The 144,179-nt window shown below is 42.4% G+C and overlaps 2 protein-coding genes and 1 long non-coding RNA gene across 4 annotated transcripts; 2 read left to right on the top strand and 1 right to left on the bottom strand.

Moving 5' to 3' along the window:
- Window positions 1–39,280: 39,280 nt before the first annotated feature.
- LOC112237017 (nectin-3) lies at window positions 39,281–57,227 on the bottom strand. The gene is made up of 10 exons (XM_024405644.2): window positions 57,086–57,227; window positions 56,715–56,787; window positions 55,880–56,227; window positions 49,333–49,638; window positions 47,570–47,672; window positions 47,197–47,351; window positions 39,878–39,974; window positions 39,706–39,748; window positions 39,506–39,583; window positions 39,281–39,392 (listed from the first exon to the last, which is right to left on the bottom strand). The coding sequence occupies exons 2-9, from the start codon at window positions 56,767–56,769 to the stop codon at window positions 39,548–39,550; spliced, it is 1,143 nt and encodes a 380-aa protein (XP_024261412.2). The 5' UTR covers window positions 56,770–56,787; window positions 57,086–57,227; the 3' UTR covers window positions 39,281–39,392; window positions 39,506–39,547.
- A 22,954-nt stretch (window positions 57,228–80,181) lies between these two features.
- Window positions 80,182–100,306, top strand: LOC112237016 (nectin-3). Of its 2 annotated transcripts, XM_024405642.2 has the most exons (10): window positions 80,182–80,310; window positions 80,614–80,685; window positions 81,284–81,631; window positions 88,995–89,300; window positions 96,641–96,743; window positions 96,948–97,102; window positions 99,580–99,676; window positions 99,804–99,846; window positions 99,947–100,024; window positions 100,134–100,306. In XM_024405642.2, exons 1-9 carry the CDS (start codon window positions 80,271–80,273, stop codon window positions 99,980–99,982), a joined length of 1,200 nt encoding a protein of 399 aa, XP_024261410.1. In that variant the 5' UTR covers window positions 80,182–80,270; the 3' UTR covers window positions 99,983–100,024; window positions 100,134–100,306. The 2 variants fall into 2 exon arrangements, with proteins under 2 accessions (XP_024261410.1, XP_024261411.1); XM_024405643.2 differs by lacking the exon at window positions 80,614–80,685 and having other exon boundaries at window positions 80,194–80,310.
- Window positions 100,307–104,913: 4,607 nt separating this feature from the next.
- Window positions 104,914–112,150, top strand: LOC112237021. The gene is made up of 4 exons (XR_002951322.2): window positions 104,914–105,863; window positions 111,294–111,365; window positions 111,496–111,705; window positions 111,812–112,150. It is a non-coding gene; the product is annotated as an uncharacterized LOC112237021 (long non-coding RNA).
- The last annotated feature ends 32,029 nt before the right edge of the window (window positions 112,151–144,179 follow it).

Here is a 144,179-nt window from a genome sequence, read left to right as displayed (position 1 = left end):
TCCTTTAGGAATGCTTTAACTTGATAAGAATTAACGTTTTTTAGAAGATGGGGTTGGGAGGAAATTGAGGCAAAGACAGTTGATGGTGGTCTATGTTGGGGCGGCAGGGTAGCCTAGTGGTTAGAGCGTTGGACTAGTAACCAGATCAAACCCCCGACCTGACAAGGTACAAATCTGTTGTTCTGCCCCTGAACAGGCAGTTAACCCACTGTTCCTAGGCTGTCATTGAAAATTAGAATTTGTTCTTAACTGACTTGCCTAGTTAAATAAAGGTAAGAAAAAAATGTTGGTCTGTAAGAGCCACTACCATATCATCAAGCAGACAGAGCACAGCCACAAAGAACCCACGAGCAACAGCTTGTTCCTGTGTGTTCTGAAGGCTGAAATTAAATCAAATTTTATTTGTCACATGGGCCGAATGTGCAATCCCTTAACCAACAATGCAGTTTAAAAAATAAGTAAAAAGTAAAAGTAATGTAAAAAAATAGATAAGTAAAAAATTTGAATAACAAATCATTAAAGAGCAGCAGTAAAATAACAGTAGCGAGACTATATATAGGGAGTACCGGTACAGAGTCAATGTGTGTGGGCAACAATTAGTCAATACAAGGACTTTACAGCGCACTAACCAAAGCAAGGCCTTGAGTAAACATTGATCAAGGCATGACTTAACAGTCTCTTTCCAACCTGCATTCTAACTATTAAGTTAGTGAAAATATCTGCATTGTAACTAGTAATGTAGTGAAAAGACCTGCATTCTAACTACTAATGTAGTGAAAATACCTGCATTCTAACTACCTACAGTAACTACTGGTGGACAAAATGCCATTTTACACTAATGCTAGGCTAAAACAACAAATAGCATAGGGTTTATCAGTAATAGGGTTAATGCGTTGATAGGGCTGTGGCAGTCATCAACCGGTGACTGTCAAGCAAATAACTGCTAGTCTCATGGTAATTTAACATTAATTAACATAAACATATTTAGCATCTCCTGGCTTCCACACATAGCCTACAAGCCACTGAGGCAGCCCTTTGGAACATCTACATATTAAAAAATTGTATAAATCCATGTAATCGCCTACACCTTCGCAATAAATCCATTATTTATTTTAGACAGTTCTAAAGAAACATGATATGAATAAAATGTATATTACAGAAGAACAGAATAGCATTCTCTGAGATGTCCTTATGTTAGGTCCTGATCTGGCCATAAAGCTGTGGGCTAATATAGTTAATTTAGCAGACAAGATTTGCGTAGAATTTCTTGGCATTACTTTATAGTATTTTATAGTATGAAGAATACAATCAAACAAACCTGAATCAAATGGAAACGATTTGAGAGAGTGCGCACATGCGACTATTCTATGTTGAGCGGTTCACAATGAAACAGGTACTCCTAAACGCTTAATTTAGAGTTATTTATGTCACTGTAGTTATGATTGAAGCGTTTGGATATATGTTATCATTTTTAATACATTCCAAGACGGAAAGATGCGACTCCAATGATTTTTTTTAAAGTCGCATGAAAGGCACGAGCTCTGCTTTGTTTTACTTTGCAGGCTGTACACACTTCCTCAGTCTCTCATTCACAATTTGTCAAGCACTTGATAATGCCAAATATTTCCCAATCGCATCCCCTTTGTGTGGCCATAATGCCCTCGATAAAAATCTAGGCCTTTTGCGGCCATTGGCCATTGTGCCCTTAAGCTGAATATAATCATTGTAATTAAATTCTCCCTGCATGCTGCATGCTCCAAAGCACCTCTCACTCAAGTAGCTCTCTCAAATAGCTCAATTCTTATTAGTCAATGCCCGTCACGTGATCGGGTCTTTCTCACAGACTGTAAATGAAGACAGACATTGGGGACACAACTGCGCGAGTCCTTATCCAATTCCGAGGTGCATATTGAAGATATTGGAAGAACGGTCCAAATTTGCAGCCGATGTGAGGAAAACATTTAAACGTGTCAACCCTCGCAAGGCTGCAGGCTCAGACGGCATCCCCAGCCGCGCCCTCAGAGCATGTGCAGACCAGCTGGCTGGTGTGTTTACGGACATATTCAATCAATCCCTATCCCAGTCTGTTGTTCCCACATGCTTCAAGAGGGCCACCATTGTTCCTGTTCCCAAGAAAGCTAAGGTAACTGAGCTAAACGATTACCGCCCCGTAGCACTCACTTCCGTCATCATGAAGTGCTTTGAGAGACTAGTCAAGGACCATATCATCTCCACCCTACCTGACACCCTAGACCCACTCCAATTTGCTTACCGCCCAAATAGGTCCACAGACGATGCAATCTCAACCACACTGCACACTGCCCTAACCCATCTGGACAAGAGGAATACCTATGTGAGAATGCTGTTCATCAACTACAGCTCGGCATTTAACACCATAGTGCCCTCCAAGCTCGTCATCAAGCTCGAGACCCTGGGTCTCGACCCCGCCCTGTGCAACCGGGTACTGGACTTCCTGAAGGGCCACCCCCAGGTGGTGAGGGTAGGCATCTCCACCCCGCTGATCCTCAACACTGGGGCCCCACAAGGGTGCGTTCTGAGCCCTCTCCTGTACTCCCTGTTCACCCACGACTGCGTGGCCACGCACGCCTTCAACTCAATCATCAAGTTTGCGGATGACACAACAGTGGTAAGCTTGATTGCCAACAACGACGAGACGGCCTACAGGGAGGAGGTGAGGGCCCTCGGAGTGTGGTGTCAGGAAAATAACCTCACACTCACCGTCAACAAAACTAAGGAGATGATTGTGGACTTCAGGAAACAGCAGAGGGAACACCCCCCTATCCACATCGATGGAACAGTAGTGGAGAGGGTAGTAAGTTTTAAGTTCCTCGGCGTACACATCACAGACAAACTGAATTGGTCCACCCACACAGACAGCATCGTGAAGAAGGCGCAGCAGCGCCTCTTCAACCTCAGGAGGCTGAAGAAATTTGGCTTGTCACCAAAAGCACTCACAAACTTCTACAGATGCACAATCGAGAGCATCCTGTCGAGCTGTATCACCGCCTGGTACGGCAACTGCTCCGCCCACAACCGTAAGGCTCTCCAGAGGGTAGTGAGGTCTGCACAACGCATCACCGGGGGCAAACTACCTGCCCTCCAGGACACCTACACCACCCGATGTCACAGGAAGGCCATAAAGATCATCAAGGACAGCAACCACCCGAGCCACTGCCTGTTCACCCCGCTATCATCCAGAAGGCGAGGTCAGTACAGGTGCATCAAAGCTGGGACCGAGAGACTGAAAAACAGCTTCTATCTCAAGGCCATCAGACTGTTAAACAGCCACCATTAACATTGAGTGGCTGCTGCCAACACACTGTCAATGACACTGACTCTACTCCAGCCACTTTAATAATGGAAATTGATGGGAAATGATGTAAAATATATCACTAGCCACTTTAAACAATGCTACCTAATATAATGTTTACATCTCTACATTATTCATCTCATGTGTATATGTATAGACTGTAGTCTATATCATCTACTGCATCCTTATGTAATACATGTATCACTAGCCACTTTAACTATGCCACTTTGTTTAAATACTCATCTCATATGTATATACTGCACTCAATACCATCTACTGTATCTTGCCTATGCCGCTCTGTACCATCACTCATTCATATATCTTTATGTACATATTCTTTATCCCCTTACACTTGTGTCTATGAGGTAGTAGTTTTGGAATTGTTAGCTAGATTACTTGTTGGTTATTACTGCATTGTCGGAACTAGAAGCACAAGCATTTCACTACACTCGCACTAACATCTGCTAACCATGTGTATGTGACAAATACAATTTGATTTGATTTGATTTTTGATTTGATTTGAATTTACTTTATGGCAGCCAACAAGATGAGTAGGCCAAACGAACAGCAGAAGCACTAGCCCTTGTCAATCTACTACCCCCCATAGTACAACAGTTGACCTATTTTTGTCTGTGTGAGACATAAATATTCCAAACTTAGTCTGGGACAGTTGTGGGATGCGATAATACAACCACTAACCACACACAATGAGGTTGACGCAACAGGTCAGAACGTTTCACTTAAAATGTTGATAAACTATTAGGCTATTTCTTTACATTATAAGCAATGCAATCTGTACACGGCATTAGGCTACAAGCGCAGATGTTCAGTTAGCGGGAAACACCATTATCAACAGCAAATGTGATTATGCATGTATTGCTTTTATTATAAAGTTGCATTTTTAGGGTGAAAATGATCTTCCCCAAACATGAAACTTGTTTTGATTTAGAATGGACCATTATCATGCACCTGTCTTGAAACAGGGACAGGGGAAAAAAATAACATGTTATCTATGCGCTTAAAATAGCGAATGGGGGACGCTTTTTCTGTGGTTCATTTTCATGCCAGCCAGGTAGGCTGTACTCTTGCTCTAACGAGTACCACCACCAGCCAGAGTTTTGATGGTCATTACTGACAAGATTCTCTATTTGTACATGTTATTTAGATTATACTTGACCTCCCGTAATTTGGCTTCACCATACATACAGTGGGGCAAAAAAGTATTTAGTCAGCCACCAATTGTGCAAGTTCTCCCACTTAAAAAGATGAGAGAGGCCTGTAATTTTCATCATAGGTACATTTCAACTATGACAGACAAAATGAGAAAAAACAAATCCAGAAAATCACATTGTAGGATTTTTAATGAATTTATTTGCAAATTATGGTGGAAAATAAGTATTTGGTCACCTACAAACAAGCAAGATTTCTGGCTCTCACAGACCTGTAACTTCTTCTTTAAGAGGCTCCTCTGTCCTCCACTCGTTACTTGTATTAATGGCACCTGTTTGAACTTGTTATCAGTATAAAAGACACCTGTCCACAACCTCAAACAGTCACACTCCAAACTCCACTATGGCCAAGAACAAAGAGCTGTCAAAGGACACCAGAAACAAAATTGTAGACCTGCACCAGGCTGGGAAGACTGAATCTGCAATAGGTAAGCAGCTTGGTTTGAAGAAATCAACTGGGGGAGCAATTATTAGGAAATGGAAGACATACAAAACCACTGATAATCTCCCTCGATCTGGGGATCCACGCAAGATCTCACCCCGTGGGGTCAAAATGATCACAAGAACGGTGAGCAAAAATCCCAGAACCACACAGGGGGACCTAGTGAATGACCTGCAGAGAGCTGGGACCAAAGTAACAAAGCCTACCATCAGTAACACACTATGCCGCCAGGGACTCAAATCCTGCAGTGCCAGACGTGTCCCCCTGCTTAAGCCAGAACATGTCCAGGCCCGTCTGAAGTTTGCTAGAGAGCATTTGGATGATCCAGAAGAAGATTGGGAGAATGTCATATGGTCAGATGAAACCAAAATAGAACTTTTTGGTAAAAACTCAACTCGTTGTGTTTGGAGGACAAAGAATGCTGAGTTGCATCCAAAGAACACCATACCTACTGTGAAGCATGGGGGTGGAAACATCATGCTTTGGGGCTGTTTTTCTGCAAAGGGACCAGGACGACTGATCCGTGTAATGGAAAGATGAATGGGGCCATGTATCGTGAGATTTTGAGTGAAAACCTCCTTCCATTAGCAAGGGCATTGAAGATGAAACGTGGCTGGGTCTTTCAGCATGACAATGATCCCAAGCACACCGTCCGGGCAACGAAGGAGTGGCTTCGTAAGAAGCATTTCAAGGTCCTGGAGTGGCCTAGCCATTCTCCAGCTCTCAACCCCATAGAAAATCTTTGGAGGGAGTTGAAAGTCTGTGTTGCCCAGCAACAGCCCCAAAACGTCACTGCTCTAGAGGAGATCTGCATGGAGGAATGGGCCAAAATACCAGCAACAGTGTGTGAAAACCTTGTGAAGACTTACAGAAAATGTTTGACCTCTGTCATTGCCAACAAAGGATATATAGAAAAGTATTGAGATAAACTTTTGTTATTTACCAAATACTTATTTTCCACCATAATTTGCAAATAAATTCATTAAAAACCCTACAATGTGATTTTCTGGATTTTTTTTCTCATTTTGTCTGTCATAGTTGAAGTGTACCTATGATGAAAATTACCGGACTCTCACATCTTTTTAAGTGGGAGAACTTGCCTCCTCCCACTAACTTTCCCTATATATATGTCACTCCCTTTGGTTACTTCCCCAGGCATTATTGTTTCTGTTTCAGTGTTAAGTCTGTGTGTTGTTCGTGTTTCTTGTTTTGTTTTATGTTGTGTTTATTTATTAAAAAACACTCACTCCTTGAACTTGCTTCCTGACTCTCAGCGCACATCATTACACATAGTCACATACCTGTGGTGGTGCCTGGAACTGGTGATTGGCCATGATTGAATTCCTGGGATATCATCCAGAAAAAAATATGATATTAATTTGAGCCAAATCAATATATGATCATCTAATGACAAAAAAAGTTTTTTCATAATGCAAAATTCAGTTCATAATATTACAGTGGTTGATATTACCAAGTAAATTGTTTGTATTTGCACCGGTACCATATTAGTGCAGCCGCAGCAACAATCAGACAGAGAATGGCTCAAAGTAGAACCCAATAGACTGCAGAGGTCTCTGTAAGGAGAGGGCATACAGTTAATGAGAAACAGTCTGTATTTACAATTACATCTCATTTTGTTGCCCAGCAACCATCATGGCTCTGATGCAAACACGTTCCTGCCGAAAACAAAGAGATAAAACCAGGCTATAAGACATGTATATATGCAGTAAGTGATAAGTGTGTACCATGACCATCATAGTTAGTGGTTATACAGTAACTGTCACGACTTCCACCAAAGTTGGTCCCTCTCCTTGTTCGGGCGGTGTTCGGCAGTCGACGTCACCGTCCTTCTAGCCATCACTGATCCATTTTTAATTTTCCATTTGGTTTTGTCTTGTCTTCCTTCACACCAGGTTCCAATCCCATCAATTACATGTTGTGTATTTAACCCTCTGTTTCCCCTCATGTCCTTGTCGGAGATTTCTTATTGTATGTTGTGCGCTAGTATGTGTCTGTGTGCGACGGGTTTTGTACCCACTTTTATTATTTTTTGTATATTTTGGTTTTTGAAGTTTTGTGAGCACTTATTAAACGACTCTGTTTATACCAATTGTTTTTTCCTGCCACCGACACGCACCCATTACAGAAACTTCCTGTTGAAAGGGGAATGAGGTCATAGTCTGATACTAACACATGCATTGATACTAACAATGATACTAACATATGCTATGAAAGATAAGTGAACATCTGGCTCAACTTTGTTATCCATGCTACATCATATTTCTCATAACTTCATATATGTGTTTATGTGTATAACAGGAATGACTGTATTGTTACCAGACAAATTTCACTATGGGACAATATAGTTTTCAATCAATCAGGCAATCAATCAAAGAACCAATGAATCAATAAATTGCATAACAACTATAAGCAATTTATAAAGAAGTATAAGCAACCAGTATGAATAGTGTGTGTGTACGTATGCATGTGTGTGTGTCTAAGGTGCTTCTTACCAGAGTATATGTGTACATAGAGGGAGCCAGTTGCTCGTCGTAGGGGTTTGAGGCCTCACAGACATAGCGACCATTCAGCTCAAAGCTGAGACTGTGTGTGTGTGTGTGTGTGTGTGTGTGTGTGTGTGTGTGTGTGTGTGTGTGAAAGACAAAGGCATACAGTAATTTGACTGCCAGCATAATTCAAAACTGTCCTTTAGATATGAACATTCTGAAGCTTCAAGCAAATTTAGATATCATGTCTTATCAAGTGCAGATAACATTTACATTTAAACTGGTTTGAACTAGTTTACATCGGAGTGAGTAAATGCTCCAGGTGTAGCTGGGTTGTGGGTTACAATCTGATACACATAGTAAGACTGTAGCTTTGGAGGCCTCACTAAGTGTAATGTTCACTGTCTGAGATGGATCTATGAAAGAGAGCGAGAGAGAGAGAGAGAGAGAGTCAGCCTAGAGGGAGGAAGTCAGTGACTTAGCAGTGTGGTGCCAGTACAACCTCTCCCTCAACGTCAATACAACCAAGGAGCTGTTCGTAGACTATAGGAGAAAGAGGGGAGAGCAAACTTCCGTCCACATCGACGGGGCTGTTGTGGAGCAGCTCGAAACCTTTCCGTTCTTTGGCGTCCACATTAGTGAGGAAGTAACATGGTCCACACTCACTCACACAGTCCTAAAGAGAACGGGCCCTTAGATCCTCAAAGAATTATACAGCTGCACTCTCGAGAACATCTTGACTGACTGCATCACTGTTTGGTATGGGAATTGCACTGCCCTTGACCACGAAGCACTACATAGAATGGTGCGGACAGCACAGTACTGTACATCACAGGGACGAGCTCCCTGCCATCTCTATAAGTGGTGCCAGATGAAGGCCCAAAAAATTGCCAAAGACTCCAGCCACCCAAACCATAGACTGTTCACTCTGCCAGCGTCCAGACAACGGTACCGGAGCATCAGCTCTAGGACCAACAGGCTCAGAGACAGCTTCTACCCATAAGCCATAAGACTGGCAAATAATAATTTATGGTACCTAAACTATCTGCACTGACTCCATCTTGCACTGACCCTATGCACACTAACTAGACTTCATATTCACACCATATACACACTCACTCACACACTACACTGTCACTCCCACACAAATCCCCCACATATTCAAACACTACATACAAACACACGCACATAACACAAACGCATACTGACACAACACAAACACACACACACACACATAACATAAATGCATACTGACACAACACAAACACACACGTACACTCACACACTAACATACACACACTTTAACACATCATTTGCTGCTGCTCAACACTGGAGCCCCTCAGGGGTGCGTGCTCAGTCCCCTCCTATACTCCATTTTCACTGAGTGGCCAGGCATGACTCCAACAACATCATTAAGTTTGCAGATGACACAACAGTGGTAGGCCTGATCACCGACAGCAACGAGACAGCCTATAGGGAGGAGGTTAGAGACCTGGCCGGGTGGTGCCAGAATAACAACATATCCCTCAACATAATCAAGACAAAGGAGATGATTGTGGACTACAGGAAAAGGAGGACAGAGCACGCCCCCATTCTCGTCGATGGGACTGCAGTGGAGCAGGTTGAGAGCTTCAAGTTCTTTGGTGTCCACAACATCAACAAACTCCAACACACCAATACAGTCGTGAAGAGTGCACCACAAAGCCTATTCCCCCCTCAGGAAACTAAAAAAATTTGGCATGGGTCCTCAGATCCTCAAAAGGTTCAACAGACATCGAGAGCATCCTGACTGGTTGCGTCACTGCCTGGTACGGCAATTGCTCGGCCTCCAACCGCAAGGCACTATAAAGGGTAGTGCGTACGGCCCAGTACATCACTGGGGCTAAGCTGCCACCCATCCAGGACCTCTACACCAGGTGATGTCAGAGGAAGGCCCTAAAAATTGTCAAAGACTCCAGCCACCCTAATCATAGACTGTTCTCTCTGCTACCGCAGTTTTGAAACTGCACTGTTGTTTAGGGGCTCGTAAGTAAGAATTTCACTGTAAGGTGCATACGTTGTATTCGGCGCACATGACAAATACACTTTGATTTGATTTTCTATTCTGTTCTTTATTTTACTCGTATTATTATTTATCATCCGGATGCCTAGTCACTTGACATTGCCTTCATGTACATATCTACCTCAACTACCTGTACCTCGTACCTCTGCACATTGATCTGGTACTGGTCCTCCTTGTATACAGCTCCATTGTTGTGTATTTTATTTTACTCCTCTTTTGTTAGTTACTATTTCATTTAAAAAAAAATCTCAGCATCGTTTGAAAAGGATCGTAAGCAAGCATTTGACTGTAAAGTCTACACCAGTTGTGATCGGGGCATGTGATAAGCAACATTCTATGTGATTAGACAGAGAGAGAGACATTGAGTGAGAGCGATTGAAAAAGAGAGGTGGTTACAGTTACTGCAGGTATAAAATATAAATAGACCTACACTCACACACCCATACCAAGACATATATCTTACACCTATAACAATGACAGTACAGTCTCTGGGCAGTGGGAAGGGATGGAACTTGCATCTACATATGGGGCAAAATTCAAAGAATTCTGTTATTTGTCATCCTGGTCTACTTTGTACCTGTCTGCCACTTTACATCTGCCTGTGGCTTGGCACCAGCAGCCACACAGGTTGCCAAGACAACCTCATTCTCCCCAATGACAGGAGGAACATAAACTGTCACACTCACTACTGGAGGAACTATGACCAGAAAACAAACAAACAAACAGAGAATAGAAAACAGGAACAAGTCACTCCTTATAATTTATTTTATTTTATTTCACCTTTATTTAACCAGGTAGGCCAGTTGAAAACAAGTTCTCATTTACAACTGCGACCTGGCCAAGATAAATGGGGAACTATACATGAAAGAACAACCCAAACACACACAGCCCGTCATGTGAAACTTATCCAAATGCTCATGTTACATGATCAACACACTTTAAATAAACCCTTTAATGTTCTCTATCTGGTCAATTGCAATATACATCATTAATAGCTACACATGTACTGTACTGGAGGTATGGGCAATCATGTTTTAACAGGTTTTAGCTCACCATGATGAGAGGTTCTTGCACCTGAGGTATTAAGTTTCACACACATCACAAAATCTGTTTTTCAGCTTCACCAGTCCCACTGAAAAGCATTCACAGCCCAGTGATTATGCGGTCAAGGAATGCAGGATACAGTGGTGTATTCTATATATTCCAACATCTTTTCCACCATTGTTGAAACTATTGACGCCTGTACTCTCCTGGTTACAGCTTGAGTAAGAGGATACTCTCAGAAAGGAAGTTGCTAAGTACAACCACATAGAGTTCTTTAGTTGTCCCCATACAGGATCCCTTTTTGGTGCTGGGTCACCCTTTGCAGAATGTTCTATCTAGAATAATAATTAGGAATTAGAATAGGATCTCTATGGGTTCTTCATAGATCCCCCTCTAAATGGTTCTGCCTAGAACCCTCTATATATAATAACGTACAGTTTAAAATGTTTTATTGTCACATACACCAGATAATTGCAGTGAAATGTGTTGTTTTACAGCGTCAGCCAAAGTAGTACAGCATCAATGGAGCAAAGTAGGGTTAATGTCACGGATACCCCGGTATTGCTGCTCATTCTGTGAACCAGCTCCGGAGGTCTACGTCACCGGCTTTCTAGCCATTATTGAATTGGATTCATTACCACCAAGACCGGACTGTCTCATTACGCACACCTGGTTCCCATTTCCCCTGATTAGTATGTTACATATGTGCCCTCTGTGCCCCATTGTCCTTATTGTTACCATGTCTGTTGGTTCTGTGAGCACCTGTGCAATGTATTGGCTTTTGTGCTATGTGCACTTGTATTACTGGTCTCATGCTGTGATTATGTTCAGATTTACACCTAGCTCTTTTGTTTGGGTTTAAACCCTGTGTTATATATATACACAGTACATATATTAGACTTCTCCAAGCTCTGATGCTGCTGATGGTCATTAGCAGCCTAACAAACGTTTATACTGCTTTGTACTCTGCACACTATTGTCCCTCTCATACCTCTGACATCATTGCATAGGTAATCGAAAATCTAATCACACTTAATGAGAGCCCATGAGCTCCTATTGCACAGCATTTCTACAGGCTAAGCAATTGCATGAGATAACAGAGTTTTGATGGCCTCTATTAAAAAGAGGGAGGATCCCATCAGCTTTCTATAGGCTACACCAGTGGTGTAAAGTACTTAAGTAAAACACTTAAGTGTAACTAAAGTAGATTTTTGGGGCATCTGTACTTTTAATATTTTTGACAAATTATGCTTGTACTCCACTACATTCCTAAAGAAAATGAAGTACATTTTCCTTCATACAGTTTCCATGACAGCTAAAAGTACTCGTTACATTTAGAATTCTAAAGCAGGACAGAATTATGGCAGCTAACAATATAATGCTTTATCATCCCTTCTGCCTATGATCACAAATGTGTTTTTAAAAACACATTACCATTTAAAAAAATAAAAAACTGAAAAAAAACACAGAAAAATGTACACTTACTTATAACCATCACTGAAAAGCCAGAGATGGTTATCAGCCTGATAATGATTGATCATCCACTTGATCATCCACTTCATGTTGTCATAATTTTTTAAAATTGTTTTATTTATCTTTATTTAACTAGGCAAGTCAGTTAAGAACAAATTCTTATTTACAATGATGGCCTACACCGGACAAACTCGGGCAACACTGGGCCAATTGTGCGCCTCCCTATGGGACTCCCAATCATAGCCGGTTGTGATAGTTTGGATTTCAAACCAGGTTGCCTGTAGTGACACCAATAGCACTGAGATTTTGTGTTTTAGACCACTGCATCACTTGGATTGTGCCCCTGTCTCTCCCTAATAAAAAATAATAAGAACACAGTTTAATTAATATAAGAAATTTGATGTATAACATTTACTTTGTACTTTTACTCAAGTATGACAATGTAGTACTTTTTTTACCACTGTACTTTAAGTATATTTTAAACCAGGTACTTTTAGACATGTACTCAAGTAGGGTAGCTTTCACTTTTACTTGATTCATTTTCTGTTAAGGTATCTTTACTTTTACTCAAGTATGACAATTTAGTACAGGAGTACAGTCTACCTGACTGGCATGAAAATGAACCACAAAATTAAGCACATACATTCCATCTTTTTTCCCCCATTGCCCCTGTTTCCGAGACAGGCGCATAATGGTCTATTCTAAATAAAAACTAATTTCATACATATATATTATTTAGTATATGTAAAGATGACACTAAATTAAGAACAGTCTGATGGGGGACAATAATAGCCTATCACTTGTGAATGATGTATTATCACTTAGGAATGAAGCCCAGGTTGTTCAGTAAGGCAAGACACAGCTTGCCTTTTTTGGCAACTTTTTCAGATCATCAGTGATGGAAAAAGTACCAAATGGTCATATTTGAGTGAAAGTATAGATACCTTTTACCTAGTAAAAGTGAAAGTTACCAAGTAAAATACTTGAGTAAAAGTCTAAAAGTATTTGGTTTAAAATATATTTAAGAATCAAAAGTAAAAGTAAAAACGTATATGTATATTTTCACATTTCTTATATTAAGCAAAGCAGACTGTGCCATTTTCTTGTTTAAAAATGTACGGAAAAATGTACGGATAGCCAGGGGCACACTCCAACACTCAGACATTATTTACAAAAGATTCATTTGTGTTTAGTGAATCCGCCAGAACATAGGCAGTAGGGATGATCGTGTGTTCTCTTGATAAGTGTGTCAATTTCACAATTTTCCTGTTCTGCTAATCATTCAAAATGTATTGAATTGAATTTATTTTGTGTAACAGCATATAGAATTAATTAAAAAGCTTGTTTCCAAAGTGGTCCTCGATGGTAAAAACACTAACACATATAATGATGAAATGGCAAGACAAAAAAAAAAATAATGCAACAAATATTGTGTTTAAACTCCAACATAATAATTGAATTGAATTTTTTTTTTTTTTAAACATATGTATAATCTTTGTAAATTATATCTGTATGTATATCTGTATGACTGTAAGAAGTTATGTCGCAAATGCAGCTGACAAACCATATAGAAATGTCTGCTCTACCCAAAATTACAACTGAATAATATCAGCATTGCAGCAAAAATGGAAGAGGAAAGTGGAAGGAGGAAAAAGTAAGGAACTTGTCTGTCAGCCCTGCATTAAAGACAATTATTCTGATAAATAAAAGAGTATACCAGTTTCATTTAAAGGCCAAAGGATTGACAGCAGTACCATATAGATTGCAAAATAGTTGGGAAGAGATGTTTTACGTACTGATTCCATGGCACATGGTGTATGAACTGATACGCAAAATGACACCGGATTCAAAACATGTAATTTTATTTTAAATTATTATACAAAATTCTTGCAACCAATAGAATGTTATTTATATGGGGGATACAACCTTCTCTGCTCTGCAGTTTTTATTTGTCTCATTCTCCGAAGTCAACAGACCTTACACTGAAACGCTTACAGACAAGCCCTAACCAACAGTGCAGTTTAAGTACAAAATAGGTATTAGGTAAACAATAGAAAAGTAAAGAAATAAAAAACAGTCAAATGACAGTAAAAATAACAGTAGTGAGGCTACATACAGGTGGTACCGGTACAGAGTTAATGTACGGGGACAATGGTTAGTCAGGCTAATTGAGGTAATATAAACATGTAGGTATAGTTAAAGTGACTATGCATAGATGATAAACAGAGAGTAGCAGCAGAGTAAAAGAGGTGTTGGCGGGCGGTGGGCGACAATGCAAATAGTCCGGGTAGCCATTTGATTACATGTTCAGGAGTTTTATGGCTTGGGGGTAAAAGCTGTTGAGAAGCCTATTGGTCCTAGACTTGGCACTCCGGTACCGCTTGCCATGCGGTAGCAGAGAGAACAGTCTATGACTGGGGTGGCTGGGGTCTTTGACAATTTTTAGGGCCTTCTTCTGACACTGCCTGGTATATAGGTCTTGGATGGCAGGCTATTTGCATTGCCCCTCCCCCCTCTTTTACACCGCTGCTACTCTCTGTTGTTATCATCTATGCATAGTCACTTTAATAACTCTGCCTACATGTACATATTACCTCAAGTAACCGGTGCTCCCGCACACTGACTCTGTACCGGTACCCCCCTGTATATAGTCTCACTATTGTTATTTACTTCTGCTCTTTAATTACTTGTTACATTTATTTCTTATTCTTATCTACTTTTTTTAAAACGGCATTGTTGGTAAGGGCTCATAAGTAAACATTTAACTGTAAGGTCTACCTACACCTGTTGTATACGGCGCATGTGATGAATAAAATTTGATTTGATTTGAAAGGTCAATGTGGAGTGCAATAGAGATTGCATCATCTGTGGATCTGTTTGAGCGTTATGCAAATTGGAGTGGGTCTAGGGTTTCTGGGATAATGGTGTTAATGTGAGCCATGACCAGCCTTTCAAAGCACTTCATTGCTACCGACGTGAGTGCTACAGGTCTGTAGTCATTTAGGCAGGTTTCCTTAGTGTTCTTGGGCACAGGGACTATGGTGGTCTGCTTGAAACATGTTGGTATTACAGACTCAATCAGGGACATGGTGAAAATGTCAGTGACGACACCTGCCAGTTGGTCAGCACATGCCCAGAGCACACGTCCTTGTAATCCGTCTGCCCCAGAGGCCTTGTGAATGTTGACCTGTTTAAAGGTCTTACTCACGTCGGCTACGGAGTGCGTGATCACACAGTCGTCCGGAACAGCTGATGTTCTCATGCATGCATCAGTGTTGCTTGCCTCGAAGCGAGCATGAAAGTGATTTAGCTCATCTGGTAGGCTTGTGTCACTGGGCAGCTCGCGGCTGTGCTTCCCTTTGTAGTCTAATAGTTTGCAGGCCCTGCCACATCCGACGAACGTCGAAGCCGGTGTAGTACGATTCAATCTTAGTCCTGTATTGGCGCTTTGCCTGTGATGGTTCGTCTGAGGGCATAGCGGGATATCTTATAAATGTCCGGGTTAGAGTCCCGCTCCTTGAAGGCGGCAGCTCTACTTTTTAACTCAGTGTGGATGTTGCCTGTAATCCATGGTTTCTGGTTAGGGTATGTACATACAGTCACTGTCGGGATGATGTCATTGATGAACTTATTGATGAAGTCGGTGACTGATGTGGTGTACTCCTCAATGCCACCGGAAGAATCCCTGAACATTTTCCAGTCTGTGCTAGCAAAAGATTCCTGTAGCTTAGCATCTGCGTCATCTGACCACTTCTTTATTGACCGAGTCACTGGTGCTTCCTGCTGGAATCAGGAGGATGGAATTATGTTCAGATTTGCCAAATGGAGGGCAAGGGAGAGGTTTGTATGCATCTCTTTGTGTGGTGTAAAGGTGGTCTTGAGTTTTTCTTCCTATGGTTGCACATTTAACATGCTGATAGAAATTAGGTAAGACTGATTTCAGTTTTCCTGCTTTAAAGTCCCCAGCCACTAGGAGCACTGCTTCTGGCTTGGCGTTTTCCAGTTTGCTTTTTTCATTTTTCAGCTGACTGAACAGGCTCTCTGATTTGACACACTGAACTCTATCAGAGAAGTAGTTGGTGAACCAGGCATGGCAATCATTTGAGAAACCAAGGCTGTTTAATCTGCGAATAAGAATGTGGTGATTGATAGAGTCGAAAGCCTTGGCCAGGTCGATGAATACGGCTGCACAGTAATGTCTCTTATCATTGGAGGTTATGATATCGTTTAGGACCTAGAGCATGGCTGAGGTGCACCCATGACCAGCTCTGAAACCAGATTGCATAGTGGATAAGGTACGGTGGGATTGGAAATGGTCGGTAATCTGTTTGTTGACTTGACTTTCGAAGACCTTAGAAAGGCAGGGTAGGACAGATATAGGTCTGTAGCAATTTGGGTCTAGAGTGTCTCCCCCTTTGAAGAGGGGGATGACCGCGGCAGCATTCCAATCTTTGGGAATCTTAGATGATAAGAAAGAGAGGTTGAACAGGCTAGTAATAGGGGTTGCAAAAATTTTGGGCAGATAATTTTAAAAAGAGAGTACCGATTGTCAAGCCCGGCTGATTTGTATGGGTCCAGGTTTTGCAGTTCTTAAAAACATCAGCTATCTGAATTTGGGTGAAGGAGAAATGGGGAGGCTTGGGCGAGTTGCAGTGGGGAGTAGCCAGCCGTAGAAAAGCATAGCCAGCCCTAGAAAAATGCTTATTGAAATTCTCAATTATTGTGGATTTATCGGTGGTGACAGTGTTGCAAGTTTCTGCTTGAAAAAGCTAACCTTAGTTTTCCTAACTGCCTGTGAATATTATTTCCTAACTTCCCTGAAAAGTTGCATATCACGGGTGCTTTTCGATGGTAATGCAGAACGCCGCAGGATCTTTTTGTGCTGGTCAAGGGCAGTCAGGTCTGGAGAGAACCAAGGGCTATATCTTTTCCTGGTTCTACATTTTTTAAATGTGGTATGCTTATTTAAGATGGCGAGGAAGGCACTTTTAAATATTGACCAGGCATCCTCTACTGACGGGATGAGGTCAATGTCCTTCCAGGATTCCCGGGCCAGGTCGATTAGGAAGGCCTTCTCGCTGAAGTGTTTTAGGGAGCGTTTGATAGTGATGAGGGGTGGTCTTTTGACCGCAGGCCCATTACGGATATAGGCAATGAGGCAATGATTGCTGAAATCTTGGTTTGAAAACAGTTAAGCATGTTAAGCATGTCCCAGTTTAGGTCATCTAGCAGCATAGGCTCTGAAGCAAGATGGGGGGCAATCAGTTCACATATGGTGTCCAGGGCACAGCTGGGGGCAGAGGGTGGTCTATAGCAAGCGGCAACGGTGAGAGACTTGTTTCTGGAAAGGTGGATTTTTAAAAGTAGAAGCTCAAAATTCAAAAGACACTCGCACATCTGAGCAATCTTTTTTGCAGGTGCATGGCAACATTTGAAAAAGATGAAGGAAAACGATCCCGCACAAGATGAAGGAGTAATCTTAAATAGGCACATAATTCATGTTCAAATTCACAGCATAACATACATAGGTATTTCATCATAAAGTCCTTTACGAAATAATGTCTGAAAATCCAAAAACATTCACTTTTACTCAGAAAGTAGAAGCTCGGATTGTTTGGGTACAGACCTGAATAGTAAGACAGAACTCTGCAGAGTTATCTCTGCAGTAGATTGCAACTCCGCCCCCTTTGGTAGTTCTATCTTGTTGGAAAACGTTACAGTTAGGGATGGAAATTTCAGCATTTTTGGTGGTGTTCCTGAGCCAGGATTCAGACACGGCTAGGAGATCCGGGTTGGCAGAGTGTGCTAGGGCAGTGAATAAATCAAACTTAGGGAGGAGGCTTCTCATGTTAACATGCATGAAACCAAGGCATTTAAGGTTACAGAAGTCAACAAATTATAATGCCTGGGGAATGGGAGTGGAGTTAGTCACCGCAGGGCCTGGATTAACCATCACATCACCAGAGGAACAGAGGAGGAGTAGGATAAGGGTACGGCTAAAGGCTATAACAACTGGTCGTCTAGTACGTTCAGAACAGAGAGTAAAAGGAGCAGATTTCTGGGCATGGTAGAGGCATCATGTACATTCAAGGCATCATGTACAGACAAAGGTATGGTAGGATGCGGATACAGTGAGGGTAAACCTGTGCACAGAGTGACGATGAAAGAGATATTATCCCTAGAAATATCATTTAAAACCAGGTGATGTCACCGCATGTGTGGTAGGTGGAACTAAAGTGTTAAATAAGGCGTACTGAGCAGTGCTAGAGGCTCTACAATGAAATAAGGCAATTAATACTAACCAAAACAGCAATGGACAAGGCTTATTGACGTTAGCGAGAGGCATGCGTAGCCGAGTAATCAGTGAGTGGCTTCAGGCAACAGAAGGGCCTTGGAGGGACGTCGCAACGGAAGAAAGTCTGTTGTGGCTCCCTCGTGCTGTTACGTCGGCAGATGGATCAGCAGGGCTCCGTGTGGTAAACCAGGCCAATTGGCAGAATAGGTATAGTGGACAAAGAATTTGTCCGGTCGGATACGATTTCAGGGGACGAAGCAAAGGCGGAGCCAGTTGAGAAAAACCCCTTCGGGCGAATCGCGTCGGTGTTCCAGTCGTGATAAGTCAGCAGGGGTCCAAGCCAGTTTGCAAAAAGAGGTATTGTAGCCCAAGGATTTGGTGATGGACCTCTTTAGCTAGCCGGGAGATGGGCCTAGCAAGGCTAGCTCCAGGCTAATTGGTTCTTGCTTCGGGACAGTGACGTTAGCCAGGAGTGGCCACTCGAATAGCAGCTAGCTAGCTGCGATGATGCAGGTGAAGAAAAAAAGGTTCAGAGCTTGTGGTAGGAATCCGGAGATATGGAGAAAAATAAGTCTGATTTGGTCTGGTTTGAGTCGCGCTGTTTAGACTGGCGGGAGTTTCCATGCTAGAGGTGGCTGATGACCGCCAGCAGTGGCTAGCTGACTACTAGCTAGTAGCTAGTTAGCTGGCTAGCTCTGTTGGAGTTCCGGTTCAGGCGACGGTTCAGACGACGGATCAGCAGGGTGGGTATGGTGGGTATGGTGGCCAAAGAATTTGTCAGATGGGCCTCTTAAGCTAACAGTCCGAATGTACTTTAGACAGCTAGTGGGCCGTGGCTAACTAGTAGCCAGTTAGCTGGTAGCCAGTTAGCTTTTGATGAGTTGATAAGTTCTTAAGTATAAAAATAGCAGATCCGTACCACATTGAGTGAGGCGGGTTGTGGGAAAGTATATTCAGTCCATAGATAGAAAGTGAAATTAAAATATTAAATATATATATTACCGGGGGAAAAAACAAGGAAAAACTATGTTTACAAGGGACAGGAAGGGACAAGACAAAAACACAAGTCCGACTGCTACGCCATCTTGGATATCCAAGATATCACCTTTCGGGCAGCGAGAGCATACTCCTCAAACAGTGATTGATGATTGAAGTGAAATAAGTGTTCTTGTATTTATTTTTCAGCTGCTCATATTAAGCACATTCTTTGCTAGAAAACCGAAGTGGCCTCGAAAACAGACCAGCGGGAAAGCTTGGCGCCTCCATTCCCTATTCGAGTGCATACGAATGACATGTATTTTTTTACCCTGCCCCTGTTGCTGCCCATTTAATAATGGGCCATTCTAAATCGAAACAAATGTTACATATTAGTAAAAACAAGATTAAATTGAGAATAGTCTGATGAGTGAAAATCACTTGATGAGAGAACAGCAGTGCACCCTGAGGAAAGGAACAGAGCGCAAGCTTTTTTAAATTCTTTCTCAAATCATCAACAGCCTAATGTCGCACCATGCAGCCCATATATGTTTTGATTTCTAAGACATTCTAAGGTTGGTATCATTCACAACTAAACTCTAAATCTAGCATATAGGACCTGTTTCAAGAAAAATGTCCTTTCCATTTTTTTCAGCTAAGTTCAATTATGTTCTTCATAATATAAAATCATATAAAATATAATAATGGAACGGGACTTATAAGTTTATCTTGTCAGCTAAATGGCACGGAGCATAGCCAGATAACATACAGTAGGCCAACTCATATTCTGATCTTTCTACAGTTTCTTCATATCATAATGTTTCTTTAGACCTGACTAAAATAAATAATGGATTTGTGATGTATATTAAATTGATTTATTACACTTTTTTTATGTAGATGTTCCAAAGGCGCAAATCAGCGGCTTGTATGTGTGGAGGCCTGGAGATGCTAAACGTGTTTATGTTAATTAACGGTCAATCACCATGAAACCGGAAGTCTGTTTTTACTTGACAATAACCAGGTGACAAAATGTCATGACTGCCACAGCCCTACCCCCTCCCTCACAAAGTTGCCCATCCCTGCTGTACACAAAATAAATTAATAACACTCAATTCTGGTTATTAACACCAACTCCTGAATCAACACTAGACATGTTACAATGAAAAATCAACCCTAGGTCAAACTGTCACGACTTCTACTGAAACTAACTCCTCTCCCTGTTCGGGCGGCGCTCGGCGCTCTGCGTCACCGGTCTACTAGCCAATACCGAACCCTTTTTCTTTTTCTGGTTGTTTTGTCTGTGTTCCTTTTCACACCTGGTTTCAATTGCTTTGATTTCTGTGGGTATATAGGGCACCTGTTACCTGCCGTAATTCGTGCAGGATTAGATTGTGTATTGCGCTCGATTGTATTTGATGTTTGTTGTTTTTTCGCTATTACGCACGTGTATGTAAAGTGTCGGAACTGTGTTTGTTCCTCCGTGCGTTTGCACGAGTTTCTGAGTATTCGAGAGCGTAGTTTTGGGATTTTGTCTGTGCCGTTTTGTATTGGTGGACTATATTATTAAACACGCTTCTTAAACATCCCTGCTCTCCTGTGCCTGACTCCTACACCTCTCACCAAGACGCATGTTATCACAAAAACTGCAAAATGTTGTGTACCACACAATACATTGCTGGTTCACTCAGACTTCCTTCTATTCTCCCACTCTCTGCTCAATACAATGAAAAAAATACTAGTTTGAAACACAAATCATGGCAAAAATATAAACAGTCAGTATTGTATTTGTTAAATGATTAAGAGAATCATTGCACAAATCATATGCACAAATATTCCCTTACACTGTAGGTACAGTTTAAAACATCTTTAAACATTTATCAGATTACTGGGACTCCTGATGTTAAAGTTTAAGTAATTAGATTAACACAAACGCTCAGGCATTATTTTATGGTAAGAATTTTTTTTTAAATAAACATTCTTATTCAAATTCAGAAGAGTTTCTGTGTAGAAACATTCTTGCCTTTCAAATACTCATCAAATAACGAATTCTTCCAAAAAAGGATCTTAGGATGAAAAAAGGTTATAGGTCGAATCGTATCCCTCTGGAAAGAATCCATTTAGCACCCTTTTTCTAAGTGTGGAAAAAGCAAAACCTGTAGATGAGGGCTCTGCTCTTGCTTCACTTGAATTATGAAACTACCAACTTTTTGTCTTTCTAGTATTGATTATCACATGCGGTCATTCTACACCGTCAAAAGTAGAAACAATGATGCAAAGAGTTACCTAGCACAGTCAGAGGTATCTCTTTAGTGTATGTTCCACTGGGGAAAACACTGAAGATACATGTGAAGGTGCCTTCATCAAACAGTCTGACAGCTGTTATTCTAATAGATCCAAGGTTTTCTGATGGGTCCCCAATAAACTGGACTCTATCTGCCAATCCATTCAGTGCAATAAACTTAGTAACCCCATTGGGATAAATCAGCATAAAATTATGGTTCTGTGTTTCTTCCGCAGTACTTTTCTGCCATGTTATCTGTTCGAGGTCCTCAGTTGTCTCTATCAGTCTGCAGGATAAGTCCACATCCTCCCCCTGTACCACAGTCCTGCATTCACCAATGACCCGTGTACCTGAAGAGAAAACACAAGCCTAAAAAACAGTCCAAAAGATACCTGTAGAATAGATGCGTATGAACTCTAATAAACAGAGATAAGACCATTATTAGTATTTATGTCACACCCTGACCATAGTTTGCTTTGTATGTTTATATGTTTTGTTTGGTCAGGGTGTGATCTGAGTGGGCATTCTATGTTGTATGTCTAGTTTGTCTGTCTCTGTGTTCGGCTTGATATGGTTCTCAATCAGAGGCAGGTGTTAGTCGTTGTCTCTGATTGGGAACCATATTTAGGTAGCCTGTTTTGTCATTTTGGGTTGTGGGTGATTGTCTCTGTGTAGTGTTTGTGCCAGCACGATTATTCATTAGCGGCACCTTCATTTATTGTTTTGTTCAGTTCACTTCGTGTTTTCGTCATCCATTAAAATGATGCTGTTACGGATACAGGTATCCTGTGTGTGTGTATCCTGTGTTCTTTTCTCTCCTTCTCCCCTCACAGGTGAAAATCATCACTCCCCAATCAGTCAACAATCAATCATCAATCAGAAGACACACCTTCTCCTATTTCCTACCCTATCACAGTTCCTTCCCCATGGTTTAAAAACCCCATCAGTTGTTTGCTCTAGAGCTCAATCTCTCTGTAAATGCCATGTCTGTAGGTCTCTGTGTTTCACTCTCGCTTTGTGTCTTAACCTCTCTTTTGTTTGAGCACCTCCATAGCACTTTGTCATCACCTGTGAGTACTGTTTTTGGTTATGGTGTTTGTTTGTTGCTGGTGGGAAAAGGGGGAAACCAAGACAAGTCGCCCATGGGCATACACTACCCGTAGGTGAACTTTGTTAAATACACTAGTTAGAACTGGGCGGACCACCCACTGTATTTTTGGTTAGTTAGTTAGCTGTTGTTAAAGTAGGCTAGTCTAGCTTAGGGGTGTTTTTGTATATTTATTGTTTCTTTCCTTGGGCTGAGCTGGACCCCTTTTCCTGCTTCCCCCATTACCGTGTGTTTATAAATAAACCTGGAGTTTGACGGTAGATTTCTGTTGTCGTGGTTATTTCGTTCACACTTTTACTTTGTCACAATAATAATTTGCATGAGTTATGTTACGGGTCTCATTACCATCCCCCCTAGACTGTCGGGCCAAAAGGGATTCGTAACAGATGCATTCACACCACGCTGTGCTTTGGTCCGCTTCTTACGACGATCGTGACAATTTAGCTGTGCTTATGAACTATGATATCCTATTAATGCTGAACTGTGGCTATTTAAATACAACTGTGCCATTTGCTCAATATTTGACCCTATTCCCATTTTGGCAGCCATAGTCAGAGGAGATGGCTAAAGCACATACTGATCTGGGTTCAGTCTACGCCCCAGGGGTACGCGCAATGCCTTCGAGGGGTATGACCAAGAAAAATGTGATTCACATTTTCAAACAGTCCATTTAGATTTAGAACGGGGCTATACATTTGGGTTCGTGTTTTTCTCGCCTGAGTAGCCTCGCTTCACTGCCAAAATTAAAACTCAACCATCTAGTGTTCAGTGAAATAACAACCCAATGTCAAATACAGGTAAGTCTAGTCAAATAATTAACATCCAATCACATTAACTGTTACTCTCTTGCGGTAATTCCACTAACGGTCCGTGTGTAGCAAAACGTAGTTGCTGCTCATTCTGCTGGATCGAAAATGGATAAATGGTTTTAAAAAAGCAAGTACTCTACTGGTAGTACTGCTACTTTATTTATTTTTTAAATTGCACCTTTATTTAAATATGCATGTCGGTTAAGAACAAATTATTATTTACAGTGAAGGCCTACACCGGCCAAACACAGACGACGCTGGGCCAATTGTGTGCTGCCCTATGGGACTCCCAATCAGTTATTGTAGAGCCTAGATTTGAACCAGGGGGTCTGTAGTGACACCTCTAGCACTGAGATGCAGTGCCTTAGACCGCTGCGCCACTTGGGAGTGACTATACACAGAACTACACCTGCACCTGTCGACCACAAGTTTTTCTGCTTCCACGAGCACATATCATGCTAGCATTAGTAATTCTACATTTGTTGTTAGCCCAGCTAGCATGGACACTGACAGTTGTGAATCTGATGCAGCCGAAGAGCTACTTCCCCCTTACCCGGGAAAGCACCAAACAACAGACAGGGACGTTGGCTCATCGAAGAAGCGAAAATACGATGAACAACTGTACATTGAGTAGTGCCTTTCCTCAGCCACAGTGTGTTATATGTGCAAAAGTCCTATCTCACAACTCGATGAAACCTTCACTCTTGTGTAGATATTTAGGAACATGCCAATTTGTAAAATAATCCACAGGAGTTTTTTTTGAATGAGAATTAAGATGACTTTCGAGTAGTAAGACATGGATAAAAGGGGCTAGAAGCGTCTTATATGGTGAGCTAAAGAGTGGCTACGACAGGCAAGCTCCATGCTATTGTGGAGGACTTAATTCTCCCTGCTGCCGTGGATGTGGCTGGGACAATGCTGGGGAAAAGGCCCAAAAAAACTATACAAAATGCCTTTCAAACAGCACTGCTTCACGATGCATCAGTGACATGGCAGAAGATGTTTTGAAGCAATTACTGCTTTGCATAAAAGCCAGCGAATTCTATGCGTTACAGCTGGGTGAGTCAACAGACGTGGCGGGCCTGGCACAGCTCCTGGTATATGTCCATTATGTTTATGGGGGGGGGGGTCAATTAAGGAAGAGATCCTCTTCTGCAAACCACTATAAACCAGAACAACAGGAGAGGATATTTTTTTATGTACTGGAGAGCTTTGTGACATCAAATGGACTTTGGTGGTCAGGATGTGTTAGTATCTGTACTGATGGCGCAAAATCCATGACAGGGAGACACAGTGGAGTGGGGCAAAGTATTGACACATTTTTTTAATTGTGAGACAAGCTTAAAGTTTTCTTAACTGTCCATAAATTTCACTTGTCTGACCATTTGCATGATGATGAGTATCTCAGACGACTGGCCTATTTGGTTGTTTTTTTCTCACCTGAATGATCTGAATCTATCACAAGGACTCTCCACAACTATATTCAATGTGCGGGACAAAATTGAGGCTGTGATTGAGAAGTTTTAGCTCTTCTCTGTCTGCATTAACAAGAACACACAGCACATTCCCGAAACGGATGGCACAAACAACTGGATTCGTTATCCCTGTCATGCCCTGCCTCCAGTCCACTTGCCGATATCTGAACAAGAGAGCCTCAATGAAATTGCAACAATAACGTTCTGTGAAAATTGTATTTCTTCAGAAACCACTGACATATTTCTGGATAGGGCTTTGCTCGGAGTATCTTTCCTTGGCAAATCGTGCTGTTAAGACACTTTTGCCATTTGCAACCACGTACCTATGTGAGAGTGTATTCTTGGCCCTCACTAACATTAAAACTAAATACAGGCACAGACTGTGTGTGGAAAATGATTTAAGACAGATTCTCCAATACAATACATTACAGAGTTATGTGCATCCTTTCAAGGACACCCTTCTCATTAACCTGTGGTGAGTTATTCACACTTGTTGATGAACAAAAAAGGTTTTATATGTAAGATGGCTAAATAAAGAGCAAAATTATTGATTATTATTATGTTATTATTTGTGGCCTGGTCCTATAAGAGCTCTTTGTCACTTCCCACGAGCCAGGTTGTGACGACAACTCACATTCATTCTTATGTTTAATAAATGGTATATTGTATAGTGTGTGTGGCAGGCTTACAATGGTGGCAAAAAACAACAATTGAGTGCGCTGACCCTGGTACTAGAGGGGGTACGCAGCTGGAGGTTGAATGTTTGAAGGGGTACAGGACTATAAATAGTTTGGGAACCACTGGTCTAGGCTGAAACTACTTAGGGAATATGTTATTAGAATAAAAAGCCGAAAGCACGACTCTTTTCTAACACTTAATCAAGAGAAAGATATTCAAGACATTCCCAGATACTTGTGCATGCTCAGCATGTCTCAACTTAGTCAGTTAAAAACATAGTAAACATACTGAGTTAAAAACATAGTAAACATACTGAGTTAAAACTTGTTGAGGATAGGGGGCAGTATTTTCACTTTGGATGAATTGCGTGCCCATAGTGAACTGCATCCTACTCTGTCCTAGATTGCTAATATATGCATAGTATTATTACTATTGAATAGAAAACACTCTGAAGTTTCTAAAACTGTTTGAATTATGTCTGTGAGTATAACAGAACTCATAGGGCAGGCAATCTTCCAAACAAGAAGTGAAATTCTGAATGTGGGTCAACTTTGACGTCATCGCCCCTTCCTTTCCCAACAAGATAGGGATCTGGTTGTTTACCTAACAAGCATCAGGTGACTTTTTTTCAGGAATAGTCAGGTATTTCCATTTATTAGTTTGTTCTTGTATGACCAGAAGACCTATTTTGTTTACAAACTTCTGAAGAAGATTGAAAGCTGTATTTATTATATATTTTTTTATGTATACAGTAACTAAGATACAGTTTTAAAGGGCATACAGGTCTGCTCTGACTTTACACGTGTAACGATCTGAGTGTAATGGGTGAGTAGTCAAGCGCAGGAAGTAGAGAGGTCAGGTGAGTGCTATTTTAATGCACCGACAAACGGCGAACATAAGCCAACCCTCACGAACACACAGGGCATAATGAACAAACAAATGCCCCCATACAGGGGGACTTAAACAGTCCAGGGAAAACCCACAAGATGGGAAAAACACAAAACCCATAGACGTGCACACAAGCACACTAAAACAGATGGTCACAATAATTAATCCCGCACAAGGAACTCTGCGGACCGGCTGACTAATAAAGCCTACTACCTAATTCAAAACAGGTGCACTCAATCAACACATAAGGAGGGGGAGGAAATAATCAGTAGCAGCTAGTAGGCCGACGACGACGACCGCCGAGCGCCACCCGAACGGGAAGGGGAGTGTCCTTCGGTCGGAGTCGTGACAACACGGTTATTGCTCTATTTAGTTATTAATACTTATTTCCAAAAAAGGTATTAGGAACATTTATATGTAAAACATTTTGTTATTTAGTTTTCATATGTACTTAAAATATAGTAGGCCCTTTTATTAAAATTATTATTTGTTGTTTTATTTCTCAGAATAGTTCCTGATTACACTAAAGAGGGTTTTTAGTCTCTCTTCCTACAAGAACCCTTGGTTTGGTCTTGAACATAATTTCCAGTTGAGTTGAATTTCAAAGCCAGATAACGTCTAGCTCAAAGGTTATGGAATAAGCTATTTTCACTTTAAATTGACTTAAATGGTGCAGATCTCGGTTCCTTATCGTTTACGTTCACTGCTCCTACGTCTTTGACTCATCCTACTACAGTTTATACTTTTATATAAATCTTTGTTGTTTTGTCTTTGTCTATATTATCTCTTAATGCTAGGGGGTTATGAAACAATGTGAAGGGCAAGGCCTTATTTTTATTTGCCAAACAATTTCGAACAGATTTTTGCTCTTTTCAAGAGTCTCACTCAATTTTGGCTGATGCCAACTTCTGGAGGTCACAGTGGGGCAACGATATTTGGCTTTCCCATGGATCTGAACGCTCCGCCGGTGTCACTACAATGAAAAATACCTTTGGTGGTATTATTCTACATTCGGAATGTGACCCCTTTGCTCACTTTATTTGTCTTGTGATCAGTTACAATGACATTACGCTCATTACTGTAAACTTCTATGGGTACAACACCAAACATGAGAATGATGAGCTGCTTGAATCTATAGAGAAACATATACTTCATTGCTTATCTAAATTTCCCAATTCGTTATTATTGATAGGAGGGGACTTTAACATTACAATAGATAATTCAACTGATAGATGGCCCCCAGGTAGGCCAACCAATCAGAATTTGGGTTTAATACTTTTTATGGAAAAGTTTGATCTTACTGATATATGGAGAGAGAGGTTTCCGGCCGAAAGATCATTCACTTGGAGTAACAAAACAGGTTCCAGACAATCCAGAATAGACTTTTGGCTTATATCCAAATGTATTGATGTTGAGTGTGTTACTACAAATATTTGTACTACTCCCCTCACAGACCATAAGGCTATTTACATTGATATCAAAATATTTACCCCTCATACGAACCTTGGTAGAGCATCCTACTGGAAGCTAAATAGCTCATTATTAAATAATGATATAGTTACATTTGAGGTTAAAGATCTGCTCTCACACTTTTGGGAAAGGGCTTGTGAAGAAAAATCTTATTGCAAGAACTGGGAGCTCTTTAAATTTGAGGTGTCCAAATACCTTAGAAAATATGGTAGTAATCTTGCTAAGACCAGAAGAGCTGAGGAGGAAAAGGTGACTTGAGAAATTTCACTCTAAAAATAACACTATCCATAAGTTAAACATTGATGGTGTTATTACAGATGACCAAAAATTAATCGCTAAATACTGTAGCAATTTTTACAGAAAATTGTATAGCTCTACGTACTGTCAGGAATCCACATATGTTTTTTAACTCACTGAATAATGTTCACTCTATCAGTGATATAGAATCTAAATAGTGTGATGAACCCATCAAAGTTGAAGAGATTATAGAGTCTATCAAACATCTAAAGAACAATAAATCACCAGGTGTTGATGGAATTACATCAGAATTTTACAAATTATTTTCTGAACAAGTAGCTCCCTTCCTATTTGAAGTCTTTTTTAGAGAGTATTAAAAACAATGTTCTCCCTCCTACAATGAGTCAGGGGTTAATAACACTGATACCTAAGCCTAAAAAAGAAGTGCTGCTCATCGATAACTGGTGTCCAATTTATCTTCTCAATAATGACTATAAGATATTAGCCTTACTACTTGCAAAAATATTTAATTAGTCCTGGATGCAATCATTGATGAAACACAGTCTGGCTTCATGAGGAACAGACATATTTCTAACAATGTCAGACTAGTATTAGACGTACTTGACTACTCAGACCTAATAACTGAGGATAGCTTCATATTATTTTTAGATTTTTATAAAGCATTTGACACAGTAGAGCATCAGTTTCTCTTCCACTCCCTTGAGAGACTTGGCTTTGGGGATTTTTTCTGTAAGGCTATTAAGACTCTCTATGCAAATGGTAACAGCTCTATCAAATTGAAATATGGCACCTCACCTAGATTTGAGTTAAAGAGAGGAATTAGGCAAGGTTGTCCTATCTCTCCGTACCTGTTTTTATTAATCACCCAACTTCTTGCAAATTCTTTAAATAATAGTCCTGTACAAAGTATTTCCATAGCTGGTAAAGAAATTATTATAAGCCAGCTGGCTGACGATACTACACTTTTTCTGAAAGACTCTAACCAAATTCCCATATCAATCAATGTGATACAATCCTTTTCCAAAGCGTCTGGTCTTTATCTTAACATTAATAAATGTGAACTCATAGCTGTCAAAGATTGTGTGACACCTTCATATTATGGTATTCCAGTAAAAGAAGAACTTACATATTTAGGCATAACCATTACAAAGGATCAGAAGTCTAGAGGCTTACTAAATTGTAACCCTCTTATTAAAAAACCCCAGAAGAAACTAAATCAATGGCTACAGAGGGACTTATCTTTAAAAGGTAGAGTCCTAATAACCAAGGCTGAAGGTATCTCTAGACGAACATATGGTGCTCTATCTTTATATCTTGAAAGTAAAATAAGCAAGGAGATAGACCAGATGCTTTTCAACTTTCTTTGGAGAAACCATACCCATTACATTAGGAAAACTGTTGTAATGAACACTTATGAGAATGGTGGACTGAATTTTCTGGACTTTACTACTTTAAATAATACTTTCAAGATCAATTGGATAAAACAATTCCTAAGAAGACCCACTTCTATCTGGAATTTTGTTCCTCATCATGTCTTCTCTACTTTTGGTCGCCTTAACTTCATCTTGTTTGCAATTATAATATTGTTCCAGTGAAACTTTCTGCTTTTCATCGGCAGGTTTTCTTGTCATGGTCCTTAATTTATAAACACAATTTTTCTCCACACAGATATTATATATCTGGATATAATCGGGATATATTGTATATTGTATAAAAATACCTATCTGTTTTTAGAATATTGGTTCCGAAATAATATCCTATTGGTGAGCCAACTGGTAAATGCAGAGGTTCTTTTACTCAGTTATAAAGAATTCTTATCGCTTTACAAGGTCCCTTGTAACACCTAAAGATTTTGCAATTGTTTTAGATGCCATTCCCTCAGGTGTTGCTCTGTTATTCAGGAACGTGTCAAGACCTGACCCTCAGAGCCTACTTTCTATTGACCCTGTTGACTCAACAGTAGGAAATATTTGTTTCTCTTTTGGTGCATTCAACAACAGAGCGATACTATCCTTGTTTCAGCAGGATGTTGTATCTATACCTTATGTCATGCCTTATTGGAATGGATTTATTGATAATATCTGTTGGGAAAAAGTTTGGATGTTGCCACACACATACCTACTTGTTAACAAAATGAAGTTTAATGAAGTTTCCTTTAAAATTATTCATAAATATTATCCTGCCAAACACTATATGAAGAAGTTTAATAAAGAATGCTCCAGCCGTTCTTCAATCCTTTGTAGATGAGATTCTCAGGGACCTGCACGGGCAGAGCGTGGTTGTTTATATCGATGACATTCTGATCTACTCAGCCACCCGCGCCGCGCATGTGTCTCTGGTACGCAAGGTGCTTGGTAGACTGCTGGAGCACGACCTATATGTCAAGGCTGAGAAGTGTGTGTTCTCCAAACGAGCCGTCTCCTTCCTGGGTTATTGCATTTCCACCTCGGGGGTGGTGATAGAATGTGACCGCATTAAGGCCGTGCATAATTCGCCGACTCTGACAACAGTAAAGGAGGTGCAGCGGTTTTTGATTTTGCCAACTACTACCGGAGGTTTATCCGGGGTTTTGGCCAGGTAGCGGCTCCCATTACCTCACTGCTGAAGGGGGGCCTGGTGCGTTTGCAGTGGTCAGAAGAAGCGGACAGAGCTTTCAACAGGTTTAAGGCGCTGTTCACGGATGCACCCGTGTTGGCGCACCCGGACCCCTCTCTAGCATTCATAGTGGAGGTGGACGCGTCCGGGACTGGGGTGGCTTCTGTGCTATCACAGCGCTCGGGTATGCCACCAAAACGCTTCCTTTTCGAGGAAGCTCAGTCCAGCGGAGCGTAACTATGATGTGGGGGACCGCAAGTTGTCAGCGGTGGTCAGGGCTCTGAAGGTGTGGAGAGACTGGCATGAGGGGGCTAAGCAACCCTTTCTCATCTGGACCAACCACCAGAATCTGGAGTATATTCGGGCAGCTAGGAGACTGAACCCACGTCAGGCAAGATGGGCCATATTCTTCACCCGATTCCGTTTTACGTTGTCATATAGACCGGGCTCCCAGAACGTAAAGGCTGATGCACTGTCCCGCCTTTACGACATGGAGGATTGGTCCACCGAGGCTACTCCCATCCCTCCCGCCTCGAGGCTGATGGCGCCAGTGGTATGGGAGGTGGACTCGGACATCGAGCAGGGTCTTGTAGATGACCTGGAGCCAGTGGGTTTGGCGATGAGTATGAAGCGAGGGCCAGCCAACGAGAGCGTACAGGTCGCAGTGGTGGGTAGTATATGGGGCTTTGGTGACAAAACGGGTGGCACTGTGATAGACTGCATCCAATTTATTGAGTAGGGTATTGGAGGCTATTTTGAAAATGACGTCGCCGAAGTCGAGGATCGGTAGGATGGTCAGTTTTACAAGGGTATGTTTGGCAGCATGAGTGAAGGAGGCTTTGTTGTGAAATAGGAAGCCAATTCTAGATTTAACTTTGGATTGGAGATGTTTGATATGAGTCTGGAAGGAGAGTTTACAGTCTAACCAGACACCTAGGTATTTGTAGTTGTCCACATATTTTAAGACAGAACCGTCCAGAGTAGTGATGTTGGACGGACGGGCAGGTGCATCCAGCGATCGGTTGAAGAGCATGCATTTAGTTTTACTTGTATTTAAGAGCAATTGGAGGCCACGGAAGGAGAGTTGTAAGGCATTGAAGCTCGTCTGGAGGGTTGTTAACACAGATTCCAAAGAAGGGCCAGAAGTATACAGAATGGTGTCGTCTGCGTAGAGGTGGATCAGAGACTCACCAGCAGCAAGAGCGACATCACTGATATATACAGAGAAGAGAGTCGGTCCAAGAATTGAACCCTGTGGCACCCCCATAGAGACTGCCAGAGGCCCGGACATCAGACCCTCCGATTTGACACACTGAACTCTATCAGAGAAAAAGTTGGTGAACCAGGCAAGGCAATCATTTGAGAAACGAAGGCTATCGAGTTTGCAGATGAGGATGTGGTGATTGACAGAGTCGAAAGCCTTGGCCAGGTCAATGAATACGGCTGCACAGTATTGTTTCTTATCGATGGCGGTTAAGATATCGTTTAGGACCTTGAGCATGGTCGAGGTGCACCCATGACTAGCTCTGAAACCAGATTGCATAGCGGAGAAGAAATGGTCTGTAATCTGTTTGTTGACTTGGCTTTCGAAGACCTTAGAAAGGCAGGGTAGGATTGATATAGGTCTGTAGCAGTTTGGGTCAAGAGTGTCCCCCCCTTTGAAGAGTGGGATGACCGCAGCTGCTTTCCAATCTTTGGGAATCTCAGACGACACGAAAGAGATGTTGAACAGGCTAGTAATAGGGGTGGCAACAATTTCTGCAGATAATTTTAGAAAGAAAGGGTCCAGATTGTCTAGCCCGGCTGATTTGTAGGGGTCCAGATTTTGCAGCTCTTTCAGAACATCAGCTGACTGGATTTGGGAGAAGGAGAAATGGGGAAGGCTTGGGCTAGTAATGCATGTTTTATATTTTATTTCAGCGTTTTGTGTAGCGCCTGCAGGGTTGTAATATGCTAGCTCCTCTGTTTACTGCTGGTGGAGATGGTGCAGGCTATCAGATAATAGCTTCTTATGCTTTCGCCGAAAAGCATTTTTAAAATCTGACATGTTGGCTGGATTCACAACGAGTGTAGCTTTAATTGAGTATCTTACATGTGTGATTTAATGAAAGTTGGAATTTTATAGCATTTTATTTGAATTTGGCGCTCTGCATTTCCTCTGGCAATTGGCCAGTTGAGACATATGCATCCCGCCTATCCTTAAGAGGTTTTAACAAACTATAGTTTTGGAAATTTGGTTAGGACATCTACTTTGTGCATGACACAAGTCATTTTTACAACAATTGTTTATGTTCAGATGATTATTTCACTTATAATTCACTGTATCACAATTCCAGTGGTCAGACAAATGAAAACCCTAAGTTCACTGTGCCTTTACACAACTTGGAAAATTCCAGAAGATGACGTCGTGCCTTTAGAATTTTCGATTAGGCTAATTGACATAATTTGTGTCAATTGGAGGTGTACCTGTGGATGTATTTCAAGGCATACCTTCAAACTCAGTGCCTCTTTGCTTGACATCATGGGAAAATCTAAAGAAATCAGCCAATTGTAGACCTCCACAAGTCTGGTTCATTCTTGGGAGCAATTTCCAAATGCCTGTAGGTACCACGTTCATCCGTACAAACAATAGTGTGCAAGTATAAACACCATGGGACCACGCAGCCATCACACCGCTCAGGAAGGAGACGTGTTCTGTCTCCTAGAGGTGAACATACTTTGGTGCGAAAAGTGCAAATCAATCCCAGAACGACAGTGACAGACCGTGTGAAGATTCTGGAGGAAACAAGTACAGAAGTATCTATATCCACAGTAAAACGAGTACTATATCGACATAACCTGAAAGGTAGCCACTGCTCCAAAACCACCATATAAAAGCCACACTACGGTTTGCAACTGCACTTGGGGATGAAGATCACACTTTTTGAAGAAATGTCGTCTGGTCTGATGAAACAAAACTAGAACTGTTTGGCCATAATGACCATCGTTATGTTTGAAAGAAAAAGGGGGAGGCTTGCAAGCCGAAGAACACCATCCAAATCTTGAAGAATGGGGGTGGCAGAATCATGTTGTGGGGGTGCTTTGCCGCAGGAGGGACTGGTGCACTTCACAAAATAGATGGCATTATTTAGCAGGACAATTTTGTGTATATATTGAAGCAACATCTCAAGACATCAGTCAGGATGTTGAAGCTTGGTCGCAAATGGGTCTTCAAATGGACAATGACCCCAAGCATACTTCCAAAGTTGTGGCAAAATGGCTTAAGGACAACAAAGTCAAGGTATTGGAGTGTCCATCATAAAGCCCTGACCTCAATGCCATAGAAAATTTGTGGGCAGAACTGCAAAAGTGTGCGCGATCAAGGAGGCCTGCAAACCTGACTCAGTTACACCAGCTCTGTCAGCGGGAATGGGCCAAAATTCCCCGAACTTAATGTGGGAAGCTTGTGGAAGGCTAACCGAACCGTTTGAACCAAGTTAAACCATTTAATGGCAATGCTACCAAATACTAATTGAGTGTATGTAAACTGCTGACCCACTGGGAATGCGATGAAAGAAATAAAAGCTGAAATAAATCACTCTCTCTACTATTATTCTGACATTTCACATTCTTAAAATAAAGTGGTGATCCTAACTGACCTGAGACAGGGAAATGTTTGCTAGGATTAAATGTCAGGAATTTTGAAAAACTGAGTTTAAATGTACTTGGCTAAGGTGTATGTAAACTACTGACTTCAACTGTATATAGAGTGTCTTAACAGGGTGTTAGGCCACCACGGCCTGCCAGGTCAGCTTCAATGCGCCTTCGCATTGATTCTAATAATGGACTTAGAGCTCAGAGTAACAGCATATTACAAAATTTAGTAACTTGGCCGGAGGCTTAGCTAGGCTTAGCAGCCTCCAGTATTTATGCTGCAGTAGTTTATGTGTTGGGGGGCTCGGGTCAGTTTGTTATATCTGGAGTACTTCTCCTGTCCTATTCGGTGTCCTGTGTGAATTTAAGTGTGCTCTCTAATTCTCTCTTTCTTTCTCTCTCTCGGAGGACCTGAGCCCTAGGACCATGCCTCAGGACTACCTGACATGATGACTCCTTGCTGTCCCCAGTCCACCTGGCCGTGCTGCTGCTCCAGTTTCAACTGTTCTGCCTTATTGTTATTGGACCATGCTGGTCATTTATGAACATTTGAACATCTTGGCCATGTTCTGTTATATTCTCCACCCGGCACAGCCAGAAGAGGACTGGCCACCCCACATAGCCTGTTTCCTCTCTAGGTTTCTTCCTAGGTTTTGGCCTTTCTAGGGAGTTTTTCCTAGCCACCGTGCTTCTACACCTGCATTGCTTGCTGTTTGGGGTTTTAGGCTGGGTTTCTGTACAGCACTTTGAGATATCAGCTGATGTACGAAGGGCTATATATATAAATTTGATTTGATTTGATTTGATTTAGCTACTAGCATTCAGTCCAGAATCTGGTGTAGAAGGCTTGTAAACAGTGACTTATTTGAGAGAAAGAGTTTCAATGTCCGTTATCTGATATCTCTTTGTCTTGGTAGTTCTTTTTACAGTTTTTTGTTTTCATCAATCTCTCTGTATCACCCCTCTGTCACTGGTTACAAATTCCAAAGGGAAACTCCCCATCTCCGGGGAACAGAGTAATGTGAGGGAGTCATGTTTTATGTGTATGCACTGTACTTTTGAATTCTATGTGTTTTTTTGTATTTTCTGCTAGCCTTCTGGCCAGGTCTCCCTTTTCTGGCCCCAAATGGGACTTTCTGGCTAAATAAAGGTTAAAAATAAAATTATAAGAATATATAATAAAAATAATAATGATAATAATAATACAATAATACTATAATAATAGGTAGACTCAGTCACAAACTTCTGAATGATTTTTAACAGTTTACAATATGTTCAAAAGCACTGAAACTAAAGAGTAGTTAAAAATATATTCTCAGGAAGGAAACAACTGCTAACCGTCTAACAGATGTTCAAAAATATCATTCTTTATCTCTGACGCAAGTTTGGTGGTTGCAACCACACTGTAGTTTTCACTGACTTCCTTCTTATTCCTTCTTCTTCTCCTTTTTTGAGTGGTCAAACAGCTACTGTTCACTGCAGTGCCTGGTCACTAGAGATATTGGATTATTTTAAATTTCACTGAACGAAATGCATGTCCCACTCAGAATAGTATAGGATTAATTAGCATCCAACCAATCAGTATGTGTGAATAAAACCAACACAAAGAAATGTACACTAGTAATGTACACACACACCAACCACTGCCACTACCACCCATAAACCAACAGACATGTCTCTTCTTGTTGATTAAAAGGCAGAAGTGCACACTAGGTTAACCTTTAGGAATGCTTTAACTTGATAATAATTTACGTATTTTGGAAGATTGGGTTGGGAGGAAGTTGAGGCTAAAACAGTTCATAGATCAGGAGGGAATTAATCTGCCCGGAACCCCCATGTGGTCTATAATAGCCACTCCCATATCATCAATCAAGCAGACAGAACAGAGCCACAACGACCAGGAAACAGCTTGTGTTCCTAGTTCCAAGACTGAAATACAAGGACTTTACAGTGCACGAAGCAAAGCAAGGCCTTGTGAAAATTGTGTGTACATTTTGAACAAGACATGACATAACAGTCTCTTTCTAACAATTAACTTAGTGAAAAGATCTGCATTGTATCTCGACCTGCATTCTAGCTAATAATATAGGGAAAAGACCTGCATTATAACTACGAACTACGTACAGTAACTACTGGTGGGCAAAAAATGCCATGCTACACTAATACTAGGCTAAAACAACAAATAATATAGGGTTAATCAGGGATAGGGTTAATGCATGGATCATAAGGCAGCTGTTAGTGGAGTTTCTGTCCCCAGTGGATCACTAAGCATGGGTGACAGGTAGCCTCGTGGTTAGAGTGTTGGGCTTGTAACTGAAAGCTTGGAAGATCAAATCCCAGAGCTGACAAGATAAAAATATGTTGTTCTTGCATCTGAACAAGGCAGTTAGCTCACTGTTCCTAGGCTGCCATTGAAAATAAGAATGTGTTCTTAACTGACATGCCTAGTTAGGTTAAAAAAAAACTAGCCACACCTTTGGATTTATGGTTCCTCTTATAACTGCTCCCTGTACCAAGACTACATAAGGCTGCATGATATGAAGGAACTCATTTTAGAGCAGCTGCAAGTACCACCATCAGCCAGGGTTTGGCTAGTCATTACTGACAATATTCCCCATTTACATGTCATTTAGATTATACAGTGGGGCAAAAAAGTATTTAGTCAGCCACCAATTGTGCAAGTTCTCCCACTTAAAAAGATGAGAGAGGCCTGTAATTTTCATCATAGGTACACTTCAACTATGACAGACAAAATGAGAAACAAAAATCCAGAAATTCACATTGTAGGATTTTGAATGAATTTATTTGCAAATTATGGGGGAAATTAGTATTTGGTCACCTACAAACAAGCAAGATTTCTGGCTCTCACAGACCTGTAACTTCTTCTTTAAGAGGCTCCTCTGTCCTCCACTCGTTACCTGTATTAATTGCACCAGTTTGAACTTGTTATCAGTATAAAAGACACCTGTCCACAACCTAAAACAGTCACACTCCAAACTCCACTATGGCCAAGACCAAAGAGCTGTCAAAGGACACCAGAAACAAAATTGTAGACCTGCCCCAGGCTGGGAAGACTGAATCTGCAATTGGTAAGCAGCTTGGTTTGAAGAAATCAACTGTGGGAGCAATTATTAGGAAATGGAAGACATACAAGACCACTGATAATCTCCCTCGATCTGGGGCGCCACGCAAGATCTCACCCCGTGGGGTCAAAATGATCACAAGAACGGTGAGCAAAAATCCCAGAACCACCCGGGGGACCTAGTGAATGACCTGCAGAGAGCTGGGACCAAAGTAACAAAGCATACCATCAGTAACACACTACGCCGCCAGGGACTCAAATCCTGCAGTGCCAGACGTGTCCCCCTGCTTAAGCCAGAACATGTCCAGGCCCGTCTGGAGTTTGTTAGAGAGCATTTGGATGATCCAGAAGAAGATTGCGAGAATGTCATATGGTCAGATGAAACCAAAATAGAACTTTTTGGTAAAAACTCAACTCATCGTGTTTGGAGGACAAAGAAGGCTGAGTTGCATCCAAAGAACACCATACTTACTGTGAAGCATGGGGGTGGAAACATCATGCTTTGGGGCTGTTTTTCTGCAAAGGGACCAGGACGACTGATCCGTGTAAAGGAAAGAATGAATGGGGCCATGTATCGTAACATTTTGAGTGAAAACCTCCTTCCATCAGCAAGGGCATTGAAGATGAAACGTGGCTGTCTTTCAGCATGACAATGATCCCAAACACACTGCCCGGACAACGAAGGAGTGGCTTCGTAAGAAGCATTTCAAGGTCCTGGAGTGGCCTAGTCAGACTCCAGATCTCAACCCCATAGAAAATCTTTGGAGGGAGTTGAAAGTCTGTGTTGCCCAGCAACAGCCCCAAAACATCACTGCTCTAGAGGAGATCTGCATGGAGGAATGGGCCAAAAAACCAGCAACAGTGTGTGAAAACCTTGTGAAGACTTACAGAAAAACGTTTGACCTCTGTCATTGCCAACAAAGGGTATATAACAAAGTATTGAGATAAACTTTTGTTATTGACCAAATACTTATTTTCCACCATAATTTGCAAATAAATTCATTAAAAATCCTACAATGTGATTTTCTGGATTTCTTTTCTCATTTTGTCTGTCATAGTTGAAGTGTAGCTATGATGAAAATTACAGGCCTCTCTCATCTTTTTAAGTGGGAGAACTTGCACAATTGGTGGCTGACTAAATACTTTTTTGCCCCACTGTACCTGGCCTCCCATTAGTTGGCTTCAACATGCACCATTCATATATAAATACATACAGGAGAGTTATTGTTGCCGCTGAAGCAACAATGCCCCTCCACCACGGCAAGTCGGAGTCCATGAGAGGGGAACAAAAAACTGAAACGAGGACCAGCACTATTTAATGCTGTGGTGGAGGAGGGGCCAAGCTGAGGTTTCTAATGTCACAGAGAATCCTGCATAGGGTCCCTGTTCATTAGGCTCTCAAATGGTGCAGTGGTCTAAGACACTGCATCTCAGTGCTAGAGAGGTCACTACAGACAACCTGGTTTGAATCCAGACTGTATCACAACTGGCTGTGATTGGGAGTCCCATAGGGCATTGCACAATTGGCCCAGCGTTGTCCGAGTTTGGCCGGTGTAGGCTGTCATTGTAAATAAGAATTTGTCCTTAAGTGACTTGCCTAGTTAAATAAAGGTTGAATATATATTTTAAAGTTGGAGAACGTGCCTGTTCTTTGCAAATGGCTGTAGCGTTGGAGAATGTGCAGATTGGAATTCTTCCCCCACATAGTGCATGTCTGCGATTCTTCTGGAATCTGTCCTCAGCCTGTCCAGTGATTTCTTTAAAAAAAAGCACAATAATCATACCTCATGAATTGACAATACCTCAAACAAGATTTAAATAATATTAAAAATACAAAATAATAATAATTTTAAAAATGTGTGTTCATTACATCACGTTACTTCTCCCTTATCCGCCTTCCTGGTTTGGAGTGTCAGAACCCAGACGTCCCAGGTTCATCTTCCTCAACCTTGTCATCAGATATTATAACAGTATTATTACATAGCAAAAAGTGGCTGATGAGATAGATTACTCAAGCAACAATGGTAGATTAATCACGCAACAATGGTCGACTTTAACATAGTCACATACCTGTGGTGGTGCCTGGAACTGTTGATTGGCAATGATTGGACTCCTGGAAAATCGTCAAGAAAAAAACATAATCTGAATTTGATCCAAATAAATATATGATCATCAAATTATTATTTTTTAAAAACGTCATAATGGAAAATTCTGTTCATGATATTACAGTAGTTGATATTACCAAGGAAACTGTCCGTATTTGCACCGGTACCATATGAGTGCAGCAACAATCAGACAGAGAATGACAACGAGTAGAACCCAACAGGCAGCAGAGGTCTCTGTGAAGAGAGAGAGGATACAATTAATATAACAAACAGTCTTCATTTACAATGACATGTAATCTTGTTTCCCTAGCAACCACAATGGCTCTGATGCAAATGCTTCCTGCAGAAAGCAACGAGATAATACCAGGTTATAAGACATGTACACATGCAGTAAGAGATAAGTGTATCATGACCATCTTTGTTAGTGGTTATACAGTAACTTCCAGTAGAAAGGATAATGAGGCCATAAGTCTAATACTAACACATGCAGTGAAAGTTAAGTGAGCATCTGGCTCAACTTTGTTATCCATGGTACATCACATTTCTCAACCTCATATACATGTACAGTGCCTTGCGAAAGTATTCGGCCCCTGTCACGACTCCGACCGAAGGACACTCCCCTTCCCGTTCGGGTGGCGCTTGGCGGTCGTCATCGCCGGCCTACTAGCTGCTACTGATTATTTCCTCCCCCTCCTTATGTGTTGATTGTGTGCACCTGTTTTGAGTTAGGTAGTAGGCTTTATTAGTCAGCCGGCCCGCAGGGTTCCTTGTGCGGGATTAATTATTGTGATCGTCTGTTTGGTGTACTTATGTGCACGTCTATTTGGGTTTTGTGTTTTCCCATTTTGTGGGTTTTCCCTGGACGGTTTAAGTCCCCCTGTTTGGGGCATTTGTTTGTTCGGTACGCCCTGTGTTTTGTGAGGGTTGGCTTATGTTCAGCGTTTGTGTCAGTGCATTAAAATAGCACTCCCTGAACTCTCTGCTTCCTGCGCCTGACTCCTCACCCACTACACTCAGACCGTTACAGAATCCCGCACCACTGGAATGGAGTCAGCAGGAGCAACAGCCACTCCCCTCCCATCGATGGAAGAGAGGGTTCTACATCACACCACCGTACTCCATCGGATTGGAACGGCGATGGATCTGGTGATGGAGAGAATGGACCGATGGGAGAGAAGCGGTCTCCTCTCCCTCTCTCCACCTTCGGCCCCTCCTCCTCAGGACTCCCCATCTCCCGACTCCAGCACCCTCCGTCTTACGCTCCCAAGGGTCTATGATGGAACGGCAGCAGGGTGCCAGGGGTTCTTACTCCAGCTAGAACTGTACCTGGCCACCGTCAGACCTACTCCCTCGGGAGCGGAGAGGGTGAATGTCCTCATTTCCTGCCTCACGGGTCGTGCTCTGGAGTGGGCAAATGCAGTTTGGAATGGCCCAGACTCAGCGAAGGAGCACTACCCCGAGTTTTCTCGCCGTTTCCGCGCCGTGTTTGACCATCCTCCAGATGGCCGAGCGGCGGGAGAACGACTATTCCATCTCCGGCAGGAGAAAAGGAGCGCCCAGGATTACGCGTTGGAGTTCCGTACCTTGGCAGCAGGATCCGGGTGGAACGACAGGGCCCTTATCGACCACTACAGGTGTAGTCTCCGGGAGGACGTCCGCAGGGAGCTAGCGTGTCGGGACACCGCTCTTTCCTTGGATGAGCTAATTGACATGTCCATCCGACTGGACAATCTGCTGGCGGCCCGCGGGCGTTCGGAGAGGGTCCTGTGTGTTCCACCACCCAGCACCTCCACTCCTGTTCCGATGGAGTTGGGAGGGGCTTTGCCGAGGGGTACCGGAGGAGGAGGCTCCCTCTGCACCAACTGTGGTCGGAGAGGACACACGGCCGATCGGTGCTGGGGGTCCGTCTGGGAGTCGAGATGGTAGGCGGAACATTTCTCGATCACCCCAGGTGAGTCAGCACCAAACTCACCCAGAACCCCTGTTGGTCACATGTTTGTCTTGATTTTTTTCTTAACTTTTTCCCCTCTTCCCAGCATAGGGCGCTAGTCGATTCAGGCGCAGCTGGGAACTTTATGGATCGCGGACTTGCTATTAAATTAGGTGTTCCGCTTGTGCCGATAGATTCTCCCTTTCCCGTGCACTCCCTAGATAGCCGGCCATTAGGGTCAGGGGTGGTCAGGGAGACCACAATCCCACTGGACATGGTAACGCAGGGGAATCATAGGGAGCGTATCAGTCTCTATATTATTGATTCGCCTGCGTTTCCAGTGGTGTTGGGGATTCCCTGGCTGGCCCGGCACAATCCTAAAATTTTGTGGAGACAGGGGTTCTCCAGGGGTGGTCAGAGGAGTGTTCTGGAAGGTGTCTGGGAGTTTCCGTCGGTGCCACCTCGGTGGAAAGTCCAGACCAGGGTCCCACAGTGTGCATTCCCCCCGAGTATGCCGATTTGGCAATCGCTTTTAGTAAAAAGAAGGCGACTAAATTACCACCACATCGACCGGGAAGGGATTGTGCGATAGATCTCCAGGTAAACGCTGCGCTTCCCAAGAGTCACGTGTACCCATTGTCCCAAGAGGAGACGTTGGCTATGGAGACATATATCACGGAGTCTCTGGGACAGGGGTACATTCGGTCCTCCATTTCACCCGTCTCCTCGAGTTTCTTTTTGTGAAGAAAAAGGAGGGAGGTTTGCGTCCTTGTATTGATTATAGAGGTCTAAATGCCATCACAGTGGGGTTCAGCTACCCACTACCTCTCATTGCTACGGCAGTGGAATCCTTTCAGGGAGCGCAGTTCTTCACAAAATTGGATCTCAGGAGCGCGTATAGCCTGGTGCGTATTCGGAAGGGAGACGAGTGGAAAACCGCATTTAGTACCACATCGGGCCACTATGAGTACCGCGTCATGCCGTATGGGTTAAAAAATGCTCCAGCCATTTTTCAATCCTTTGTAGACGATATTCTCAGGGACCTGCACGGGCAGGGAGTGGTTGTTTATATCGATGACATTCTGATCTACTCAGCCACTCACGCCGCGCATGTGTCTCTGGTACGCAAGGTGCTTGGTAGACTGCTGGAGCATGACCTATACGTCAAGGCTGAGAAGTGTGTGTTCTCCAAACGAGCCGTCTCCTTTCTGGGTTATCGCATTTCCACCTCGGGGTGGAGATGGAGGGTGACCGCAGTAAGGCCGTGCGTAATTGGCCGACTCCAACCACGGTAAAAGAGGTGCAGCGGTTTTTGGGTTTTTCCAACTACTACCGGAGGTTTATCCGGGGTTTTGGCCAGGTAGCGGCTCCAATTACCTCACTGCTAAAGGGGGGCCCGGTGCGGTTGCAGTGGTCAGCGGAGGCGGACAGAGCTTTCAACAGGTTGAAGGCGCTGTTCACGGATGCACCCGTGTTGGCGCATCCGGACCCCTCTCTAGCATTCATAGTGGAGGTGGACGCGTCCGAGGCTGGGGTGGGTGCCGTGCTATCACAGCGCTCGGGTACGCCACCAAAACTCCGCCCCTGTGCTTTCTTCTCCAGTAAGCTCAGCCCAGCGGAGCGTAACTATGATGTGGGGACCCGGGAGTTGTTAGCGGTGGTCAGGGCTCTGAAGGTGTGGAGACACTGGCTTGAGGGGGCTAAGCACCCCTTTCTCATCTGGACCGACCACCAGAATCTGGAGTATATTCGGGCAGCTAGGAGACTGAACCCGCGGCAGGCAAGGTGGGCCATGTTTTTTACTCGATTCCGGTTCACTTTATCATATAGACCGGGCTCCCAGAACGTGAAGGCGGACGCACTGTCCCGCTTTTACGACACGGAGGATAGGTCCACCGAACCTACTCCCATCCTTCCGGCCTCAAAGCTGATGGCACCGGTGGTATGGGAGGTGGACTCGGACATCGAGCGGGCGTTACGGGCTGAACCAGCGCCTCCTCAGTGTCCGGCGGGGCGGAGGTACGTGCCGCTTGGTGTTCGGGACCAACTGATTCGGTGGGCTCACGTCCTACCCTCCTCGGGTCACCCTGGGGTGAGGAGGACAGTAGGAGCCTTCGGGGAAGGTATTGGTGGCCTACCTTGGCTAAGGACGTTAAGGTTTATGTCTCCTCCTGTTCGGTATGCGCCCAGAGTAAGGCTCCTAGGCACCTTCCTAGAGGGAAGTTACAACCCCTCCCCGTTCCACAACGGCCATGGTCACATCTATCCGTAGATTTCCTGACCGACCTTCCCCTGTCTCAGGGCAACACCACGGTTCTGGTGATTGTGGATCGGTTCTCTAAGTCCTGCCGTCTCCTCCCGTTGCCCGGTATCCCAACGGCCCTACAGACTGCGGAGGCATTATTCACCCACGTCTTCCGGCACTACGGGGTGCCTGAGGACATCGTTTCTGATCGGGGTCCCCAGTTCACGTCCCGAGTATGGAGGGCGTTCATGGAGCGTCTGGGGGTCTCGGTCAGCCTGACCTCCGGTTATCACCCTGAAAGTAATGGGCAGGTGGAGAGAGTAAACCAGGAGGTGGGTAGGTTTCTGCGGTCGTACTGCCAGGACCGGCCAGGGGAGTGGGCGAGATACATCCCCTGGGCGGAAATGGCCCAGAACTCATTGCGCCACTCCTCTACTAATGTGTCCCCCTTTCAGTGTGTGTTGGGGTACCAGCCGGTCCTGGCACCGTGGCATCCGAGCCAGACCGAGGCTCCTGCGGTGGAGGAATGGGTGCAGCGCTCCAAAGAAACCTGGAGGGCCGTCCAGGAATCCCTTCAACAGGCTAGTGGACGGCAGAAAAGGAGTGCTGACCGCCACCGCAGTGAGGCCCCCGTGTTTGTACCAGGGGACAGGGTCTGGCTCTCGACCCGAAACCTGCCCCTCCGCGTGCCCTGCCGGAAGCTTGGGCCGCAGTGTGTAGGGCCGTTCAAAGTCCTGAGGAGAATAAACGAGGTGTGTTATCGATTACAACTCCCTTCCTATTATCGTATTAACCCCTCGTTTCATGTGTCTCTCCTCAGGCCGGTGGTAGCTGGTCCCCTACAGGACGGTGAGGTGCTGGAGGTCCCTCCTCCCCCTCTGGACATCGAGGGGTCCCCGGCGTATACGATACGGGCCATTCTGGACTCGAGACGCCGGGTGAGGGGCCTGCAGTACCTCGTGGACTGGGAGGGGTACGGTCCGGAGGAGAGGTGCTGGGTACCCACCAGGGACATTTTGGATCCGTCGATGTTGAGGGATTTCCATCGCCTCCATCCGGATCGCCCTGCGCCTCGTCCTCCGGGTCGACCTCGAGGCCGGTGTCGGCGCGCTGCGGGAGCCACGCGTCAAGGGGGGTACTGTCACGACTCCGACCGAAGGACACTCCCCTTCCCGTTCGGGTGGCGCTCGGCGGTCGTCATCGCCGGCCTACTAGCTGCTACTGATTATTTCCTCCCCTCCTTATGTGTTGATTGTGTGCACCTGTTTTGAGTTAGGTAGTAGGCTTTATTAGTCAGCCGGCCCGCAGGGTTCCTTGTGCGGGATTAATTATTGTGATCGTCTGTTTGGTGTACTTATGTGCACGTCTATTTGGGTTTTGTGTTTTCCCATTTTGTGGGTTTTCCCTGGACGGTTTAAGTCCCCCTGTTTGGGGCATTTGTTTGTTCAGTACGCCCTGTGTTTTGTGAGGGTTGGCTTATGTTCAGCGTTTGTGTCAGTGCATTAAAATAGCACTCCCCTGAACTCTCTGCTTCCTGCGCCTGACTCCTCACCCACTACACTCAGACCGTTACAGTTAACAAATCAAAAACTGAAAAATTGGCCGTGCAAAATTATTCAGCCCCCTTAAGTTAATACTTTGTAGCGCCACCTTTTGCTGCGATTACAGCTGTAAGTTGCTTGGGGTAGTTTTGCACATCGAGAGACTGACATTTTTTCCCATTCCTCCTTGCAAAACAGCTCGAGCTCAGTGAGGTTGGATGGAGAGCATTTGTGAACAGCAGTTTTCAGTTCTTTCCACAGATTCTCGATTGGATTCAGGTCTGGACTTTGACTTGGCCATTCTAACACCTGGATATGTTTATTTTTGAACCATTCCATTGTAGATTTTGCTTTATGTTTTGGATCATTGTCCTGTTGGAAGACAAATCTCCATCCCAGTCTCAGGTCTTTTGCAGACTCCATCAGGTTTTCTTCCAGAATGGTCCTGTATTTGGCTCCATCCATCAACCCATCAATTTTAACCATCTTCCCTGTCCCTGCTGAAGAAAAGCAGGCCCAAATCATGATGCTGCCACCACCATGTTTGACAGTGGGGATTCTGTGTTCAGGGTGATGAGCTGTGTTGCTTTTACGCCAAACATAACGTTTTGCATTGTTGCCAAAAAGTTCAATTTTGGTTTCATCTGACCAGAGCACCTTCTTCCACATGTTTGGTGTGTCTCCCAGGTGGCTTGTGGCAAACTTTAAATGACATTTTTTACGGATATCTTTAAGAAATGGCTTTCTTCTTGCCACTCTTCCATAAAGGCCAGATTTGTGCAATATACGACTGATTGTTGTCCCATGGACAGAGTCTCCCACCTCAGCTGTAGATCTCTGCAGTTCATCCAGAGTGATCATGGGCCTCTTGGCTGCATCTCTGATCAATCTTCTCCTTGTATGAGCTGAAAGTTTAGAGGGACGGCCAGGTCTTGGTAGATTTGCAGTGGTCTGATACTCCTTCTATTTCAATATTATCACTTGCACAGTGCTCCTTGGGATGTTTAAAGCTTGGGAAATCTTTTTGTATCCAAATCCGGCTTTAAACTTCTTCACAACAGTATCTCGGACCTGCCTGGTGTGTTCCTTGTTCTTCATGATGCTCTCTGCGCTTTTAACGGACCTCTGAGACTATCACAGTGCAGGTGCATGTATACGGAGACTTGATTACACACAGGTGGATTGTATTTATCATCATTAGTCATTTAGGTCAACATTGGATCATTTAGAGATCCTCACTGAACTTCTGGAGAGAGTTTGCTGCACTGAAAGTAAAGGGGCTGAATAATTTTGCACGCCCAATTTTTCAGTTTTTGATTTGTTAAAAAAGTTTGAAATATCCAATAAATGTCGTTCCACTTCATGATTGTGTCCCACTTGTTGTTGATTCTTCACAAAAAAATACAGTTTTATATCTTTATGTTTGAAGCCTGAAATGTGGCAAAAGGTCGCAAAGTTCAAGGGGGCCGAATACTTTCGCAAGGCACTGTATGTGTTTTATGTGTATACCAGGAAAGCCTGTATATTTATCAGACACATTTCCCTATGGGACAATAAAGTATTCAATAAATCTGACAATCAATCAATTATAAGCAACTAGTATGAATAGTGTGTGTGTGTGTGTGTGTGTGTGTGTGTGTGTGTGTGTGTGTGTGTGTGTGTGTGTGTGTGTGTGTGTGTGTGTGTGTGTGTGTGTGTGTGTGTGTGTGTGTGTGTGTGTGTGTCTCAGGTGCATCTCACCAGAGGATGTGTGTACATAGAGGGAGCCAGTTGCCCGTCCGTAGGGGTTGGAGGTCTCACAGACATAAAGACCATTCAGCTCAGAGCTGAGACTGAGGAATTGCAGTATGTCTCCCTCAGCTTTCACTGAAGACTCAGGCCATGGCTGGACCACTCTGAGGGGGAGAGAGAGAGGAGGAGAGGGGCTGAGTATCTGTGTGTGACTGTGTGTGTGACTGTATGTGTGCGTGTGTGTGTGTGTTAAAGACAAAGGCATGATTTGACTGCCAGCATAATTCAACAACTGTCCTTTAGCTAATTTAGATATCATGTCTTAACGAGTGCAGATAACAATTACATTTAAACTGGTTTGAACTAGTTTAGGAGTGAGTACCTGCTCCAGGTGTAGCTGGGTTGTGGGTTGCCATCTGCTACACATAGGAAGACTGTGGTTTTAGAGGCCTCACTAAGTGTGATGTTCACAGTCTGAGGTGGATCTATATGAGAGAGAGAGAGAGAGAGACTGGCTCTGTATTTATACACACACAGCATATGAGTTCATTCCACATGTTTATGAAGTTACTTCCCTCAGGTCATCTGCCACCATTATCTTTCAGTTCAGGCTTCCTGCTTGTTCATGCCCAATAACACCTGTATCCACTCTTGATTAGATTACAACGGTGGCAGGACCCCACCCTCCTTTATGTGCCCCTCTGACCTCGGTATGTCCAGCTGTCCTATGCACTCATGGCCTTGCTTTGGTTTCCTGTCCTCTACAATAGACGATGCACTTTACCCTAAGCATTTATGCATTTTATGGCTTTGGCCATTATGTCTGTTATTTCTTGGTTTCCTGTTCATACCAGAATGGCAAATGCACTCTAAGTGTGTCCTCTTCCCTCTTGTGGTCTAATGTACATCTTTGCTCTACAGTATTATGTTTGTCCCTCTATGTACCGTTTGCTCCCACACTATACTGTGCTTTAATTTACTATTATTATTACTATCCTGATGCCTAGTCACTTGACCCTGCTTTCATGTACATATCTACCTCAACTACCTGTACCTCGTACCTCTGCACATTGATCTGGTACGGGTACTCCTTGCATATAGCTCAATTCTTGCGTATTTTATTTTATTCCTCTTGTGTTAGTTACTATTGAATTTATTTTTTAAACTGCATCGTTGGGAAAGGATTTTAAACAAGCATTTCACTGTAAAGTTTACACCAGTTGTAGTCGGCGTATGTGATGAGCAACATTTCATTTTCTTTGATTTGAGAAACAGAGAAACAGAAACAGAGAGGTGATTACAGTTACTGCAGGTATAGAATGTAAAAAGACCTACACTCACACACCAATACCAAGACAGCTATATTACAACTATAACAATGACAGGAGTGGAACTTTAATCCACAGATTTGTTTTATTTTAATTGAAAGTTTGTTTAACGAGGCAAGTCAGTTAAGAACAAATTCTTATTAACAATTATAGCCTAGGAACAGTGGGTTAACTGCCTTGTTCAGGGGCAGAACGACAGATGTTTACCTTGTCAGCTCAGGGATTCAATCTAGCAATCTTTCAGTTACTGGCCCAATTCTCAGATGAGGCAAAACCTTATCTTCCTTCATTTCAGTTTGATTACTTTCAGTAGAGGAGCAGTACAATGAAAGCCTTGTAAAGGTCCATACCACTCTGTGCCTCAGAACTATGTTTAAGCTAAAGAAAATAACAGCTGTTACGGGCTAGATCAAAGGCTTTCCTCGGTTGAAAGGGTTTTTACATGGAACCCAAAAGGTTTTGACCTGGAACTAATAGGGGGTTCAAAGGGTTCTCCTATTTTGAAAGACAAAAAAAAACATTTTTGGTTCTAGGATAGCACCTTATTTTCTAAGAATGTATAGACAGACAGGGACTGGTTAGAGGGGCTACTAGGCTACAGCCAGTGAAGACAGTGACACTCTATACATACAGTGGATGTCTATGGTCTATGACAGTGATAGTGGAATATATATTTACAGTGGATGTCTATAGTGAAGGAGAGTGCTAGTATAATATATACTTACGTTAGATGTATATGGTGTAGGACAGTGGTAGTAGAATATATTTACTGTGTCTGACGATAGGGTAGGGCAGTAGTAGTGGAGTGTATACTTACAGTGGATGTCTAAGTTGTAGTTGTAGCTCCTTTCTGTTGCCAGGGCAGACTGGTTGACCACACACTGGACCTGCTGCTGATTGGCTGCTCTGGTTGGCAACCCGAGCAGGTGGCTGAGTACTGTGGTGGTTCCATTGGTGTGCTGTGTGAAGTTAGTCACTGTCCTCAACAAACTGCCAAATGCACCCGTCTTCCATGTCACTTCTGCCCGTGGCTTGGCACCAGCAGCCACACAGGTTGCCAAGACAACCTCATTTTCCCCAGTGACAGGAGGAACATCAACTGTCACACTTACTACTGGAGGAACTGTGGCCAGAAACAAACAAACAGAGAACAGAAAAAAACAGAGAACAGAAAACATGAACAAGTAACTCATTGTAAATGTTGAACTATACATGGAACTACCAAAACAGACCTCACATCACATGAAATGCTCATGTTATATGTCCAACAAACTTTAAATAAACCATATCATGTTCTCTAACTGGCCAATTACAATATACATTAGTAGCGACACATTTACTGTATTGTAGGTTTAGGCAAATACAGTTTAAACAGGTTTCAGCTCACCCTGATGAGAGGTACCTGCACCTGAGGGATTAAGTTTCACACACACTTCCCAAAATCTGTTTTTCAGCTTCAGCAGTTCCACTGAAAATCATTCACAGCCCAGTGATTATACTGTTAAGGAATGCAGGATATAATGGTGTATTCTCTATATTCCAACATCTGTTCCACCATTAGGGAAACTATTGATGCCTGTACTCTCCTGGTTTACAGCTTGAGTAAGAGGATACTCTCAGAAAGGAAGGTGCTACGTACAACCACATAGGGTTCTTTAGTTGTCCCCATATGGGATCCCTTTTTTGGTCTACCTAGAACCCTCTACGTAGGGTTCTTCCATAGAATTACGAATTAGAATTGGATATCTATGGGTTCTTCATAGATCCCCCTTTAAATGGTTGTGCCAAGAACCCTCTATAAATAATACAATCTATTTCAAAATGTTTTATTGTCACATACACCGGATAATTGCAGTGAGATTTGTTGTTTTTCAGGGTCAGCCATAGTAGTACAGCACAGCTGGAGCAAATTAGGGTTAAGTGTCTTCCTCAACCAGAATGAAGATATCCAACAATTGGAACTTTTAATCACCTACAACATGCATTTTAGAAAGACTGCCAGGTCAGGCAAATTTGATAAAATATCTACCTAAATAATCTAAACTGGAACTACTGTCTCAGTAACGGGCGCTATAAGTCCAACTATTAAAAGATCAGAAAAATTTAGACAAATATTGCCATTTTTTCCCGTGTAGTATAAGGTTAATCAACTAATCAATTCAGATACAAAAACACAGATATTGAAACAAACAAATCTATCTGCAATAGACAATGCTGGGAAATATGATAATGATGGGCATGGTTTTGGGGTGTTTAGTCTTCTGCAAGCTCTGATGCTGCTGATGGTCATTAGTAGCCTACCAAACGTGCTTACTGCTTGGTACTCTGCACACTATTGTCCATCTAATCACTGTGACATCATTGCAAAGGTAATGAAAATCTATTCAAACACATTTCTATAGACTATGCAATTGCATGAGAAAACAGTTTTCATGGCCTCTATTAAAAAGGGGAGGAGGTATCCCATCAGCTTTCTATAGGCTAGACCAATGGTGTAAAGTACTTAATAATACAAGTATTACCTTTACTCCACTACCTTCCTAAAGAAAATCAAGTACATTTTACTCCATAAAAAACATTTTTCCTGGCAGCTAAAGGTACTCCTTACATTTAAAATGCTCAAGCAGGACAGAATTATGGCACCTATCAAAATAACGCTTTGTCATCCCTACTGCCTCTGATCTGGCAGACTCACGAAACACAACTAACGTGTTTGTAAATTACGTCTGAGTGTGCACCTGTCTGTCCCTAATTAAAAATAAGAAGAAGACTGTGCCCTCTGGTTTGCTAAAAATAAGGAATATGATGTATAGCATTTACTTTGACAATTGAGTACTTTTTATACCACTGTACTTAAGTATATTTAACTTATAACCTATATTTAGTTTAACCTTTATTGAACTAGGCAAGTCAGTTATGAACAAATTCTTATTTACAATGACGGCCTACCCCAGCCAAACCCAGAGTTTTGGTGGCTGTCCCTATGGGACTCCCAATCACGGCCGGATGTGATGCAGCCTGGATTCGAATCAGGTACTGCAGTGACGCCTCTTGCACTGAGATGCAGTGTCTGAGATCACTGCGCCACTCGGGAGCCCAAAATGATGTGTGCTTATTATATACAGTGGGGCAAAAAAATATTTAGTCAGCCACCAATTGTGCAAGTTCTCCCACTTAAAAAGATGAGAGAGGCCTGTAATTTTCATCATAGTTACACTTCAACTATGACAGACAAAAGGAGAAACAAAAATCCAGAAATTCACATTGTAGGATTTTGAATGAATTTATTTGCAAATTATGGTGGAAAATAAAGGCTGCGTCTTGCCTTTACTGAACAACCTGGGCTTCATTCCTAAGTGATAATACATCATTCACAAGTGATCGGCTAATATTGTCACCCATCAGACTATTCTTAATTTAGTGTGGTCTTTTCATATACAAAATAATATATGTGAGAAATTAGTTTTTATTTAGAATGGATCATTATCGTGCACCTGTCACAGAACAGGGAGAGGTTGAGGGTAGAGAAAGACAGGAGTAAAAACAAACAAAATAGAACTATTGTAAAATTGACTGTGTCCATAAAATGTATTTAGTATTCACTAGTTTACTCCAATTAGGGGAGGGGTGGTAGGATTAGAAATTTAAAAAAAAAATGGGATCTGTATTTATGTATTTATGTATGTATTCAAACATAAAGATATAAAACTGTATTTTTTTGTGAAGAATCAACAACAAGTGGGACACAATCATGAAGTGGAACGACATTTATTGGGTATTTCAAACTTTTTTAACAAATCAAAAACTGAAAAATTGGTCATGCAAAATTATTCAGCCCCTTTACTTTCAGTGCAGCAAACTCTCTCCAGAAGTTCAGTGAGGATCTCTGAATGATCCAATGTTGACCTAAAAGACTAATGATGATACATACAATCCACCTGTGTGTAATCAAGTCTCCGTATAAATGCACCTGCACTGTGATAAGTCTCAGAGGTCCGTTAAAAGCGCAGAGAGCATCATGAAGAACAAGGAACACACCAGGCAGGTCCGAGATACTGTTGTGAAGAAGTTTAAAGCCGGATTTGGATACAAAAAGATTTCCCAAGCTTTAAACATCCAAAGGAGCACTGTGCAAGCAATAATATTGAAATAGAAGGAGTATCAGACCACTGCAAATCTACCAAGACCTGGCCGTCCCTCTAAACTTTCAGCTCATACAAGGAGAAGACTGATCAGAGATGCAGCCAAGAGGCCCATGATCACTCTGGATGAACTGCAGAGATCTACAGCTGAGGTGGGAGACTGTCCATAGGACAACAATCAGTCGTATATTGCACAAATCTGGCCTTTATGGAAGAGTGGCAAGAAGAAAGCCATTTCTTAAAGATATCCATAAAAAGTGTTGTTTAAAGTTTGCCACAAGCCACCTGGGAGACCCACCAAACATGTGGAAGAAGGTGTTTTGGTCAGATGAAACCAAAATTGAACTTTTTGGCAACAATGCAAAACGTTATGTTTGGCGTGAAAGCAACACAGCTCATCACCCTGAACACACCATCACCACTGTCAAACATGGTGGTGGCAGCATCATGGTTTGGGCCTGCTTTTCTTCAGCAGGGACAGGGAAGATGGTTAAAATTGATGGGAAGATGGATGGAGCCAAATACAGGACCATTCTGGAAGAAAACCTGATGGAGTCTGCAAAAGACCTGAGACTGGGATGGAGATTTGTCTTCCAACAAGACAATGATCCAAAACATAAAGCAAAATCTACAATGGAATGGTTCAAAAATAAACATATCCAGGTGTTAGAATGGCCAAGTCAAAGTCCAGACCTGAATCCAATCGAGAATCTGTGGAAAGAACTGAAAACTGCTGTTCACAAATGCTCTCCATCCAACCTCACTGAGCTCGAGCTGTTTTGCAAGGAGGAATGGGAAAAAATGTCAGTCTCTCGATGTGCAAAACTGATAGAGACATACCCCAAGCAACTTACAGCTGTAATCGCAGCAAAAGGTGGCGCTACAAAGTATTAACTTAAGGGGGCTGAATAATTTTGCACGGCCAATTTTTCAGTTTTTGATTTGTTAAAAAAGTTTGAAATATCCAATAAATGTCGTTCCACTTCATGATTGTGTCCCACTTGTTGTTGATTCTTCACAAAAAAATACAGTTTTATATCTTTATGTTTGAAGCCTGAAATGTGGCAAAAGGTCGCAAAGTTCAAGGGGGCCGAATACTTTCGCAAGGCACTGTATATATATATATATATATATATATATATATATACATATATATACAGTATATTAAGAGGTAAATCAGCTTTAATGTAGATTCTAACTTCCATCAATGTAATTGTCTGCATCACTTCAATCCCCCATGTATTCTTTGCAAATATATATGGGGATTGGAAGTGATGCAGACAATTACATTGATGGAAGTTAGAATCTATCTGCACCATTAAAGCTGATCTACCCCTTAAAGAAAAAGTACTTTGGGTTGTCAGGAAAAATGTATGGAGTAAAAAGTATGATATTTTAGGAATGTAGTGAATTAAAAGTAAAAGTTATAAAAAATATAAATAGTAAAGTAAAGTACAGATACCCCAAAAACTACTTTAAGGAGTACTTTAAAGTATGTTTACTTATGTACTTTACACCACTGCAAATCATAGTCGCACACCTCATGTACCCTAGCCCATATACCTACATGTTTTGATAAGGTTTGTATCACAACTAAAGTGGCCAAGTAACTTCTTAAAATTAAGCACATTAATTTCCTTTATAACCAGTATAGCCTACTGGCATACATAGGCTGAGGGTGAGTTTCACGTTTTGGAAGATCATTTTCACCATAAAAATGCACCTTTATAATAAACCATGAGATGCATAATTGCATTTGTCATCACGTTTGAGAACAGTGCATGTGCAATCGAAAATCACACCAAACACTTATCATCAAAACAGCTTTTTCATACTTTTAAAACTCACCTCACTGTGATGATCAATTTGAAGAAAGAAGTTCAACAGCAGGTTGAAACGGTGTAACGAAATGGACAGACCTCACAAGGTGATGATTAATTCAGAACATCCATATGCACATTAGAGCTTATGCATATGTATATCAGCATTCAGGTTTCCCAAATTAAGCACTGGGTAGCTGCAGGAATACGACTGGAGAGCCCATGGCATACAGCGTTTAGGTGAAATATCACCTGTTGGGCAGCGACAGTATACTCCTCAAACAGTGGTTAATGTGTGGAGTGAAATAAGTGTTATTGTATTTATTTCTCAGCTGCTCTTAAGCACATGCTCCACTATAAGACCGAAGTGGCCTATCTATCATCATTGAATATCAGACTGTCGGGAAAACTGGCGGCCTCCATTCCCTAATCGAGTGCATACAGATGACATGTATTTTACACATTAGTAAAAACAAGATTAAATTGAGAATAGTCTGATGAGTGAAAATCACTTGATGAGAGAACAGCAGTGCACCCTGAGGAAAGGAACAGAGCGCAAGCTTTTTAAAATTCTTTCTCAAATCATCAACAGCCTAATGTCGCACCATGCAGCCCATATATGTTTTAATTTCTAAGACATTCTAAGGTTGGTATCATTCACAACTAAACTCTAAATCTAGCATATAGGACCTGTTTCAAGAAAAATATCCTTCAATTACATTCTTCATAATATAAAATCATATAAAATAAAATAATGACACGGGACTTAAAGAATATCTTGTCAGCTAAATTAACAAGCCTACAGCATATGGCATGGAGCATAGCCACATAGCACGCAGTAGGCCAACTCATATTTTGTTATTCTGAAATACATTTTCTTCATATCATAATGTTTCTTTAGACCTGATTAAAATAATACATTTATTTATTGTGATGGTGTATATTAAACTTATTTATTCAAAATGTTTATGTAGATATTCCAAAGGCGCACATCAGCAACTTGTATGTCTGGAGGTCCAGAGAAGCTAAACATGATTATGTTAAGTAACAGTCAGTTACCGTGAGACATGCAGTCTTTATTTGCATGGCAATAACCGGCTGACAAAATTGTATGACTGCCACAGAATCATCAAATAACTATTTCTTCCAAAAACGGTTCTTAGGATAAAAAAAGGTTAAAGGTTGAATCGTATCCCTCTGGAAAGAACCCGTTGGGAACCTTTTTTTCTAAGCGCAGAGAAGATGGAAGATGAGGGTTCTGTAGATGAGGGCTCTGCTCTTGCTTCACTTGAATTATGAAACTACCAACTTCTTACCTTTCTAGTATTGATTATCACATTTAGTCTTTCCACACTGTCAATCATAGAAACAGTGATGCAAAGAGTGAAGGAAGAGTTCTTACCTAGCACAGTCAGAGGTATCTCTGTAGTGTATGTTCCACTGGGGAAAACACTGAAGATACATTTGAAGGTGCCTTCATCCAACAGTCTGACAGCTGTTATTCTAATAGATCCAAGGTTTTCTGATGGGTTCCCAATAAACTGGACTCTACCACTCAATCCATTCGATGCAAGGAATGTAGTAACCCCATTGGGATTAATCAGCATAAAATTATGGTTCTGTGTTTCTTCCGCAGTACTTTTCTGCCATGTTATCTGTTCGAGGTCCTCAGTTGTCTCTATCAGTCTGCAGGATAAGTCCACATCCTCCCCCTGTACCACAGTCCTGCATTCACCAATGACCCGTGTACCTGTAGAGAAAACACAAGCCTAAAAAACAGTCCAGAAGATACCTGTAGAATAGATGTTTATGAACTCTAATAAACAAAGATGATAACTAAACACACAGATAATACCATTATTAGTATTTAGCTGTGCTTATGAACTATGATATCCTATTGATGCTGAAGTGTGGCTATTGTAAAAACAAAGGGCCTAAAGCACATACTGATCTGGGTCCAGTCTAGGCTGAAACTACTTCGTGAATATGTTGTTAGAATAATAAGCCAAAAGCCCTGACTCTATTCTGACACTTAATCAAGAGTAAGATATTCAAGACATTCCCAGATATTTGTGCACGCTCAAAACTACTGAGTTAAAAGCATAGTAAACACACTGTGCTGACTACAGTTGAATGGTGGGCTTATGTGTTTGGTGGGTGTTATTGTCTTGCTTGTGTCGATAAGAAAAAAGAGACAAAAACATGATCTCAACATTTTATGGCAATTGGAAACCTACTTTCTGTATCCCTCTGGATGATGAGTAGAATCACACAGCACAGCTTCAGTAACATGCTTTGCTCTTCTCATTGCTAGGGTCAGAAGGGAAGCGTAATTATGGAATTATATTACATTTTAAAATTTGTGATTTGTAAAAATGAGGACCCATTCATTGTTTATGTAAGACTGTAGGCTAAGCTGCACGTAAAATAATCTTGAATGCAATAATATGTATTCACTCAGTGGTCTGCAATCAACACTCTTTGAAGGAGACTATGCACATCTTGCAATGTAGCCAAATCCTTTTCACAAAAATAAACAAACAGGTTTATATTGGTCAGTAATAACAGAACAAAACATTTGCATCTTTCAATTTAATAGACCACTAACCTTTGATGAATAGAAGTTCCTCTGCTGAAATAGCCGAGACATTCGTTTTTGACGTTTGTCCTCAAAATGTCCTCCTACTGTTGGAAAACACTAATTCAGTAAGCTTGGATGATCCACCCCACTCACAGACTCCTGGCTTTTCATAGGCTGTGTGCTTCCTCTTTGAAAGCCCGTACAACCTTATGCTGGTTATGAAACATACACATAGGCCTCATTACAAAAAAACAAGAACGATGGGACAAAATTATATATTTCCTTTAAGAAAAACACAGTTAAATACAACAACAGGCCAGAATCTGTATGACTTGGGACCCCCCTCTCTGGTGATACACTATATACACTACAGTTCAAAAGTTTGGGGTCACTAAGAATGTCCTTGTTTTCCATGAAAACACACATGAAATTAGTTGTAACATGAATAGGAAATATATTCAAAACATTGACAAGGTTATAAATAATGATTTTTAATTGAAAAAATAATTGTGTCCTTAAAATGTTGCTTTTGTCAAAGAATCCTCCATTTACAGCAATTACAGCCTTGCAGACCATTGGCATTCTAGTTGACAATTTGTTGAGGTAATGGATTGGCTTGATGGGCACTTCTTACATACCAAACGGTCAAGCTGCTCCCACAAGAGCTCAAAATGGTTGAGATCCGGGGACTGTGCTGGCCATTCCATTATAGACAAAATTCCAGCTTTCTTCCGTAAATAGTTATTGAATAGTTTGGAGCTGTGCTTTAAGTCAATGTCAAATCAAATCAAATGTATTTATAAAGCCCTACTTTCATCAGCTGATATCTCAAAGTGCTGAACAGAAACCCAGCCTAAAACCCCAAACAGCAAGCAATGCAGGTGTAGAAGCAGGGTGGCAAGGAAAAAATCCCTAAAAAGGCCAGAATCTAGGAAGAAACCTAGAGAGGAACCAGGCTATGAGGGGTGGCCAGTCCTCTTCTGGCTGTGCCGGGTGGAGATTACATGGCCAAGATGTTCAAATATTCATAGATGTCCAGCAGGGTCAAATAGTAATAATCACAGTGGTTGTCGAGGGTGCAACAGGTCAGCACCTCAGGAGTAAATGTGGCTTTTCATAGCCGATCATTCAGAGTATCTCTACCGTTCCTACTGTCTCTACAGGGATGAAAACAGCAGGTCTGAGACAGGTAGCACATCCGGTGAACAGGTCAGGGTTCCATAGCCGCAGGCAGAACAGTTGAAACTGGAGCAGCAGCACGGCCAGGTGGACTGGTGACAGCAAGGAGTCATCAGGCCAGGTAGTCCTGAGGCCAGGTAGTCCTAGGGCTCAGGTCCTACGAGAGAAAGAAAGAAAGAAAGAAAGAAAGAAAGAAAGAAAGAAAGAAAGAAAGAAAGAAAGAAAGAAAGAAAGAAAGAAAGAAAGAAAGAAATAGAAAATTAAAGAGAGCATACTTCAATTCACACAGGACACCGGATAAGACAGGAGAAATACTCCAGTTATAACAGACTGACCCTAGCCCCCCGACACATAAACTACTGCAGCTACCCTGGGGCAGCAGGGAATTCTAGTGGATAGAGTGTTGGACTAGTAACTGAGATAGCAAGGGTGGTTCGTTGCTCCAGTGCTTTTCCGTTCACCTTCACACTCCTGGGCCAGACTACACTTCACACTCCTGGGCCAGACTACACTACACTTGGACCTACTGAAGAGATGAGTCTTCAATAAAGACTTAAAGGTTGAGACCGAGTCTGTGTCTCTCACATGGGTAGGCAGACCATTCCATAAAAATGAAGCTCTATAGGAGAAAGCCCTGCCTCCAGCTGTTTCCTTAGAAATTCTAGGGACAATTAGGAGATGGAAAAAAGCAGTCCTTGAAACAGTCTTGATATGTTCATCAAAAGAGAGATCAGGGTCCAGAGTAACATCGAGGTACTTCACAATTTTATTTGAGACGACTGTACAAACATCAAGATTAATCGTCAGATTCAACAGAAGATCTAATTGTTTCTTGGGACCTAGAACAAGTAAGTATCTCTGTTTTATCCGAGTTTAAAAGTAGAACATTTGCAGCCATCCACTTCCATATGTCTTAAACACAGGCTTCCAGCTAGGGCAATTTTGGGGCTTCACCATGTTTCATCGAAATGTACAGCTGTGTGTCATCCGCATAGCAGTGAAAGTTAACAACAAAAAATATCATATTTACATGGGATGAAAACAAACACGTCTTACTGCTCTGCCATTTTGGGCATCAAAATTCTAATCGCAAACAATGCAATTTGCATTAGGTTGTAAGTAGCAAGAACATTTCCCAGGACACAGACATATCTGATAATGGCAGAAAGCTTAAATTCTTGTTAATCTAACTGCACTGTCCAATTTACAGTATATATTACAGAATAGCATGCTATTGTTTGATGAGAGTACACAATTTTAAATAAAAAGATTAGGCATATTTGGGGAGTCAAGATACAACATTTTGAACAGAAATGCAATGGTTTATTGGATCAGTCTAAAACGTTGCAAAGACGCTGCTGCCATCTAGTGGCCAAAATGTATATCGTACCTGGGCAGAAATAATACATTAGGGCCTTTCTCTTGCATTTCAAAGATTATGGTACAAAAAAATACAAAATAACAGTTGTTTTTTTCTTTGTATTCTCTTTTACCAGATCTATTGTGTTATATTCTCTTACATTCCTTTCAATTTACACAAACTTCAAAGTGTTTCCTTTCAAATGGTACCAAGAATATGCATGTCCTTGCTTCAGGACCTGAACTATAGGCAGTTAGATTTGAGTATGTAATTTCAGGCAAAAATTGAAAAAAGGGGCAGATCCTTAAGAGGTTTTAATGCTTGGACGCAAATGGGTCTTCCAAATGGACAATGACCACAAGCATACTTCCAAAGTTGTTGCAAAACGGCTTAAGGACAACAAAGTCAAGGTATTGGAGTGGCCATCACAAAGCCCTGATCCTATAGAAAATGATTTGTGGGCAGAACTGAAAAAGCGTATGCGAGCAAGGAAGCCTGCAAACCTCACTCAGTTACACCAGCTCTGTTAGGAAGAATGGGGCACATGTGTGGCCAAATTGTATCTATGATCATATGCTATTCATTCACCAATGATATCACGCTATACACGGCCATGATTACAGACACCTGTGTGTGTCCTTTGACACTATATAAACTAGTCACCCCACAGTGTTGGTCACTATACCCTGATGAAGACAGCTTGTCTGTCGAAACGTTGGTAATTAAATTATTGCATCTGAGCTCCTAGAGTGTGCAGCTCTCCTCTAATTTTTCAGGTGTTCTGCTCCGCTAGCCAGCACCTCGCCTAAATAGGTGTGCATTTCTATCGCATTTAGATCATGAATAGCCTACCAAACGTGCTTACTGCTTGGTACTCTTTGGTACTCTGCACACTACTGTCCCTCAAATCCCTTTGACATCATTGCAAAGGTAATCGAAAATCTAATCAAACACTTAATGAGAGCCGATTAACTCATATTGCGTAATATTTCTATAGGCTATGCAATTGCATGAGAAAACAGAGTTTTGATGGCCTCTATTAAAAATAGTGAGGACCCCATCAGCTTTCTATAGGCTAGACCAGTGGTTTAAAGTACTTAAGTACAAACACTTTTAAGTACTACTTAAAACCTCTTTGGGCTGACATCCCGTTAACGGGATGATATTACAACAGCCAGTGAAAGTGCAGGGCGCCAAATTCAAAACATCAAAAATCTCATAATTAAAATTCCTCAAACATACATGTATCTCATACCATTTTAAAGGTAATCTTGTTGTTAATCCCACCACAGTGTCCAATTTCAAATATGCTTTACAGCAAAAGCACCACAAACGATTATGTTAGGTCACCACCAAACGACAATAAACACAGCCATTTTTTCCAGCCAAAGATAGCAGTCACAAAAAGCACAAATAGAGATAAGATTGGTCACTAACCTTTGATGATCTTCATCAGATGACACTCATAGGACTTCATGTTACACAATACATGTATGTTTTGTTTGATAAAGTTCATATTTATCAAAATATGAGTTTACATTTGCGTGTTACATTCACTAGTTCCAAAAACATCCAATGATTTTGCAAAGCCACATCATTCAACGTAGCTGATAATACAAGTTATACACATGGAATTATAGATATACCTCTCCTTAATGCAACCGCTGTGTCCGATTTCAATACAACTTTATGGAATTAGCAAACCATGCAGTAATCTGAGATGGCACTCAGAAAAATAGTCACAATAGCCGCCATGTTGGCGTCAACATAAACAAGAAGTTACATGATAAATATTCCCTTACCTTTGATGATCTTCATCAGAAAGCACTCCAGGAATCCCAGGTCCACAATAAATGCCTGTTTTGTTTGATAATGTCCGTTCTTTATGTCCAAATACCTCATTTTGTTAGCGCGTTTGGTATACATATCCAAACGCTCATTCTGGTCAGCGCTACGTCGGACAAAAACTTCAAAAAGTTATATTACAGGTCGAAGAAACATTTCAAACTAAGTACAGAATCAATCATTAGGATGTTTTTAACATATAGCTCCATCCGGAGTATTCCTTTGTGTCTTGATGAGCAATGGAACGCAAGAGGATACCATGAGGAATGCGCGTGATCAGGAAATGGCTGACTGCCAGTCACCTGATAGATTCTGCTCTCATTCAGTCCCACAACACAGTAGAAGTCTCATTCAAATTTCTATAGATGGTTGACATCTAGTGGAAGCCCTAGGAAGTGCAACATCATTAATATTCCAAGGGGATTTCAATGGGAACTGTGGTGAATACATACCAAGCTCAGATTTCTCACTTCCTGTTTTGATTTCTCCTCAGGATTTTGCCTGCCATATGAGTTCTGTTATACTCACATACATCATTCAAACAGTTTTAGAAACTTCAGAGTGTTTTCCATCCAATACTACTAATAATATGCATATATTAGCAACTGAGACTGAGGAGCAGGCCATTTACTTTGGGCACCTTATTCATCCAAGCTACTCAATACTGCCACCCAGCCATAAGTAGATTTTTGGGGTATCTGTGCTTTACTTTGCTATTCATATTTTTACAACTTTTACATTTACTCCCACTACATTCCAAAAGAAAATTAAGTACATTTTCCTCCATACATTTTCCCTTAGAGCTAAAAGTACTCGTTACATTTAGAATGCTCTAGCAGGACAGAATTATGGCACCTATATAATGCTTTGTCATCCCTTCTGCCTATGATCACAAATAATGTGTTTTTAAATTATGTTTTTATTTAACCTTTATTTAACTAGGCAAGTTCTTGTTTACAATGACGGCCTACAACGGTAGTCTGGATTCAAACCAGGTTGTCTGTAGTGATGTCGCTGAGATGTAGTGTTTTAGACCACTGCGCCACTTGGGAGCACTAAAATGATGTCTGAGTGTTGGAGTGTGCACCTGTCTCTCCCTAATTAAAATTAATATGAACACAGTTTGCTTAATATAAGGAATTTGATGTAAAGCATTTACTTTGTACTTTTACTCAAGTATGACAATGTAGGACTTTTCTAACACTGTACTTAAGTATATTTAAAACCAGACACTTTTGGACTTTTACTCAAGTAGTATCTTACTGGGCAACCTTCACTTTTACTTGAGTCATTTTCTGTTAAGGTATCTTTACTTTTACTCAAGTAAGACAATTTAGTGCTTTTTCCACCACTAGGCTAGACCTACTGTATTCATTTATCAACTTTACTAATATTAAGCACATTGCTTCGTTTTACAACAGGAGTATAGCCTACCTGAATGCCATGAAAATTAACCAGAGGAAAAGCATCCTCCCTTTTCTATTTAAGCACATACATTAAAAAAAAATTCTCCATTGCCCCTGTTCCGAGACAGGTGCATGATAATGGCCCATTCTAAATAAAAAACTAATTTCACACTTATATTATTTAGTATATGTAAAGATGACACTCAATTAAGAACAGTCTGATGGGGGACACTAATAGCCTATCACATGTGAATGATGTATTATCACTTAGGAATGATGCCCAATTTCTGCAGTAAGTCATGACACAGTTTGCCTTTTTTTTGCAACTTTTTCAAATCATCAGTTGTGAAAAAAGTACCAAATTGTCATACTTGAGTAAAAGTATAGTACCTTGATAGAAAGTTACTCAAGTAAAGGTGAAGGTTACCAAGTGAAAATACTACTTGAGTAAAAGTATAAAAGTATTTGGTTTTAAACACACTTAAGTATCAAACTAAATGTATTTGCTAAAATATACTTAAGTATCAAAAGTAAAAGTAAAAATCAAAATAATTTCACATTTCTTATATTAAGCAAAGCAGACTGCACCATTTTCTTGTTTAAAAATGTACAAACATTTTTACGGAAAGCCAGGGGCACACTCCAACACTCAGACATTATATACAAAATATGCACTGGTGTTTATATAGATTGCTAAATAGTTGGGAAGAGATTTTTGACGAACCAATTCCAGGCACATGGTTTATGAACTGATACCCAAAACTACATCAGATTCAAAACTTTGAATTTTTTTATTTAAATTATTATTCAAAATTCTTGCAACCAACAGAATGATATTTATATGGGGGATACAACCTTCTCAGCTCTGCAGATTTTCAAATCAAATGAAAATGTATTTGTCACGTCGCCGAATACACAGGTAGAGTGAAATGTTTACTTACAAGCCCTAACCAACAGTGCAGTTTTAAGTATTTAGGTATTATTATTTAGGTTTTAGGTAAACAACAGATAAGTAAAGAAAATAAAACAGTAAAATGACTGTAAAATAACAGTAGCAGGGCTGTATACAGGTGTTACCGGTACAGAGTCAATATACAGGGACACCGGTTAGTCGGGCTAATTGAGGTAATATGTACAGTTGAAAGTTTACATAAACGTAGGTTGGGGTCATCAAAACTCATTTTTCAACCACTCCACAAATTGCTTGTTAACAAACTATAGTTTTGGCTAGTCGGTTAGGAGATCTACTTTGTGCATGACACAAGTAATTTCTCCAGCATTTGTTTACAGACAGATTATTTAACTTTTAATTCACTGTATCACAATTCCAGTGGGTCAGAAGTTTCCAGAAAATTATGTCATGGCTTTAGAAGCTTCTGATAGGCCAATGGACATAATTTGAGTCAATTGGAGGTGTACCTGTGGATGTATTTCAAGGCCTACCTTCAAACTCAGTGCCTCTTTGCTTGACATCATGGGAAAATCAAAAGAAATCAACCAAGACCTCAGAAAACAATTATAGGCCTCCACAAGTCTGGTTCATCCTTGGGAGCAATTTCCAAATGGCTGAAGGTACCACGTTCATCTGTACAAACAATAGTATGCAAGCATGAACACCATGGGACCAATGCCGTTTAGGAAGGAAACGCGTCCCAAACCTTTTTAAATCCTGTACCCCTTCAAACATTCAACCTCCAGCTGCATACCCCCTCTAGCACCAGAGTCAGCGCACTCAAATGTTGTTTTTTGGCCACCATTGTAAGCCTGCCACACACATACACTATACATTTATTAACATTTATTAAACATAAGAATGAGTGTTAGTTATTGTCACAACCCGGTTCGCGGGAAGTGACAAAGAGTTCTTATAGGACCAGAACACATAATAATAATTTTGCTCTTTATTTAGCCATCTGACATATAATACTTTATTTGTCCATCAAAATGGTGAATATCTCACCACAGGTTCATGAGAAGGGTGTGCTTGAAAGGATGCACATAACTACAATGTAGGGTTGTATTGGAGAGAGTCTTAAATAATTTTCCACACACAGTCTGTGCTTATATTTAGTTTTCATGCTAGTGAGGGCCGAGAATCATACATGGTTGCAAATGGCATCAGTGTCTTAACGTGTTAACGGTACAGGTCCCCCCCACCCCCGCTCAACTGAAACAGTGGCGCACAGTTTTGTGCCATCTAGTGGCCAAAATGTATATCGTACCTGGGCAGAAATAATACATTAGGGCCTTTCTCTTGCATTTCAAAGATTATGGTACAGAAAAATACAAAATAACAGTTGTTTTTTTCTTTGTATTCTCTTTTCCAGATCTATTGTTGTTATATTCTCTTACATTCCTTTCAATTTACACAAACTTCAAAGTGTTTCCTTTCAAATGGTACCAAGAATATGCATGTCCTTGCTTCAGGACCTGAACTATAGGCAGTTAGATTTGAGTATGTAATTTCAGGCAAAAATTGAAAAAAGGGGCGGATCCTTAAGAGGTTTTAATGCTTGGACGCAAATGGGTCTTCCAAATGGACAATGACCACAAGCATACTTCCAAAGTTGTTGCAAAACGGCTTAAGGACAACAAAGTCAAGGTATTGGAGTGGCCATCACAAAGCCCTATTTTTTTCACCTTTATTTAACCAGGTAGGCAAGTTGAGAACAAGTTCTCATTTACAATTGCGACCTGGCCAAGATAAAGCAAAGCAGTTCGACACATACAACAACACAGAGTTACACATGGAGTAAAACAAACATACAGTCAATAATACAGTATAAACAAGTCTATATACGATGTGAGCAAATGAGGTGAGATAAGGGAGGTAAAGGCAAAAAAAGGCCATGGTGGCAAAGTAAATACAAAATAGCAAGTAAAACACTGGAATGGTAGATTTGCAGTGGAAGATTGTGCAAAGTAGAAATAAAAATAATGGGGTGCAAAGGAGCAAAATAAATAAATAAATAAATTAAATACAGTAGGGAAAGAGGTAGTTGTTTGGGCTAAATTATAGGTGGGCTATGTACAGGTGCAGTAATCTGTGAGCTGCTCTGACAGTTGGTGCTTAAAGCTAGTGAGGGAGATAAGTGTTTCCAGTTTCAGAGATTTTTGTAGTTCGTTCCAGACATTGGCAGCAGAGAACTGGAAGGAGAGGCGGCCAAAGAAAGAATTGGTTTTGGGGGTGACGAGAGAGATATACCTGCTGGAGCGTGTGCTACAGGTGGGAGATGCTATGGTGACCAGCGAGCTGAGATAAGGGGGGACTTTACCTAGCAGGGTCTTGTAGATGACATGGAGCCAGTGGGTTTGGCGACGAGTATGAAGCGAGGGCCAGCCAACGAGAGCGTACAGGTCGCAATGGTGGGTAGTATATGGGGCTTTGGTGACAAAACGGATTGCACTGTGATAGACTGCATCCAATTTGTTGAGTAGGGTATTGGAGGCTATTTTGTAAATGACATCGCCGAAGTCGAGGATTGGTAGGATGGTCAGTTTTACAAGGGTATGTTTGGCAGCATGAGTGAAGGATGCTTTGTTGCAAAATAGGAAGCCAATTCTAGATTTAACTTTGGATTGGAGATGTTTGATATGGGTCTGGAAGGAGAGTTTACAGTCTAACCAGACACCTAAGTATTTGTAGTTGTCCACGTATTCTAAGTCAGAGCCGTCCAGAGTAGTGATGTTGGACAGGCGGGCAGGTGCAGGTAGCGATCGGTTGAAGAGCATGCATTTAGTTTTACTTGTATTTAAGAACAATTGGAGGCCATGGAAGGAGAGTTGTATGGCATTGAAGCTTGCCTGGAGGGTTGTTAACACAGTGTCCAAAGAAGGGCCAGAAGTATACAGAATGGTGTCGTCTGCGTAGAGGTGTATCAGAGACTCACCAGCAGCAAGAGCGACATCATTGATGTATACAGAGAAGAGAGTCGGTCCAAGAATTGAACCCTGTGGCACCCCCATAGAGACTGCCAGAGGTCCGGACAGCAGACCCTCCGATTTCACACACTGAACTCTATCAGAGAAGTAGTTGGTGAACCAGGCGAGGCAATCATTTGAGAAACCAAGGCTGTCGAGTCTGCCGATGAGGATGTGGTGATTGACAGAGTCGAAAGCCTTGGCCAGATCAATGAATACGGCTGCACAGTAATGTTTCTTATCGATGGCGGTTAAGATATCGTTTAGGACCTTGAGCGTGGCTGAGGTGCACCCATGACCTAGTTCTGAAACGAGATTGCATAGCAGAGAAGGTATGGTGAGATTCAAAATGGTCTGTAATCTGTTTGTTGACTTGGCTTTCGAAGACCTTAGAAAGGCAGGGTAGGATAGATATAGGTCTGTAGCAGTTTGGGTCAAGAGTGTCCCCCCCTTTGAAGAGGGGGATGACCGCAGCTGCTTTCCAATCTTTGGGAATCTCAGACAACACGAAAAAGAGGTTGAACAGGCTAGTAATAGGGGTGGCAACAATTTTGGCAGATAATTTTAGAAAGAAAGGGTCCAGATTGGCTAGCCCGGCTGATTTGTAGGGGTCCAGATTTGCAGCTCTTTCAGAACATCAGCTGAACGGATTTGGGAGAAGGAGAAATGGGGAAGGCTTGGGCGAGTTGCTGTGGGGGGTACAGTGCTGTTGACCGGGGTAGGAGTAGCCAGGTGGAAAGCATGGCCAGCCGTAGAAAAATGCTTCTTGAAATTCTCAATTATGGTGGATTTATCAGTGGTGACAGTGTTTCCTATCTTCAGTGCAGTGGGCAGCTGGGAGGAGGTGTTCTTATTCTCCATGGACTTTACAGTGGCCCAGAACTTTTTTGAGTTAGTGTTGCAGGAAACAAATTTCTGCTTGAAAAAGCTAGCCTTGGCTTTTCTAACTGCCCGTGTATAATGGTTTCTAGCTTCCCTGAACAGTTGCATATCATGGGGGCTGTTCGATGCTAATGTAGAATGTTTTTGTGTTGGTTAAGGGCAGTCAGGTCTGGGGAGAACCAAGGGCTATATCTGTTCCTGGTTCTACATTTCTTGAATTGGGCATGCTTATTTAAGATGGTTAGGAAGGCATTTAAAAAAAATCCAGGCATCCTCTACTGACGGGATGAGATCAATATCCTTCCAGGATACCCCGGCCAGGTCGATTAGAAAGGCCTGCTCGCTGAAGTGTTTCAGGGAGCATTTGACAGTGATGAGTGGAGGTCGTTTGACCGCTGACCCATTACGGATGCAGGCAATGAGGCAGTGATCGCTGAGATCTTGGTTGAAGACAGCAGAGGTATATTTAGAGGGCAAGTTGGTTAGGACGATATCTATGAGGGTGCCCGTGTTTAAGGCTTTGGGGACGTACCTGGTAGGTTCATTGATAATTTGTGTGAGATTGAGGGCATCAAGCTTAGATTGTAGGATGGCTGGGGTGTTAAGCATGTTCCAGTTCAGGTCGCCTAGCAGCACGAGCTCTGAAGATAGATGGGGGGCAATCAGTTCACATATGGTGTCCAGAGCACAGCTGGGGGCAGAGGATGGTCTATAGCAGGCGGCAACGGTGAGAGACTTGTTTTTAGAGAGGTGGATTTTTAAAAGTAGAAGTTCAAATTGTTTGGGTACAGACCTGGATAGTAGGACAGAACTCTGCAGGCTATCTTTGCAGTAGATTGCAACACCGCCCACTTTGGGAGTTCTATCTTGTCTGAAAATGTTGTAGTTTGGGATTAAAATGTCAGAATTTTTGGTGGTCTTCCTAAGCCAGGATTCAGACACAGCTAGAACATCCGGGTTGGCAGAGTGTGCTTAAGCAGTGAATAGAACAAACTTAGGGAGGAGGCTTCTAATGTTAACATGCATGAAACCAAGGCTATTACGGTTACAGAAGTCATCAAAAGAGAGCGCCTGGGGAATAGGAGTGGAGCTAGGGCCTGGATTCACCTCTACATCGCCAGAGGAACAGAGGAGGAGTAGGATAAGGGTACGGCTAAAAGCAATAAGAATTGGTCGTCTAGAACGTCTGGAACAGAGAGTAAAAGGAGGTTTCTGGGGGCGATAAAATAGCTTCAAGGTATAATGTACAGACAAAGGTATGGTAGGATGTGAATACAGTAGAGGTAAACCTAGGTATTGAGTGGTGAAGAGAGAGATATTGTCTCTAGAAACATCATTGAAACCAGGAGATGTCATCTCATGTGTGGGTGGTGGAACTAATAGGTTGGATAAGGTATAGTTAGCAGGACTAGAGGCTCTACAGTGAAATAAGCCAATAAACACTAACCAGAACAGCAATGGACAAGGCATATTGACATTAAGGAGAGGCATGCTTAGTCGAATGATCAAAAGGGTCCAGTGAGTAGAGAGGTTGGTTGGGGACACAGCGATTTAGACAGCTAGCCGGGCCATCGGTAGCAAGCTAGCATAGGATGGAGATCTGTTATTAGCCACCTCGTGCGTTTCCGTCGGTAGGATTAGTGTGGTTCCGTGTGGTAGAGGGAATGAATCCAAATCACACAACAACAAAAAAAACTATAGATATAGTTATAGAGGCCCAAGAAAAAAAAAGAAAAAAATTAATAAATAAATTGTCCGATAGGTCTATTCAGATAGCAGCCGATAAGACAGCTAACGGTTAGCGGAACGCCGATGGGCGTTCAAGTAACGTTGCGACGGAAGAGCCAGCCGGATAACTTCTTCGGGTAGATAACGTCGGCAGTCCAGTTGTGAAGGCCCGGTGGGGCTCCACGTTGGCAGTAAAACGGGTCCGGATAGGTGATTGTAGCCCAGGAGTGATTGATGGAACTCTTCAGCTGGCTAGCTCCGGAATAATTTATGTTTGCTCTGGAATCGACGAAAGCCGATAGTCACACGGATAGCAGCTAGCTATAGCTATAGTCTTCCGGCGCCGACAGAGATGGCCGCCTCGCTTCGCGTTCCTAGGAAACTATGCAGTTTTTTGTTTTTTTACGTGTTATTTCTTACACTAGTACCCCAGGTCATCTTAGGTTTCATTACATACAGCCGAGAAGAACTACTGAATATAAGATCAGCGTCAACTCACCATCAGTACGACCAAGAATATGTTTTTCGCGATGCGGATCCTGTGTTCTGCCTTACAACCAGTGTAACGGAGTGGAACACATGCAGCGACCAAAAAAAAAAACGACTCAGAAAAAGAGGGAAACGAAGCGGTCTTCTGGTCAGACTCCGGAGACGGGCACATCGTGCACCACTCCCTAGCATTCTTCTTGCCAATGTCCAGTCTCTTGACAACAAGGTTGATGAAATCCGAGCAAGGGTAGCATTCCAGAGGGACATCAGAGACTGTAACGTTCTCTGCTTCACGGAAACATGGCTAACTGGAGAGACGCAATCCGAAGCGGTGCAGCCAGCGGGTTTCTCCACGCATCGCGCCGACAGAAACAAACATCTTTCTGGTAAGAAGACGGGCGGGGGCGTATGCCTTATGGCCAACGTGACATGGTGTGATGAAAGAAACATACAGGAACTCAAATCCTTCTGTTCACCTGATTTAGAATTCCTCACAATCAAATGTAGACCGCATTATCTACCAAGAGAATTCTCTTCGATTATAATCACAGCCGTATATATCCCCCCCAAGCAGACACATCGATGGCTCTGAACGAACTTTATTTAACTCTCTGCAAACTGGAAACGATTTATCCGGAGGCTGCATTCATTGTAGCTGGGGATTTTAACAAGGCTAATCTGAAAACAAGACTCCCTAAATTTTATCAGCATATCGATTGCGCAACCAGGGGTGGAAAGACCCTGGATCATTGTTACTCTAACTTCCGCGACGCATATAAGGCCCTGCCCCGCCCCCCTTTCGGAAAAGCTGACCACGACTCAATTTTGTTGATCCCTGCCTACAGACAGAAACTAAAACAAGAAGCTCCCACGCTGAGGTCTGTCCAACGCTGGTCCGACCAAGCTGACTCCACACTCCAAGACTGCTTCCATCACGTGGACTGGGAGATGTTTCGTATTGCGTCAGACAACAACATTGACGAATACGCTGATACAGTGTGCGAGTTCATTAGAACGTGCGTTGAAGATGTCGTTCCCATAGCAACGATTAAAACATTCCCTAACCAGAAACCGTGGATTGATGGCAGCATTCGTGTGAAACTGAAGGCACGAACCACTGCTTTTAATCAGGGCAAGGTGTCTGGTAACATGACTGAATACAAACAGTGCAGCTATTCCTCCGCAAGGCTATCAAACAAGCTAAGCGCCAGTACAGAGACAAAGTAGAATCTCAATTCAACGGCTCAGACACAAGAGGCATGTGGCAGGGTCTACAGTCAATCACGGACTACAGGAAGAAACCCAGCCCAGTCACGGACCAGGATGTCTTGCTCCCAGGCAGACTAAATAACTTTTTGCCCGCTTTGAAGACAATACAGTGCCACTGACACGGCCTGCAACGGAAACATGCGGTCTCTCCTTCACTGCAGCCGAAGGGAGTAAGACATTTAAACGTGTTAACCCTCGCAAGGCTGCAGGCCCAGACGGCATCCCCAGCCGCGCCTCAGAGCATGCGCAGACCAGCTGGCCGGTGTGTTTACGGACATATTCAATCAATCCCTATACCAGTCTGCTGTTCCCACATGCTTCAAGAGGGCCACCATTGTTCCTGTTCCCAAGAAAGCTAAGGTAACTGAGCTAAACGACTACCGCCCCGTAGCACTCACATCCGTCATCATGAAGTGCTTTGAGAGACTAGTCAAGGACCATATCACCTCCACCCTACCTGACACCCTTGACCCACTCCAATTTGCTTACCGCCCAAATAGGTCCACAGACGATGCAATCTCAACCACACTGCACACTGCCCTAACCCATCTGGACAAGAGGAATACCTATGTGAGAATGCTGTTCATCGACTACAGCTCGGCATTCAACACCATAGTACCCTCCAAGCTCGTCATCAAGCTCGAGACCCTGGGTCTCGACTCCGCCCTGTGCAACTGGGTACTGGACTTCCTGACGGGCCGCCCCCAGGTGGTGAGGGTAGGCAACAACATCTCCTCCCCGCTGATCCTCAACACTGGGGCCCCACAAGGGTGCGTTCTGAGCCCTCTCCTGTACTCCCTGTTCACCCACGACTGCGTGGCCATGCACGCCTCCAACTCAATCATCAAGTTTGCGGACGACACAACAGTGGTAGGCTTGATTACCAACAACGACGAGACGGCCTACAGGGAGGAGGTGAGGGCCCTCGGAGTGTGGTGTCAGGAAAATAACCTCACACTCAACGTCAACAAAACTAAGGAGATGATTGTGGACTTCAGGAAACAGCAGAGGGAACACCCCCATCCACATCGATGGAACAGTAGTGGAGAGGGTAGCAAGTTTTAAGTTCCTCGGCATACACATCACAGACAAACTGAATTGGTCCACTCACACAGACAGCATCGTGAGGAAGGCGCAGCAGCGCCTCTTCAACCTCAGGAGGCTGAAGAAATTCGGCTTGTCACCAAAAGCACTCACAAACTTCTACAGATGCACAATCGAGAGCATCCTGGCGGGCTGTATCACCGCCTGGTATGGCAACTGCACCGCCCTCAACCGTAAGGCTCTCCAGAGGGTAGTGAGGTCTGCACAACGCATCACCGGGGGCAAACTACCTGCCCTCCAGGACACCTACACCACCCGATGCTACAGGAAGGCCATAAAGATCATCAAGGACATCAACCACCCGAGCCACTGCCTGTTCACCCCGCTGTCATCCAGAAGGCGAGGTCAGTACAGGTGCATCAAAGCTGGGACCGAGAGACTGAAAAACAGCTTCTATCTCAAGGCCATCAGACTGTTAAACAGCCACCACTAACATTGAGTGGCTACTGCCAACACACTGTCAATGACACTGACTCTACTCCAGCCACTTTAATCATGGGAATTGATGGGAAATGATGTAAATATATCACTAGCCACTTTAAACAATGCTACCTTATATAATGTTACTTACCCTACATTGTTCATCTCATATGCATACGTTGATACTGTACTCTATATCATCGACTGCATCCTTATGTAATACATGTATCACTAGCCACTTTAACTATGCCACTTGGTTTACATACTTATCTCATATGTATATACTGTACTCGATATCATCTACTGTATCTTGCCTATGCTGCTCTGTACCATCACTCATTCATATATCCTTATGTACATATTCTTTATCCCCTTACACTGTGTATAAGACAGTAGTTTTTTTGTAATTGTTAGTTAGATTACTTGCTCGTTATTACTGCATTGTCGGAACTAGAAGCACAAGCATTTCGCTACACTCGCATTAACATCTGCTAACCATGTGTATGTGACAAATAAAATTTGATTTGATTTGATTAGCTAGCTGCGAGATCCAGGTATGAATGTCCAGAGTTAGCGGTTGAAATCCAGGGACATGGAGAGAAAAATAGGTCCGGTATGTTCCGTTCCGAGCCGCGCCGTACAAAACTGGCGATAGATTTTCAAGCTAAAGCATAGCTAGCTGATGACCACAAACCGTTACTGGCTAACGATTAGCCAGTAAAGAAGCTAACTAGCTTCTGATTAGCTTCTGATTAGATTCTGGCTAGCTTCTGGCTAGCTTCTGGATTAGCTTCTGGCTAGCTTCTGGTTAGCTTCTGGTTAGCTTCTATGGAGGATTACAGATTTGAGGTAAATAATACTTTTTTTACAAATATAAATTGGTGAGGCGGGTTGCAGGAGAGTGTTTTGACGATGAGTTTATGGAAAATAAAAAAATATATATAAAAAAAGGTATGTGAAAAAAGTTGTAAATATATATATATATATATATATATATATATATATATATATATATATATATATATATATATATATATATATATATATACAGGACACGACAAGACGAGGACAAAAGACGTCTGAACTGCTATGCCATCTTGGAACGAATCAATGAAGGCATTGTCTGTATACATTTTTTGGCTTTTCCCCCAGCATTGTCCCAGCCATATCCGCAGCAGCAGGAAGAATGGTGTCCTCCAAAATAGTATGGGGCTTGCCTGTCCTAGCCACTCGGTAGCTCACCATGTAAGACGCTTCAAGTCGTCTTAATTTTTGCTCAAAAAACTCCTGTGGATTATTTTTCAAATGGGCTTGTTTTGTTTCTAAATGTCTGCACAAGAGTGGTTTCATTGGGAGTTGTGAGAATACTTTTGCACATATAACACACTGTGGCTGAGGAAAGGCACTACTCCCAAAATACGTGAAGCACAAATCAATGTAATTCTGATCATATTTGCGTCTCCTCAATGGTCTAACGTCCCTGCTGTTGTTTGTGCTTTCCTAGGTAAGGGAGCAGTAGCTCTTCGGCTGCATCAGATTCACAACTGTCAGTGTCCATGCTAGCTGGGCTATCAACAAATGTAGAATTACTGATGCTAGCATTGGATGTGCTCGTGGAAGCAGAAGAACTTGTGTCGTTGGGGTAGCCTAGTGGTTAGAGTGTTGGACTAGTAACTGGAAGGGTTCAAACCCCTGAGCTGACAAGGTACAAATCTGTCATGCTGGCCCTGAACAGGCAGTTAACCCACTGTTCCTAGGCTCTCATTGAAAATAAGAATTTGTTCTTAACTGACTTGCCTGGTTAAATAAAGGTAAAAATAAACAGGTGTAGTACTGCTGGTAGTAGCTCAGCAGTGAGCGGCATCTCAGTGCTAGAGGTGTCACTACATACACACTGGTTCAAATCCAGGCTGTATCACAACCAGCTGTGGTTGGCACACAATTGGCCCAGCATCATCCAAGTTTGGCCAGTGTAGGCCGTCATTGTGAATTCGTTCTTTTTTATATTTAACTTGGCAAGTCAGTTAAGCAGAAATGTTTATTTACAATGATGTCCTTGGAACAGTGGGTTAACTGCCTTGTTCAGGGGCAGAACAACAGATTTCTACCTTGTCTGCTAGGTGATTCCATCTAGCAACCTTGCGGTTACTGACCCAATGCTCTAACTATTAGGCTACCTGCCAACCCTGTTCTTAACTGACTTGCCTAGTTAAAAAAAGGTTCAATTTAAAAATGAACAAAGTAGCAGTACTACCAGTTGAGATGGTATGTATCTCTACAGACGCAGGCCTTACTTTTTTAAAACATGAATCCATTTTTGAGCAAACGGAATGAGCAGCAGCTACGTTAGGCTACATATGGACCGTTAGTGGAATTCTCGCAAGAGAGTAATGGTTCATGTGATTGGATGTTAATTATTTGACTAGACTTACCTGTATTTGACATTGTGTTGTTATTTTGCTGAACACCAGATGGTTTAATTGTATTTTTGGCAGTGAAACGAGGCTAAACGAGGCAAGAATAAAACATCACCCAGATGTGTAGCCCCGTTGGAAAATCTAAATTGACTGTTTGAAAATGTGAATCACATTTTTATTTGGTTTAGCTCTGACGGCATTGCTCGTACAGTGGCCCAGATGCGATGGCCCAGATGCGGTAGCCATAACTCAGCCAGAATTAACCCACCTTGTAACCACATTTTAGCAAACAACTCATCAATAGTTCCCTTATTCTAGCCGAAACAGTGCCGTACTACCATAATAAAACTGGATGTCTGCCATAAGAAATCCTCATTTGGGCCGCACATTCCAAGAGACACTTTGTCTGGACTAGATGGCCTTGTGAAAAACAATAAAGACAGGGCTGGACTATGATTTGTACATTGTATTCACAAGCAAAAAATAATACATGTAATGATATAACTACAATGTGGCTATTTTTGAGCTACAACCCCACATATGGTTAGTCCGGACAGGACCAAGTCACAATTATTACAGCAGTTGAAGGACAATTTCAGCATTTAGGACACTTACCTGTATTTATCACATAAATGCCATGTTGTAGAAGGGTGAAGACAACAACAACAACAACAACAATCACTAGGTTGAGTAACTTACCTGAAGCAGCGTTCGTCTTCCTGAGCATCTTCTGGAAATTTGGTGCAAGTTGGCAAAATAAAACTTACACAGAAATCCTTTTACAAGCTGCAAACATCTCGTTTTCATGGTGAAGAAACTGGTGGCAGGTAGCCTAGTGGTTAGAATGTTGGGCCAGTAATCAGAAGGTCACAAGGTCAAATACCCAAGCTGACCAGGTGAAAAACCTGTGGATGTGTCCTTGAGCAAGGCACTTAACCCTAATTTGCTCCAGGGGCTGACCCTGTAGGTAGGCAGTCATTGTAAGTAACAATTTGTTCTTAATTGATTATAAAGGTAAAATAAAAATATAAAATGGTAGTTTGTGCATTTCAGATATTGTCTCATTGGAGATAAAGCTTAGAATTACAAAATGTTAATTTCTACAACATCTACAGTACAGACCTGCAGCATGATAATGATAACTTTTCAGCTTGTTAAAGTACTATGTATTTCTGTGTTTTTGGAGCCTTTGTTACTATTTCCATATCAGGAAGACAACTGCTGCTGTGGATAAGTGACTTAAAAAATTTTTTGTCTTCACCCTTCTATAACATGGCATTTATATGATTAGGGTCCTAAATACTGAAATGGTCTTTTAATTTGTATAGTACAGTACAGTTATCACATTAAATGTGAATACAGTGGTGTATACTGTACTCTATTGTGCTCTACTGTAATGTACTAAAGTCTAGTTTGTCCATGCCAGCTTACTCAATCATACACCTTAACATACAAGTGCATTGATACATAACGTTAACGTTCTGCAGTGGCAACACAGCTAATACTGTTACACATATTGTTTTAAAACAAGCTCACATCTCAAATGATTGTTGCCCAAAAGAACCTTGCCACACCAGAACACTAAAAACATTCACAAAATTTGAGTTTGCTATTCACAACAAGCATTGTCTGATGTGAACCATGCCTCGAACAAAGGAGATCTCAGAAACCCTGAGATGAAGAATTCTTGACTTGCATAAAGCTGGAAAGGGTTACAAAAGTATCTCTAAAAGATACAAGCCTGAACAGCTTGCTTGAGTTTATTTCTGCCAAAGGAGGGAAAACCAGGTATTAAATCCAAGGGTTCACATACTTTTTCCACCTGCACTGTGAATGTTTACACGGTGTGTTCAATAAAGACATAAAACCATATAATTGTTTGTGTGTTATTAGTTTAAGCAGACTGTGTTGTCTATTGTTGTGACTTAGATGAAGATCAGATCAAAATGTATGACCAATTTATGCAGAAATTCAGGTAATTCCAAAGGGTTCACACACTTTTTCTTGCCACTGTGAGCATATTTGTTTGCAGGTATTCTCATGAACTGAAAGAGAAGACTGGCCTTGGCGTAAAATGAATGCTCTCAACATGTGTAAACACTACAATCAGTGAAATGTATACCTTCTTGCTCGTGGTGCTGCTGATGGGACTAGTGAAGAAGGGCTCTGTGAGAGATTACTGAACCCCTGACCCCATGCTACAGACCCCTTTTTTCCCAAAGCTTTTCTCCCTGTCCCACATCCTTGTCTTTCTGAGAGCGCTCCACTTTGTGAACAATGCCATTGCCAACCTCGCCAACCCCATTCACAAAATGAGGAATGTCCTGGACAGCTTGACCGGGGAATTTGGAAGACTGTGTATCACAAGGACTTGTGCATTGATAAGCCTCTCATTTCTTGGAAAGGGAGGCTTGCATTCTGCCGATACATCCCTTCAAAGCACCACATATTTGGAGTCAAGTTCTTTGTTTTACGTGACTGTCTGACAGGATGTGTTCAGGGCCTGATCATCTACACCGGCACCAGCACAGATATGAGGCATGTTGAGGGTCTTGGCATACCTGGATCAGTTGTGATCATCATGCTGCAGCCTTACCTCGGAAAGGGGTACACTGCTACAGTAGCGCTACCCTTTTCCTGTATCTTTTTGAGGGAGAACACAGGGGCCTGTGGCAAAGTGAGATCCAACAGGAAGGGAATGCTAATATTAAAAAGAAAAATTAGCAAGGGGGAGGTGGAGTTTCAAATGAACTGGAAGTTAATGGCAGTGAAATGTCACGACAAGCGCAATGTCCTTGTTCTGTCCACTGTGTTCAACTCCAAAATGTAGGACACAGGAAAACTGGACTATGTCACCGGAGGTAGGAAAATGAAGCCAGACTGTGTCATGAAGCACAACAAGAAGATGGGAGCAGTTGACAAAGTGGACATGCAGAACAGTTTTGTTGAGAGAGCCAGAAAGTCCCTTAAATGGTACAATAAGCATTTTTTCCAGCTAATAGACATACTGTAGCTCTCTTCAACGGCCACATTGCTCACCGGCAGGTCACAGGACAGATGATCTCATACCAGCAGTACAGGATAAACCTGATGCAGCAGCTCCTTGCGGACCACCACACTACTTGTTGTCCATCTACTGGGGGCAGTCCTGCCTCTGACAATCCTCTACACCTCACTGGACACCACTTTCCAAGTGATGTCCCTCAGACCACCCAGCAAGGAAAAAGCACAAGGAGGACATTGCGAGGTCTGTCTAACATCTACCCGATGACAGAAACAAAAGAAGATGACCAAGTACAGGTGTGAGTCATAACACAGCCTTGTGTGCAGTTCCTTGCTTATTGCAAGTACCACACCCTGAAGCACTACTGTGGAAAGAAGGCTTATAATGGCTGGTACAATAAATATCATTGTAAAATGTATTGAAATGTTTGACTTGAGGTGTTTGATGTGGGGGATTGGGGATATGTTCCCAAACAATTGAAAATGAACATGATTGTTTACCTGAATTGAAATACTTTATTTGACTCCTGGGCTAAATTTCTGAAATAAATCAAATCAAATTTCAAGTAAAATAGCAGTAGAGAGGCTATATACAGGGGGTACGGCTACAGAGTCAATGTGCGGGGGCACCGGTTAGTCAAGGTAATTGAGGTAATATGTACACTACCGTTCAAAAGTTTGAGGTCATTTAAAATAATAAAATAACATAAAATTGATCAGAAACACAGTGTAGACATTGTTAATGTTGTAAATGACTATTGTAGCTGGAAACAGCTGTTTTTTGTATGGAATATCTACAAAGGCGTAATGCTGTTTTTTGAATGGAATATCTACATAGGCGTAAATTGTCCAAGAAACTGGAGATCTCGTACAACGCAGTGTTCTACTCCCTTGTCAGAACAGCCCAAACTGTCTCTAACCAGAAAAGAAAGAGGAGTGGGAGGCCCTGGTGTCTAGTTGGAGAAACAGACACCTCACAAGTCCTCAACTGGCAGCTTCATTAAATTGTACCTGCAAAACAAAGAAAAAGCCATATCTCAGACTGGCCAATAAAATAAAAGATTAAGATGGGCAAAAGAACACAGACACTGGACAGAGGAAGATTGTAAAAAGGTGTTATGGACAGACAAATCTAAGTTTGAGGTGTTCAGATCACAAAGAAGAATATTCGTGAGACGCAGACCAAATGAAAAGATGCTGGAGGAGAGCTTGACACCATCTGTCAAGCATGGTGGAGGTAATGTGATGGTCTGGGGTGCTTTAGTGGTGGTAAAGTGTGAGGTTTGTACAGGGTAAAAGGGATCTTGAATGAAGGCTATCACTCCATTTTGTAATGCTATGCCATACCCTTTGGACGGCAATTAATTGGAGCCAATTTCCTCCTACAACAGGACAATGACCCAAAGCACAGCTCCAAACTATGCAATAACTATTTAGGGAAGAAGCAGTCAGCTGATATTCTGTCTATAAAGGAGTGGCCAGCACAGTCACCGCATCTCAACCCTATTGAGCTGTTGTGGGAGCAGCTTGACCGTAAGAAGTGCCCATCAAGCCAATCCAATTTGTGGGAGGTGCTTCAGGACGCATGGGGTGAAATCTCTTCAGATTACCTCAAATTGACAACTAGAATGCCAAAGGTCTGCAAGGCTGTAATTGCTTCAAATGGAGGATTATTTTACAAAGCAAAGTTTGAAGGACACAATTATTATTGCAATTAAAAATCATTATTTATAACCTTGCCAGCGTCTTGACTATATTTCCTATTCATTTTGGAACTCATTTCATGTGTGTTTTCATGGAAAACAAGGACATTTCTAAGTGACCCCAAACTTTTGAACGGTAGTGTATATAGTGTATCATCAGAGAGGGGGGGTCCCAAGTCATACAGATTCTGGCCTGTTGTTGTTTTTAACTGTGTTTTTCTTAAAGAAAATACATAATTTTGTCCCATCATTCTTGTTTTTTTTGTAATGAGGCTTATGTGTATGTTTCATAACCAGTATAAGGTTATAAGGCTTTCAAAGAGGAAGCACACAGCCTATGAAAAGCCAGGAGTCTGCGAGTGGGGTGGAGCCTAGACTGTCTCATCCATGATCCACCCCATTGTGCTATAGCTGCTGTGGTTTACTGAATTAGTGTTTTCCAACAGTAGGAGGACATTTTTCTGTCAGCACAAACATCAAAAACAAATGTCTGCTATTTCAGCAGAGGAACTTCTATTCATCAAAGGTTAGTGGTCTCTTAAATTTACAGATGCATCTGTTTTGTTCCATTATTACTGACCAATGTAGGACTGGTTGTTTATTTTGGAGAAAAGGTTTTGGCTACATTGCAAGATGTGCATAGTCTCCATCAAAGAGTGATGATTGCAGAGCAATGCTTGAATACATTTTATTGCAAAGAACATTATTTTACATTCAGCTCAGCCTACATAACTGTCTTACATAAACAATGAATAGATCCTAATTTTTATATATCACCAATTTTAAAACGTAATATAATTACATAATTACATTTCCCCTCTGATCCTAGCAATGAGAAGAGCAAGCATGTTACTGAAGCTGAGCTGTGTGCTTCTGCTCATCATCCAGAGGGATACAGAAAGTAGGTTTCCAATTGTCATAAAATGTCATACTATTGAGATCATGTTTTTGTCTCTTTCTTCTTATTGAGACAAGGCAAGACAGTGACACCCACCAAACACACAATCCCACCATTCAACTGTAGTCCTTGTCCTTTTAGGGTACATAAGGCACACACATCAGCTCAGTAAGTTCACAATGTTTTTAGCTCAGTAGTTTTGAGACATGCTGAGCATTCACAAGTATCTGGGAATGTATTGAATATCTTAGTCTTGATTTAGTGTTAGTATAGAGTCAGGGCTTTTGGCGTATTGTTCTAATAACATATTCACTAAGTAGTTTCAGCCTAGACTGAACCCAGATCAGTGCGTGCTTTAGCCATCTCCTCTGACTATGGCTGTCCAAATGGGGTTAGGGTCAAAGATTGAGTAATTGGCACATTTGTTTTTACAATAGCCACATTTCAGCATCAATAGGATTTTATAGTTCATACGCACAGCTAAATACTAATAATGGTCTTGTCTGTGTGTTTAGTTATCATCTCTGTTTATTAGAGTTCATAAACATCTATTCTACAGGTATCTTCTGGACTGTTTTTTAGGCTTGTGTTTTCTCTACAGGTACACGGGTCATTGGTGAATGCAGGACTGTGGTACAGGGGGAGGATGTGGACTTATCCTGCAGACTGATAGAGACAACTGAGGACCTCGAACAGATAACATGGCAGAAAAGTACTGCGGAAGAAACACAGAACCATAATTTTATGCTGATTAATCCCAATGGGGTTACTACATTCCTTGCATCGAATGGATTGAGTGGTAGAGTCCAGTTTATTGGGAACCCATCAGAAAACCTTGGATCTATTAGAATAACAGCTGTCAGACTGTTGGATGAAGGCACCTTCAAATGTATCTTCAGTGTTTTCCCCAGTGGAACATACACTACAGAGATACCTCTGACTGTGCTAGGTAAGAACTCTTCCTTCACTCTTTGCATCACTGTTTCTATGATTGACAGTGTGGAAAGACTAAATGTGATAATCAATACTAGAAAGGTAAGAAGTTGGTAGTTTCATAATTCAAGTGAAGCAAGAGCAGAGCCCTCATCTACAGAACCCTCATCTTCCATCTTCTCTGCGCTTAGAAAAAAAGGTTCCCAACGGGTTCTTTCCAGAGGGATACGATTCAACCTTTAACCTTTTTTTATCCTAAGAACCGTTTTTGGAAGAAATAGTTATTTGATGATTCTGTGGCAGTCATACAATTTTGTCAGCCGGTTATTGCCATGCAAATAAAGACTGCATGTCTCACGGTAACTGACTGTTACTTAACATAATCATGTTTAGCTTCTCCGGACCTCCACACATACAAGTTGCTGATGTGCGCCTTTGGAATATCTACATAAACATTTTGAATAAATAAGTTTAATATACACCATCACAATAAATAAATGTATTATTTTAATCAGGTCTAAAGAAACATTATGATATGAAGAAAATGTATTTCAGAATAACAAAATATGAGTTGGCCTACTGCGTGCTATGTGGCTATGCTCCATGCCATATGCTGTAGGCTTGTTAATTTAGCTGACAAGATATTCTTTAAGTCCCGTGCCATTATTTTATTTTATATGATTTTATATTATGAAGAATGTAATTGAAGGATATTTTTCTTGAAACAGGTCCTATATGCTAGATTTAGAGTTTAGTTGTGAATGATACCAACCTTAGAATGTCTTAGAAATTAAAACATATATGGGCTGCATGGTGCGACATTAGGCTGTTGATGATTTGAGAAAGAATTTTAAAAAGCTTGCGCTCTGTTCCTTTCCTCAGGGTGCACTGCTGTTCTCTCATCAAGTGATTTTCACTCATCAGACTATTCTCAATTTAATCTTGTTTTTACTAATGTGTAAAATACATGTCATCTGTATGCACTCGATTAGGGAATGGAGGCCGCCAGTTTTCCCGACAGTCTGATATTCAATGATGATAGATAGGCCACTTCGGTCTTATAGTGGAGCATGTGCTTAAGAGCAGCTGAGAAATAAATACAATAACACTTATTTCACTCCACACATTAACCACTGTTTGAGGAGTATACTGTCGCTGCCCAACAGGTGATATTTCACCTAAACGCTGTATGCCATGGGCTCTCCAGTCGTATTCCTGCAGCTACCCAGTGCTTAATTTGGGAAACCTGAATGCTGATATACATATGCATAAGCTCTAATGTGCATATGGATGTTCTGAATTAATCATCACCTTGTGAGGTCTGTCCATTTCGTTACACCGTTTCAACCTGCTGTTGAACTTCTTTCTTCAAATTGATCATCACAGTGAGGTGAGTTTTAAAAGTATGAAAAAGCTGTTTTGATGATAAGTGTTTGGTGTGATTTTCGATTGCACATGCACTGTTCTCAAACGTGATGACAAATGCAATTATGCATCTCATGGTTTATTATAAAGGTGCATTTTTATGGTGAAAATGATCTTCCAAAACGTGAAACTCACCCTCAGCCTATGTATGCCAGTAGGCTATACTGGTTATAAAGGAAATTAATGTGCTTAATTTTAAGAAGTTACTTGGCCACTTTAGTTGTGATACAAACCTTATCAAAACATGTAGGTATATGGGCTAGGGTACATGAGGTGTGCGACTATGATTTGCAGTGGTGTAAAGTACATAAGTAAACATACTTTAAAGTACTCCTTAAAGTAGTTTTTGGGGTATCTGTACTTTACTTTACTATTTATATTTTTTATAACTTTTACTTTTAATTCACTACATTCCTAAAATATCATACTTTTTACTCCATAAATTTTTCCTGACAACCCAAAGTACTTTTTCTTTAAGGGGTAGATCAGCTTTAATGGTGCAGATAGATTCTAACTTCCATCAATGTAATTGTCTGCATCACTTCCAATCCCCATATATATTTGCAAAGAATACATGGGGGATTGGAAGTGATACACACATACATACATAAATACAGATCCCATTTTTTAAATATTTTTTTTACTTTTTTACTTTCTAATCCTACCACCCCTCCCCTAATTGGAGTAAACTAGTGAATACTAAATACATTTTATGGACACAGTCAATTTTACAATAGTTCTATTTTGTTTGTTTTTACTCCTGTCTTTCTCTACCCTCAACCTCTCCCTGTTCTCTGACAGGTGCACAATAATGATCCATTCTAAATAAAAACTAATTTCTCACATATATTATTTCGTATATGAAAAGACCACACTAAATTAAGAATAGTCTGATGGGTGACAATATTAGCCGATCACTTGTGAACGATGTATTATCACTTAGGAATGAAGCCCAGGTTGTTCAGTAAGGCAAGACACAGCTTGCCTTTGTTATGCAACTTTTTCAAATCATCAGTGGTGGGAAAAGTACCAAATGGTCATACTTGAATAAAAGTATAAATACCTTAATAGAAAATTACTCAAGTAAAAGTCAAATTTACCAAGTAAAATACTACTTGAGTAAAAGTCTAAAAGTATTTTATTTAAAAAAATACTTAATTATCAAAAGAAAATGTAATTGCTAAAATATACTTAAGTATGAAAAGTTAAAGTTAAAATATAAATAATTTCTAATTTCTTATATTAAGCAAATCAGACTGCACCATTTTATTGCTTTAAAAATGTACAGATAGCCACGGGCACACTCCAACAGTCAGACATGATTTACAAAAGATGCATTTGTGTTTAGTGAGTCCGCCAGAACATAGGCAGTAGGGATGATCACGTGTTCTCTTGATAGTGAGTGAATTTCACAATTTTCCTGTTTTGCTGAACATTCAAATGTATTGAATTGAATTGAATTTATTTTGGGTAACAGAATATAGTATTAATTAAAACGCTTGTGGTTGTCAATGGTAAAAACAATAACACACATAATGATTGTAAGGATCTGGGTGTAACTGGTGCAGAGGAGTCAGGCGCAGGACAGCAGAGATGAGGAACACAAAGAAATTTACTCAAAATATCAAAATACATGAAGTAACACCAGGCCCCAAACAACGGACCGAACTTACAATAAACAAACACGCACAAAAACCATGGGGAAAACAGAGGGTTAAATAATAAACATGTAATTGTGGAATTGAAACCAGGTGTGTAAAACAAAGACAAAACAAATGGCGATGGCTAGAAGGCCGGTGACGTCGAACGCCGAACGCCGCCGAAACAAGGAGAGGGGACGACCCGGAGGATGAGGCGCAGGGAGATCCGGATGGAGACGGTGGAACTCCCGCAGCAACGAAGGGTCCAAAACATCCTGCACTGGCACCCAGCATCTCCCCTCCCTTCCTTCCCACTCCACAAACGGGTAAAGAACATAGCCCACATTGCCTGGCGTAGGTTCAGTCTCCTCGCCACCCGGATGTACTCCAGATTGCAGTGGTCAGTCTAGATGAGAAAAGGGTGTTTAGCCCCCTTAAGTCAATGACTCCACACCTTCAGAGCCTTGACAACAGCCAAAATCTCTCGGTCCCACATAGTTTCGCTCCACCGGGCTGAGTTTCTTTTTAAAAAAGTGCAGGGGCTGAGCTTTGGTGGTGTACCCGAGCATTGAGAGAGCATGGCTCCTATCCCAGCCTCGGACGTGTCCACCTCCACTATGAACACCAAAGAGGGATCCGGATGAGCCAGCACGGGAGCCGAGGTAAACAGAGCCCTCAGGTGACCAAAAGCCCTGTCCGCCTCAGCCGACCACTGCAGTCGCACCGGTCCCCCCTTCAGCAGTGAGGTAATGGGAGCTGCTACCTGACCTAAACCCTGGATAAACCGCCAGTAGTAGTTGGCAAACCCTAAAAACCACTGCACTTCCTTTACCGTGTTGGGAGTCGGCCAATTACGCACAGCTGAAATGCAGTCACTCTCCATCTCCACCCCTGAAGTGGAAATGAGGTACCCTAGGAAGGAGACGGACTGTTGGAAGAACATACATTTCTCAGCCTTGACGTACAGGTCATGCTCCAACAGTCGACCATGCACCCTGCACACCAGCAGAGAAATGCGGAGTATATCAGAATGTCGTCGATATACACCACTACACCCTGCCCGTGCAGGTCCCGGAAAATCTTGTCTAAAAATGCCTGGAAGACTGATGGAGCATTCATCAACCCTTTCGCACCAGGTTGTAAGCGCTCCTGAGATCCAATTTTGTGAAGAAGCGCACCCCGTGCATTTACTCTATCGCACTGGCTATGAGAGGCAGTTGGTAGCGTGAGTCCTGGGAAGTGCTGCGTCTACCAGGAGATTTATCGCACAATCCCCCCTTCGATGGGGTGGTAATTGAGTTGACTCCATATAGATTGCAAAATAGTTGGGAAGAGATTTTTGACTTACCGACTCCATGGCACGTGGTTTATGAACAGATACGTAAAATTACGCCGGATTCAAAACTTTGAATTGTTATATTTAAATTATTATACAAAATTCTTGCAACCAAAAGAATGCTATTTATATGGGGGATACAACCTTCCTAGCTCTGCAGATTTTGCTGCGAAGAGACAGAATCATTCAATATTTTGTTTTGATACTGTCCATATGTAGCTTGTTTTTGGTCACAGGTCCAGGATTGGCTGAAGAATTGCAATATTTACCTGGAGCTAACTCTGCAGATAGCACTACTGGATGATCTGAAAAGTCATAGTCAATCGATCAATAATATAATAATACTGTCAGCAAACATTGTATTTTTAATGTATCTGTAGAAACAATGAAAATAGAAAGGTTCAGATTTTTTGTGAAACATCACCGAACAGTTGAAAAATATATGGTAAGTAAAAATCCAATATAGATAAGAGATAGATGGGAGGAGTTGAACACAAAATAACTCATGTTAAACATACTGTGTCCTTAATACGTCTATAATAAGCACACATCATTTTGGGCTCCAGAGTGGCGCAGTGATCTCAGACACTGCATCTCAGTGCAAGAGGCATCACTGCAGTACCTGATTCGAATCCAGGCTACATCACATCCGGATGTGATTGGGACTCCCACAGGGAGGTGCACAATTAGCCCACCATTGTCTGGGTTTGGCTGGGGTAGGCCGTCATTGTAAATAATAATTTGTTCTTAACTTGTTGGGGATAGGGGGCAGTATTTTCACTTTGGATGAATTGCGTGCCTAGTTAAATAAAGGTTCAAATAAATATAGGTTATAAGTTAAATATACTTAAGTACAGTGGTATAAAAAGTACTCAATTGTCATACTTGAGTAAAAGTACAAAGTAAAAGTAAATGCTATCCATCATATTCCTTATACTTAGCAAACCAGAAGGCACAATCTTCTTATTTTTAATTAGGGACAGACAAGTGCACACTCAGACATAATTTACAAACACAATAGTTGTGTTTCGCGAGTCTGCCAGATCATAGGCAGTAGGGATGACAAAGCGTTATATTGATAGGTGCCATAATTCTGTCCTGCTTGAGCATTATAAATGTAAGGAGTACCTTTAGATGCAAAGGGAAAATGTACGGAGTAAAATGTACATTATTTTCTTTAGGAAGGTAGTGGAGTAAAAGTAATAGTTGCCAAAAGTATTAATAGTAAAGTACAGATACCCCCACAACTACTTAAGTAGTACTTAAAACTAGTATTACTTAAGTACTTTACACCACTGGTCTAGCCTATAGAAAGCTGATGGGATACTCCCTCCCTTTTTTAATGGAGGCCATCAAAACTCTGTTTTCTCATGCAATTGCATAGCCTATAGAAATGTGTTTGATAGATTTTCAATTACCTTTGCAATGATGTTAGAGGGACAATAGTGTGCAAAGTACCAAGCAGTAAGCAAGATTGGAAGGCTACTAATGACCATCAGCAGCATCAGAGCTTGGAGAAGCCTAAACACCCATAACCATTCCCATCATTATCATATTTCCCAGCATGCGCTATTGCGGGTAGATTTGTTTGTTTCAATATCTGTGTTTTGGTATTAACCTTATGCTACACAGAAAAAAATAACAATCTTTTTCTAAAATGTTTTGATCTTTTAATAGTTAGACTTCTTGCACCCGTTAGTTACTGAGATAGTTGTTCCAGTTTAGTTTCCCGAACCTGGCAGTCTTTCTAAAATGCTTGTTGAAGGTGATTAAAAGTTTCAATTGTTGGATATCTTCATTCTGGCTGAGGAAGACACATAAGCCTAATTTTCTCCAGCTGTGCTCCATTCTGGCTCACACAGTAAAACAACACATTCCACTGCAATTATCCGGTGTATGTGACAATAAAACATAAAGTAGATTTTATTATTTATGGAGGGTTCTTGGCAGAACCATTTAAAGCGGGATCTATGAAGAACGCATAGAGGTCCAATTCTAATTCCTAATTCTATGTAAGAACCCTACGTAGAGGGTTCTAGGTAGAACCAAAAAGGGATCCCGTATGGGGACAAACTAAAGAACCCTATGTGGTTGTACGTAGCACCTTCCTTTCTGAGAGTATCCTCTTACTCAAGCTGTAAACCAGGAGAGTACAGGCATCAATAGTTTCCCTAATGGTGGAACAGATGTTGGAATATAGAGAATACACCATTATATCCTGCATTCCTTAACAGTATAATCACTGGGCTGTGAATGATTTTCAGTGGAACTGCTGAAGCTGAAAAACAGATTTTGGGAAGTGTGTGTGAAACTTAATACCTCAGGTGCAAGTACCTCTCATCAGGGTGAGTGTAACGGTTTTCTTTATGTGAAAGAGAGTCAGACCAAAATGCGGCGTGGCTATTGCGATCCATGTTTAATAAAACAAAGTAAACACGAATCAAATACAAATAAACGTAACACGAAAACCGAAACAGCCTAATACTGGTGCAAAGTACACAGAAACAGGAACAAGGACAATCACCCACAAAACCCAACACCAAACAGGCCACCTAAATATGGTTCCCAATCAGAGACAATGACGAACACCTGCCTCTGATTGAGAACCATATCAGGCCAAACATAGAACTTGACAAACTAGACATGTAACATAGAATGCCCACTCAGCTCACACCCTGACCAACCAAAACATAGAAACATACAAAGCAAACTATGGTCAGGGTGTGACAGTGAGCTGAAACCTGTTTAAACCGGATTTGCCTAAACCTCGAATACAGTACATGTCGTTACTAATGTATATTGCAATTGAACAAATAGATAACATGAAATGGTTTATTTAAAGTTTGTTGGACATATAACATGAGCATTTCATGTGATGTGAGGACTGTTTTGGTAGTTTTTCCATGTATAGTTCCACATTTACAATGAGTTTCTTGTTCATGTTTTCTGTTCTCTCTTTGTTTGTTTCCTGGCCATAGTTCCTCCAGTAGTGAGTGTGACAATTGATGTTCCTCCTGTCACTGGGAAGAATGAGGTTGTCTTGGCAACCTGTATGGCTGCTGGTGCCAAGCCACAGGCAGATGTGACGTGGAAGTCAGGTACATTTGGCAGTTTGTTGAGGACAGTGACTAACTTCACACAGCACACCAATGGAACCACCACAGTACTCAGCCACCTGCTCGGGTTGCCAACCAGAGCAGCCAATCAGCAGCAGGTCCAGTGTGTGGTCAGCCAGTCTGCCCTGGCAACAGAAAGGAGCTACAACTACACCATAGACATCCACTGTAAGTATATACTCCACTACTACTGCCCTACCCTATAGACAGACACTGTAAATATATTCTACTACCACTGTCCTACACTAGCCGCATCCACTGTACATTTATATTCCACTATCAATGTCATAGACCATAGACATCCACTGTATGTATAGAGTCTCACTGTCTATGTATAGAGTCCTACTGGCTGTAGCCTAGTAGCCCTCTTGTCAGAGTCGTGTTTATAGGTGGCAGGGAAGTCAGGCGCAGGAGAGTCAAACGGGGTGTAATGTAGTCTTTTAATATAAGTCCACTTAACATGCTCCAAACACTAAATGTACATACATAAATAAACCCGTTGCGCACCCATACAACTATAAAAACAACACTGACATAAAACAATCTCTGACAAAGACATGAGGGGAAACAGAGGGTTATATACACAACCGGTAATGAATGGGATTGAAACCAGGTGTGTAGGAAGACAAGACAAAACGAAAAATGGATCAATGATGGCTAGAAGACCGGTGACGTCGACCCCCGAGCACCGCCCGAACAAGTAGGGGGCAACGATTTTGGCAGAAGTCGTGACAGTACCCCCCCTTGACACGCGGCTCCAGCAGCTCGTCGACACCAGCCTCGGGGACGATCCGGAGGGTGAGGTGCAGGGCGATCCGGATGGAGACGGTGGAATTATTTTAACATGGAAGGATCTAACACGTCGTCCACCGGAACCCAGCATCTCTTCTCCGGCCTGTACCCCCTCCCAGTCCACGAGGTACTGAAGACCCCTCGCCCGACATCTCGAATCCAAAATGGATCGAACAGAGTACGCTGGGACCCCCTCGATGTCTAGAGGAGGCGGATGAACATCACGCACTTCAGCCTCCTGGGGCGGGCCAGCCACCACCGGCCTGAGGAGAGACACATGGAACGAGGGGTTAATACGGTAATTAGTGGGCAGTTGTAACCTATAACATACCTCGTTCACTCTCCTCAGGACTTTAAACGGCCCCACAAACCGCAGACCCAGCTTCCGGCAGAGCAGGCAGAGGGGCAGGTTTCGGGTCGAGAGCGAGACCCTGTCCCCTGGTGCGAACACCGGGGCCTCACTGCGGTGACGTTCTGCGCCAACTTTCTGGCGTGCTGAGGAAACCTGGGAGGCAGCCCACGTCCACCTTCAGCGCGCCAGAAAGTTGGCGCAGAACGTCACCGCAGTGAGGCCCCGGTGTTCGCCGAAACCAATTGTCCACTGCAGGAGCCTCAGTCTGACTCTGTTGCCAAGGAGACAGAACCGGCTGATACCCTAATACACATTGAAAGGCAGTAAGGTTAGTGGAGGAGTGATGTAGCGAGTTCTGGGCCATCTCTGCCCAGGGCACGAACTTCGCCCACTCCTCCGGCCGGTCCTGGCAATAAGACAGCAGAAACCTACCCACATCCTGGTTAACTCTATCCACCTGCCCATTACTCTCAGGGTGAAAACCTGAGGTAAGACTAACCGAGACCCCCAGACGTTCCACGAACGACTTCCAGACCCTTGATGTGAACTGGGGACCCCAATCAGACACTATATCCTCAGGCACCCCATAGTGCCGGAAAACGTGTGTAAACAGGGCCTCCGCAGTTTGTAAGGCCTTAGGGAGACCAGGCAAAGGGAGGAGACGACAGGACTTCAAAAACCGATCCACAACGACCAGGATCGTGGTGTTACCCTGTGTAGGTGGAAGATCAGTTAAAAAAATCCACCGACAGGTGCGACCACAGCCGCTGTGGAACAGGGAAAAGGTTGTAGCTTACCTCTAGGCAGGTGTCTAGGAGCCTTGCACTGGGCGCACACCGAGCAGGAGGAAACATAAATCTTCACGTCCTTAGCTAAAGTGGGCCATCAGTACCTCCCATCAAGACAGCGCATCGTCCGACCTATCCCAGGATGACCAGAGGAGGGTGATGTGTGAGCCCAATAGATCAATCGGTCGCGGACATTAGATGGAACGTACATACGACCAGTTGGACACTCAGGGGGAGAGGGCTCTGCACGTGACGCCCACTCAATGTCCGCGTCCAGCTCCCACACTACTGGCGCCACCAAACACGAAGCTGGGAGTATGGGAGTAGGATCCATGGACCGCTCCTCTGTGTCATACAGCCGGGACAATGCGTCTGCCTTCACATTCTGGGAGCCTGGTCTGTAAGAAAGAGTAAAAACTAAACGAGTGAAAAACATGGCCCACCTTGCCTGGCGAGGATTCAGTCTCCTCGCTTCCCGGATGTACTCCAGATTGCGAAGGTCAGTCCAGATGAGAAAAGGGTGTTTAGCCCCCTCAAGCCAATGCCCCCACGCCTTCAAGGCTTTTACGACAGCTAACAGCTCCCAGTCCCCCACATTATGGCCGAGCTTCTTCAAAAAGAAAGCTCAGGGGCGGAGCTTTTGTGGCGCACCCGAACTCAGAGAGAGCACTGCTCCTATCCCAGCTTCGGATGTGTCCACTTCCACTATGAATGGCAAAGAGGGATCCGGATGAGCCAACACAGGAACCGAGGTAAACAGAGTCTTCAGGGGCCGAAAAGCCCTGTTCGCCTCAGCCGACCACTGCAAGCGCACCGGCCCCCGGTAGTAATTGGCAAACCCTAAAAAACGCTGCACCTCCTTTACCGTGGTTTGAGTCGGCCAATTACGCACGGCTGCTCTCCATTTCCACTCCTGATGTGGAAATCCGATGCCCTAGAAAGGAGATGGATTGTTGGAAGAAAAAGCATTTCTCAGCCTTGACATATAGATCATGCTCCAACAGGCGACCAAGCACTTTGCGCACCAGGGACACATGCTTGGTGCGTGTAGCGGAGTATATCAGGATATCATCGATATACACCACTACACCCTGCCTGTGCAGGTCCCTTAAGATCTCATCTACAAATGATTGGAAGACTGATGGAGCATTCATCAACCCATATTGCATGACAAGGTACTCATAATGACCTGAGGTGGTGCTAAATGCCGTCTTCCACTCATCACCCTTCCGAATACGCACCAGATTGTACGCACTCCTGAGATCCAATTTTGTGAAGAAGCGTGTCCAGTGCATTAACTCAATAACTGTAGTTATAAGAGGTAGAGGGTAACTATATTTCACCGTGATTTTATTGAGACCTCGATAATCAATGCACGGGCGTAAACCGCCATCCTTCTTCACAAAAAGGAAACTCGAAGAGATGGGTGAAATGGAGGGCTGAATGTACCCCTGACGCAGGGATTCAGAGGCATATGTCTCCATAGCCACCGTCTCCGCTTGCGACAGGGGATACATGTCACTCCTGGGATATGCAGCGTCTACAAGGAGATCTATCGCACAATCCCCCCATCGATGGGGTGGTAATTGAGTCGCCTTCTTTTTACAGAAGGCGAGAGCCAAATCGGCATATTCTGGGGGAATGCGCATGGTGGAGACCTGGTCTGGACTTTCCACCGTAGTAGCACCAACGGAAACCCCTAAACACCTACCTGAGCACTCTCGTGACCACCCCGTGAGAGCACTCTGAGGGGGTTATGACAAGCTAACCAGGGTAGGCCTAGCACCACAGAATACGCAGGAGAATTAATAAGGAAAAGACTAATCTTCTCCTTGTGACCCTCCTGCGTTATCATACACAAAGGAGCGGTGACCTCCCTGATAAACTCTGACCCTAATGGTCGACTATCTAAGGCATGAACAGGGAAAGGCATATCCAAGAAACAATAGAGATCCCTAAGCTATGAGCTAAACTTTTATAAGCGGGGGGGTCAGGAAAAGTGACAGAGACAAACATTAGTGCAACATAGGGCTCTGGATGAGAATGGTGCCTACTCGCCCGGGGTGATGCCAGAGTGCCCTGCCTGCCTTCTCTATTCCCAGAGGAACCAACCCGGCACCGACCAGCAGTGTGCCCTCTACAACCATAGATGGTGCTCGAGCGGGAACACCCTCCGGTCTCCCTGCGCACCATCCCTCCCAATTCCATAGGTTCGGGAGAGAGGGTGCGGGACGATGGAACAACCAGACCCCGATCTAGACGTCCACGAGTAGCCAGCATGTTGTCCAGCCTGATGGACATGTCCACCAGCTGGTCAAAGGTGAGGGTGGTGTCTCTACAGGCCAGCTCCCGACGGACATCCTCGCGTAGACTACAACGGTAATGGTCGATCAGGGCCCTGTCGCTCCATCCAGCACCGGCAGCCAGGGTCCTAACCTCCAGAGCAAACTCCTGTGCACTCCTCGTCTCCTGCCTCAGATGGTAGAGGCGCTCACCCGCCGCTCTGCCTTCGGGTGGGTGGTCGAATACTGTCCTGAAATGGCGGGTGAACTCCTCAAAATGGTCCAACTCCGCATCCTCCTCTCTACACAGCGCTGGCCCACTCCAGGGCTTTCCCGGTAAGGCACGAGACGAGGGCACAGCTCTTCTTACAGTCCGATGGAACTGGAGAGACCATGGCCAGGTACAAGTTCAGTTTAAGGAGAAAACCCTGGCAGCCGGCAGTATCTCCGATTTATCCCGTGGGTAGGGATAAATGGATCTTGTTTAGTTCAGGAGGAGAAAAAGCGTTCAAGGGAGATCCCGGTTGTGGTGGTGGAGGTGCTGGAAAAACTCTGTCTCTCCCAGCAGTCCATATTCTGGACAACGCGATCCATGGCGGCGCTCAGACTGTCAATCTCCTCCGCTTGTTCCATGACGCGTTCCTCCATCTCCATGAGCGAAGAATCTTCTCCTCTAATCAGTCCATATGTCACTGTCGTCAGGAGAGACAGACCAAGGCGCAGCGTGATTAAAGTTCCACATCTTTTAATAAAGTGAAACTTCCAAACAAAACAATCAAAAAAACAATGAACCGTGACATCAGTGGTGCTACATGCACATAAACAAAACAATATCCTACAACCCAGGTGGGAACAATGGAGAACTTAAAGTATGATCCCCAATTAGCCACTAGCCACTTTAAACAATGCTACCTAATATAATGTTTACATACCCTACATTATTCATCTCATATGTATACGTATATACTGTACTCTATATCATCTACTGCATCTTTATGTAATACATGTATCACTAGCCACTTTAACTATGCCACTTTGTTTACATACTCATCTCATATGTATATACTGTACTCTATACCATCTACTGTATCTTGCCTATGCCGCTCTGTACCATCGCTCATACATATATCTTTATGTACATATTCTTTATCCCCTTACACTTGTGTGTATAAGACAGTAGTTTTGGAATTGTTAGTTAGATTACTTGTTGGTTATTACTGCATTGTCGGAACTAGAAGCACAAGCATTTCGCTACACTCGCATTAACATCTGCTAACCATGTGTATGTGACAAATAAAATTAGATTTGATTTGATTTGAATTGGAGACAATGATAATCAGCTGCTTCTAATTGGGAACCATACCAAGTACACCAACATAGAAATAGGAAAACTAGAACACCCCCCTTGTCACACCCTGACCTACAACACCATAGAGAACCAAGGGATCTCTATGGTCAGGGCTTGACACCATGTCTGTCTATACACTCTTAGAAAATAAGGTTCTATCCTAGAACCAACAGGAGAAGCCTTTGAAGAGAATCCTTTGAACAACCCCCTATTAGATCCAGGTAGAACCCTTTTAGGTTCCAGGTAAAACCATTTGCACAGAGGAAAGCCTTTGATCTAGCCCCGTAACAGCTGTTATTTTCTTTAGCTTAAACATAGTTCTGAGGCACAGAGTGGTATGGACCTTTACAAGGCTTTCATTGTACCGCTCCTCTACTGAAAGTAATCCAACTGAAATGAAGGAAGACAAGGTTTTGCCTCATATGAGCTTTGGGCCAGTAACTGAAAGGTTGCTAGATTGAATCCCTGAGCTGACAAGGTAAACATCTGTCGTTCTGCCCCTGAACAAGGCAGTTAACCCACTGTTCCTAGGCCGTAATTGTAAATAAGAATTTGTTCTTAACTGACTTGCCTCTTTAAACAACCGTTCAATTAAAATCAAACAAATCTGTGGATTAAAGTTCCACTCCTGTCATTGTTATAGTTGTAATATAGCTGTCTTGGTATTGGTGTGTGAGTGTAGGTCTTTTTACATTATATACCTGCAGTAACTGTAATCACCTCTCTGTTTCTCTTTCTCTGTTTCTCAAATCAAAGAAAATGAAATGTTGCTCATCACATACGCCGACTACAACTGGTGTAAACTTTACAGTGAAATGCTTGTTTAAAATCCTTTCCCAACGATACAGAGTTTAAAAAATAAATTCAATACTAACTAACACAAGAGGAATAAAACAAAATACGCAAAAAGGAGCTATATACAAGGAGTACCAGTACCAGATCAATGTGCAGAGGTACGAGGTAGTTGAGGTAGATATGTACATGAAAGCAGGGTCAAGTGACTAGGCATCAGGATAGTAATAATAATAGTAAAATAAAGAACAGAGTAGCAGCAGCAAATATGTGTAAAAGTCTGTGTGTGTATGTTAGAGTGTGAGTGTCTGTCTGTATTTGTGTGTTTGTGTTGTGTCAGTATGCGTGTGTGTTGTGTGTGTGTGTGTGCATATTTAGTGTTTGAAGGTGTGATGGATTTGTCTGGGAGTGACAGTGTAGTGTGAGTGTGTAAGTGAGTGTGTGTGTATATGGTGTGTATAAATAGTCTAGTGAGTGTGCGTAGGGTCAGTATATATCAGGTCAGTGTATATGTAAAGTGTAGAGTCAGTGCAAGATAGAGTCAGTACAGATAGTTTAGGTACCATAATTGATTATTTAGCAGCCTTATGGCTTGGGGGTAAAAGCTGTCTCTGAGCCTGTTGGTCCTAGAGCCGATGCTCCGGTACCGTTTACCGGACGGTAGCAGAGTGAACAGTCTATGGTTAGGGTGGCTGGACTCTTTGTCAATTTTTCGGGTCTTCCTCTGGGACCACTTGCTACAGAGATCCTGGATGGCAGGGAGCTCGGCCCCTGTGATGTACTGGGCTGTCTGCATCACCTTTTGTAGCGCTTTGCGGTCAAGGGCAGTGGAATTGCCATACCAAGCGATGATGCAGCTACATAATTTTTTGAGGATCTGAGGGCCCATTCTCTTCAGGACTGTGCGGGTGAATGTGGACCATGTTAAGTACTTACAGATGTGGACGCCAAATGTGGACTCCACAACTGCCCCGTCGATGTGGATGGAAGTGCTCTCCCTTCTTTCTCCTATAGTCCACAAACAACTCCTTTGTCACCACACTGCTAAGTCTTTGACTTCCTCCCTGTTCTTACTGTGTATGAGTTTGAACCATCACTTTAGTCTCTCTCTCTCTCTCTCTCTCTCTCTCTCTCTCTCTCTCTCTCTCATATAGATCCACCTCAGACAGTGAACATTACCTTTAGTGAGGCCTCTAAAGCCACAGTCTTACGATGTGTAGCAGATGGCAACCCACACCCCAACTACATCTGGAGCAGGTACTTACTCCTATGTAAACTATTTCATACCAGTTTAAATGTAAATGTTATCTGCACATGTTAAGACATGAGATCTAAATAAGCTAAAGGACAGTTGTTGAATTATGCTGGGAGTCAAATCATGCCTTTGTCTTTAACACACGCACACATATACAGTCACACACATACTCTCAGCCCCTCTCCTTCTCTCTCTCTCCCCCTCAGAGTGGCCCAGCCATGGCCTGGGTCTTCAGTGAGAGCAGAGGGAGACATACTGCACTTCCTCAGTCTCAGCTCTGAGCTGAATGGTCTCTATGTCTGTGAGGCCTCCAACCCCTACGGACGAGCAACTGGTTCCCTCAATGTACACATATCCTCTGGTGAGATGCACCTGAGACACACACACACACACACACACACACACACACACACACACACACACACACACACACACACACACACACACACACACACACACACATTCATACTAGTTGCTTATAATTGATTGATTGCCTATTTTATTGAATACTTTATTGTCCCATAGGGAAATTTGTCTGATAAATATACAGGCTTTCCTGGTATACACATGAAACACATATATGAGGTTGAGAAATGTGATGTAGCATGGATAACATAGTTGAGCCAGATGTTCACTTATCTTTCACTGCATGTGTCAATATCAGACTTATGGCCTCATTCCCCTTTCTACGGGAAGGTACTGTATAACCACTAACTAAGATGGTCATGATACACACTTATCTCTTACTGCATATGTACATGTCGTTTAACCTACAGTCATGGCCGAAAGTTTTGAGAATGACACAAATATTGATTTCCACAAAGTTGGCTGTTTCAGTTGTCTTTAGATGTTTTTGTCAGATGTTACTATGGAATACTGAAGTATAAATATAATCATTTCATAAGTGTCAAATGCTTTTATTGCCAATTACATGAAGTTGATGCAAAGAGTCAATATTTGCAGTGTTTACCCTTCTTTTTCAAGACGTCTGCAATCCGCCCTGGCATGCTGTCAATTAACTTCTGGGCCACTGATGGCAGCCCATTCTTGCATAATCAATGCTTGGTTGTCAGAATTTGTGGGTTTATGTTTGTCCACCTGCCTCTTGAGGATTGACCACAAGTTCTCAATGGGATTAAGGTCTGGGGAGTTTCCTGACCATGGACCCAAAATATCGATGTTTTGTTCCCTGAGCCACTTAGTTATCACTTTTGCCTTATGGCAAGGTGCTCTATCATGCTGGAAAAGGCATTGTTCCTCACCAAACTGTTCCTGGATGGCTGGGAGAAGTTGTTCTCGGAGGATGTGTTGGTACCATTCTTTATTCATGGCTGTGTTCTTAGACAAAATTGTGAGTGAGCCCACTCCCTTGGCTGAGAAGCAAACACACACATGAATGGTCTCAGGATGCTTTACTGTTGGCATGACACAGGACTGATGGTAGCGCTCACCTTGTCTTCTCCAGACAAGCTTTTTTCCGGATGCCCCAAACAATCGGAAAGGGCATTCATCAGAGAAAATGACTTTACCCCAGTCCTCAGCAGTCCAATCCCTGTACCTTTTGCAGAATATCAGTCTGTCCCTTATGTTTTTCCTGGAGAGAAGTGGCTTCATTGCTGCCCTTCTTGACACCAGGCCATCCTCCAAAAGTCTTTGCCTCACTGTGCGTGCAGATGCACTCACACCTGCCGGCTGCCCTTCCTGAGCAAGCTCTGTACTGGTGGTGCCCCGATCCCGCAGCTGAATCAACTTTAGGAGACGGTCCTGGCGCTTGCTGGACTTTCTTGGGCACTCTGAAGCCTTCTTCACAACAATTGAATCGCTCTCCTTAAAGTTCTTGATGATCCGATAAATGGTTGATTTAGGTGCAATCTTACTGGCAGCAATATCCTTGCCTGTGAGTGTAACGGGATTCTTCCTGGGAAGGAGAGGCGGACTAAAATGCAGCGTGATTATAATTCATGGTTCTTTAATAATGAAACTATACATGAATTAACTACAAAACAAGAAACGTGAAAACCCAAAACAGTCCCGTGTGGTACAAACACTGACACAGGAGACAACCACCCACAAAACCCAACACAAAACAGGCTCCCAATATGGCTCCCAATCAGAGACAATGACTAACACCTCCCTTTGATTGAGAACCATATCAGGCCCAAACACAGAAACAGACAAACAAGACATCCAACATAGAATGCCCACTCAGATCACACCCTAACCAAACAAAACATAGAAACATAAAAAGCAAACTATGGTCAGGGTGTGACAGTGAAGCCCTTTTTGTGCAAAGCAATGATGACGGCACGTGTTTCCTTGCAGGTAACCATAATTGACAGAGGAAGAACAATGATTTCAAGCATCACCCTCCTTTTGAAGCTTCCAGTCTGTTATTCGAACTCAATCAGCATGACAGAGTGATCTCCAACCTTGTCCTCGTCAACACTCACACCTGTGTTAACGAGATAATCACTGACATGATGTCAGCTGGTCCTTTTGTGGCAGGGCTGAAATGCAGTGGATTTTTTGGGGGGGGGATTCAGTTAATTAGCATGGGAAAGAGGGACTTCGTAATTAATTGCAATTCATCTGATCACTCGTCATAACATTTTGGAGTATATGCAAATTGCCATCATACAAACTGAGGCAGCAGACTTTGTGAAAATTAATATTTGTGCCATTCTCAAAACTTTTGGCCAAGACTGTAGTATTATCTCTTTGTTTTCTGCAGGAAAGTGTTTGCATCAGAGCCATTATGTTTCCTAGGGCAATAAGATTACATGTCATTGTAAATACAGACTGTTTGTTATATTAATTGTATCCTCTCTCTCTTCACAGAGACCTCTGCTGCCTGTTGGGTTCTACTCGTTGTCATTCTCTGTCTGATTGTTGCTGCACTCATATGGTACCGGTGCAAATACGGACAGTTTCCTTGGTAATATCAACTATTGTAATATTATGAACAGAATTTTCCATTATGAAAAAAAAATCATTTTCATTTGATGATCATATATTGATTTGGATCAAATTCAGATTATATTTTTTTCTTGACGATATTCCAGGAGTCCAATCATAGCCAATCAACAGTTCCAGGCACCACTACAGGTATGTGACTATGTTAAAGTCCACCATTGTTGTGTGATTAACCTATCTCATCAGCCACCTTTTGCTATGCAATAATAATGTTATAATGTCTGATGACAAGGTTGAGGAAGATGAACCTGGGACGTCTGGGTTCTGACACTCCAAACCAGGAAGGCGGATAAGGGAGAAGTAACATGATGTAAGGAACACACATTATTTGTATTATTATTTTGTATTTTTAACATGATTTATATCTTGTTTGAGGTATTGTCTATTCATGAGGTATGATTATTGTGCTTTTTTAAAAGAAATCACTGGACAGCCTGAGAACAGATGCCAGAAGAAGCGCAGACATGGAACGGGCGGGCCAGTCCATAGCATCAATGCCTTCCTCTTGCAGGAACTGCTGACACACTCCAGCCACATGAGGTCTAGCATTGTCTTGCATTAGGGGGAACCCGGGGCCAACCGCACCAGCATATGGTCTCACAAGGGGTCTGAGGATCTCATCTCGGTACCTAATGGCAGTCAGGCTACCTCTGGCGAGCACATGGAGGGCTGTGTGGTCCCCTAAAGAAATGCCACCCCACACCATGACGGACCCACCACCAAACCGGCCATGCTGGAGGATGTTGCAGGCAGCAGAACATTCTCCAGGACATCTCCAGACTCTGTCACGTCTGTCACATGTGCTTAGTGTGAACCTGCTTTTATCTGTGAAGAGCACAGGGCGCCAATGGCGAATTTGACAATCTTGGTGTTCTCTGGCAAATGCCAAACGTCCTGCACGGTGTTGGGCTGTAAGCACAACCCCCACCTGTTGACTTCGGGCCCTCATACCACCCTCATGGAGTCTGTTTCTGACCGTTTGAGCAGACACATGCACATTTGTGACCTGCTGGAGGTCATTTTGCAGGGCTCTGGCAGTGCTCCTCCTGCTCTTCCTTGCACAAAGGCGGAGGTAGCGGTCCTGCTGCTGGGTTGTTGCCCTCCTACGGCCTCCTCCACGTCTCCTGATGTACTGGCCTGTCTCCTGGTAGCGCCTCCATGCTCTGGACACTACGCTGACAGACACAGCCAACCTTCTGGCCACAGCTCGCATTGATGTGTCATCCTGGATGAGCTGCACTACCTGAGCCACTTCTGTGGGTTGTAGACTCCGTCTCATGCTACCACTAGACTGAAAGCACCGCCAGCATTCAAAAGGGACCAAAACATCAGCCAGGAAGCATAGGAACTGAGAAGTGGTCTGTGGTCACCACCTGCAGAACCACTCCTTTATTGGGGGTGTCTTGCTAATTGCCTGTAATTTCCACCTGTTGTCTATTCCATTTGCACAACAGCACGTGAAATTTATTGTCAATCAGTGTTGCTTCCTAAGTGGACAGTTTGATTTCACAGAAGTGTGATTGACTTGGAGTTACATTGTGTTGTTTAAGTGATCCCTTTATTTTTTTGAGCAGTGTATTTGGTGCATGTTGAATCCAACTAAAGGGAGGTCAGGTATAATCTAAATAACATGTGCAAATGGAGAATATTGTCAGTAATGACTAGACAAACCCTGGCTGATGGTGGTTCTTGCAGCTGCTCTAAAATGAATTCCTTCATATTATGCAGCCTTATGGGGTGTTGGTACAGGGAGCAGTCATAAAAGAAACCGAAACCAAAGGTGTGGCTATTTTTTTTTACCTAACTAGGCATGTCAGTTAAGAACACATTCTTATTTTCAATGACAGACTAGAACAGTGGGTTAACTGCCTTGTTCAGGTGCAAGAACAACAGATTCTTATCTTGTCAGCTCTGGGATTTGATCTTGCAACCTTTCAGTTACTAGTCCAACCTTCTAACCACTAGGCTACCTGCCACCCATGGCTACTGACCTGCCACCCATGGTTACTGACCTGCCACCCATGGCTACTGACCTGCCACCCATGACTACTGACCCACTGGGGACAGAAGCTCCACTAACAGCTGCCTTATGATTCATGCATCAACCCTATCCCTGATAAACCCTATGTTATTTGTTTTTTTTTAGCCTAGTATTAGTGTAGCATGGCATTTTTCGGTCACCAGTAGTTACTGTAGGTAGTTAGTAGTTATAATGCAGTTATTTTCCCTATATTATAAGCTAGAATGCAGGTCTAGTTACAATGCAGATCTTTTCACTAAGTTAATTGTTAGAATGCAGGTTAGAAAGAGACTGTTATGTCATGTCTTGTTCAAAATGTACACACAATTTTCACAAGGCCTTGCTTTGCTTCGTGCACTGTAAAGTCCTTGTATTTCAGCCTTGGAACTAGGAACACACAGGGACAAGCTGTTTCCTGGTCGTTGTGGCTCTGTTCTGTCTGCTTGATTGATGATATGGGAGTGGCTATTATAGACCACATGGGGGTTCCGCGCAGATTAATTCCCTCCTGATCTATGAACTGTTTTAGCCTCAACTTCCTCCCAACCCAATCTTCCAAAATACGTAAATTATTATCAAGTTAAAGCATTCCTAAAGGTTAACCTAGTGTGCACTTCTGCCTTTTAATCAACAAGAAGAGACATGTCTGTTGGTTTATGGGTGGTAGTGGCAGTGGTTGGTGTGTGTGTACATTACTAGTGTACATTTCTTTGTGTTGGTTTTATTCACACATACTGATTGGTTGGATGCTAATTAATCCTATACTATTCTGAGTGGGACATGCATTTCGTTCAGTGAAATTTAAAATAATCCAATATCTCTAGTGACCAGGCACTGCAGTGAACAGTAGCTGTTTGACCACTCAAAAAAGGAGAAGAAGAAAGAAGAAGAAGGAAGTCAGTGAAAACTACAGTTTGGTTGCAACCACCAAACTTGCGTCAGAGATAAAGAATGATATTTTTGAACATCTGTTAGACGGTTAGCAGTTGTTTCCTTCCTGAGAATATATTTTTAACTACTCTTTAGTTTCAGTGCTTTTGAACATATTGTAAACTGTTAAAAATCATTCAGAAGTTTGTGACTGAGTCTACCTATTATTATAGTATTATTGTATTATTATTATCATTATTATTATTATATATTCTTATAATTATATTTTTACGTGCTGTGTGCAGTATGTAAAGAATTGCTACTTTTATAATATTTTTTATTTAACCTTTATTTAGCCAGAAAGTGCCATTTGGGGCCAGAAAAGGGAGACCTGGCCAGAAGGCTAGCAGAAAATACAAAAGAACACATAAAATTCAAAAGTACAGTCCATACACAGCAAAAACATGACTCCCTCACATTACTCTGTTCCCCGGAGATGGGGAGTTTCCCTTTGGAATTTGTAACCAGTGACAGAGGGGTGATACAGAGAGATTGATGAAAACAAAAAACTGTAAAAAGAACTATCAAGACAAAGAGATATCAGATAACGGACATTGAAACTCTTTCTCTCAAATAAGTCAATGTTTCTGGACTGAATGCTAGTAGCTAAGCCTCCGGCCAAGTTCCTAAATGTATTAATATGCTGTTACTCTGAGCACTAAGTCCATTCTTAGTATCGATGCGAAGGCGCATTGAAGCTGTCCTGGCAGGTCGTGGTGGCCTAACACCCTGTTAACACACTCTATATACAGTTGAAGTCAGAAGTTTACATACACTTTAGACAAGTACATTTAAACTCATTTTTTCAAAATTCCTGACATTTAATCCCAGCAAACATTTCCCTGTTTTACGTCAGTTAGGATCCCTTTATTTTAAGAATGTGAAATTTCAGAATAATAGTAGAGAGAATGATTTCTTTCAGCTTTTATTTCTTTCATCACATTCCCAGTGGGTCAGAAGTTTATATACACTCAATTAGTGTATGGTAGCATTGCCTTTCAATTGTTTAACTTGGGTCAAACGTTTCGGGTAGCCTTCCACAAGCTTCCCACAATAAGTTGGGGGAATTTTGGCCCATTCCCCCTGACAGAGCTGGTGTAACTGAGTCAGGTTTGTTGGCCTCCTTGCTCGCACACACTTTTGCAGTTCTGCCCGCAAATTTGTGGCTTTGTGATGGACACTCCAATACCTTGACTTTGTTGTCCTTAAGCCATTCTGGCACAACTTTGGAAGTATGCTTGGGGTCATTGTCCATTTGAAGACCCATTTGCGACCAAGCTTTAACTTCCTGACTGATGTCTTGAGATGTTGCTTCAATATATCAACAACATTTTCCTGCTAAATGATGAGATCTATTTTGTGAAGTGCACCAGTCCCTCCTGCAGCAAAGCACCCCCACAATATGATGCTGCCACCCCCATTCTTCACGGTTTGGATGGTGTTCTTCGGCTTGCAAGCCTCCCCCTTTTTCTTCCAAACATAATGATGGTCATTATGGCTAAACAGTTCTAGTTTTGTTTCATCAGACCAGAGGACATTTCTCCAAAAAGTGTGATCTTCATTCCCAGGTGTAGTTGCAAACCGTAGTCTGGCTTTTATATGGTGGTTTTGGAGCAGTGGCTTCCCTGTTGCTGAGTGGCCTTTCAGGTTATGTCGATATAGGACTCGTTTTACTGTGGATATAGATACTTTTGTACCTGTTTCCTCCAGAATCTTCACAAGGTCCTTTGCTGTTGTTCTGGGATTGATTTGCACTTTTCGCAACCAAAATACGTTAATCTCTAGGAGACAGAACACGTCTCCTTCCTGAGCGGTGTGACGGCTGCGTAGTCCCATGGTGTTTTTACTTGCACACGTTTGTTTGTACGGATCAACGTGGTACCTTCAGGCGTTTGGAAATTGCTCCCAAGAATGAACCAGACTTGTGGAGGTCTACAATTGTCTGATTTCTTTAGATTTTCCCATGATGTCAAGCAAAGAGGTACTGAGTTTGAAGGTATGCCTTGAAATACATCCACAGGTACACCTCCAATTGACTCAAATGATGTCAATTAGCCTAATCGAAGCTTCTAAAGGCATGACGTCATCTTCTGGAATTTTCCAAGTTGTTTAAAGGCACAGTCAACTTAGCGTTTTCATTCATCTGACCCACTGGAATTGTGATACAGTGAATTATAAGTGAAATCATCTGTCCATAAACTAAAATTGTTGTAAAAAATTACTTGTGTCATGCACAAGGTAGATGTCCTAACCAACTTGCCAAACCTATAGTTTGTTAACAAGAAATTTGTGGAGTGGTTTAAAAACGAGTTTTAATGACTTCCGAAAAGGTTGATCTATCACCAAAAAGGGTTCCCCTGTGGGGACAAGAACCCTATGTCTTTGTACTTGGAATCTTTATTTCTAAGAGTGTATCCTCTTTCTCAAGCAGTAAACAGGAGAAGCACCCATAGTTTCCCTAATGGTGCAACAAACGCTGGAATATAAAGAATACACCACTATATCCAGCATTCCTTACCGGCATAATCACTGGGCTGTGAATACTTTTCAGTGGAACTGGTGAAGCTGAAAAGCAGATTTTGGGTGTGTGTGAGACTTAAATCCTGAGATGCATGTACCTCTCATCATGGTGAGCTAAAACCTGTTAAAACTTGATTGCCCATACCTCCAATACAGTAAATGTGTAGCTACTAATGATGTATATTGCAATTGCCCAGATAGAAAACATGAAAGGGTTTATTTAAAAAAGAATTGGTCATGTAACATGAGCATTTGGATAAGTTTCACATGACGGGCTGTGTGTGTTTGGGTTGTTCTTTCATATATAGTTCCACATTGATCATTGGTGACTGTCTACTCTCTGTATGTTTGATTGTTTGTTTTCTGGTCATAGTTCCTCCACTAGTGAATGTGACAGTTGATGTTCCTCCTGTCATTGGGGAGAATGAGGTTATCTTGGCAAACTGTGTGGCTGCTGGTGCCAAGCCACAGGCAGATGTGAGGTGGAAGACATGTGCATTGGGCAGTTTGTTGAGCACAGTGACTAACTCCACCCAGCACACCAACGGAACCACCACAGTACTCAGCCACCTGCTCGGGGTGCCAACCAGAGCAGCCAATCAGCAGCAGGTCCAGTGTGTGATCAACCAGTCTGCCCTGGTAACAGAGAAGACCCACAACTACAACATAAACATCCACTGTAAGTATAAACTCACTGTAGCTGCTATCTAGAACCAAAAACGTTTTATTAGATTGTCTCCATATTAGAACCCTTTGAATAACCCCTATTAGATCCAGGTAGAACCCATTTGGTTCCAGGTAGAACCCTTTTGGGTTCCATCTAAAACCATTTCCACAGAGCAAAGCCTTTGATCTAGCCTGTATCAAATGTTATTTTATTTAGCTTAAACATTGTTCTGAGGCACAGAGTGGTATGTACCTTTACAAAGCTTTCATTGTACTGCTCCTCTACTGCAAGTAATCAAACTGAAATGAAGGAAGACCAGGTTCACAAACAACTGAATTCTTAGTGTTGCCTCATCTGTGGAATAAAAACTTATTCGGGATCGGTGTCCCTTCCACGGACGTTTGAGCTATCATAGGCTAATGCGATTGTAACACGAACATTTCCCAGGACATAGACATATTTGATATTGGCAGAAAGCTTAAATTATTGTTAGTCTAACTGCACTGTCCAATTTACAGTAGCTATTACACTGAAAGAACACCATGCTATTGTTTGAGGAGAGTGCACAATTTTTAACATGAAAAGTTATTAATAAACAAATTAGGCACATTTGGGCAGTCTTGATACAACATTTGGAACAGAAATGCAATGGTTCGTTGGATCAGTCTAAAACTTTGCAAAGACACTCCTGCCATCTAATGACCAAAATCTAAATTGCACCTCGGCTGGAGTAATACATTATGGCCTTTATCTTGCAAAGATTATGGTACAAAAAAATGATGATGGTACAAAAAATGATGATGGTAACAAAAAATGATGATGGTACAAAAAATGATGATGGTACAAAAAATGATGATGGTACAAAAAATGATGATGGTACAAAAAATGATGATGGTACAAAAAATGATGATGGTAACAAAAAATGATGATGGTACAAAAAATGATGATGGTACAAAAAATGATGATGGTACAAAAAATGATGATGTACAAAAAATGATGATGGTACAAAAAATGATGATGGTACAAAAAATGATGATGGTAACAAAAAATGATGATGGTACAAAAAATGATGATGGTACAAAAAATGATGATGGTACAAAAAATGATGATGGTACAAAAAATGATGATGGTACAAAAAATGATGATGGTACAAAAAATGATGATGGTACAAAAAAAAGAACAGTTGATTTTTTCTTTGTTTTATATTTTTTCCAGACCTATTGAGTTATATTTTACTACATTCCTTTCATATTTCCATAAGTGTTTCTTTTCAAATGGTACCAAGAATATGCATATCCTTGCTTCAGGGCCTGAGCTATAGGCAGTTAGATTTGGGTATGTCATTTTAGGCGAAAATTGGAAAAAAGGGGCTAATCCTTAAAAGGTTTTAAGTTCAACCTACTGCTCAGAGACTGTAGAGTCATTGTTATGGGTGTCATATATCTGCCTTGGTATGGGTGTGTGAGTGTAGGTCTATTTACATTCTATATCTGCAGTAACTGTAACCACCTCGATGTCTCTCTTTCACTCGCTGTCTCTCTCAATGTCTCTCTCTCTATCAAATCAAATATGTCAAATTTACAAGCATTTCGCTACACCCGCAATGACATCTGGTAAACATTTGTATGTGACCAATAAAATTTGATTTGAACTCAACTGGTGTAGACTTTACAGTGAAATGCTTTTACAAACCTTTCCCAACGATGCAGAGTTTAAAAAAGCATTATAATAAATAAATTAGTAACAAACACAAGAGAAATACAAAACAATATACAACAATGGGGCTATTTACAGGAAGTACCAGTACCAGATCAATGTGCAGAAGTACAGGTAGTTGATGTAGATATGTACATGAAGACAAGGTAAAGTGACTAGGCATCAGGAGAGATAATAATAAGAGTAAAATAAGGAACAGAGTTGCTGCAGAAAATTATGTGAAGTGTGTGTGTGTGTTTCTGTGTTGGTATACATCTTTGTTATGTGTGTGTGTGTGCATATGTAGTGTTTGAATGTGTGAGGGATGTGTGTGGGAGTAACAGTGTAGTGTGGGTGGGTGAGTGAGTGAGTGTGTACTGTATATAAAGTCTAGTGAGTGTGCGTAGGGTCAGATCAAAATAGTAAGGGCAGATAGTTTGTGTACCATTAATTGACTATTCAGCAGTCTGGCTATTTAATAGTCTTATTGCTTGGGGTAGAAGCTGTCTCTGAGCCTGTTGGTCTGAGAGCCGATGCTCCAGTACCGTTTGCTGGGCGGTAGCAGAGTGAACAGTCTATGGCTTGGGTGGCTGAACTCTTTGGCAATTTTTCGGGGCTGCCTCTCACACCGCCTAATATAGAGTCCGCACCACCTTTTTTAGCTCTTTACTTTCAAGGGTAGTTCAATCGCCATACCAAGAGGTGATGCAGCCAGTCAAGATGCTCTCAATGTAAAACTTTTTGAGGATCTGAGGGCCCATTCTCTTCACGACTGTGTGGGTGTGTGTCGACCATGTTAAGTCATTACTGATGTGGACGTCAAGGAACTTGACTATCATACACTTGTCTATCATACACTTTCCATCACACACACACACACACACACACACACACACACACACACACACACACACACACACACACAGACCTCCTTCTCTCTCTCTCCCCCTCAGAGTGGCCCAGCCATGGTCTGGGTCTTCAGTGAGAGCAGAGGGAGGAGACACACTGAACTTCCTCAGTCTCAACTCTGAGCTGAATGGTCTCTATGTCTGTGAGGCCTCCAACCCTACGGACAAGCAACTGGCTCCTTCTATGTACACACATCCTCTGGTGAAAATCACCTGAGACACACACACACACACACACACACTATTCATACTGGTTGACAGTGGTGGAAAAAGTATATCATGCCTTAATAAAAAATGACTTACATAAAAGTGGAATTCACCCAGCAAATTTCTACATAAGTAAAAGTCTAAGTATTTGGGTTTTCATACACTTAACTATCAAAAGTAAATGTAATAGCAAAATAATGCTTAAGTATCAATATATTAAGCAAACCAGATGGCACAATTGTCTTTTTTATTTTATTTACGTATAGCCAGGGGCACACTCCAACACTCAGACATCATTTACCAACGAAACATTTGTGTTTTGTGAGTCCGCCAGATCAGAGGCGGTAGGGTAGAACAGGGATGGTCTCTTGATAAGTGTGTGAATTGGACCATTTTCCTGTCCTGCTAACCATTCAAAATGTAACAAACCCTTTTGGGAGTCAGGGAAATGTATGGAGGAAAAAGTACATTATTTTCTTTAGGAATGCAGTGAAGTAAAATTAAAAGTTGTCGAAAATATAAATAGTTAAAATTTCTTAGGGCTGAAATCCCCTTAACGGGATCGATATGATAACAGCCAGTGAAAGTGCACTGCGCCAAATTCAAAACAACAGAAATAATTAAATAATTAAAATTCCTCAAACATGCAAGTATCTTATACCATTTTAAAGGTAATCTTGTTGTTAATCCCACCACAGTGTCCGATTTCAAATAGGCTTTACAGCGAAAGCACCACAAACGATTATGTTAGATCAGAGCCAAGCCACAGAAAAACATTTTTCCAGTCAAAGAGAGTGGAGTCACAAAAAGCAGAAATAGAGATAAAATGAATCACTAACCTTTGATGATCTTCCTCAGATAACACTCATAGGACTTCATGTTACACAATACACGTATGTTTTGTTTGATAAAGTTCATATTTATATTCAAAAATCTCAGTATACATTCGCGCGTTATGTTCAGTAGTTCCCAAAAACATCCGGTGATTTTACAGAGAGCCACATCAATTTACAGAAATACTCATTATAAATGTGGATGAAAATACAAGTATTATCCATGGAACTTTAGATACACCTCTCTTTAATGCAACCGCTGTGACAGATTTCAAAAAAGCTTTACGGAAAAAGCAAACCATGCAATAATCTGAGTACGGCGCTCAGACAACAAATACATGTGTCCGCCATGTTGGAGTCAGCGGAAGTCAGAAATAACATTTGAAATATTCACTTACCTTTGATGATCTTCATCAGAATGCACTCCCAGGAATCCCAGTTCCACAATAAATGTTTGATTTGTTCGATAATGTTCATCATTTATGTCCAAATAGCTACTTTTGTTGTCGTGTTTGGTAAACAAATCAAAACTCATGAAACGTGTTCAATATTTGCAGATAAAATGTCAAAAAGTTCCGTTACAGGACGCAGACACTTGTCAAACGATGTATAGAATCAATTTTTAGGAAGTTTTTAACATAAATATTCAATAATATTCCAACCGGAGAATTCCTTTGTCTTCAGAAAAGCAAAGGAACGGGAGATACCTCTCATGTGAAATGAGCATGACCAGCGCGTGACTGCTGGCAGACCTCTGACTAATTCCCCTCTCATTCAGCTCCCCTTTATAGTAGAAGCATCAAACAGTTTCTAAGGACTGATGACATCAAGTGGAAGCCTTAAGAAGTGAAACATGACCAATATCCCACTGTATCTTCAATAGGGGCTGAGTTGAAAATCGACCAACCTCAGATTTCCCACTTCCTGATTGGATTTTTTCTCAGGTTTTTGCCTGCCATATGAGTTCTGTTATACTCACAGACATCATTCAAACAGTTTTAGAAACTTCGGAGTGTTTTCTATCCAAATATACTAATAATATGCATATATTAGAAACTGGGACTGAGGAGCAGGCAGTTTACTCTGGGCACCTCTGGGCACCTTATTCATCCAAGCTACTCAATACTGCCCCCCAGCCATAAGAAGTTTAAGTGAAGTACAGATACCCCCAAAAGGAGGAGGTCAAAAGGGGGGTGAGTGTAACGGATGTGAAACGGCTAGCTTAGTTAGCAGTGTGCGCTAAATAGCGTTTCAATCGGTGACGTCACTTGCTCTGAGACCTTGAAGTAGTGGTTCCCCTTGCTCTGCAAGGGCCGCGGCTTTTGTGGAGCGATGGGTAACGATGCTTCGAGGGTGACTGTTGTTGATGTGTGCAGAGGGTCCCTGGTTCGCGCCCGGGTATGGGCGAGGGGACGGTCGAAAGTTATACTGTTACAATGGCACACATATATATGAGGTTGAGAAATGTGTTGTAGCATGGATAACAAAGTTGAGCCAGATGCTCACTTATCTTTCACTGCATGTGTCAATATCAGACTTATGGCCTCATTACCCTTTCTACAGGAAGGTACTGTATAACCATTACTAAGATGGTCATGATACACTTATCTCTTGCTGCATATGTACATGTCTTATAACCTAGTATTATCTCTTAACTTTCTGCAGGGAAGGGTTTACAACAAAGCTATACTGATTGCTAGGGCAACAAAATTACACGTAAATGCAGCTGCTAGGAAAACAAAATGACATGTAATTGTAAATGCAGACTTATATTAACTGTATCTCCTCTCTCCTCACAGAGACCTCTGTTGCCTGTTGGGTTCTACTCATTGTCATTCTCTGTCTGATTGTTGCTGCGGACAGTTTCCTTGGTAATATCAACTACTGTAATATTATGAACTTAATTTTGCGTTTAAAAATAAATGAATTGCCATTAGATGATCATATATTGATTTGGCTCAAGTTCATATAATATTTTTGGGGGGGGGGGTTCAATTACAGGAGTTCAATCATGGCCAATCACCAGTTCCAGGCACCACCATAGGTATGTGACTATGTTAAAGTCCACCATTGTTGCTTGAGTAATCTATCTCATCAGCCACTTTTTGCTATGTAATAATACCTAATGACAAAGTTGAGGAAGATGAACCTGGGACTTCTGGGTTCTGACACTCCAAACCAGGAAGGCGGATAAGGAACAAGTAGTTTGATGTAAGAAACACACATTTTTTAACATTTATTTTGAAATATTATTAAAAGCATCTATTGTTTGTGCTATTGTCTATTCATGAGGCATATTTATTGTACTATTTTAAAGAAATCACAGGACAGACTGCGAGCGGATGCCAGAAGAATCTCAGACATGCACTGGGTGTGGGAAGAATTCCAGTCTGCACATTCTCCAATTCTCCAACCATCTAATGAACAGAGACCCTATGCAGTATTCACTGTGACATTAGAAACCTCGGCTCGGCCACTCCTCCACCACAGCTTTACATAGTGCTGGCCCTCGTTTCAGTTTTTTAGCACCTCTCCTGGACTCCACCTTGCCTTGGTGGAGGGTCTTTGTGACTTCAGAGGGAGCAACATTACTCCTGTATGTGTGTATGTGTGTATGTATGTATGTATGTATGTATGTATGTATGTATGTATGTATGTATGTATGTATGTATGTGTGTATGTGTGTATGTGTGTGTGTATGTGTGTGTGTGTGTGTGTGTGTGTGTGTGTGTGTGTGTGTGTGTGTGTGTGTGTGTGTGTATGAATGTATGTTGCATGTTGAAGCCAACTAAATTGAGGCCAGGTTTAATCTAAATAACATGTCAAATGGAGAATCTTGTCAGTAATGACTAGCCAAACCCGGACTGATGCTGGTACTTGTAGCTGCTCAAAATGTGTTCCTTCATATTATGCAGCCTTATGTAGTATTGGTACAGAGAGCAGTTATAAGAGGAACCATGAAACCAAGGGTGTGGCTAGTGATCCACTGGGAACAGAAGCTCCACTAACAACTGCCTTATGATACATGCATTAACCCTATCCCTCATGAAACCTGTATTATTTGTTGTTTTAGCCTAACATTAGTGTAGCATGGCATTTTGTCCAACAGTAGTTATAGTAGTTAGAATGCAGGTCTTTACACGACATTATTAGTTAGAATTGTATTTATTTATTTTATTTCACCTTTATTTAAGTCAGTTAAGAACAAATTCTTATTTACAATGACGGCCTACCAAATGTTAAAGCGTCTCCTGCGAGGACGGGGCTGGGATTAAAAATAAATAAATATATATATATATAAATATAGGACAAAACACACATCACGACAAGAGAGACAACACAACACTACCTAAAGAGAGACCTAAGAAAACAAATTAGCAAGGCAGCAACACATGACAACACAGCATGGTAGCAACAAAACATGACACCAATACAACATGATAACAACATGGTAGCAACACAGCATTGTAGCAGCACAAAACATGGTACAAACATTATTGGGCACAGACAACAGCACAAAGGGCAAGAAGGTAGAGACAACAATTCATCACACAAAGCAGCCACAGCTGTCAGTAAGAGTTTCCATGATTGAGTCTTTGAATGAAGAGATTGAGATAAAATTGTCCAGTTTGAGTGTTTGTTGCAGCTCTTTCCAGTCTCTAGCTGCAGCGAACTGAAAAGACGAGTGACCCAGGGTTGTGTGTGCTTTCTGGACCTTTAACAGAATGTGACTGGCACAATGGGTGTTGTATGTGGAGGATGAGGGCTGCAGTAGATATCTTGGATACTTGGGAGTGAGGCCTAAGAGGGTTTTATAAATAAGCATAACCAGTCGATCTTGTGACAGGTGTACAGAGATGACCAGTTTACAGAGAATGCAGGTCTTTTCACTACATTAGTAGTTAGAATGCAGGTCTTTTCTCTACATAAGTAGTTAAAATGCAGGTCTACTTACAATGCAGGCCTTTCACTAACTTAATAGTTAGAATGCAGGTTAGAAAGAGACTTATGTCATGCCTTATTCAAAGTTTACTCAATGCCGTGCTTTGGTTAGTGCACTGTAAAGTCCTTGGAACAAGGAACAAACAGGGACAAGATGTTTCTTGGTCTTTGTGGATTGTAGGGGGAAAATTACAAAATGATTCATGATATCCTGTGTTTACTACTTAGAGAATTGTCTCTTGTTATATGTTAGTGTTTTTTTCTAACCTGATAAAACTTGTCTTTGTGTGACTTAGTCATAAGACTGGGCGTATAGCTAAGATCCATTTGGGTGCACACGCAGCATGTGAGACATCCCATGGTTTTACTATCTGCAGGAAGTCAGCTGTTTGGAAACTTGCAGACAGGAGCACATTTTCGTGTGAACTGTGACAGAGTTAGACAGTTGAGCCCTCGTGCTATCAACCTCTATCTGAATCAGCACAGACAAACCAAACGCCTTTTATAATCTGTTCCGCCCCTTTTTCCACACATCTGCTAAACTGTCACGAAGAAAAGGAGATTGTACTTTCTATAAAAGCAGAGACAACTCTGTTTGTTGGGCTCTTAACTCTGCACTGTTGAGTGGATTGTTAACCACTCCAAGTTTTGCAGATCTTATAATAAAGTTGTTGTTTGAAGAATCAACAGTCTTCCTTATTAACCTATCTCATCAGACACTTTTTGCTATGTTATAATGTCGGATGACAAGGTTGAAGATGATGAACTATGGGCGTCTGTGTTTAACCACTCCAAACCAGGAAGGTGGATAGGGAAGAAGTATCATGATGTAAGGAACACACATTATAGATATTTTGGAAATATTTTTGTGTATGTTATTAAAAATATATATTGTTTGTGCTATTGTCTATTCATGAGGTATGATTATTGTGGTATTTTAAGGAAATCACCAGACAGGCTGATAGGAAGAATCTCAGACATGCACTGGGGGTGGGAAGATTTCCAGTTTGCACATTTTCCAATGTTCTAACCATTTGCAAAGAACAGGCCAATTCTCTAACCATCTAATGAACAGAGACCCTATGCAGTATTCACTGTGACATTAGATACATCTATTGTTTGTGCTACTGTCTATTCATGAGGCATATTTATTGTACTATTTTAATGAAATCAGGACAGACTGAGAGCGGATGCCAGAAGAATCTCAGACATGCACTGGGTGTGGGAAGAATTCCAGTCTGCACATTCTCCAATTTTCTAACCATCTAATGAACAGAGACCCTATGCAGTATTCACTGTGACATTAGATACCTCGGCTCGGCCACTCCTCCACCACAGCTTTACATAGTGCTGGCCCTCGTTTCAGTTTTTTATCACCTCTCCTGGACTCCGCCTTGCCGTGGTGGAGGGTCTTTGTGACTTCAGAGGGAGCAAAATTACTCCTGTATGTATGTATGTATGTATGTGTGTGTGTGTGTGTGTGTGTGTGTGTGTGTGTGTGTGTGTGTGTGTGTGTGTGTGTGTGTGTGTGTGTGCTCAAAATGTGTTCCTTCATATTATGCAGCCTTATGTAGTATTGGTACAGAGAGCAGTTATAAGAGGAACCATGAAACCAAGGGTGTGGCTAGTGATCCACTGGGTACAGAAGCTCCACTAACAGCTGCCTTATGATCCGATCCACGCATTAACCTTAACCCTGATTAACCCTATATTGTTTGTTGTTTTAACCTAGCGTTAGTGTAGCATGTCATTTTTGGCCACCAGTAGTTACTGTAGGTAGTTAGTTAGAATACAGTTCTTTTCACTACATTAGTAGTTAGATTGCAGGTCTTTACATTGCACTAGTAGTTAGAATGCAGGTCTTTTCACTACCTTGGTAGTTAGAATGCAGGTCTTTTCACTACATTGGTAGTTAGAATGCAGGTCTTTACACTACATTAGTAGTTACAATGCAAGTCTTTTCACTACCTTGGTAGTTAGAATGCAGGTCTTTTTACTACCTTGGTAGTTAGAATGCAGGTCTTTTCACTACCTTGGTAGTTAGAATGCAGGTCTTTACACTACATTAGTAGTTACAATGCAAGTCTTTTCACTACCTTGGTAGTTAGAATGCAGGTCTTTTTACTACCTTGGTAGTTAGAATGCAGGTCTTTTCACTACCTTGGTAGTTAGAATGCAGGTCTTTACACTACATTAGTAGTTACAATGCAAGTCTTTTCACTACCTTGGTAGTTAGAATGCAGGTATTTTCACTACATTTAGTAGTAACAATGCAAGTCTTTTCACTACCTTGGTAGTTAGAATGCAGGTATTTTCACTACATTTAGTAGTAACAATGCAAGTCTTTTCACTACCTTGGTAGTTAGAATGCAGGTATTTTCACTACATTTAGTAGTTACAATGCAGGTATTTTCACTACATTTAGTAGTAACAATGCAAGTCTTTTCACTACATTTAGTAGTAACAATGCAAGTCTTTTCACTACAGTAGTAGTTAGAGTAGAGGTCATTTCACTACGTTAGTAGTTAGAATGCAGGTATTTTCATTACGTTAGTAGTTAGAATGCAGGTCTTTTCACTTCATTAGCAGTTAGAATACTGTCACGTTCTGACCTTGGTTCTTTTGTTATGTCTTTGTTTTAGTATGGTCAGGGCATGAGTTGGGTGGGTTGTCAATGTTCCTTTTTCTATGATTTTGGATTTCTGTGTTTGGCCTGGTATGGTTCTCAATCAGAGGCAGCTGTCAATCGTTGTTCCTGATTGAGAACCATACATAGGTAGCCTGGTTTCACTTTTGAGTTGTGGGTGATTATTTTCCGTGTCAGTGTTTGTTCCCACACGGGACTGTTTCGTTCGGTTTTGTTTTTCACGTTGCCGTTTATTGTTTTGTTCAGTGTTCATTATTCTTTTTAAAAACCAAGATGAACACTTACCACGCTGTGTATTGGTCCTATCCTTGCTACTCCTCCTCAGAAGAGGAAGAGGAAAGCCGTTACAAATACAGGTCTTTTCACTCCCTTAGTAGTTACAATGCAGGTCTTTTCGCTACATTGATAGTTAGAATGCAGATCTTTTCACTAATTTAGTAGATACAGTTGAGGACATGTGATTCATTTTTTTCTCAAACTAGAGACTAATGTACTTGTCCTCTTGCTCAGTTGTGCACCGGGGGCCTCCCACTCCTCTTTCTATTCTGGTTAGAGACAGTTTGCGCTGTTCTGTGAAGGGAGTAGTACACTGCGTGGTACGAGATCTTCAGTTTCTTGGCAATTTCTTGCATGGGACAGCCTTCATTTCTCAGAACAAGAATAGACTGACGAGTTTCAGAAGAAAGGTCTTTGTTTCTGGCCATTTTGAACCTGTAATCGAACACACAGATGCTGATGCTCCACATACTCAGCTAGTCTAAAGAAGGCCAGTTTTACTGCTTTTTAAATTAGGACAACAGTTTTCAGCTGTGCTAACATAATTGCTAAAGGGTTTTCTCATGATTCATTTGCCTTTTATAATTATAAACTTGGATTAGCTAACACAATGTGCCATTGGAACACAGGAAGGATAGTTGCTGATAATGGGCCTCGGTACGCCTATGTAGATATTCCATAAGAAAATCTGTAATTTCCAGCTACAATAGCAATTTACAAAATTAACAATGTCTACACTGTATTTTTGATCAATTTTATGTTCTTTTAATGGACAAAAAATGTGCTTTTCTTTCAAAAACAAGAACACTGTTAAATTAAGATTTTACAAGTTCAAACAAACAAATGAAAACTTAACCTCTCTAGGATAGGTGAGATGCTGATGTCCCACCAGGCCAACATCCGGTGAAACTGCAGAGAGCTAACATTCTAAATACACCATTTGTTATAGTAAACATTCTAAATACACCATTTGTTATAGTAAACATTCTAAATACACCATTTGTTATAGTAAACATTCTAAATACACAATTTGTTAAAGTAAACATTCTTGTAAATACATGTATCTTACATCATTTAAAAGATGAACCTTCTTATTAATCCAGCCGCTGTGTCAGATTTCAAAAAGGCTTTACTACGAAAGCAAACATGCTATTTTCTGAGGGCGGCGCCACGCACACACAAGTATTACCAGCATTTTCCAACCAAGCATTAGCGTCATGAAAGTCAGAAATAACAATAAAATAAATCTCTTGCTATTGAAGATCTTCCTCTGGTGGCAATGCCAAGTGTCCTAACTACACAGTGAATGTTCGTTTTGTTTGCTAAAATCAATTTTTATAGCCTAACACAAAACATCTGTAAACCGCTTGCGTCATGATTTGCGTCTCATTCAACTTTGGACGATGCGTTCATGGTAATTACACACACTAAACAAAGTTTATCCAGTCATGGTTGGTTTCATTGCAATCATCTGGTTGTTACTAACACAACCATACTTGATGGTTCTTTTCCCGGGACGTATTGACTGAAACAAACCGATTTGAAGACACCAATAAATTACATCATTGTGCACCAATGGTAGGACCAGTCTATCGTTGACTGACTGTATTTTGGCCCAATGATCATCTTGAAATTTAGCTTGGAAGATAGCCAATGAGCTGAGGTAAACGACAATATGTAATAGTTATACGTTTCAAGACCAGCCTTTGTCATAAACTCTGGCGTAAAAGAGGTTTGTTTGCCATTGCAAATCCTACTTGACGGAGCCACTGGTGTTACGCATAGCAGTACATATTCAATAGAATTTTCAACAAGTTTATATATTTAAAATATGGCGAATAAATCAGGAAAAGCTAAAACAAGTCTAGGTATAGGTACAGATTTAACCCAAAATATAGAGGAAATAGATAGATACAGCGAGACCGAGTTGCTTCAAGAAGATGAATCTTTCAGCGAAGCTAGTTTTGACTCCCAGGTGGAAGACATGTTTCTGCATGGTGAGGATGCCATGCTGGATTGGTAAGTTATAATGCTAATGTCATTGTTTGAAATTAATAATATCAAATATTATTAATTTGAGATTGTTGAGATTTTATTATTTTATTTGCAATATATAAAAATATCATCTAATGAATTGTGTAAAGTGCACATTGGCTACTGTGTGTGTGTGTGTGTGTGTGTGTGTGTGTGTGTGTGTGTGTGTGTGTGTGTGTGTGTGTGTGTGTGTGTGTGTGTGTGTGTGATATTTTTAAAGGTATTTTACATAAACATGGAATGGAACAGCCCTTCACCATAGTGATTATGTTCCCTGTACTCTATGCATATATTTGTTTATGTTAAGTGTTGATACAGGGCTCATACGTGAAAGTATTGTTACTGATTTTTAAAAATCTTTCACAGTGACAGTGATTCTGATTATGAGCCGCCAATGTCTAGGTGTCCATCTCCCTCTGAAGCTGGTTCATCCAGCCGGACCCCCGCTGTCTCCGGCTCCACACCTACCTGGCCATCTAGAGGTGTGAAGTCAGTAACAAAGAAGAGGAGGTGGGGAAGAGAGAAACCTGCAGACAGAGGGCCAGAGGGTCATTGGCACTCTGTGTTAGAAGATGATGTGGAACCAAATCCACCAGTTTTTAGACCCAAAAGGCAGCCAGGACCTCCACTAGACATGACTGCAAAGTACAGCCCCCTTCAACCTTTTCAACTGTTTTTCACCTCGTCAGTTGTTGATTCCCTGGTGGCGAACACCAATAAATATGGGGCTAAGAAACAGGCAGGAAAGAAAGAGGCATGGAAGACCATTTCCATGTCAGGCCTTTTCTGCTACTTTTCAATGGTCATTTACAAGGGGCTGGTGAAGTTGAAAACTCTAAGGGACTACTGGAAAACGTCAGCTCTCTATCAACTGCCTTTCCCCATGACTGTCATGTCTTGTAAAAGGTTTCTGACTATCTCACGGCACTTCACATCAGTGACCCAGAAGTTGATGGGGAGAATGACAAGAAGAGAGGCACACCAAGGTTTGATAGGCTGTGCAAAATCAAACCTCTCTACCCCAACATCGTTGAGGCCTGCAAGACCTATTTTCAGCCCGCCCAGAACCTGTCCATCAATGAGAGGATGGTAGTCTCAAAGGCTAGAATCAGCCTCAAACAATACATGCGTAACAAACCAACCAAATGGGGTTACAAACTGTTTGTTTTGGCTGGCAATTTTTTTGTTTATGAGGGGAAAAACAGTTTTGCTACCGGTAATGGACTGAGTTATGATTCCGTTATGGAGTTATTGGATTTTCAACTGCTGGGGAAGGGCTACAAACTGTTTGTGGACAACTTCAACACAAGCCCTACCCTGTTTACAGAGCTGAGGAAGCGGGATGTGCGGGCTTGTGGCACCATTCGGACCAACAGAGTGGGCTTTCCAAAGACAAAGATGAACGACATGACTAAGCGGGCTGAGCGGGGTACCATGCGATGGATCTGTGAAGATGGCCTGCTCTTTGTGAAGTGGATGGATACCAGAGAGGTGGTCATGTGCTCCAGTATCCACAAGTCCTTTAGTGGAGATCACGTCGTCAGGCGTGTGAAGGACGGTGCCGGGGCATAGACCACAAAAAAAATCCCCATTCCAACTACTGTGAAGGACTACAACAAGAGCATGGGAGGTGTGGATCTGTCAGATGCGCTGATAGGATAATACAATGTTCTCCACGACCTCAGGTCTCCCAACTGGAAGCCTGAGGTAGGGGGAGAATCTATCAAATAGCACACCTCTAACTTTGAACAGTATTAAAGCAATAAGTTGTGCAATATAGTTTGTGTGTTTCTTGTTTGAAGTGCAGTAGTGTAATAATCAGGTTCTCTTCTTTATAAGTGTGTTATTCTATTTGTGTATTTGTGGGATATAGGATTTGTTCCATTTTGTTTTATTTGTTTGTTTTTTGTTAGCAATAGGGTAATAGTGTAATAATTCGTTTATCTTTTTTATTTGTATTTATAAACTACAATTTATTTGTATTTGGCTTTGTTAAATCTTTTTGATATTTATGAGTCTTATTTTTGTATATATTTTTATATGTTATAGTTTTAAATGTTATGACTATTTATTTGTGTTGTTCCAAATGTCTGAATAAAAATGTGTTAGTGCAGAATGGTGCTTTTTTGGGGGGCGGGGGTGGCATACAAGCAAGCACCGCCACTGCAGAAAGAGAAAGAGAGGCTTCTGTGCAAGGCAGAGATCAACATGCGCGCTGTATAAGTGAGAGAGATAAAGCATGCACAGAGAAAGAAGGACAAGAAACAGATCCAGAGCGAGAGGAACACCAAACAGATCTAGAGGGAGAGGAACAACAAACAGATCCAGAGAGGGAGAGACAACAAACAGATCCAGAGAGAGAGGGACAACAGACAGATCCAGAGAAAGAAGGACAAGAAACAGATCCAGAGCGAGAGGAACACCAAACAGATCTAGAGGGAGAGGAACAACAAACAGATCCAGAGAGGGAGAGACAACAAACAGATCCAGAGACAACAAACAGATCCAGAGAGAGAGGGACAACAAACATATCGATAGAGAGAGGGACAACAAACAGATCCAGAAAGAGAGAGACAACAAACAGATCCAGAGAGGGAGAGGGACAACAAACAGATCTAGAGGGAGAGGAACAACAAACAGATCCAGAGAGAGAGGGACAACAAACAGATCCAGACAGGGAGGGACAACAAACAGATCCAGAGAGAGAGGGACAACAAACAGATCCAGACAGGGAGGAACAACAAACAGATCCAGAGAGAGAGGGACAACAAACAGATCCAGATAGAGAGGGACAACAAACAGATCCAGAGAGAGAGGGACAACAAACAGATCCAGAGAGAGAGGGACAACAGACAGATCCAGACAGGGAGGAACAACAAACAGATCCAGAGAGAGAGGGACAACAAACAGATCCAGAGAGGGAGGGACAACAAACAGATCCAGAGAGAGAGGGACAACAAACAGATCCAGAGAGGGACAACAAACAGAGAGAGAGAGGGACAACAAACAGATCCAGAGAGAGAGGGACAACAAACACAGATCAACAGATCCAGAGAGAGGGACAACAAACAGATCCAGAGAGAGAGGGACAACAAACAGATCCAGAGAGAGAGGGACAACAAACAGATCCAGAGAGAGAGGGACAACAAACAGATCCAGAGAGAGGGACAACAATTAGATCCAGAGAGGGACAACAAACAGATCCAGAGAGAGAGGGACAACAAACAGATCCAGAGAGAGAGGGACAACAAACAGATCCAGAGAGAGAGGGACAACAAACAGATCCAGAGAGAGAGGGACAACAAACAGATCCAGAGAGAGAGGGACAACAAACAGATCCAGAGAGAGAGGGACAACAAACATATCGATAGAGAGAGGGACAACAAACAGATCCAGAAAGAGAGAGACAACAAACAGATCCAGAGAGGGAGAGGGACAACAAACAGATCTAGAGGGAGAGGAACAACAAACAGATCCAGAGAGAGAGGGACAACAAACAGATCCAGAGAGAGAGAGGAACACCAAACAGATCTAGAGGGAGAGGAACAACAAACAGATCCAGAGAGGGAGAGACAACAAAAAGATCCAGAGAGAGAGGGACAACAAACATATCCATAGAGAGAGGGACAACAAACAGATCCAGAGAGGGAGGGACAACAAACAGATCCAGAGAGGGAGGGACAACAAACAGATCCAGACAGGGAGGGACAACAAACAGATCCAGAGAGAGAGGGACAACAAACAGATCCAGACAGGGAGGGACAACAAACAGATCCAGAGAGAGAGGGACAACAAACAGATCCAGAGAGAGAGGGACAACAAACAGATCCAGAGAGAGAGGGACAACAAACAGATCCAGACAGGAGGGACAACAAACAGATCCAGAGAGAGAGGGACAACAAACAGATCCAGAGAGAGAGGGACAACAAACAGATCCAGACAGGGAGGGACAACAAACAGATCCAGAGAGAGAGGGACAACAAACAGATCCAGAGAGAGAGGGACAACAAACAGATCCAGAGGGGGACAACAAACAGATCCAGAGAGAGAGGGACAACAAACAGATCCAGAGAGAGAGGGACAACAAACAGATCCAGAGAGAGAGGGACAACAAACAGATCCAGAGAGAGAGGGACAACAAACAGATCCAGACAGGTAGGGACAACAAACAGATCCAGAGAGAAAGGGACAACAAACAGATCCAGAGAGAGAGAGAGACAACAAACAGATCCAGAGAGAGGGACAACAAACAGATCAAGACAGGGAGGGACAACAAACAGATCTAGACAGGGAGGGACAACAAACAGATCCAGAGAGAGAGGGACAACAATTAGATCCAGAGAGAGAGGGACAACAATTAGATCCAGAGAGAGACAACAAACAGATCCAGAGAGAGGGGACAACAAACAGATCCAGAGAGAGAGGGACAACAAACAGATCCAGAGTGAGAGGGACAACAAACAGATCCAGAGAGAGAGGGACAACAATTAGATCCAGAGAGAGAGGGACAACAAACATATCCAGAGAGAGAGGGACAACAAACAGATCCAGAGAGAGGGACAACAAACAGATCCAGAGAGGGACAACAAACAGATCCAGAGAGAGAGGGACAACAAACAGATCCAGAGAGAGAGGGACAACAAACAGATCCAGAGAGAGAGGGACAACAAACAGATCCAGAGAGAGAGGGACAACAAACAGATCCAGAGAGAGAGGGACAAGAAACAGATCCAGAGAGAGAGGGACAACAAACAGATCCAGAGAGAGAGGGACAACAAACAGATCCAGAGAGAGAGGGACAACAAACAGATCCAGAGAGAGAGGGACAACAAACAGATCCAGACAGGTAGGGACAACAAACAGATCCAGAGAGAAAGGGACAACAAACAGATCCAGAGAGAGAGAGACAACAAACAGATCCAGAGAGAGGGACAACAAACAGATCCAGACAGGGAGGGACAACAAACAGATCCAGAGAGAGAGGGATAACAAACAGATCCAGAGAGAGAGGGACAACAAACAGATCCAGAGAAAGAGGGACAACAAACAGATCCAGAGAGAGAGGGACAACAAACAGATCCAGAGTGAGAGGGACAACAAACAGATCCAGAGAGAGAGGGACAACAAACAGATCCAGAGAGAGAGGGACAACAAACAGATCCAGAGAGAGAGGGACAACAAACAGATCCAGAGTGAGAGGGACAACAAACAGATCCAGAGAGAGAGGGACAACAAACAGATCCAGAGAGAGAGGGACAACAAACAGATCCAGAGAGAGAGGGGACAACAAACAGATCCAGAGAGAGAGGGACAACAAACAGAAGAGAGAGAGGGACAACAAACAGATCCAGACAACAAACAGATCCAGAGAGAGAGGGACAACAAACAGATCCAGAGAGAGAGGGACAACAAACAGATCCAGAGAGAGAGGGACAACAAACAGATCCAGACATGGATCCAGGGACAACAAACAGATCCAGAGAGAAAGGGACAACAAACAGATCCAGAGAGAGAGGGACAACAAACAGATCCAGAGAGAGGGACAACAAACAGATCCAGACAGGGAGGGACAACAAACAGATCCAGAGAGAGAGGGACAACAAACAGATCCAGAGAGAGAGGGACAACAAACAGATCCAGAGAAAGAGGGACAACAAACAGATCCAGAGAGAGAGGGACAACAAACAGATCCAGAGTGAGAGGGACAACAAACAGATCCAGAGAGAGAGGGACAACAAACAGATCCAGAGAGAGAGGGACAACAAACAGATCCAGAGAGAGAGGGACAACAAACAGATCCAGAGTGAGAGGGACAACAAACAGATACAGAGAGAGAGGGACAACAAACAGATCCAGAGAGAGAGGGACAACAAACAGATCCAGAGAGAGAGGGACAACAAACAGATCCAGAGAGAAAGGGACAACAAACAGATCCAGAGAGAGAGAGACAACAAACAGATCCAGAGAGAGGGACAACAAACAGATCCAGACAGGGAGGGACAACAAACAGATCCAGACAGGGAGGGACAACAAACAGATCCAGAGAGAGAGGGACAACAAACAGATCCAGAGAGAGAGGGACAACAAACAGATCCAGACAGGGAGGGACAACAAACAGATCCAGAGAGAGAGGGACAACAAACAGATCCAGAGAGGGAGGGACAACAAACAGATCCAGAGAGAGAGGGACAACAAACAGATCCAGAGAGAGACAACAAACAGATCCAGAGAGAGAGGGACAACAAACAGATCCAGAGAGAGAGGGACAACAAACAGATCCAGAGAGAGAGGGACAACAAACAGATCCAGAGAGAGAGGGACAACAAACAGATCCAGAGAGAGGGACAACAAACAGATCCAGAGAGAGAGGACAACAAACAGATCCAGAGAGAGAGGGACAACAAACAGATCCAGAGAGAGAGGGACAACAAACAGATCCAGAGAGAGAGGACAGATCCAGAGAGAGAGGGACAACAAACAGATCCAGACAGGGAGGGACAACAAACGTATCCAGACAGGGAGGGACAACAAACATATCCAGACAGGGAGGGACAGCAAACAGATCCAGAGAGAGAGGGACAACAAACAGATCCAGAGAGAGAGGGACAACAAATAGATCCAGACAGGGAGGGACAACAAACAGATCTAGACAGGGAATGACAACAAACAGATCCAGACAGAGACGGACAACAAACAGATCCAGACAGGGAGGGACAACAAACATATCCAGACAGGGAGGGACAACAAACAGATCCAGAGAGAGAGGGACAACAAACAGATCCAGACAGGGAGGGACAACAAACAGATCCAGAGAGAGAGGGACAACAAACAGATCCAGAGAGAGAGGGACAACAAACAGATCCAGAGAGAGGGACAACAAACAGATCCAGAGAGGGAGGGACAACAAACAGATCCAGAGAGAGGGACAACAAACAGGGACAACAAACAGATCCAGAGAGGGAGGGACAACAAACAGATCCAGAGAGAGAGGGACAACAAACAGATCCAGAGAGAGAGGGACAACAAACAGATCCAGAGAGAGAGGGACAACAAACAGATCCAGAGAGAGAGGGACAACAAACAGATCCAGAGAGAGAGGGACAACAAACAGATCCAGAGAGAGAGGGACAACAAACAGATCCAGACAGGGAGGGACAACAAACAGATCCAGAGAGAGAGGGACAACAAACAGATCCAGAGAGAGAGGGACAACAAACAGATCCAGAGAGAGAGGGACAACAAACAGATCCAGAAGACAGATCCAGAGAGAGAGGGACAACAAACAGATCCAGAGAGAGAGGGACAACAAACAGATCCAGAGAGAGAGGGACAACAAACAGATCCAGAGAGAGAGGGACAACAAACAGATCCAGAGAGAGAGAGGACAACAAACAGATCCAGAGAGAGAGGACAACAAACAGATCCAGAGAGAGAGGGACAACAAACAGATCCAGAGAGAGAGGGACAACAAACAGATCCAGAGAGAGAGGGACAACAAACAGATCCAGAGAGAGAGGGACAACAAAAACAGATCCAGAGAGAGAGGGACAACAAACAGATCCAGAGAGAGAGGGACAACAAACAGATCCAGAGAGAGAGGGACAACAAACAGATCCAGAGAGAGAGGGACAACAAACAGATCCAGAGAGGGACAACAAACAGATCCAGAGAGAGGGACAACAAACAGATCCAGAGAGAGAGGGACAACAAACAGATCCAGAGAGAGAGGGACAACAAACAGATCCAGAGAGAGAGGGACAACAAACAGATCCAGAGAGAGAGGGACAACAAACAGATCCAGAGAGAGAGGGACAACAAACAGATCCAGAGAGAGAGGGACAACAAACAGATCCAGAGAGGGAGGGACAACAAACAGATCCAGAGAGAGAGGGACAACAAACAGATCCAGAGAGAGAGGGACAACAAACAGATCCAGAGAGAGAGGGACAACAAACAGATCCAGAGAGAGAGGGACAACAAACAGATCCAGAGAGGGAGGGACAACAAACAGATCCAGAGAGAGAGGGACAACAAACAGATCCAGAGAGAGAGGGACAACAAACAGATCCAGAGAGAGAGGGACAACAAACAGATCCAGACAGGGAGGGACAACAAACAGATCCAGAGAGAGAGGGACAACAAACAGATCCAGAGAGAGGGAGGGACAACAAACAGATCCAGAGAGAGAGGGACAACAAACAGATCCAGAGAGAGAGGGACAACAAACAGATCCAGAGAGAGAGGGACAACAAACAGATCCAGAGAGAGAGGGACAACAAACAGATCCAGAGAGAGAGGGACAACAAACAGATCCAGAGAGGGAGGGACAACAAACAGATCCAGAGAGAGAGGGACAACAAACAGATCCAGACAGAGAGGGACAACAAACAGATCCAGACAGGGAGGGACAACAAACAGATCCAGACAGGGAGGGACAACAAACAGATCCAGACAGGGAGGGACAACAAACAGATCCAGACAGGGAGGGACAACAAACATATCCAGACAGGGAGGGACAGCAAACAGATCCAGAGAGAGAGGGACAACAAACAGATCCAGAGAGGGAGGGACAACAAACAGATCCAGTCTGGGAGGTACAACAAACAGATCCAGACAGAGAGGGACAACAAACAGATCCAGACAGGGAGGGACAACAAACAGATCCAGACAGGGAGGGACAACAAACAGATCCAGAGAGAGAGGGACAACAAACAGATCCAGACAGGGAGGGACAACAAACAGATCCAGACAGGGAGGGACAACAAACAGATCCAGAGAGAGAGGGACAACAAACAGATCCAGAGAGAGAGGGACAACAAACAGATCCAGAGAGAGAGGGACAACAAACAGATCCAGAGAGAGAGGGACAACAAACAGATCCAGAGAGAGAGGGACAACAAACAGATCCAGAGAGAGAGGGACAACAAACAGATCCAGAGAGAGAGGGACAACAAACAGATCCAGAGAGAGAGGGACAACAAACAGATCCAGAGAGAGAGGGACAACAAACAGATCCAGAGAGGGAGGGACAACAAACAGATCCAGAGAGAGAGGGACAACAAACAGATCCAGAGAGAGAGGGACAACAAACAGATCCAGAGAGAGAGGGACAACAAACAGATCCAGAGTGAGAGGGACAACAAACAGATCCAGAGAGAGAGGGACAACAAACAGATCCAGAGAGAGAGGGACAACAAACAGATCCAGACAGGGAGGGACAACAAACAGATCCAGAGAGAGAGGGACAACAAACAGATCCAGAGAGAGAGGGACAACAAACAGATCCAGAGAGAGAGGAGAGACAACAAACAGATCCAGAGAGAGAGGGACAACAAACAGATCCAGAGTGAGAGGGACAACAAACAGATCCAGAGAGAGAGGGACAACAAACAGATCCAGAGAGAGAGGACAACAAACAGATCCAGAGTGGGAGAGACAACAAACAGATCCAGAGAGAGAGGGGACAACAAACAGATCCAGAGAGGGAGGGACAACAAACAGATCCAGAGAGAGAGGGACAACAAACAGATCCAGAGAGAGAGGACAACAAACAGATCCAGAGAGAGAGGGACAACAAACAGATCCAGAGAGAGAGGGACAACAAACAGATCCAGAGAGAGAGGGACAACAAACAGATCCAGAGAGAGAGGGACAACAAACAGATCCAGAGAGAGAGGGACAACAAACAGATCCAGAGAGAGAGGGACAACAAACAGATCCAGAGAGAGAGGGACAACAAACAGATCCAGAGAGGGAGGGACAACAAACAGATCCAGAGAGAGAGGACAACAAACAGATCCAGAGAGAGGGACAACAAACAGATCCAGAGAGAGAGGGACAACAAACAGATCCAGAGAGAGAGGGACAACAAACAGATCCAGAGAGAGAGAGGACAACAAACAGATCCAGAGAGAGAGGGACAACAAACAGATCCAAAGAGAGAGGGACAACAAACAGATCCAGAGAGGGAGGGACAACAAACAGATCCAGAGAGGGAGGGACAACAAACAGATCCAGAGAGAGAGGGACAACAAACAGATCCAGAGAGAGAGGGACAACAAACAGATCCAGAGAGAGAGGGACAACAAACAGATCCAGAGAGAGAGGGACAACAAACAGATCCAGAGAGAGAGGGGCAACAAACAGATCCAGAGAGGGAGGGACAACAAACAGATCCAGAGAGAGAGGGACAACAAACAGATCCAGAGAGAGAGGGACAACAAACAGATCCAGAGAGAGGAGGGACAACAAACAGATCCAGAGAGAGAGGGACAACAAACAGATCCAGAGAGAGAGGGACAACAAACAGATCCAGAGAGAGAGGGACAACAAACAGATCCAGAGAGAGAGGGACAACAAACAGATCCAGAGAGGGAGGGACAACAAACAGATCCAGAGAGAGAGGGACAACAAACAGATCCAGAGAGAGAGGGACAACAAACAGATCCAGAGAGAGAGGGACAAGAAACAGATCCAGAGAGAGAGGGACAACAAACAGATCCAGAGAGAGAGAGGGACAACAAACAGATCCAGAGAGAGAGGGACAACAAACAGATCCAGAGAGAGAGGGACAACAAACAGATCCAGAGAGAGAGGGACAACAAACAGATCCAGAGAGAGGAGGGACAACAAACAGATCCAGAGAGAGGGGACAACAAACAGATCCAGAGAGAGAGGGACAACAAACAGATCCAGAGAGAGAGGGACAACAAACAGATCCAGAGAGAGGGACAACAAACAGATCCAGAGAGAGAGGACAACAAACAGATCCAGAGAGAGAGGGACAACAAACAGATCCAGAGAGAGAGGGACAACAAACAGATCCAGAGAGAGAGGGACAACAAACAGATCCAGAGAGAGAGGGACAACAAACAGATCCAGAGAGAGAGGGACAACAAACAGATCCAGAGAGAGAGGGACAACAAACAGATCCAGAGAGAGGGACAACAAACAGGGACAACAAACAGATCCAGAGAGAGGGGACAACAAACAGATCCAGAGAGAGGGGACAACAAACAGATCCAGAGAGAGGGACAACAAACAGATCCAGAGAGAGAGGGACAACAAACAGATCCAGAGAGAGGGGACAACAAACAGATCCAGAGAGAGGGACAACAAACAGATCCAGGGAGAGAGGGACAACAAACAGATCCAGGGAGAGAGGGACAACAAACAGATCCAGAGAGAGAGGGACAACAAACAGATCCAGAGAGAGAGGGACAACAAACAGATCCAGAGAGAGAGGGACAACAAACAGATCCAGAGAGAAATACATTTGAGTAGAGAACTCTGTCCACAAAAATGCAGCTTTCTGCTTTCCATGTAGAGTTTTTATCAAAAATGTTACATTTGATTATTTTGTCAGTAATGGCTGCAAAAATGTGAAAAAAAGTGTGTTTATCTTCGGTAAACATGAGATGACAAGTCTTGCAGCCATTGCAGCCAAGCCGATTTATCCCTACTTTTCTAATGGAGATTTTCACCTCTGTGATATGAAATGGCTCACATCAGATGTGTCTTTTACAACAGTGTTTTTTACATTTTGGCAAATGTTTCAACAAGGTGTATTACATTGTCTGCTTCTTTACAGTAGTTGATAGGCTTGCTATTGTGGCATGTTTTTCTGTTGGTCATGTAATTTTACTGTTAAAAAAACAAATTTAATCATTTATTAATCGCTAAATGGGAGTTGGTTGGTTAGTCAGCAGCAAAATGTACCAAAATGTGTAGCCCTAGTTGCTCCCCAACCCTGTAAAAACATCAGTTGTTATCTTTTTTCCATGTAGTACAACTGTTCTTACCTTCTTTCTCCTTTGTGTTGGAAAAATTACTGAACTGTGGAATGACACAGCTGAATGCTTCAAAGCCATAAAGCCATGTGGGTTGGGTTGAAGCACTCCAATTTCAGCCACTCCCATGAGGATCAGTCCCCATGGGAACTTTCCACTGACAGCCTCTCAGCCGCTAGTCTATGGTTACATGGTCTGTATAGTAATCATGTTAGGAGTCTGGGCAGAGGCAGTGTTCTGAATCTGATGTAGAGGGCAGAGGATGTAAAGAGTAACTTCTTTGAGGAGAGGAACATTTTTTTTGTTATTACAGTGTCTGATGTACTGTGTTTTTCTTGTGATATTTTGTAAAAACTTCCTCAGCAACTCAGTATCACGCCTCTGTCACTGGTTGCACATCACAGGGAGACAAACATTTCATTTTTGTTATTTGATTTCACCTGTGTTAGCTTATCACCTGGTCTCATCAGCTCCTTATTTAGTTCAGTTCATTCTGTTTGTGCCTTTGTGAGGTATTGTTTGTTTTGACTCTACTAAGCCTTTTCCTAGCTCGTTTGTGAGAACCAGTTGTAGGCTTTGTTTCACCTGCCTGTTTGCCTACCTGTGATCACGGTTCCTGCCTTCTGCAAAGGAGAAATAAACACCTGCCGCGCTCTGCGTGTGAATCTACACCTTTTTCTCCCTGAGTATTCATTACAAGATTATAGGCTATACCGGTTGTAAAGTGAATCAATGTGTTTTATTTGAAGAATTTAGCAAAAAATACAGCCGCGCAAGAACGCTGTAATCCTCTTTTAAATAGTGGCCAGTCTAAGTACCAATGGACTTATAAAACAGGGTTTATAAGAACACGTTTAACTAGGCTCTGTGCACTCCCACTGTGTTCCAGGGGTCCTACTGTAGGCCTATAGGCTACTTTTGGATTTATTTGGCCACTTTAGTTGTGATACAAACCTTGACAAAACATATACATTGTCTCCAGAAAGTATTCATACCCTTTGACTTATTCAACGTTTTGTTACAGCTGAATTAAACATGTATTCAATTGGAGAAAAATGTCTCACCCATCTAAACTCAATACCCCATAATGATAAAGAGAAAATATGTTTAAAAGTTTGGGGGAAAATGTATCAAATGAAATCCAGAAATATCTCATTTAGATACACTACCATTCAAAAGTTGGGAGTCACTTAGAAATGTCCTTGTTTTGAATGAAAAGCACTATTTTTTACCATTAAAATAACATTAAATTGATTCAGTGTAGCCATTGTTCATGTTGTAAATGACTATTGTAGCTGGAAATGGCTGATGTTTCATGGAATATCTACAGAGGCCCATTGTCAGCAACCATAACTCCTGTGTTCCAATGGCTCGTTGTGTTAGCTAATCCAAGTTTATCATTTTAAAAGGCTAATTGATCATTAGAAAACAATTTTGCAATTATGTTAGCGCAGATGAAAACTGTTATCCTGATTAAAGAAGCAATACAACTGGCCTTCTTTAGACTAGTTGAGTATCTGGAGCATCAGCATTTGTGTGTTTGATTACAGGTTCAAAATGACAACTAACAAAGAACTTTCAAAACTTATCAGTCTGTTCTTGTTCTGAGAAGTTAAGGCTTTTTGTCACGTTCTGACCTTAATTCTTTTGTTATGTCTTTGTTTTAGTATGGTCAGGGCATGAGTTGGGTGGGTTGTCTATGTTCTTTTTTCTATGATTTGGGATTGTATGTGTATGGCCTGGTATGTTTCTCAATTAGAGGCAGCTGTTAATCATTGTCCCGGATTGAGAACCATACTTAGGTAGCCTGGTTTCATTCTGAGTTGTGGGTGATTATTTCCTGTTTAGTGTTTTTGTCTTTCACCTTACGGGACTGTTGGTTTGTTATTTATTGTTTTGTTCAGTGTTCTAGTACGTCATTAAAAGCTATGAACACTTACCACGCTGCGCATTGGTCCTCCTCTCTTTCTCCCAACGACAAACGTTACAGCTATTCCATGCGAGAAATTGCTAAGAAACGGAATATCTCGTACAATGCTGTGTACTACTCCTAAAACATAATGCTTTCTATTCAGGACTTAAAGTTCATTTCTTTGCAACATTTATTTTACAACATTTCTTACAAACAGGATGCATGTTTTTGAATACTTGTATTCTGTACAGGCTTCTTCCTTTTCACTCGGTCATTTAGGTGGTATTGTGGAGTAACAACAATGTTGTTGATCCATCCTCAATTTTCTCCAATTACAGCCATTAAACTCTGTAACTGTTTTAAAGTCACGATTGGCCTCACTGTGAAACCCTTGGGAGGTTTTCTTCCTCTCCAGCAACTTAATTAGGAAGAACGCATTTATTTGTTTTAGTGACTGGGTATATTGATACAACATCCATAGCGTAATAACTTCATCGTGCTGAAAGGAATATTCAATGTCTGCTTTAAAAAAAAGCGCCTACCAATAGGTGCCCTTCTTTGCGAGGCATTGGAAAACCTCCCTGGTCTTTGTGGTGGAATCTGTGTTTGAAATTCACTGCTCAACTGACAGACTTAATAAGACGTAACAGATAATTGTATGTATGGGGTACAGCAATGAGGTAGTCTTTCAAATATCATGTTAACCACTTATTGCACTCACAGTGAGTCCATGCAACTTATGTGACTTGTTGTAATTGTGCTGCTGCAATAGTGCTATGCATCTTCCTGAAGCCCGATTGGTAAATTGATAAAATAGAGTTAGTATACAGTCGTGGCCAAAAGTTTTGAGAATGACACAGATATAAATTTTCACAAAGTCTGCTGCCTCAGTTTGTATGATGGCAATTTGCATATACTCCAGAATGTTATGAAGAGTGATCAGATGAATTGCCATTAATTGCAAAGTCCTTCTTGGCCATGCAAATGAAATGAATCCCCAAAAACATTTCCACTGCATTTAAGCCCTGCCACAAAAGGACCAGCTAACATCATGTCAGTGATTCTCTCGTTAACACGTGTGAGTGTTGACAAGGACAAGGCTGGAGATCACTCTGTCATGCTGATTGACCTGCAAATGGTACAGGGATTTGGACTGCTGAGGACTCGGGTAAAGTCATTTTCTCTGATGAATCTACTTTCCGATTGTTTGGGGCATCTGGAAAAAAGCTTGTCCGGAGAAAACAAGGTGAGCGCTACCATCAGTCCTGTGTCATGCAAACAGTAAAGCATCCTGAGACCATTCATGTGTGGGGTTACTTCTCAGCCAAGGGAGTGGGCTCACTCACAATTTTGCTTAAGAACACAGCCATGAATAAAGAATGGTACCAACACATCCTCTGAGAGCAACTTCTCCCAACAATGCAGGAACAGTTTGGTGACGTACAACGCCTTTTCCAACTTGATGGAGCACCTTGCCATAAGGCAAAAGTGATAACTAAAAAACATTGATATTTTGGGTCCATGGCCAGGAAACTCCCCAGACCTGAACCTTTTTGGGATAGGGGGCAGCATTTTCACATTTGGATGAATAGCGTGCACAGAGTGAACTGCCTCCTACTCTGTCCGAGATGCTAGTATATGCATATTATTATTAGTAGTATTGGATAGGAAACACTCTGAAGTTTCTAAAACTGTTTGAATGATGTCTGTGAGGATAACAGAACTCATATGGCAGGCGAAAACCTGAGAAAAATCCAACCAGGAAGTGGGACATCTGAGGTTTGTAGTTTTTCAAAGCTTGGCCTACCGAATACACATTGAGAGATGGATAAAGTTGCACTTCCTACTGCTTCCACTAGATGTCAACCGTCTTTAGAAACTTGAATGAGGATTCTACTCTAAAGGAGGGGCTCATAACACCTCTTTGAGTCAGTGGTCTGGCAGAGAGTCTTGGTCTCATGACGCGCGCTCCCGACAGAGTTACCTCTCGTTCCAGTGCTTTTCTGAAGACAAAGGAATTCTCCGGTTGGAACATTATTGATGTTTTATGTTAAAAACATCCTAAAGATTGATTCCATACATCGTTTGACATGTTTCTAAAGGACTGTAACGGAACTTTTCGAGTTTTTGTCTGGATGAAGTGCCTGCGCCTCATGAAGATGGATTACTGGGCTGAACACGCTTACAACAAGTGGCTATTTGGACATACAGTGGGGCAAAAAATTTACTTAGTCAGCCACCAATTGTGCAAGTTCTCCCACTTAAAAAGATGAGAGAGGCCTGTAATTTTCATCATAGGTATACTTCAACTATGACAGACAAAATGAGAAAACAAATCCAGAAAATCACAGTGTAGGATTTTTTATGAATTTATTTGTAAATTATGGTGGAAAATAAGTATTTGGTCACCTACAAAAAGCAAGATTTCTGGCTCTCACAGACCTGTAACTTCTTCTTTAAGAGGCTCCTCTGTCCTCCACTCGTTACCTGTATTAATGGCACCTGTTTGAACTTGTTATCAGTATAAAAGACACCTGTCCACAACCTCAAACAGTCATACTCCAAACTCCACTATGGTAAATAGACCAAAAAGCTGTCAAAGGACACCAGAAACAAAATTGTAGACCTGCACCAGGCTGGGAAGACTGAATGCTGCAATAGGTAAGCAGCTTGGTTTGAAGAAATCAACTGTGGGAGCAATTATTAGGAAATGGAAGACATACAAGACCACTGATAATCTCCCTCGATCTGGGGCTCCACGCAAGATCTTACCCCGTGGGGTCAAAATTATCACACGAACAGTGAGCAAAAATCCCCGAACCACACGGGGGGACCTAGTGAATGACCTGCAGAGAGCTGGGACCAAAGTAACAAAGCCTACCATCAGTAACACACTACGCCGCCAGGGACTCAAATCCTGCAGTGCCAGACGTGTCCCCCTGCTTAAGCCAGGACATGTCCAGGCCCGTCTGAAGTTTGCTAGAGAGCATTTGGATGATCCAGAAGAAGACTGGGAGAATGTCATATGGTCAGATGAAACCAAAATGTTACTTTTTGGTAAAAACTCAACTCGTCGTGTTTGGAGGACAAAGAATGCTAAGTTGCATCCAAAGTACACAATACCTACTGTGAAGCATGGGGGTGGAAACATCATGGTTTGGGGCTGTTTTTCTGCAAAGGGACCAGGACGACTGATCCGTGTAAAGGAAAAAATGAATGGGGCCATGTATCGTGAGATTTTGAGTGAAAACCTTCCATCAGCAAGGGCATTGAAGATGAAACGTGGCTGGGTCTTTCAGCATGACAATGATCCCAAACACACCACCCGGGCAACGAAGGAGTGACTTCGTAAGAAGTATTTCAAGGTCCTGGAGTGACCTAGCCAGTCTCCAGATCTCAACCCCATAGAAAATCTTTGGAGGGAGTTCAAAGTCCATGTTGCCCAGCAACAGCCCCAAAACATCACTGCTCTAGAGGAGATCTGCATGGAGGAATGGGCCAAAATACCAGCAACAGTGTGTGAAAACCAGTGTGTGAAGACTTATAGAAAACGTTTGACCTCTGTCATTGCCAACAAAGGGTATATAACAAAGTATTGAGATAAACTTTTGTTATTGACCAAATACTTATTTTCCACCATCATTTGCAAATAAATTCATTAAAAATCCTACAATGCGATTTTTAATTTGGTCTGTCATAGTTGAAGTGTACCTATGATGAAAATTACAGGCCTCTCTCATCTTTTTAAGTGGGAGAACTTGCACAATTGGTGGCTGACTAAATACTTTTTGGCCCCACTATACATGCACACACACACACTCGTACATAGTTGCATAGGGTTGAAGTATATTGTATAAGTTGAGCTATTTCAACTTTCTGCGATTCAAATCAAATTCTCCACCAATGCATCATAGTTCTATCATCACAAACAGATAGTGTTTGATGCGTGCATCAACCATGTTAATCTGCTTTAATGTTGGCTAACACTCGGTCTATACTACAGATCTCTATTACAGGAGAAAGAGGGGGGAGAAAGAAAGGAGATGGAAAGAGACAGAGGAAGAGAGTGGGGGGGCAGGGAGAAAGAGGGGAAGACAAAGATAAGGGTGGAGGAGTGAAACACTGCTATAAGTGACCAGGACACATATATAGGCACATATGTGACTGGTTTAAATTATACAACCAACCCTTGCAAGATTAAACCTTTCTATGTGTATTTCAATGTTTGGTGTATACCTGTGGCTGAGGTTTGAATGTGTTACTTCCAGAGTCCTATAGCAGCCTAGAAATAGTCTTTAATATACAGTACCAGTCAAAAGCTTGGACACACCTACTCATTCCAGAGTTTTAATTTATTTGTACTATTTTCTACATTGCAGAATAATAGTGAAGACATCAAAACTATGAAATAACACTTATGGATCACGTAGTAACCAAAAAAGTGTTAAACAAATTAAAATATATTTTATATTTGAGATTCTTCAAAGTAGCCACCCTTTGTCTTGATGAAAGCTTTGCACAATCTTGGCATTCTCTCAACCAGCTTCATGAGGTAGTCACTTTAAATGCATTTCAATTAATAGGTGTGCCTTGTTAAAAGTTCATTTGTCTTGTTAAAATACATTTCTGTCCTTCAGTTGTGTTGTTACAAGGTAGGGGTGGTATACAGAAGATAGACCTAGTTGGTAAAAGACCAAGTCCATATTATGGCAAGAACAGCTCAAATAAGCAAAGAGAAATGACAGTCCATCATTACATAAGACATGAAGATCAGTCAATCTGGAAAATGTCAAGCACTATGATGAAACTGTCTCTCATAAGGACCACCACAAGAAAGGAAGTTCATTAAAGTTAGTTCATTAGAGTTACCAGCCTCATAAATTGCAGCCCAAATAAATTCTTTACAGAGTTCAAGTAACAGACACATCTCAACATCAACTGTTCAGAGGAGACTGCGTGAATCAGGCCTTCATGTCCGAATTGCTGCAAAGAAACCACTACCAAAGGACACCAATAAGAAGAAGAGACTTGCTTGGGCCAAGAAACACAAGCAATGGACATTAAACCATTGGAAATCTGTCCTTTGGTCTGATAAATCCAAATGTTAGATTTTTGGTTCCAAACGCTGTGTCTTTGTGAGATGCAGAGTAGGTGAGCGGACGATATCCGCATGTGTGGTTCCTACCGTGAGGCATGGAGGAGGAGGTGTGATGGTGTTTTGCTGGTGACACTGTCAGTGATTTATTTAGTATTCAAGGCAAACTTAACCAGCATGGCTACCACAGCATTCTGCAGCGATACGCCACCCCATCTGGAGTACACTTATTGGGACTATCTTTTGTTTTTCCAACAGGAAAATGACCCAACACACCTCCAGGCTGTGTAAGGGCTATTTGACCAAGCAGGAGAGTGATGGAGTGCTGCATCAGATGACCTCACCTCCACGATTCCCCAACCTCAACCCAATTGAGATGGTTTGGGATGAGTTGGACAACAGAGTAAAGGAAAAGCAGCAAAGTGCTCAGCATATGTGGAACTCCTTCAAGACCGTTGGAAAAGTATTCCAGGTGAAGCTGTTTGAGAGAATGCCAAGAGTGTGCAATGTAATGTTCCTGAAATGACAATTTACATTGAACTTTTACATGTAATTGGCCTTTAATGTGAAATGGGTTGGTAAAGGTGTCCGTAGGTCTCCGTTGGTATGGTGTGGTATTTGATTAGACTGGGGTCAACTGAAACCAAGGCTATCTTTATGTCCAACAATGCAACGAGGAGGTGATTTATGAAAATTGCCTAGCAACTGATGCTGCACAACACCATCAACATGGACCCACAAGACTGAGAGATAAAAAAGGAGATAGATTAAACAGAAAGACGACAGTGTTGGGTGAGAGAGTGAGGGGAGGTGCTGGGTGAGAGAGTGAGGGGAGGTGCTGGGTGAGAGAATGTACAGCATTTTCATTTCAGGCATTGACCAACTGATAACAACAGTGCTGAGGTGATGGAAATATATGGACGTCATTTGTACCAGAGCATGAGAGACAGATACACCTCTGCACTCTATAGCCAGAAGGTGGTGCTTAGGGGTTGTTGCTTTGCTTGTTTACAGCATAGCAACAAACCCATGGTCTAAAATCTAGGTATTATGCTTTTATCTAGGAATTAAATGCAATATATCTCAGATATATCTCTTTCTAAATGGCATTGGCACCTTTGCTTTATTTTTCTATTCAGAGGACTATTCAAAGAATGTATCCAAGGCCGAAATAAAATAACATCTAAATAAAATGTAATGTTATTCATCACATGCTTCGTAAACAACAGGTGTGGATTAACAGTGAAATGTTACTGACAGGTCCTTCCCAACAATGCAGAGAGAAAGAAAATAGAGAAATAATAGAAAGTAAAAACAAGTAAAATTACAAGTAATTATAGATAGACAATAAGTAACGATAAAAGGGTACCAGTACAGTCTCGATGTGTAGTGGTATGAGATAATTGAGGTAGATACTGTATGTACATATAATTAGGAATAAAGTGATAGATAGTAAACAGTAGTAGCAGCGTATGTGATGAGTAAAAAAACATTTGTGCAAAAAGTGTCAATCAAGATAGTTAAATAGTTAACCAAATAGCTACCCGGACTAACTATTTAGCAGTATTGTGGCAGGGCTTGCAAACTATTACGGACTACAAAGGGAAATCCAGTCCGTAATAGTTTGTAAGCCCTGCCACATCCGATGGAATCTTCTGGACACAGGGATTCTTCAGGCCTATCTACCAAAATGGTCTGAGTACAAGGTGATCCAGGAAACTTCGGAATCCCGGGGAATCCCACCAGGGGGCAACGTTACTTGTGTGGAGTGTGCTGATGACTTCGCCCCACTGTATGCGCTTCGGTAGCCTGATTACATCCAGACTGATGCCATGTTTAAAACTGCAGTCATAACATGGTGGTACCAAACCTAAGTGCAGTAAATTAGCTGTCACGCCTACTCCTTTTCCCTCCCTCTGGCGCTCAACGTCGCCAGTCTACTGAACACTGGCCCTGGCAACTAGATTACGCACACCTGTTCCCCATCATTATGCACACCTGGTCATCATTTTTTCTTTGATTACTCCCTCTTTATTTCTCCCTCTGTTGTCATGAGGGAGCATTGTTTTCTCTCAAGTTCAGTATGCTTCTCATGTTTGTTCATTTGTATCGTTTCATTATTAAACTCACCTTTTGCATATTCTTCCTGACTCCCGGTGTATATGTTACATTAACTTGGTTTTTACTTGGACTTTGAAGTTACAGCAAATTCCAAGCTACGTTTTCTTTGAAACGGAACATAATTAAACCCGGACACAATATAAAACAGATACTACAAAGCCTGATTTCAGTCTTTAACTCAATTTGACCAAAAGTGTAGTTGCTGCATTTTGGGCAGAATAGTTACCTAATGGTGGAGCACTGGCATATATATATATATATAGTGACAGAACAGGGGGTTTGGTCAAGACGTTTACACAGATCAGACACGCTGTATCCTTTCGGGCACAAAACTGAACTCCCTCCTCATCCCTGCAACCATCCCCAACTATACGGGAGTCCTTTCTTCCCCCCACTCTCCCCTGTGTGCTGCCCTTCTGGCAGCTTTGTGGGCCTTGCACAGCTGGTGAGCAATCAGCCCCAATTAGTCCTGGCCGGAGAGCCCGTCGAGACCTGTCACGTCCAGTAGATGGAGCCATCGCCTGGTGATGTATACTCCGTCTGTCACCAGGCCTCTACGAATCTCCCCCTGGTGGCTGACCTGCTGTACTCCACAATATATATACACACACACACCACTATATACAGCATCCCTTAACAGTATAATCAATGGGCTGTCAATGTTTTTCAGTGGAACTACTGAAGATGAAAAACAGCTTGTGTGATGTGTGTGTGAAACGTAATACCTCAGGTGCAAGTATCTCTCATCAGGGTAAGCTAAAACCTGTTAAAACTGGATTTGCCCAAACCTACAATACAGTAAATGTATAGCTACTAATGATGTATATTGCAATTGGCCAGATAGAGAACATGAAAGGGTTCATTTAAAGTGTGTTGGTCATGTGACATGAGCATTTGAATAAGTTTCACATGACGGGCTGTGCGTGTGTGTTTGGTAGTTTTATCATGTATAATTCCACATTTACAATTGATGTCTTGTTCATGTTTTCTGTTCTCTGTTGGTTTGTTTTCTGGTCATAGTTCCTCATGTGGGGAGTGTGACAGTCAATGCTCCTCCTGTTGTTGGGGAGAATGAGATTGTATTTGCAACCTGTGTGGATGCTGGTGCAGAGAGTGAACCAGGATGTGGGTAGGTTTCTGCGGTCGTATCGCCAGGACCGGCCAGGGGAGTGGGCGAAGTATATCCCCTGGGCAGAGAAACCCAGAACTCACTCCGCCACTCCTCTACGAATCTATCGCCCTTCCAGTGCATGTTGGGCTATCAGCCGGTTCTGGTACCATGGCATCAGAGCCAGACCAAGGCTCCTGTGGTGGACGATTGGGTGAGGCGCTCAAGGGAGACCTGGGAGGCCGACCACAGGTACCTTAAATTGGGCCGAGGGGCGGCAGAAAGCAAGTGCTGTCCGCCACCGCAGCGAGGCCCCGGTGTTCCGGGTCTGGCTCTCGACCCGAAACCTGCCCCTACGCCTGCCCTGCCGGAAGCTGGGGCTGTGGGGCTGTTTAAAGTCCTGAGGAGAATAAACGAGGCGTTTCATAGGTTACAGCTTCCCCCTTATTACCATATTAACCCCTCGTTTCATGTGTCTCTCTTCAGGCCGGTGGTGGCTGGTCCGCTTCAAGAAGCTGAGGTGCGGGAGGTCCCTCCGCCCCCCTGGACATCGAATGCATTTCGGTCCATACTGGACTCGAGGCGTCGGGTGGGGGGTCTTTAGTAACTCGTGGATTGTGAGGGGTACGGTCCGGAGGAGAGATGCTGGGTGCCGGAGGAGGACGGATTGGACCCACCTATGCTGAGGGAGTTTCACCTCCTCCATCCGGATCGCCCTGCGCCTCGTACTCGGGGTCATCCTCGAGGCCTGCGTCGGCGTCAGGGGGGGGGGTACTGTCACGACTTCTACCGAAGGTAGCTCCTGTCCCTGTTCGGGCGGAGCTCGGGGGTCGGCGTCGCCGGTCTACTAGCCATCACCGATCCCTTTTTCCTTTTCTGTTTGTTTTGTCTGTGATTCTTTTTCACACCTGGGGCCTGTTGCACAAAACTAGGATAAGGGATTAAGCCAGGATATCTTGGTGATCCTGGCTCAATTGATCCGTAATCCGGTTGCACTAAAGATGGATAGGGGGCAGGAGGATATGTTATGGTATAAATTACCATGGAGATTTATTCTGTGGAGCTAGCCTGCTCCAGACCAGGCTAAATTCCAGGATCTATTTAATCTCATCCCTAATGTCAGTCAGCAGTCACCACAAATGGAAACCAATAGTTATTTCACTGCTCACTATACATTGTTATCACATATAACTAGACCCACTGTTATTATTTAAACGTTTGTGATCATTAATTTCAATGATTTTGGATAAAAAATGATTTTTAGATGATGTTGCTATCATTAGATAATTTACAGTTTCCCATAGACTATAAGGCTATATATAAAATGATAGAATATTAGGGCCACAGAGGGGAAAAAACACAAGTCATAATATTGTAACCAGTTGTTTTAAAGGAGGACAGTTGTTAAAATGACAGATGTGGGGCATTTCGTGAAATTGTACTTCAGTATGGTTTCATAAACAAAGACATGCTGATGTGCCAGAATATTAAGTATCACATTGTCATAAGTATCAAAACTGTAAAAACAATATGTAGCTTTTCTGCAGAAAGAACCAGCCTCATAAATTTATGACTTTATCCTTTTTCTTCAGTGTGGCCCTAGTACTCTGTCATATAAACAAATACACATTCCATATGAATATAAAAACACAATGTGTAACATTATGTTCCTTTATTGAATAAGGACAAAACAAAGCAGGTAAACCATCAGCTCCTTTCGAAACTGAAGTCACAGTGACTCTACAAGATGGAAAGCACAGAATCCAAGCATATTATACAAAATGATACATACACATTCAAAGGTCTGTATATAACACACCCTGCATGTCTGCACACTAAAATAAATGCAGGACAAATCCATACACATCAACTGAACAGACAAATGAATGGATGCAGTAGCCTCCCTGCAGCCTTGTATTACACACAGTATACCGCACAAACATCATAAGAGGCCAAATTGGCGTCAAAACGAACCCAAAAAACCCAAATTCCTCTGCCACCGCAGGACATATTTAACCAAAATTGAAAGCACACATACTAACTAAAATAATTCAACACATATTGGTCCCTCAGCAGCCGACCACTGTCGTCATCAGGGAAGATTGCCGGATTGTCCCAGTCCATGGCTGGTGGCACTCTGGGGGCCCTCTCCTTCCTCAGGCAGGCCACATTGTGGAGGACAGCACAAGCCACAGTAATATCACATGCCCTAACAGGGCTGACCCTTAATTTGTGAAGGCAGTGAAAGCGTGCCTTCAGGAGGCCAAAGGTCATTTCAACTCTGGCCCTGGTCCTGGCATGGGCATGGTTGTAGGCCTGCTGTGCTTCCTGGGGGTCTGTGAAAGGTGTCAGGAGAAAAGGCTGGCAGCCATACCCCTGTCTCCCAGCAACACACCAGAGAATTCACCTGTCAACACAAAATCTCATCATTACTACCTCATAAACACAGTGATATTCTTGACACAGCCATGATGGTTATAAATAGGGGTTGTGTGGCTTACCTTGTGATAGGCACTGATAGATTTCAGAGGCCCGAAAGATTCTGGAGTCATGGACTGAGCCAGGCCATTTTGCCACAACATTGCTGATCACACAGTCAGCATTGCAGACCATCTGAAATCATAAGATGAGGAATATTACACCAATCAATGCACATCACTGGCAATGCAGAGTGTTCGTCAATGGACAATATCAAAAAGTTATGTTCACCTGAACATTAATGCTGTGAAAGGATTTCCTATTCACAAAATCGGCCTCATGGGCACCTGAGGGGGCTTTTATCCTTATGTGTGTGCAGTCCACTGCACCAATGACATTGGGGAAACCTGTCACACAAAGTAATGAGTATCCTACTATGTGTTAACAGTTGTCCTGTAATTTGTAGATCCTCTTACCTGCAATCCTATAGAACTCCTCTTTGATGTCACAGAGTCTTCTGTGGCCAGGGAAGGAGATGAAGACATCTGCTAATGCTTTGATAGCCAGACACACACTCCTTATTGTGCGGCAAATTGTGGCCTTGTTCAGCTGTTCTGCATCCCCCACTGAGTACAGGAAGGCTCCACTAGCAAAAAGCGCAAGGCCACACAAACCATTTGCTCCACACTCAGTGCATGGCTCCGTGCAGTGCGGTGCTTAATCCTGGGACCCAGTAGTCTGCATAGATACCTGATGCCATCTGCAGAAAACCTGTATCTTTCATATAGATGGTCATCAGGGAAGGCCAGTGGGTCCAACCGGTCCCTGAAGACCCTTTCTCGCCTGAAGGCTCTCCTCAGCACAAGTGCTTCTTCATCCACCACATCTCGCACGAATGGGCATGCCATTGTCAGAGCAGAAAGGAACACACAATTTTGGGCCTTCATATAGGCTAGTGGCCACACCTGGTGCTGGGGGTGGGCAAAAGAGGGCGATGCCTTATAACGATGACTTGGTTGTACTGATTGCTGGGAAAATAAAAAAAACCTTAGAAAGATGCCACCGTCCTGTGTGCTCACAATAAGAGCTCATATGTCATGGCTCACTTGACTTTACGAGAATATACCTAATTTTTATTTTGAGCTGTGTCATCTTCTTGGAGCTGGGGGAGGAAAGAAAAATAATGATTAATACATTTGTGTTACAGTTAGCATACAGTGTACATTGAAGGCATATCTCACCTCCCTCTCAAGTTTTTTTATTTCAAGGTCCAGTTTCCTAATTGTCCTCTTTTTTATTTCGAACTCCAGTGCAAGATTTTCCATCTTTTTCTTCTTGTACTG

This window comes from Oncorhynchus tshawytscha, linkage group LG03 (assembly GCF_018296145.1).
Source record: "Oncorhynchus tshawytscha isolate Ot180627B linkage group LG03, Otsh_v2.0, whole genome shotgun sequence".
NCBI lineage: Eukaryota > Metazoa > Chordata > Actinopteri > Salmoniformes > Salmonidae > Oncorhynchus > Oncorhynchus tshawytscha.
Note: the sequence above shows the minus strand (reverse complement) of the source record. Positions and strands in the feature narration are given on the sequence as shown.

Coding starts and splice junctions, on each gene's coding strand:
- LOC112237016 (XM_024405642.2), top strand. CDS start 80,271: ATGTCTGCTATTTCAGCAGAGGAACTTCTATTCATCAAAG. Junction 89,301..96,640: donor CTACACCATAGACATCCACT/GTAAGTATATAC, acceptor TCTCTCATATAG/ATCCACCTCAGACAGTGAAC. Junction 97,103..99,579: donor CAATGTACACATATCCTCTG/GTGAGATGCACC, acceptor CTCTCTTCACAG/AGACCTCTGCTGCCTGTTGG.
- LOC112237017 (XM_024405644.2), bottom strand. CDS start 56,769: ATGTTACTGAAGCTGTGCTGTGTGATTCTACTCATCATCCAGAGGGAT. Junction 56,228..56,714: donor CATCCAGAGGGATACAGAAA/GTAGGTTTCCAA, acceptor TTTTCTCTACAG/GTACACGGGTCATTGGTGAA. Junction 39,749..39,877: donor AAATACGGACAGTTTCCTTG/GTAATATCAACT, acceptor ACGATTTTCCAG/GAGTCCAATCATTGCCAATC.